Source organism: Anoplopoma fimbria, chromosome 17 (genome assembly GCF_027596085.1).
Source record: "Anoplopoma fimbria isolate UVic2021 breed Golden Eagle Sablefish chromosome 17, Afim_UVic_2022, whole genome shotgun sequence".
Classification (NCBI taxonomy): Eukaryota; Metazoa; Chordata; class Actinopteri; order Perciformes; family Anoplopomatidae; genus Anoplopoma; species Anoplopoma fimbria.
This window is the reverse complement of record NC_072465.1, coordinates 14010882-14113226: the sequence shown is the minus strand read 5'-3', so window position 1 is coordinate 14113226 and position 102345 is coordinate 14010882. Positions and strand designations below refer to the sequence as shown.

At 40.6% G+C, this 102345-nt stretch overlaps 8 protein-coding genes across 9 annotated transcripts; 4 read left to right on the top strand and 4 right to left on the bottom strand.

Annotated features, from left to right (window-relative positions):
• Positions 1-736: 736 nt before the first annotated feature.
• On the top strand, positions 737-12285 carry os9 (OS9 endoplasmic reticulum lectin). Of its 2 annotated transcripts, none has more exons than XM_054616830.1 (15): positions 737-907; positions 1327-1509; positions 2586-2649; positions 2730-2806; positions 5370-5468; positions 6596-6797; positions 7104-7250; positions 7399-7514; positions 7874-7934; positions 8296-8378; positions 8499-8702; positions 8830-9022; positions 9454-9621; positions 10140-10249; positions 11040-12285. In XM_054616830.1, exons 1-15 carry the CDS (start codon positions 740-742, stop codon positions 11175-11177), a joined length of 2013 nt encoding a protein of 670 aa, XP_054472805.1. In that variant the 5' UTR covers positions 737-739; the 3' UTR covers positions 11178-12285. The 2 variants fall into 2 exon arrangements, with proteins under 2 accessions (XP_054472805.1, XP_054472804.1); XM_054616829.1 differs by having other exon boundaries at positions 8821-9022.
• A 423-nt stretch (positions 12286-12708) lies between these two features.
• Positions 12709-24422, top strand: c1galt1lb (core 1 synthase, glycoprotein-N-acetylgalactosamine 3-beta-galactosyltransferase 1, like b). The gene is made up of 3 exons (XM_054616703.1): positions 12709-13659; positions 20087-20751; positions 21794-24422. The coding sequence occupies exons 1-3, from the start codon at positions 13434-13436 to the stop codon at positions 22103-22105; spliced, it is 1203 nt and encodes a 400-aa protein (XP_054472678.1). The 5' UTR covers positions 12709-13433; the 3' UTR covers positions 22106-24422.
• Positions 24423-24572: 150 nt separating this feature from the next.
• On the bottom strand, positions 24573-25967 carry tac3b (tachykinin precursor 3b). Its single transcript, XM_054616098.1, has 5 exons — positions 25851-25967; positions 25513-25624; positions 25266-25310; positions 24742-24814; positions 24573-24660 (listed from the first exon to the last, which is right to left on the bottom strand). Exons 1-5 carry the CDS (start codon positions 25965-25967, stop codon positions 24603-24605), a joined length of 405 nt encoding a protein of 134 aa, XP_054472073.1. The 3' UTR covers positions 24573-24602.
• A 3871-nt stretch (positions 25968-29838) lies between these two features.
• Positions 29839-32420, top strand: apof (apolipoprotein F). Its single transcript, XM_054617015.1, has 2 exons — positions 29839-30018; positions 30561-32420. The coding sequence occupies exon 2, from the start codon at positions 30594-30596 to the stop codon at positions 31884-31886; it is 1293 nt and encodes a 430-aa protein (XP_054472990.1). The 5' UTR covers positions 29839-30018; positions 30561-30593; the 3' UTR covers positions 31887-32420.
• A 3540-nt stretch (positions 32421-35960) lies between these two features.
• stat2 (signal transducer and activator of transcription 2) lies at positions 35961-46396 on the top strand. Its single transcript, XM_054617720.1, has 24 exons — positions 35961-36147; positions 36464-36595; positions 36725-36869; positions 36965-37060; positions 37624-37716; positions 37815-37893; positions 38050-38129; positions 38241-38392; positions 38703-38861; positions 38957-39046; positions 39988-40047; positions 40243-40263; positions 40361-40454; positions 40700-40747; positions 40862-40945; positions 41121-41219; positions 41334-41469; positions 42454-42506; positions 43085-43170; positions 43265-43401; positions 43511-43699; positions 43857-43911; positions 44128-44219; positions 45536-46396. Exons 2-24 carry the CDS (start codon positions 36465-36467, stop codon positions 45763-45765), a joined length of 2409 nt encoding a protein of 802 aa, XP_054473695.1. The 5' UTR covers positions 35961-36147; position 36464; the 3' UTR covers positions 45766-46396.
• A 1969-nt stretch (positions 46397-48365) lies between these two features.
• gpr84 (G protein-coupled receptor 84) lies at positions 48366-52123 on the bottom strand. The gene is made up of 2 exons (XM_054617269.1): positions 52049-52123; positions 48366-51469 (listed from the first exon to the last, which is right to left on the bottom strand). The coding sequence occupies exon 2, from the start codon at positions 51459-51461 to the stop codon at positions 50217-50219; it is 1245 nt and encodes a 414-aa protein (XP_054473244.1). The 5' UTR covers positions 51462-51469; positions 52049-52123; the 3' UTR covers positions 48366-50216.
• Positions 52124-57088: 4965 nt separating this feature from the next.
• Positions 57089-73605, bottom strand: LOC129106242 (zinc finger protein 385A-like). The gene is given in 9 exon segments (XM_054617610.1): positions 57089-57322; positions 57464-57550; positions 57649-57836; positions 58502-58686; positions 58688-58817; positions 59105-59279; positions 68339-68449; positions 73008-73153; positions 73548-73605. Coding segments are annotated over 9 exon segments (1314 nt in total).
• A 21914-nt stretch (positions 73606-95519) lies between these two features.
• Positions 95520-96517, bottom strand: LOC129106341 (neurogenic differentiation factor 4-like). The gene is given in 2 exon segments (XM_054617728.1): positions 95520-95737; positions 95740-96517. Coding segments are annotated over 2 exon segments (996 nt in total).
• Between the last annotated feature and the right edge of the window lie 5828 nt (positions 96518-102345).

Here is a 102345-nt window from a genome sequence, read left to right as displayed (position 1 = left end):
AAGGCTGATATATATGCCATTGCATTACCGTAAGTATTGGAGCAATCGCACACTCCGAATACAGCGGCGGCTAGACCGCAGTCAACAACTGCACCTGCTCATAAACATTACTCACCAATCATGTGTGCGCGCGCGCGCGCGTGTGTGTGTGTGTGTGCGTGTGTGTGTGTGTAGATGGGTGGGTGCGGGGTCTGTGCATATGTTTGTGTCGTCGTCCTGTGTCTGCTATACCTCCATACTGGCTTTATCATGCAAATTAAATGATCAATATTGACATAGGTAGCTGCAGCACACAGTTGCAGTTCACCTTTCTGGGTGCGGAATGTGTGGGGGGAAACGTTTATAGTTATATTTGTAAAATCTTTATAAATCTTAGAAAACACTAGAGTGGTGTTACCAAATAAGAAAATATATTCCGCATGATTGTATTTTGTCCAAATTGGCTTGAGCCACAGTCTGTAGCTTGAGCCCAAATGATGTCCATGCCTGTACCAATGTGAGTATATTATATGGAAGGACAAACGTTGACATGTGCGTTGCTTAAAAATGTGTTGTATTTTATTTATGTCACAAAGCTAGAGGCTCCGCCCATTCACATTGTGCCGTTGTTGTAAACTAATTCACCCCAGAACTGTAAGACCGTTTACAGGCACAACAAATTAGCCAATGAGAGAGCAGCGCTCCTCGCATCGACCAATCAGCAGCCACCATGTCAGGCGTTCTGTGTTGTGTTGCTGTCATGAGGAGAGAGTCAATCATGGCTGCTTCCGTGGTGCGGTGGCTAAAAAGATTGTACGTTTTCATGTTGACATGTCCCCTCTGTGTCCCAGCCTTCTTGAATTTTGAAGAGCTGAATGAGATGAAATATGGCATTCAAATTCTCTCCGACCCCGTCATGTTGGGCCAGGTGAGTGAGGGTGATTGGGGAAGCTAGCGGTTAGCTTGCTAGCTAGAAGGTAATGTTAGGCTAACGATACCTTCTAGCTAGGGTGAAATATCTTCCTTTAATGCTGCTAACGCGAGAAACGAATAACCTCTTTGTTAAGTAGTTGAGAATCCCAAGTCAAAATGTACAATTTGCTTGCAAGTTGCACGAGGAAGAGTAAATGCTGAAGTTATTTGCATGCGACCTACGCAGCAACCATAGCTGACAGCTGTCACAACACAATCTCAGCTTCCTCATAACACTTAGTTAAGTTAGTTGCAACTTCATTCGATTGTAATTGACTAAACCCGGAAATGTATCTAATAAGCTCAAGTAACGGTACTTTGCTAATATATGGTATTCAAGATACTGCAGCTGGCATAACAGTGTTTCTCTTTCAGACCAAGGCAGAGGAGGTGATGATCGTGTCCAGCAAGTACAAGCAGATGTACGAGTGTCGACTTCCAGCCCAGGCCATCCGGTTTCATCAGGACCCTGCCTCTGAGCCCGATTCACAAGGGTACACTGGGCCTGACATCCCTGAACTACTTAGTCCGATGCACGATGCCCAGTGTCTAGTAAAGGTTAGTTCTCAACTGTATCAATGGGATCCAAATAGTTAAATGCATATGCTGTTTCAAACTAATTATTATATTTTGAGTTATTTAGGTAAATGGTTTCAAATGCATTTGTGACTACACATACAAAACACCTGAAAGCGCTTTTATCTGATCATTTGAGCCATATTTGATAATTATGAATGTTCTTTGTGACTGTTACTGCAGATTGATTTGCTAGTATGTCTGTATTGGTTAAGTTTGCAGCGTAAATAATGGGCACATGCATCCCCTACTACGGGGTTCAGGTGCAGGAAAAAAAGAAGCATACAAAAATATAAGGTCAAATTTGATTTAATTAAGTCTGCACCCTGAAAATTGCATATTCACAAAAATGTACTGGGGCATTATTTTTACCTTCAGAACAGGCTATGTCAATCAATCAATCAATCAATCAATCAATCAATCAATCAATCATTTATTAAGGACCACATGGCCGAGGTTGGTGGAATTTGGTTTTGGTACAGCATTGTGGATTAGCCCATTACAGCAGTGTCAGAACATCTAAACACACACATCAACATTACATTAGACAGATGACACACAACAGACATTATCCACATATAACCACAAGACAAAAATTCACAGTACAAGATAATACAAAGTTATTAAACCCAGTTTATCTATCAGGGTTAGTTAGAAGTGTTCAGAGTTCTTATTGCAGCTGGTTTTAAAACGCAATAATTTGGCAGGCAGGGACCTACAGCGTCAGCTGGAAGAGGCGATGGGCAGAGTGAGAACGGTCATAGATTGTTTTTTCTTTTATACAGACAGAAATGACAGCCCCTCTTGCAAATAGGAGGTCAAATTTTGTGCAAATTGAAGTGGACTTAGCTAACAATACAATGAGTTGAAAAGTCTGTTGAAAGGTGTCCTACTGGGTTTAACCAGTTCAAAATCCATAATACATAATATACAAGTGGTTCGAGTGTGTGGAGTTCTAATGTGATGATTGATGATATTGTTGATGAGGAAGTGGCCTAGATGACAGGAAATGTGTCAAATACAGTTTATTCAAATGTTGCTTTCTGTGTTTCCGGCAGACGAAGGACTGGTGGACATATGAGTTCTGCCATGGTCTGCATATCAGACAGTACCACCTTGAAGGTAAGGATTTACATCCCTGTTTTTTATCTTTGTTTTTCATGACAATCGCTTGATGACGTATGTTGTTCGTCTCTCCTCAGACACAGAAATCAAAGGGGACATTCTCTTCCTCGGTCATTATGAATCTGAATTTGATTGGAGCAATGAAACAGCCAAGGTAAAGTGGCCTCCATGTTGTGGTTGAAGTTGTCTTTTTTATCATTGCTGATTAAGCATTCCAACAATTGTTCTTCTAAGCTTTAATCTTCTTCTTATATTTCTTCCATACGTTTTTTGTTCTGCATACTTCTGCATACTTTCAGCTACAGAAACCGTTCAACTATCAAATTATTCAGCTCTTTCAGGACATGGGTGTTATGACGTTTCTCATTTTTATCTCTTATGCTTTTTTAAATATTAAGCAATATTCATATTTTTCATATAATGGTTCCCTATGGGGAAAATCCTCAAATCTTCTCAAACTTCTTCAACTTTGAAAGCTTTCTGTTTCCCCCATGCCTTCAGCTAGAGACACCATTTGAGCTCTCAAAAACCTTGAACTACTATGATTCAGCTTCACACACAAATTACATTTCTTCGTCTTCAGAAGATTCTTGGGATTCTCAAAATGAAGATATTAAATCAATACGACTTACAGATTTTAAGTTCAGGTAGAACCTTCCCTGTGTTATCACCAGTTATGGCTGACAGAGACTCAGCACTACTACTACTACTACTACTACTACTACTACTACTACTACTACTACTATTATTACTATTACTACTACTACTACTAATACTACAACTACTACTACTACTACTACTACTATTACTACTACTACTACAACTACTACTATTATTACTATTACTACTACTACAACTACTACTATTATTACTACTACTAGTATTACTACTATTACTATTACTACTACTACTACTACTTCCACTATTACTACTAATACTACTACTACTACTTCTTCTACTACTATTGCTGATTAAACAGTTGTTTCTACTAAACCACTGATACTACTGCTGCTACTGATACTACTACTACTGCTACTACTAATATAACTTCAGCTTCTAAAACTACTACTCTTGTTATGACTACTTCTCCTACTATTACTACCACCTCTACAGTTTAAGAGTTCAGCTTCCAGATTTTTATGCATTGTATTTCAGCTCTTTGCTTCTTTTGATGATGCAGTTCAGCTTCCATCTCTGCCAGTTTTACAATTCAACTACCAGGTTTTTCATCAGTGCAGTTCTTGGCTTTTGGGCTTTTTCAGGAAAGTCATTTGAAACGTCCATATTTTCAGCAATGCTCTGTGACTAATTTCAGCATTCCAACGCATTTTCAGCAGGAAATGCATTTTCTAGTTCTTGATGTTCTTTGATTACTGGTATAAATTAAAGAAAGACAAAAATGGTGTAGAAAAGATTGAACGATATAAACCGAACCCTTGTATTTGTGTGTGGCAATGGGGCCTTTACAGTTGAATGCCTCAGGTGTTCATTTTACATATTCACATTATTTGGTGGTTAACACCCTGTCTAAGTTTGGCTGTAAAGCAGAAATTATGTGAATTGTATCTCTTGGTTTTCCAACAAAATACATTGTGATTATAAATAGCATTAATACACTGCTGAGCTCTACTTATTTCATATATCAAAGCAAACAAGAATCAACTTTCTTTAAGCTACAGATGAAAAAAGATAATTATAGTGTTGGCATATGCTTTGCTTGTAATCCCTCAGTATCTGCTTTATTCCAAGGCACCTAGGGTGTTCTTTTATTTCAAACAGAGTATCAGTTAGGTGTACATGACTTACTCATAGTTGTCATATGGGCGGCTGTGGCGTAGTGGAGAGCAAGGTAGTTCTCCATTCAGAGGATCGGTGGTTCAATACCCGGCAGTTGATGTGTCCTTGGGCAAGACACCTAACCCCAAGTTGCTCCCGAAGGCTTGCCATCGGTGTGGACTGGATGTTGTATGAATGTTAGTTAGAGTCTGATGGTGGCACCTTGCATGGTAGCCCTGTCATCAGTGTGTGAATGGGTGAATGATATGTAATATACTACTGATTGTAAGTCGCTTTGGATAAAAGCGTCTGCTAAATCAGCTTATGTAATCATATGACATTCGAAAAATACACAACTCTGGACCGGTTGCACCAGATGTTCGCAAGGAAGCGTCAGTGTTTACCGAATAGAGATTTAAACATCATTGACTTTGTGTTGCAACACAAAAACCAGATAGACTAGATATTTCCACCAACTTCCTGCCAGGTGTAACTGCATAGCCAGCTGAACCAACTGACAAAAATAACTTGCTAATGTACAACTCATTAAGTGTGAAGACTGTAGGGGTACAATTAAATATGTTTGTCATATCTGACACTTAACTAATGTACACATTAAATAATACACAATGTACTTCAAATTACAAGATTTCTTGTAATGTGATGCCGCAGTTTACATAGTTGATAGGACATTACTAAAAATCTTTACCAGCTGATAAATGGTGCTACCTGATTTGGTCGATAACTAGTTTGAGCTTGTAGTTACTAAGAACTTGGATTTACAAACTGCTGCTGCAGCCCAGTTATGATGAGTATCTTTGAATCATTAGAAGTGCACAAACATCAGAAGCATCAAATGTAATGTTTTGGATGATGCACAGTGTCTCAAAGAATATTGCAAATCAGTTTGGTAAATAAACACTTTTCTGTTTACTTTCCAGGCCTCCAAACAGCACAGGCTGAAGCGCTACCACAGTCAGACCTATGTAAATGGATCAAAGTGTGACCTAAATGGAAATCCAAGAGAAACTGAAGTTCGGGTGAGACATTTGAATACAGAATTTACAGATCTTACTATCAGCTGTTATGAAGTCAGTAAAAATGTGCATGTCATACATAGGAATCCTCCCAAGCACACCTAGCTAATTTGTGTGAATGCTGGAAGCATGTAGGGGAGCTTTAAAATCTTCTCAGAAAAATATATATAACCTGCTCTCTTGCCCACAAGTTTTACTCTTCATGCATCATTTCAGGTGTTGCATAGGTTCTCATGTTAACTGACTCCAAAATCAGCAAGCTGTACCAGTTTTCTTACCTGCTCCCAAGCTCACATTTTTAAAACTACAGACACAAATTTCACACAATGTGTTCATCAGGGGGTCCTTAATCCTCCTGTAAATTATTTAAGCTTTAGGAGTTACGTTTTTCGCCTGGGAAGCAGGGCAACGAGATGTGCGCCTCAGTTTAAACTATATGCAACATTATAACCGAGGAGTCACTTAGAAAATACCATCACCATGGCAACCTTTGATTGCTGACATAACAGCAGCAAAAAAGTCTGCTTAAAAATGATCTTCAACATGTTCCCATTCCCACAATTTTCACTCTTCATACTTAAATTCACATAAAAATGTAGTTTAATTTTTGTTCTTTCAAATAATATAGCTGTGGAAGAGAACAGACTTTCACATTTTGCTTTAGGAGCCTGAAAGTGAGAGGATCTGGAACCAACTGCCGCACAGGCACTTATGTCAACTGTCATCAAACTTTTCTGGAGGACAGCAAACTTTATAAGCGATCTAACCTGCTCCCATTCTCAGACAAACACAGCTGATTGTGACAGTCAGACAGACTGAATCTGTCTCTCTGTTTCCACAATTCTTACTACTTCACTTTCTTCTTACACATTTAAACTAGCTATGAAGTGTAGTGTCAGATAAAAAAACAACTTAAAATATTCCACATCTTTTAAACACTATTGATATTATTCAACATTTCAATGACATTCATACTAATTAAACCCATTCCCACTTTTGCCACTACTTCACCTTCTTCTTACACATTTAGCCAGCAATACAGTGGAGCATCAGCTTTTTTTTTAGTATTCAGCATTCACACAAAAAATTCTTCAGAATCTGCTTTTCTAATTTGACTCTATTATTTCCAGTTTGTGTGTGAAGAAGGCTCAAGTGACTACATTGCCCGAGTGGATGAGCCTCAGTCGTGCCGCTACGTGCTGACCGTTCACACCAGTCGTACCTGCCAGCATCCGTTTCTGCGGCCACCATCCACTGCCAAGCCACAGAGTATTGTGTGCCAGCCAGCACTAAATGCCCAGCAGTACATGGATTACGTCAAGGCTCAAGTCTGTAAGTTAACAAAAATGAAGGTCCCTGTGTCACAACATTTTGACAGAGTCCTGTTTCATACTTTTATGTTAGGTCGTTGTAGCAGGAGACTGCAGGACGACATAGTGTGGGAAAGGAGTATTTGAAAGTGTGATGGTGATATGGGATAGGAAGATAAGCCGTTACATGTACAACTTATTTGACATTTGTTGTTGAATTGGTGTTTGATATCTGAAATCTTCGATAGCTAGTTTTAAAGCAATAAGAAATGTGTCACATGATCGTTTTTTCTTTCCCTCCCTCCTCTCCTCCTTGGTCTGTTCCCAGCGGACACAAAGCGTAAAGTAGAGCAGATCTCAGAGGAGCTGAGGACTCTTGATGAGATGCTGGCTGGTAATAAAGGGGCAGATGGTGCAGTGGAAGTAACGGCAGAAGAGACATCACCTGCACCCAGTGATGAACTGAACCACTTAGGTGCGTTTTTTTAAACTTAAGAGGCAAATTACCTTTAAGATATTGTGGTCATTTGTCAATCCACTAAGTATAACTATCCACTGGGTTTTAATGTCCATCACACTAAATTTAAAGATTTAAACTTGTTTTCGCCTTTATTTTGAAACAGATATTGCTGATGTATCTGAGGATGCCGGGTCAGAGGAGGCAGAAGATTCTGACTTCTGGGAGGGAGTTACAAAGCCAGGAAGTTCAGAAACAACTGCTTCTCAACAGGAGAATCAGGTATAGAAATATGTCCTTTTTTCTTTTAATGAATGATGTTTTACTTATAAATGAAAGACTGTGCCTCTGCTTTAATGTCAAAATACTGATTATCTTTTGTGGAGAAGCTTTTGTAGTATTTTTGTAGAGTACATTTTCAGAGATTCTCTTTAGATTTGCCAGACTAAATTTACACCTTGTTGATATATTTCTTTCAAACTTTATTGTTGTGTATATTCACAAAACACATGGTTACCTGGTAATATATGTTTTAAATGTTGAGGTGGTTCTTCTCCAGCCAGATAAAAAACGGCAAGAGGATGTAGGTTGATTCCTTCAGCACTTCACAACTCTAACGTGATTTTGTTTTCTCCGCACAGGCAGCAGAGGATGGCTATAACTCACTTACAGACAATGAAGTCATAGATGACGGTGATGAAGGTATCGCAATTTGTTGCCCCTTAGCTTCTCTATCACACAAACACACACACACACACACACACACACACACACACACACACACACACACACACACACACACACACACACACACACACACACACACACACACACACACACAGATACACTCACAAGGAAGGCCAATGCCATTTAGGATCATTCTGTCAGAGCTGATTTAATGTCCTGCTGCTTTACGGAGCCTCAAACACAATTGATAGAACCACAGAGTCTCTTATTTATTTTCTATGCTGTTAAGTTCTCAGATTTACAAACTGAACAATTCCAAATGGAGTTATTTGTTGTTGGTGTTCAGTGTTTCTCTCTTTACATTAATGTCTTTCAGTTGAAAAATTTAACTTTAAAATCATCACTGACCCAGCTGACCTGATGAAATTTGTCCAACATCTCAAAGAGAGCAACAGAAAGGTCAGTACTTGTCAAGATTACGATACTTTTTTGTACACCTGTTGGAATATGATTCTCATTATATTTTCATTGCAGTGTGTGGGTATTCCAATTCAATGCTGCATTTTTATTTTTTTTTAGAAAGCACAAAATCAGGTCAAAAGTCGAGGAGAGAAACCGACGAGCGACAGAGTAACAGAGAAGCTTGGCGAGGAAGAGAAAGATGAAGATGAACGGCTACAACAGGAGTTTGAGGATGAGATGTCCGACCTCTCAGTGACCTCTGATAAGATTGAAGAGATAAAGGAGGAAATGCAGAAGGAGTTTGACAACATCATAAATGAGGTTTCAGACTAGAGACGATGTGTAATTTCAACATGAAGATTGATGTATTCAAATCTTAATGGACACAATGGAATCATCTAAGGATGTTTTGATGTGATTGCCTTCTCTTTTGTTGAAGGCTCAGCAGGAATTAGAGACAGAAGGTCTGAAAGGGGAGTTTGATCGCACTCAAGCAACACAGACGCTGGAGACGACGCTTGACAAGCTACTTGATCATTTGGAGGACAAAGATGTCCAGGACCCAGAGCAGCAAACAGCAGGAGTTCAAAGAGCCAGTGACCCCACCAGGGGCAGCCCCAGCCTGGCTCCAAAACAGCCAGGTAACTGGGCACCCTGCCCCTCTGTGGCCATGTTCATATCTGTTCACTCTGTGTCCACCTCCATCATTGTCATATTTCATTCATATGTGGAGTAGATCTTTTTTGTGACATCTTTCATCCCAGAGTAGACACACACATGGAGTTATCCACGGAGAATTTATGTTTTCAGATTGATATTTTGAACTCTATTGGTTAGTTAGTGGTCTTTCCTCTGCTGCCATTGATGTATCTGTGGGTGATTTTTGTTTATTAAATCCAAATAGAAATCAATCATAGTATTATTAATTGATGACAGTGCAGAAATGTAATTCTTATAAGACAGTGTTTTGGATTACACCATCTTGGTTCTTACTTCCTCCATCCTGTGGCCCTGCTGATAGGTTTTTGAGGTGAACTTTGTTGTTTGTCCCCCTTTTGTCTCGTCACCCCAGACCAAGCAGCTGACGACCATGTTAAGATCAAAATTACTAAGTATAAGACGGGCAGCAGCCCTGATGGGGAGGTCAAAGTTCAGGAGATGGGCGAAGGAGACCCCCAGTGGCAGCACATAAAGGACGTGGTTAAAGAACAGCTAGAGAGAGCAGGACTGAAGGCAGAAGGTATGATGGGGGAGGGCCCGAAACTCTCATGGCCTTTTCTCTCTTCTATCTGTTATTTTGAGCATATAGTAGTTCTGTACTTCTCTTCTCATCTTTCTCAAAAAGCATACAACTGTCAGATTTATGGTTTTCTCAGGTTAAGCTGTTCAAAGGACGCTTAACATGCTAATCATGTGAAGGCTGTCCTTCATTTTTCATGCTGCCAGCAATTAAACACATTTGCTTTAACCTCAGATGGAGAAACTGTCTAAGCATAAGATCAGGGACCCATTAAATGAGTTACTTTTTAAAACAGAAAAGGTCGTAAAAGTTAAAGATCACAGAAGCAAAAACATTTCCTGGACAGCAGCTAGCTGAAGTTATCTTAAAGGCAAAGGGAAATGAAAGGTGTGTCCATGTGCGTCATTTCTTTTTCATCCACAATTATGTTTATCATGCTTCATTATTAATATTTGTTCTAAGGCACTTTGACGTACTGTCTAATCGGCAAGCCTCCCTTTTCCTGTTTTTCTTTGTAGGTAAAATTGAGGTGAAGATCTTGACGCGAAAAAATGCAGAGGAGGCAGGTGATCAGTGGCTGACTGAAGAAGATACAAAGTCCTTCAGGGAGCTCCTCATTAATCTCCTGGTAATTTAACTTTTTATTGGGTTCATTTGGATCATTATGGGTGTGATTTATGCACACAATACTGTGTTGACCCGCTGCTTTGTGCTGTACAGTGCGCTTTGTGCTTTGTTCATTCCTGTCCTTATTTACTATACTTTATTTACTCCCAAGTTAATTATTACTCTAATAACTATTCTTCACGGGATACACATAACATACCAGCTATTCAAACATTACATTATAATCTTTCTTTCTAATAGCTGTTTTTCATTTTCTTAAATTGATCCTTCTTGTAATCTGATTTAAATGTAGTGGTAGTTAATTCAATTTTAAAGTATTGGTTTTGGGTAAAGCGTCCAATGAAGGCTGTCTTTGTTGTGTGTTAGCTGTGAATATAGGTAAGTAGGTTTTATTGTAGAGCTGAACTACCTGCAGCCTCATGTAACATCATAAAATGTAAATACATCTTTTTACGAGATAAAACATTAACCTGCAAGGAAAGGAAGCAGAGGGCCAATGAAGCCCTTTCAAATAGTGATTATTGTTTTGTTTTGTTTTTTCTTCTTCACTGAAACCCACTTACAACCCAAAAGTGCACTTCTCTCCAACCTTTGCCACACTGTCTAGAAAACGTGTGTTTTGTCATTGACATTCAGAATATCAGAATAAGGACTTTGACAAGTATAATAAGCATTTTTGCTTTTGTGGGAAACAAGTTTGATGTTTCTTTTTCATTTTCCACAAGTCATATAAACATGCAATCACAAATGTTTTGTTTGTAAACACATCCTTTTTTCCCACCATCTTACAGACTGGAGGCACAGAAGAGGTGTACAAAGAGCAAAAGAGGCAGCAGGAGTTGGAAAACAACTATAAGTTTGTGTGGGGAGAGTCCCAGGAGGAGTCCCAGTCATCCAGCACCTCTGACTCAGACGACGTGGACATATGAGCTCGTTCAGTGCACCTGTTGTGATGGTGAACTCCTGTGGAGAGAGCCCCAATTATTCAATTACTGCTATTAAACCTGGTGGATAATATCTACTCACCTGTTTGCACATTCAGAAAATGTGTCTGTGTGTCTTGAATAGGCAATACGTGTCTGGAGTAGGCACAAGTTACATGTTGCACGATGAGAATGCAACATCTCAGCTGTACTGTTCAGTTGAATAAAGTTATGCATTTTCCACTTTTTGATGGGATTCAGTTTTGAAAGATGGTACCATTTTTTTTTTTAGTGACTTCAACTGAATATTTGCATCTAGTCCTGAAGTTGTCAGCAGCACTGTGTCCAACGTTGAATTATTACTTGCTTTTGTGTTATATGTTGCTATTGACAAAGAATCCCTTACATTTAAAAGACAGCTGGAGGATATTGTGCATGCCTCAACGAACTGGAGGAGTGTTTGAACAGGTTGTTTAATTGACTGTTTACTCAAAAGTATGATTTTGTCTGTACATGAATAACAAAGGACAAATACTGGATTTAAAATAGTTTGAGGGTTCACATTTCAGTTCCCACTTGTCGTTGGAACTTCCTGTTGCTGCATTTGGTGATTAGATTAAACACAATTGTAGGTTACGGAAGTGTTTGTACACAAGCTGTGGCACTTTATATATTTAGAAAAAGTTTGTGTAAACTCGGAATTCTAACATTGTTTCACAAAAATGTCAGTTTCTTTTGGGTTGTTGTGCTTTTAAATGAATCCAAAAGAATATTACTTAAGTTTAGGAAGTTACATCTTTTAAGTTTGTTCTTTTTTAACTTGTACTAATTTCTGACAAGAATGATATTTACCATAATTTTGCAAAGGAAAAGAAAGAACGCTACAATATCAATCAGATTCAGTGAACACAGATAATGAATCCACACACAACTTTTCTAAAGATCCTTCAGAGGTGTATTTAAGGGCTGAATTTGTATAACTTGTGAATAACTGACAACTTGGAACTCAACTTGTACATAATTCTTTGTGAATATGTTTTTCAATTGATTTGATGTATAATAGCACAAATTAAGTTAGACTCGAGTTACCTGAGTAAATGTGTTCAAACTTGTGACTGTGCAATCTTGTATTTGAAACTTCATTTTCACTGGGGAACTAAGTCACATACAAACTTTTTCAGACACACGTATTAGGCATTTGTTCCGAAAGAAGCCAGTATCCAGCGGCTAAAGATCAGATAAGAAAGCAGGAAAGAAATGCTTCAGGATGTGAGGGCATGTGGGGTTTTTGGTCAACAGGATTTATCTTCTCAAAGAATGTAAATTGCCCCTGTTATGCAGCCTCAATGGTCTTATCTGATATTGAGCCTGTTTAACAATGCGATGAAAAACCCAGAGTTAACCGGACCTGTTTATAACCGCATACCTTTCATCTAGGATTAAAACTAACAAAAACGTTTGGTAAGTGATCGCACCTGTATGGTTATTTACAGAAAGACGCGCCTGTGCTTTTCTTTTGAAACAACCCGACTTGACCGGAAAACGCTGTTTGTTCTGGACGGAGAACTGCACCCAGATAAGTTAGAAGTAGTTCATGCAGCGCGTTGAAACATTATGTTTTTATCTGCAACAAAACGTTATTCTGATTAAACTACGGAGCTTAGTCCAGTCAACAGTTATTCAACTGCTGGGACGATCCGCTGAAAAACTAACGTTTCCGTTAGTCGACTCGACAGGAAGGAATGCTAACTTAGCACTGACGTGAACGTTAGCAGCGATCCGCCAACGGTCAGCGAACACACCAACGGCCAGCAGAGGACGGTTATGACTGCCGTTACATGGGTTTTGTTCAGCTGGCGTTCCGGTAAACGTTAGCTCGCTCGCAGCTTCGCCTAGGTAACGGTTAGTACCGTCTTCGTGACGCTAGCTGAGCTGAGTTATCGTTGGGGGGGTTGGGAGACATATTGGTCCAAACTGGCTCAGCTGTCTCCTCCACACAGTTGACGTGTCCCTTTTGAAATGAAGTGGGATAACCCAGCTGCGATGGTGCACGCGCCACTGCTGGTGACCTTTAACTGGGAGTGACGGTGTTCACTCCGTTGTTTGTCATCCTGACCTCTCGCTTACTGAAGCGAGGAGACACGAAGTTCACAGCTCGAGACTGCCTGTAGCGAGACCGTGTGTCCATGTCGTGTCCTCCACTGTCTTATTCAGCAGCAGCAGCCACGTTGAACCGCTGACGGTGAGACAGCGGGGTCCAGCATGAAGGCCCTCGGATCCAGAGTCTCCTTCTGCGTGGGGTTCGTGGTGGGAACCTTCACCCTGTACGTGTTTCTGCGGGAGGTGTGTTTTGAGAGGACGCAGTCAGCACCGCAGGCCAGCAGCCTCGAGAAACCCCACGAGCACCAGCACGAGCTCGAGGAAGAGAGCCAAGTGTGGAAGAAGGAGAGGTCTGCTCTGTTCAACCTGAGGCACCCTCATCATACAGGTACCGCGTATAAGTTGTGTTTATTCATAGCACATAGAACACTGATAAACTCAATCTCGCACAATTCTAGTAATGAATCCTCCTCAAAACAATCACACCTCCTAAGTACATCAACTACTTATAGGACATAGTATTAAACTAGTTACTTGCAAATTTCCCCGCTGCGGGACTAATAAAGGATTATCTTATCTTATCTTATCATTTCTGTATGTATCAAAGCAAACATGTCGACAAACCTGTTCCCAAATCCAAAGTGTTTGAAAGTGTCAAAAATAAAACTTATCTTCAACTGAGTCAAATACTTGTGGGAAATCCAATAATAGCATAAAACCATAATCCTCAATACTGACTGGCAGTGTTTAACAAAGGAAGATCCATCCATAATTATATCTGCGTAGTTCTGGACCTTGTTGTGCCAGTTCTAAACTCAACTAACTTCTGAAATTCATAGTTTTGATCTTGTTGCCAAGACTGTTTTGAAAATCTAATTACACTATAATAATTTAAAAGTGTAATACTGCTTAAATTGCTTGAAAGTCTTTTGTCTTTTAAAGGTTTAGGTATTCATATTGATTAGGCCTTGTTTCATTGGTTTTTTTTCTCCGTTCCTTTTGGTTAATTCATAAAGTTTTTGGTAATATTTCGATTTCATCCCAGAAAAGTTTGCGAAAATTTGCTCTTATTCCATCTGGACCTGGTGAGCAAACAGATGCTTACTCCCTAATAGTGCAAATTTCCCTCCCAGATATCTTGAAAAGTTACTATTACATTGATCATATTGTTTATTTAGTCATAAAATTTTGTTCAGATTATGATGTTTAAATGTTCCTTTTAAAACCCAAACATCTTTTATGTGTTTTGAGTTTCTGCCAACCTTTTCATTTATTTTAGACTGCAAATCAAAAAAAATGTCCTGCTTTGTTTCCTACGTTTTTCTAAATGATTGAAATATGAAATGCTTTTTTCTCATCCTCCAATTACGTCGCCCATGACCTTTTTATAAGTGCTTTGTTCAGATAAAGATCTAACTGAAGCTGCAGGATTATGATTCTTTGTGTTCCCGCTTCACTCTATTTCAACTTACAACAAGATAGTAATCGTTAAATAAACTTTGCTCATTCAGTTGTTTGCTTAAGGTTGTTGAATGTTGTTTTATAGTGGTCGGCCACGTCCAAAGGCCACGTCCACACTAACCCGTTTTCAAATGAATCCGCATATCTTTTTCTCCGTTTGCACCGAGCGTCCACACTACACAGCGTTTTAGGGCACCAAAAACGAATAAGTTTGAAAACGCCGCGTTTTCATGATAGTGTGGATGACTGAAAACGAAGAAGTCCGAAAATGATGACGTAGGCCCCGGCGTTCGCTAATTGTTGGTTCTTAGCAGTTATGACGTGTCATTCCCTGATTCGTCACCTCCTTACCACGTGACCCTTTTCCAGAAGAGAACAACAACAACAGCCTTGATACCGATCAACTACCAGGTTAATTCAACATGGATAATGTGGTATTTGTTACAAATGTTTGTACATAGATGTTCAAGCATGTAGGAACTTAGGACCCAGGGGAACACAGGTGATGCATGGCAACCCGCTTCAGCTGGAATCAGCTGTTATTGGAGCGATTAGTGAGCAGCGTGTCCCGCAGTGTTATCAGCCCTACGGAACGGACTTCTGACCGACTTGTGTTGACCAAATGTATGGACCCATAATATAGTAAACTTCGTTTAATAACTGTTCATTTAAAGTAAATGTGCTGTCTGTGTGCGAGAGATAGAGTTAGACCTGCAGTGTTGTAACTAAGCTTGAAAAATCCATCCATTTCCTCCGCTTATCCGGGGCCGGGTCACGGGGGCAGCAAGCTAAGGAGGGTCCTCCAGACGTCCTTCTCCCCAGCAACACTTTCCAGCTCCTCCTGGGGGACCCCAAGGCGTTCCCAGGCCAGACGAGATATATAATCCCCCCAGCGTGTTCTGGGTCTACCCCGGGGCCTCTTACCAGTTGGACGTGCCTGGAAAACCTCTAAAGGGAGGCGTCCAGGGGGCATCCTGATCAGATGCCCGAACCACATCAACCGGCCCCTTTCGACGCAAAGGAGCAGCGGCTCTACTCCGAGCTCCCTCCGGATGTCTGAGCTCCTCACCCTATCTCTAAGGCTGAGCCCAGCCACCCTACGAAGGAATCTCATTTCGGCCGCTTGTATTCGCGATCTCATTCTTTCGGTCACTACCCAAAGCTCATGACCATAGGTGAGGGTTGGAACGTAGATGGACTGGGAAATCAAGAGCTTTGCCTTACGGCTCAGCTCCTTCTTCACCAAAACGGTCCGGTACAACACCCGCATCACTGCTGACGCTGCACCGAACCGCCTGTCCATCTCCCGTTCCATTTTACCCTAACTCGTGAATAAGTGTGCTGAAGGTCACGTCGTTCTGAAGAAGCCAACAGAACCACATCATCTGCAAAAAGCAGGGATGTGATTCTGAGCTCCCCAAACCAAAAAAACTCTCCTCCCCCCAGCTGCGCCTTGAAATCCTGTCCATGAAAATCACAAACAGGATTGGTGACAATGGGCAGCCCTGGCAGGGGCCAACACGCACTGGGAACAAGCTTGACTTTGTGCCGAGTATCCGGACACAGCTCTCACTTTGGTCATACAAGGACCGAATGGCTCGTAGTAACGAACCAGGTACCCCATATTCCCGCAGTACCCCCCACAGGACTCCCCGAGGGACACGGTCGAAGGCCTTCTCCAAGTCCACAAAACACATGTAGACTGGATGAGCAAACTCCCATGCCTCCTCCAACAGACCTGCAAGGGTAAAGACGGAATCCGCATTGCTCCTCCTGAATCCGAGGTTCGACAATCGGACGGAGCCTCCTTTCCAGCACCCTGGAGTAAACTTTCCCGGGGAGGCTGAGCAGTGTGATGCCCCTATAATTGGAGCACACTCTCCGGTCCCCCTTTTTGAAAATGGGAACCACCACCCCGGTTTGCCACTCCACAGGCACTGTACCCGACTTCCACGCGACAGTGAAGAGACGTGTCAACCAAGACAGCCCAACACTGTCCAGTAGGGCTGTAATCAACCAAAGAAATTCTTGGTCGACTGAAACCCTGAAATTTCGACTAAAAATCGACTAATGGCGGGGGGGGTCAGCACAAAAAGGCAATTAAACACAAAAGGCAATTCAGGGAAAATTATCTTTATTAAACATCCCAGATCATGTACCAAAAATAAAGCAAAGGCTCAAAACAATAGCCTACAAACAGTGGGCACGGCGCAATTGCGCATTAGGCAAAAAAAAACAAAAAACCAAATCCAATAAATAGAAATAAATGTGCACAATAATAAAAGGGAACCATAAAAGTTCGTTATTATATCCTGAGCAATAAAATTGACAATTCCAGTCGACTAGGACTTTACAGCCCTACTGTCCAGAGCCTTTAGCATCTCCGGCCGAATCTCATCCACTCCTGGCGCTTTGCCGCTGAAGAGCTTTTTAACTACCTCAACGACCTCCGCCAGGCATATGGACGAGTCTTACCCTGAGTCTTCAGACTCTGCCTCTTCCACAGAGGACGTGTTGGTCGGGTTCAGGAGTTCCTCAAAGTGTTCTTTCCACCGCTCGACAATATTCCCAGTCCGGGTCTGCAGTTCTCTCCCCCCCGGCTGAGCTCAGCCTGAGAGAAGCCCTGCTTCCCCTTTCTGAGTCGTCTCACGGTTTGCCAGAACTTCCTTGAGGCCAATTCCAAAACAGCGGTGCTCAGCCGGGGGCTTGTGAGTATCCCCACACCCGCCCGGCGCCTCTCACCCTGGGCAACTCCGGAAAAGGAAAAAGTCCAGAACCAGTGCCATGCTTGAAAAATAAAACTTTTAAAAACTTACACGAAATGTGTCTGTTTGAGTTCATGGAGGAAGATTTTAGAGGAAGTTCTTAAGTATCAAGCACGACGAGTATCAAGAGTAGTGTAATGTATTATCTGTAACCAAGCAACCAATGTACTTCCTGTTAACACCGGCACGTGCATGCGCACTGTACGTGAAAAGTCACGTGATATTCGTTTTCAGGGGAGCAAGTCTGGACGCACATAATTTCGAAAACGATGCTGTGGACGGAGATCTTAAAACCCCGTTTTCATTTGAAAACGAGTGAAAACGGGTTAATGTGGACGTGGCCTTTATGTATTCCCATTTCTGTATCAATTTACAAATGTTGGCTATTAAAAAGTATTATTTATATGGATAAATATTTAATATTATAACAATATTTCAGATATCCAAAAGTTTGATTATTATGTTCTTGTGAGAGTTTAGATTTCCATCTATCCATCCACTCATCCTGTCCTATCAGTTATGATATTACCAGAAATGAAACCGTGGAGGTAGTCATCGTAACGACACCCATCTGTTTGTTGACTGCTATTTTGAAGCATCAAGTTCGGCGCTTTTGGCCGTAACGATTTTGGCTTTTTTGCAACCAGTGAAAGAAAGTGACCATATTTGGACCACGGAGGGGTGACATAGAGACCCCCTATACGGCTATGATAGGGTGCCAACCTGTCAATCACAAGTGCGCCCCCCCCTCAATCATTTTAAACTCATGTTTAAAATGATTGAGGAAATAAATTAAGTGAGAAGTAGAGTCATTTTCTCATAGAATTCAATAGAAGCAGACTTCTTTTTGGCAAGTAGAGAGAATGTCATTTTAAGACACTTCCTCATTGGCTTCACTTTTCAGAACCGGACTGGTTGAAACATAATGCAACTCTGGCAGAGTGATTTTTACCATGACTAAACACAGCAGGTCTTAAGTCAGTATTTGCAGAAAACATGTAATTCAAATGAATGGAAAATAAACTATTAGATTTTTTGCTTTGGATAAAAAAATCTTGCCATTTTTAATTTGAATTCTGTATTAGAAGTTGTGAAGTGTTAATAAGTTAAACAGGTATGGTATATTTCCCTCTCTAATATTTAATTTATCTTGCTGTGAAAACATTTCCTTCAAACAACTGTATTTATTCAAGTTTCTTGCTAAAATTTACATCTTACAAGATTACATTTGAACGTTATAACTTACCTTTGCAAAAGTGTCTTCACACTCTACTCCTTCCTCATCCTCTCCAGTATGCCCTGTTTTACCATCATAAATCCAATATATCTTTATCAAGTTTAGTCTTGGCCCCTTCGCAGCATTTCTTTGGCTGAACTAAAGTTCGGCTAGACATTATTTTAGTGTGTGTATTTAACTACATTGCTGAAATGTCTCAACAACTATTAGATTTGCCATGACCTTCATTCATTCATAGTCCCCAGAGGAGAAATCCCAATGACTTTCATGATCCCTTGACTTTTCCTCCAGCTAACCATGGGGTTGACCCCTTCTGTGAATTATCATGATGAATATTAAATGGATTGCCATGAAAGTTACAATAAATCAGACTATCACAGGGCTGACTCATATAGAGACAAACAACCACACCTACGGGCAATTTAGAGTCATCAATCAACCTAAGCTGCTTGTCTTTGGACTGTGGGAGGAAGCCGGAGAACCTGGAGAGAACCCACGCTGACACGGGGAGAACATGCAAACTCCACACAGAAGGCCGTCTAGCCCCGGGAATTGAACCCAGAATTGCTGTCAGGCGACAGTGCTAACCACTACACCGCCGTGCAGCCCCCGATTTGCTTTTGATAGTTTAAATTTCAGTTTCGCACATATTTCACTTAAGACAAGGTTTTTAATTGAACAGCAATTATAGTTTAAATAAAGTGAACTATGAAGTATGAATTTTGTCTGACAATGTAATACAATGTTAAAGTCAGACACATTCATGCTGTGAGGAAAAACTGTGGTCTACCTGTGGTTGTCTCCCTGTCTTCACTGCATCGTCATTCCAACATACACACACACGTTATAATAAATAGACAGTGCTTACACAGCGTCTTTTATCACTAAAATCCGTAAACTCTAGTTCCAAAGTAAGCAAGGCAGTATACGTCTTAAGTAACCAGGTTACTACAGTGGCTGTAAACGTATTCCCCAATTACCCTGTAACCAGTTTTCTCTGGTTAACCTGTTTATTGATCAAGTGCCTGTAAGCACGCTGTATGTGCACTCTGGTTGGAACTGAAAGTGGACTGGATCCAGTTTGACCAAACTTTTATTTTTGATGATTGATGACTGAATTTGGTTCGCATCTATATTTGTAACACTGACTGTTTATTAATTATCTGATACATATTCATTTTTAACCATCCACTTGAGTTACTAGATCTGTATTTCCTATGCTACACCCTACACTCTCTTTGACTAACAGTTCATTATATTATGTATTATATGATTGGACATTTTCAAAGTTTATTATGGAGAGATTAGTGTTGTATATTAATGTTATTTTAATATTTGTATCTTTTTCCTAGGTGAGGATAGCGCCATGGCTGATGAACTATACAAAAAGGTGCGTATTCTTTGCTGGGTGATGACTGGACCCAACAACCTGGAGAAGAAGGCTCGGCATGTGAAGTCTACTTGGAGTCGCCACTGCAATATTGTGGTCTTCATGAGCTCTGTGGATGACCCTGACTTCCCCACGGTGGGCTTAGGCACAAAGGAGGGTCGAGACCAGCTGTACTGGAAAACAATCCGGGCCTTCCATTATGTTTACGAGCACCACGGCAACGAGGCGGACTGGTTCCTAAAGGCAGACGACGACACCTTTGTAATTGTAGACAACCTGCGTTGGATTCTTTCAAACCACACGCCGGAGGAGCCGATTTACTTTGGCCGAAGGTTCAAGCCCTACACCAAGCAGGGCTACATGAGTGGCGGTGCGGGCTATGTGTTGAGCAGAGAGGCTCTGCGGCGATATGTAGAAGGATTTAAAAGCAAAATTTGCACTCACACTACCTCTGTAGAGGACCTCGCAATGGGGCAGTGCATGGAGAAAGTTGGAGTCCTGGCAGGAGACTCCAGAGACACTATGCACAGGGAGACATTTCACCCATTTGTCCCCGAGCAGCATCTCACTTCCAAGTTTCCCAAGAGCTTCTGGTATTGGAGCTACTGCTACTACCCAATCTCAGAGGCAAGTGCAGCAAACTTTCTCTTTATTGTTGACGTGGTATTAAACTGGTGTGATGCAACTTCAGCACTGCTTATGTTTGAAAAGACAACGTGTCATTTTTGGTAGCTTAAGTAAGACAACTATATGCTTGTTAAAAGGGATCAAGTTTGATCAAGTCTTTATGCTCCAAATCCTGATCCAAAATATTTAATATTGAGTATCTGCCGATACCGAGTTCAGATCAGATACTTCTACTTCCTAAATAATACAGCTGCATATTGCACACTTCAAGTAGGCTACATCAAAGTTATTAAATTATCAATCCAATGTATATCCTTAACAATTGAATCGCTCTGCGTTGCATTAAGAAAAACAATCCCTGCATCCAATTTGTTCCTTCATGTTTTTTATAATAATTTTAGACAGAATAACAAAGTATGAAATAACAAACACTTCAAGCATTTTCTTGTTTTTGTCATTGTCACTGAGGGAATTTTCTCTCTCTCTTTTAGAAGTGTCCTCCAGTGTTTGTTGCTTCAGGGCAGCTTTTGCTGTCTGTACGTGTTTTGCATGGATTCCATTAACAAATTACTTGTTTTGAATTATGCTTGCAGAGCATTTGTTGCACTTGCTATGGGCTTTGGTGTGGTGTCTGCGGTGATTGATTACAGCAAAATGCAAGACACTCACTGACTTTAAATGAAACAGGTGCACACCAATTAGATAAATACCATAAATACAGTCTTATACTGCGTTTTGCTGTCATTTGTGGTGTGTGGTGCATCTGTACGACCTGCAGGGCTCAGCCCCGGCTCTAACACACAAAGCTCATGGAAGTGGAGGAATGACGCACTCATTGCGTTGATGTGCATTTAAGCTTTCTGGTAAAAACACCTGTGTGACATCTGACGTAAAACAGAGCATCTCATCAAGCTCAAAATAGCTTAATAAAACCACTCTGGTCAAACTGGCAAAGCCACATTAACAATGAAAGCTCGACTGTTCTTAATGTGGCTTTTTGTCTCTGTGACGTTGCATAACCACATGCTCTCTTTTTCCTCAGGGACCAAACTGCTGCTCGGACGTGTCTGTGTCATTCCACTACGTCGATGCTTTACACATGTATTTATTGGAGTACTACACGTATCACCTGCGTGCCTTTGGCTACAGATATCGTTACCAGCCACCTGTCCCGCTAGGGTACAATATTGACCAGTCAAGTTCCCTGGATGCTGCAGAAGGAAAAAAAGAGATTAGTTCTCAAGAGAAAGGGCAGGAAAAGGGGGATGATCCATCCAGGATTGACAAGGGGCAGGAAATAGATCCCCCTCCTGCTGCTGGTAAGGATGCTCCTGCTGTTCCAGCAGGCAAATAACAGTTGGACTGTGTGAGTGCGTGAAGGAAGCTGCTGGTGTGAATCGCAACTGCAAGACAGGTCTTAAGGCTAAGAGGTGATTTATGACTTACACTTACCTTTTTTTAGGTTGTTTTACAGCTGAACATCTTTAGAAGTTAGCAAAGCTTGCTGTTACCTGCACTCATTTGTTAATTAACTAAAGCACCTTTTTAATCCATATGAACCTAGTATGTTCCACAGCCAGTTTAGTTACATTTCCCCAAAATTTTTATCTGTTTCTTGACTGTTGCAAATCCATCGAAACAACCTGACCTATCACTCTCTACAGCGAGGTAGCTCGTGGTTTGCTTGCCTTGTTTGACCTACTTTCACACAAATGACTAGATGCCTTGGTAGCCAATGTGACCCAAATAGATGTCAAGAGCTGATCAGACGGAGCAGCAGTTGGACAACATTTTTCAAATTGAATTTAAATCAAAGTGCCTCACCTTGCCCATTAATCCAACACCCCTTTGTCTATAGTGATTCAGGTATTTCATTCGAACATACTGCGGATAACCAGACTGCATTCAGAAGCATGTTCATGATACAGGCATGTGTAAAGTTATGTACACCATCTGTGGAGGACTTACTCCCTTTTCATTTGATTGTATGCAGCAGTGTCTCGGAGAAGATTGATTTCATATGAAATTAAGTCTTATATTTGTCTCAAATTGTTTTATTAACACGACTAGGGCTACAACTTTCCATTATTATTATTATTAATTAATAATTAATTTCTCAACTTACTAATTGTTTGGCCCAGAAAATGGTGAAAAATGCCTGTCAAGATTTTCTAAAGTCTTCAAATAATGTTTTATGACCAACAATGGAAAAACACATAAATGATCAATTTATTACTTATAAGACAAAGAGAAGCTGCACATCCTCTTAAGAAAAATGTTATGTTTGAATGGTTGAGTAAAGGCTTTATCAATTATTGTATTAGCAAAGTACTCATAGCTTTCAGCTGCATAAATGTCATTGTGAGAGTGAAGGCTGTTTCAGCTGTGATCTTGCAGCCTTAGTGAAATATTATGTGACTAGAAAAAGACAAATACTTCATACTCATTCCTTTCCCAAAACTAGGTCTTAACCCCCCCCCCCCCCTACACAAAATACAGATATGAAGTTAATTTTGACAGGTAACCATTGTTTGGATGAATTCATATCTCTCCTGGAATTAGACATACATTGATGTGAGCATGATGCTTTTACATTAAAAGTGTTATAAGTAAAAAATTATACCTACCTGTGCTTCCTGAAACCGGCACTGGATACGCACACACTTCAGATTTCCCCTCATCTCTCCCATCAGCTTGTGCCTTGTCAATTTGAGATTGTATGATTCATCAGCTGCACACATGACTTTGCACTGTGACATTACCATGATGAGAGTGAAGCTTTCAGATGGAGTACAATTTTATTGAATCCTTCCAATGTAATGAGAATGGCCATTGAGAAAGCCAGCGGATGACTTGTTAATGTCAGCGTTTTTGAAAGAGCAAGACTTTTTCTCTTGTATAATTTTAATTTCTACAACGTGGTTTGATTCTTAAATTCTGGGTGGGCCAGACCTTTCGTTTTGTAGTTAGTTCATTGTGCATATTCAAAAGTATTCATAACAGTTCCTTTATTACTTTGCAACCAAACAAAGAATACATTTTGTGGGTGATTAAGTAATTACCAAATAAAGAAACTGGCTTCAGGAATCAGGCAGGATTCAGTCAGACAACAACAGATTTGTTGTTTAAGTGAAAATTCAATGCACTTTTGAGGGTTTGTAATTGCTGTTTATATTTTTAACCACTTAAACCTCTTGTTCTCTTTCAAGGTAAAACATGTATGAGGTAATGGCTTTTGTACGTGTTTACACTCAGTTTCATTCTGTACATGAACACAGAGCATGTTCAGTTTGTTTACTTTTTATTAAAATGGAAAAATCCAGTTTCAACCAAATCAGCATGTTTTACACAATTGCTTCCTTTGAAATTCATTTTAATTTGTACAACATTTCAGTAGCAAAGGACTTTGGTGCAGATTCTTACTATCAGTTTTGGTTTCTGATGCCAGTGATGCCACACATCCAGTCCTCGACAATCTACTCCAACATTCAAATTTGATCTAAGGGAAACATGTACAGTGCTGTATTTATATTTGAAATGTATTTATGTTGATGTTGACGTCTAAATTGGGTCAATACACTTTATTGTGTAAATTAATTTTGTGTGACCACCACATGTGATCAGTGTGCAGGATCGTTTTCAGTGAATGGATCTTTATTCACTATAAATAAAAGCATATTTTATTGTACATTTGTTTTGTTTTACATTTGTTTACATGATAACAAGTCAGAACAATTTCCACTGACAGTAGAAAAGCATTCATGCATGCTTAATGTAGTTTAATAACTTTGATACAACGTCCTCTGTTGTTACGATAGCTAAGAGGATTCATCAGCGCTGTGAGAGACTGTTTACAGTCTGTGTTGAGGCGGAGGAGGCGTGACATCCCACCACAGAAAGCGTTGAAACCTAAGAAAAACAGGTTTGTAAAAGATTAAGCAACAGTTCTTGTGTTTTCTGTATTTATTTTAGGGAGGATGTAGACCCTACCTCTGCCTCCCGTGACTGATGAATTGGCTTCTCTTAGTTTCTACATAATCCTCAGCACACGGACAAGCAGATCCTGTTCATACAAGGAAAAGAAAAAGCCTAATGACTATACATTCAAGTGGCTATCGTAATCACTACATAAGTAGTATTTTTTTTTCAATCTGCACTAGGTTTCATTGAAAGTTTAGCTTTATATATATTTATAGATAGATTTAGAAAATGTTTATAAAAAAGAAATATCAGCCTATATTGTTAACTCTCAAATATCATACTCAATATCTGCTTCAAATGTCCAATTGTTGGTGCTATTGTCGGGTTACGATGTCATGAATCAAAAAAACGTTTTCTGGTGGATAATTACTGTTGTGCTATCAGATTTTTATACTTGGTATGGATAAAAAATCATCATGCACAAATATCTGTATATTTGTCCTACCAATAGCCACACAGTACACTGTAAAAAGTGTATAGTAAATCAATAGATATTGAATGACTTACTGAATGAACTTGCAAATGACACTCACCTGTTCGCAGCCCCAACATATCAGCGAAGATGTGATCCATGTGTCCTACACAAGATGAACAGAAAATTTAACACAATACCATAATATATTAGGTCATTACATATAAATACTGGAAACTGGTTTCAAATTCATAGTTTTTCTTGGAGTTTCTGTGACATGCAAAAAGAGTTAGAGGTTAGACGACAGAAGTTCCAGTGTCAGTGAGAATGAGAACTGTAAGACGTGGTGTTAACAAAAAAACACTCACTGTTTGGTTGAGCAACACTTCTCCTTCCCATCAGACCCACAAAACTGTCATAGTCGAGGTCTTTAAGTCTCTTCATCACTGCATCTTCTCTAACACAGCACTCTGGCTTAGCCTGAAAGACAAAACATCATTAGCCTGTTGGAAATTGTTCAGGCTTTTCAACTTCCCACAATAAACATGTTTTTAAAAATCCTAGAAATAAATTAAAAAGTTATTGGGACGTCCTTCAAGGTGGAGTGCTCAGATTGATTTCCAGGTCACAAGCTGAAGTAGCAAGAAGACGAGGAGGCACAAAATCGAGAAACGAGAAAAAAGGCCCCAAATTTATGTAGTCTTACCTCTGTCAGTGACTTGTAGGTGTATTCCTTACATCCTGACCTCACAGGAAATAAGACGAGGATGACTAAAGCGACCAGTGAAGCACGAGTGCAGCAGCAGTTTGGAGTTCTTTCCATTACTCTGAAACGTAGCATACAAACAAACTCAGCCAAAAATAGTGGCTAGGAGTGTTTCTTCATAGCTCCATAGCTGACACTCTGTGTCACAAGGGTTCAAATATTTTGGGTATGACTCCTTTATTTAATTATTTATTTATCTTTTTGTTATTTTTATTTCAAGCAATTTCAAGTGACAATGACAAAATAAATGGAATAGAAAAGGGGTTCAATAAGTCAACCTGAATATGTCAGCAAAGCAAAGAGAAACTCTGATGAATACACACAGAAGAAGAGCTGCTTTATTCTCTGCTCAGATAATAATTACCAAACCTGCAATCAATCAATTTACTCATTCATCCAATAAATTGAGCAAGTTATATGACAAAAATAAAATGAAAGCATTTAATCAGAAAAAAAGGATAATACGGAATCTTTATGTCTTCTCTTGGCGAGCGGTGACCTCTCATAACATCATAAGGCTCCTTCATGACAGTTATCTATTACAAATGAATGAAAGCAACATGAACGGCTCACCTCTTAGCAGTGTTGAAAGATCTTGATCCGTCCAACAGTTTACTTGGTATCTCTGCCGATTGAAATTGCATCTCTGCTTAGAAGCCTCTTATATCAATTATTATAGTCCTTGAGCTCATTTATAATCCAATTAGAGCTCCACCCACCACCCAAACTCCCCTCCCCTCACACCCCTACACACACACACAAACACACACATTATTTCTCATTAGTCCATATCAAATAATTCAAGGGTCAACATGAGATTCTTGGATGCAATTATAATAGAAAAAAAAAGAAGTTGTGCATCTTTTCAAACATTGTTATTTAACGAAATAAAAATAAAAATGTTCAATAAGAATTCATTTAATATAGCACTATTCATCATAAACATTATACTTTACATTACATTACATTACATTACAGTCATTTAGCAGACGCTTTTATCCAAAGCGACTTACAGGAATACTTGTTTTGCTTATTATAACTACACACAATAAAAAAGTTGAACTACAGTGTTAGCGTGTGTGTGTGTGTGTGTGTGTGTGTCTCCCAGGAGAAATTGAGCGCATTATGTGACCGTGTAAGTGGACTCGACTGGGAAACAACGTACGCCCTGTAAGCGGATATTGCTGTTCTGTGTACACCGTCAATAACTGGTGTGTAAGAGCAGAGAGCCAAATAACTCCCACACTCTCTGAACCAATGAAAGGGCAAGCGGAAAACCTCTCGGCTGAGCCTTTCTTTCCACAGACAAATGCTCAAAAAGTCTCATTACACCCACCTGAAATTAGTGAGGTCATATATGAGGAACAAAAATCATTCTGTCCAACAAAACGACAACTTATCCAAACCCATACTGTGTTCATGACAGCAATAACACTGGCAAAGGGTTTTTAAGATGTGTCATTTTTTAGCCAAACTATGTGTATTTAACGGATAATTAAACACTTGATTTCTAATTGCAAGGCTGCACGGTGGTGTAGTGGTTAGCACTGTCGCCTCACAGCAAGAGGGGCCCGGGTTCAATTCCCGGGCTGGACAACCTTCTGTGTGGAGTTTGCATGTTCTCCCTGTGTCAGCGTGGGTTCTCTCCGGGTTCTCCGTCTTCCTCCCACAGTCCAAAGACATGCAGCTTAGGTGCATTGAAGACTCTAAATTGCCCGTAGGTGTGGATGTGAGTGTGAATGGTTGTTTGTCTCTATATGTCAGCCCTGCGACAGACTGGCGACCTGTCCAGGGTGAACCCTGCCTTCGCCCATTGACAGCTGAGATCGGCTCCAGCACCCCTGCGACCCTTAACTGGATAAGCAGGTTATGGAAAATGGATGGATTTCTAATTGCACGGTGGTGAATGTGGAGAACCTTCTCCACCTTCTCTTTTGTTACTGAGGAAAAACTTGACAAACCTGACACCACTTAAGCACCACCATCACTATGTTGTTCATCCACTAAAAACATGTTTTTTTTCTTACATATAACTATGTTGTCCTGCTACATTCCTCTCTTTTGTATACATCCTTATTGTTCTATTGAAAAGAAATTTAGTTTTCAGTAAATATCTTATTTAAGTGCAAGATAAAACACAGTAGGCCTGAATATGCCTGTCTAAATACTAAATCTTGACATCCTGTCAAGAAGAAAGAAAAGGCAATATAAGTGTTTGTATTTTGCTTCTTCTCCCTGACTGACACTACATAATGTAGGCTTGATTGTTAAGGAAAAAACTGTTTAACATTACTTATTCCTATATTTCTTTTAATTTTAAACATTGTTAGACACTCACTGGTTCTTCCAAGTTCAAGAGTCAATTTTAGCAAAAGACTAAAACATGATAATTGCACTGGGATTATCGGTGTGAGATCACAACAATTGAGTTGATTCATGTGGTTAATTTAACCACAGCTGTGCGTAAAGCATCATCTTAAATTAGCACATTTTTGATTGATCCTATTTATTCCAAGTGATAATTCTACTTAAATCCCGACGGAAAAGACTGCGTAACCCATCATACTTTATGAATCACACCTGCAAGTTGTCAGATTGGTAACTTGGTGAAACCCAGAGGGCTGCTTCCTTATCTCCAGGCTCCCTTAATGAAACAGGTGAGAACACAATATCAACTGACGCTTTCGCTTTAGTCTATTGATGTTAACGATTTTAACTTTGTTTCTTCAGAGTGGCTGAGAATAAGGCCTCTATTCTCCGTTAGATCACAACCTTTTTGTCTCCAGTAGGGGACAGTGGAGGAGCACCATCTCCCCCTCAACAAAGCTAATAGAGATAGACTTTCTTCCAATAGGTTTCTGAAATGATCTCATATGAAATCATTATCATATATATATTTTCTGTCTGTGATTATGAAATTACAGACTGGACGACCTAAAGAAGCAACAAATATGAAGTACTTATGATGTAAGCATATAATGTTGAATTGGTATAGTTCTTCTGGGATCTTCAAAAACTCTTCACAAATGAGAATTTATTATATAAAAACAATTATGACAAACTTGTTAGCAAGCAGTTGTCTTTTTACACATCCGGTAGTTAGGGTTTAACTGTCTAAAAATAGACAGATATTTTTCTCCACTGACTCCTTAGTAAATATCTGGCTCTTTAGCTGGTAAATGCTCCACTATGTTCACCAGCTAGTCACCACTCATGTCTCTGTAATGTTTGATGCTGATGCATTCTGCAGCCTGAAACAAGCAGGGTGCCACAAAGAGGATCTGACGTTTGTTCAAAATTGACCTCTTTTTTAGCTTATTTAAAAACCCATTGGATTATCTGAAAAATGCATGGCCACAAAACTGAAAGCAGGGCTGTTTTTTTCTTGTCTCATGTGACTTTTTCATACGAGATACAAGCTTTTCTAAGGACAGCATGAGCCTGCTCCAGGGCAAAGTCACGCTATTCTGGTTACGCTGATTGCCAAAGAGATGGATTTTTACCAACAGCTTCTTTGCTGTGAGTGAATGGGGCTTCAGAGAATAAAAGAAACCCTTCTCTAAAGGAAATTAGTACAGCAAAGTGAGATGTAGCAGCAATGAGCAGGTGCGCAGTAACAACAATACATCAAGTGGAGATGTGAATGTGTTTAGTCTTTACCCCAGATAGCCCCAAGTGTATCTCACTTATCACTTTTCCTCACATGCTCACGGCATGAGGGGAGATGTCTTTCAAGTATTTGGGTCAAAAACAAAACCTACCGCCTGAGAGAGAGCAGCGGGACGGGGGAGGGATGAGAGGATAGTGGGGCAGACAAACAAAACTGCTTGAGAACACATGGACTTTCCCCACTTGAATCAATATTCAAGCCCTGATCTCCCTGTTGAGCAACGAGGCCAAAGAGAAGCGGCAGCTGAAAAACAGATGAGACAGAGGGAGGGCTGTGGGATGTCATGTGTAAAGGAGGACACTCTCATTGGAGGCAAAGAGAAAGAAGACCGCTATACATGTTTTGAGGGTAAAAAGGGGAAACAAAAAGCATCCTACACGCTGAAGCCATCTTGGTCGCACTGCTACATTCTGGACTCCACGTCTGATTGTTATAAAGGTAGGTGCTGGACACATAGCTGCCACAGGATCCAAATATGATCCAAATATGCAATGTAATTATGAAGTTGTGTTTGGAACAACATTTCTATTTTTAGTTGTAGCTAGTACACGGAAAAGAGGACATGCTCAGTGTAGAGGCCCTGTAATGGCATGTGTTGTTTTTTCTTGCACATTTTAAAATACATGTATTTTTTCTTTTGTTTGTAATGTAGACAACTGTATTTCACTGCTGCTCTCCTTTACTGAGAGGGCTTTTTTACAGGCAGACTAGATTAAAATCTAAAATCATATAGAACTAAAAAGATAATTTAGTGCAACTAGAAACATTACAGGATAAGATTCATGGGTCATTTAATATTGTCTTAGAATCTGCAGTGAAACAGGTGCAGCCATAAAAAAAGGGTTAGCCAATGAATCATTGCGTGAGATTAAAAGACTGACATACTCGATTGCAGGATCAACAGTATGTGCAACAAGGACTTATTTGTTATGTTGTTGGGTTGTTGTTCTTATTCTTTTCTCCTGTGTTTAATGTTGTAGCTTTGGGGGAAAAAAAGCTCTAACAAGACTGGAATGATGTCCTCCCAGTTGAAGTGGCTGATTGTGATCCAGCTCCTGCTGAATGAACAGGCTTTGTGCAGGGTCCCACCTCCTCTGGCGCTGAGAAACACTCCACTTCCAGGAGCCGACTTCTATGAAGTGGGAGAGGAAACAGCCAAACAGGATCATGGATCGTCTCTCCTGGGACCCAAACTCCAGCTCCGTATCCCATCCGCAGAAAACCCTGATCCTGCACAAAAAGAGGAGAGAGTACGATCTGCCGAAAATATAATATCAATCCTGAGGATGAAGCTTCCGGAGCAGATTCAAGATCACCTCCACATTCAGGGGAACGTCAGCTGTGAGGATCTGCTAGCTGCCAGCACCGTGGACGACCCATCATCCTCCATGTTTCCCCAGGAGCTCCTGGGTCTCTCTTTAGTGCCGGTGTTGGTGGTGGCAGGCTGCCAACAGGAAGCACAGGCCCTGGTGCTCAAGCTGTACAACCTGCTGGGAGTGGAGGACACGGAGGAGCTCCTGATGGAGGTGGAGGGTCTGATAGAGAGAAGGGTGAGCAAGTCTCTATCCACGCCTGCACCTGCATCATCGCCTTCAGGGAGGAATCAAGCAAGGCGCCACATAGAGGCTGTGATGTTTAACATCCAGCAGCTGGCCGTGGTGGGAGAAGGTTCCTCCGAGCATGAAGGGCACTGTAAGGGTTGGACCAGGGTGAGTGGAACCACGCTGGTAGGAACAGCTGTGGAAGGAACCACAGGTGATCTACAGGAGGCTGTGAGCACCTGTGAGAGACTAGGAGTCCTGTGTGCCGGTGTGACCAGCAGCGGACCGCTCAGACCTGGGAAGTACCAGGGAGTGCTGAAGAAAGGCAGTCGCGTCTTACCTTCCACAGAGTCTGAGTGTTGGCTCCGTCGGTGCAGCACAGAGGAGGTTCTGATGGGTGGACGGGTGAGACGAAGCCCCCAGAGTAGCTGCATCAGCAAAAGCGAGCAGCGTGTGTACAACGTGGTGGAGTGGATCCCTGCAGTCAGCACCCTCTATAACCTGGGTACGGCTGTGTATTATGCCTCAGTCAACTGCTCTGAGACAGCCAAGGAGAGAGCCATCCTCAGCGCCGTTGACCTCGGCACAGATGCTCTCATGGTGGCCACAGGGGGGACAGCCGGGGTGGCGGGCTACGCCCTGGGTGCAGGGGTGAAGACCGGTGTGAAAGCGGGCGTCAGGTATCTGCTCAACTCCATGAAGCAGGAGGACGACGTGATGGTGAACCAGCAAAGCTGGGAGGATGGCGTCATCACTGTCCAGTAGAATGAAGGATCAATAAATCAGCCTGTGAAGCTTTAGCAATAAAATCTTTGGATTTAGTTTATACATTGAATAAAAAAAGACAGTTACACAGGATGAATGTTTGTTAACTGACATGGTTGATGAGTAACCTATTGGTTTACCAGGTTTAATATAAACTAGACTATTTGAAAAACAAGATTACACATTTTCGGATTACTCAATGGATTATCAGAATCACGTTTTGAAATGGGGAAAAAAAAGCTTTTCATTTGTGTGACTGCACGAACTTCATTTTACACAGTTTGACAAAATAATTATTCTTTATTGGAGATGTCAGTGATTTTTTTGTAATTAAATTAATTTAGAGTAAAAAGTTAATTACGTTACACTTTAATTGTAAACAAGCTTTAACAAGCTCATTAAGTTAACCTTTTTTGCTTGTAGAAAAGTAGCTCCTTTTTATAATTGATTAAATAGTTGAATAATGTATCATATGAAGCAACTTTTGAAATACAGGTCTCAGGAAATTAAACCTTCGATCCCTCAAGACTTTCATTTTGCTCTACATTCGTTGTGTTTTCTTCTGGTCATTGTCCTTCATCACTCTTGTTGTTTACTTCCCTCACATGGAAATGTTTTGTCAGGTCAGAGACACATTCCCACCTCTGGTGTTAATTGCAGGGACAAAAGACAAAAGATCTATATGTGTGCATACAAGGACTGTCAGTGTGGTCATTTTGCCCACTCTTATATTGCTTGTATTGTTATTGTCTTGTTATTGTCTTGGTAAAAGAAACAGTGAGCACTTTATTAGTAAGGCAATAGCATTTAATATGCAGGTTCACATTACACTATATTCTCTATCTAGGCTATATAGACTTTTAAAGTGCTTTATTATAAGTCAGAGCCCTCATGCACTAGACTCAAAAAAACATGTTTTTTAATTGAGAGTATAATCTTCTTCACTAAGTTTGGGTTACACGCTATGCCTTTTAGACTACAATTAAAGCTTATTCATTTTACGGCATTGAATTAGCTCCTTTTCATTGAAGACGTGTCGCAGTATGAAAAGCACAGTTCCATTTGGCTGCTTTGGTTTCAGGGTCCTTGTATTGGTCATGCTGACTCACTGTCACGCTGACATGAAATACTGAGAGACCTCAACAAAACAGAGAGATTGTTAATATTATTACTATTTGGACAACAAGGGCACAATTCTGCTGGGAAAATTGTCTCTGAGTGTCTATTTGAGGCCTATTTGAAGGGACAAGTTAAGTGAGCTCAATGTGTTCATTTGTGTGTTTATGTATGTGTGTGTTTGTGTGTGTGTGTGTGTGTGTGTGTGTGTGTGTGTGTGTGTGTAGCCTTCTTTTCAATTCATACTGGGACCAGCACCCTGAACAAGATAATTCCATATGGATTGTTATGTTGTCTCGTAATTGAGGAAAATTACATGTTTCTAAATGGTGATTATCATAAAGAGATGACAGTAGATAATGATAAGAAGGAAATAATATATATTTATTATTTTTCTAATAATACTTTTCTATGAAATTTGCTCTCCGTACACATATTTACCAAACAGATAATTCTACATTTCTCAATCTAAGCTTGATGAATCCAAAGTCAGTAGCTTCCTGTTAAATATAAAGTAGGCGATGAACATATCGCATCAGCTCTCTAAATGTAGTGGAAAGAGATTAGGAACAAACTGGGTGCTGTTTAATCAGATAAGCCCAGTACAGAACAAGTAACAGCCTGCTTCCTGGTAATTGATAGGGATTTGATTTGATTAAAGGAGCTACACCAGTTTAAGATCTATTTAATAATGTTATATAACATGTTCTTTTGTCTAGAGGGAGTTAACCTCAGTTTTATACTTTTTAAACTTTTCCCCATCACTGGCTGAGCAGGTGTGCTGTACAACAAAACAAAAGGGGATTCGAGGTTCTTGACATCACAACCTCTGCATTAATTTTGAGAATGTGGATATTTTAACAACCTGACAAGGAGTTTACATACTACAAATTACACATTGTGGAATTACAGTATGATATTTCGTACCCTAAATATCCTTAAACTGCCTCTCAATCAAAAGGGTGATCAAGCTTATGGAGAATATTATTGTATTGTTATATTAGTAAATGTGATGTGAATTAAAAATAATGAGACAGCAATGAATACTGTATCTAGTGTCAGGTTATGTCGGGCCACTTTCAAAACATGCCATTTTCTACAGCCCTATAATAATAATAATTTATTTGCACATATATTGTACAGTTGGAAGATACAAACATAATCACATAGCAACATCCATACAATCAGCAACGGTATCATTACATATTTGGCGACGCAAAACACGTCTGTTATACGTCAACATATTTACATTAGTTTTGTACATGAGAAACCGTTATGATATGATGAAGTGAGTTTCTGCATGGCAAATTTGTTATTTCTTTACTATTAATAACCAATTTACTAATTCAAGCTAATGTCTGAAATGGTGGGGCAAGTATGCCATCTACTGGTGAGAGTGGGAACTGAAGAGATGAATAAATACTGCTTCTGTTCCCGCAGAGGGCCTGTTGTACCTGTTGTTGATTTGAGAAAAAAAGATTAAAAGTTACCTGACATCCATTGTAAAGACACAAATGAATACAAAATGTCAATATTTATATAAATTGCTACTTAGCCAGCTGAAAAGACCAGTTCATCAAGCGGTAAACCTGGAAGGGAGGGTGAGGCCTCCCTCTGCATGTGTGTTTACGATGAACCTTCCATAACAAAGAATTTGTGTGTGTAAGAGCTTAATAGGTACAGCTGGCATGCAAAGGATAAGAGAAGATATGAAATGACCTTGGGTGAAAGCATGGGAGCCCTGCTGTAAGCTACAATTAGTGTGTGTTATTTCAAAGTTTCCTTGTGTAACAGCGCCTCTAAGTGAGTAAAATTTTAATGTAAGCCTGTTTTTAGTTTATAATTTATCAGAGACTCTACACCGAGAACTACCACAGTAGGGGTCTTGAGTAGGCTACACTGCCATGTCTTTAAATTTCCATCTCTATGTCTGTGGGCAGATTTTGTCACTGTGACAATGTCTCAACCGTGTAAGCCCCCAAATGTTACCACCTCTGGCCTGTTAAGGTGTCACATAACTTTACAGGTGTAGTTGAGATCCAAATGAAAGCTGAGTTTGATTGTATGGTACGAGCAATAGTGACTGATGTAGGGGGGTACGTAGTGGGGTAGGGGTCCCCAGCTTATGCTCCTGGTCCAATTGAACATTTCTGCTGGTTTGATGCCATTGAATGAGTCTCTAGTTGTTAAGTACAAGAAGACTGAACAGAGAGAACAAAACCACAAGTACAATTGGTGTGTGAGGAATGTGAATACAGAAGATATTGACAATGTTTCCGCGATGGAACTGTCAGATACAGATTTATTACAGACTGTACAACTCTTTGCTTCTAGGTGGGCTCTTGCACCAAAGATGAGGCTGAATAAGAGGCAGGATTCAGTGCAGAGGATGACGGGGTGAAGAGACCTTTAAAGGTAGTGTAGTTGAAGAGATCCAGGATATTTGTTTTACAACCCAATGGATGCATTTCACTATGTAAGAGCTTAAGTGGCTGAAATGATTACATAATAGACTACACAATAAATAATACAATTATATTCCACTCTTGTTCAATTGTCTTTTTCCTTTGTGAAAAAAATGGTTCAACGGGAGGGGCCCTCAGAGACTGCCTCGGGCCCATATTTCCGTGCTACGCCCCTGAGAGGGTCACTCTCGCTTCGTCACTTTCACAACATCATTTCTCGGGAAATTTTCAGTCGAGGCCGTAAGTTTCGATTTCTGCTCATCACTTAGACTGACGTGACCAAGTACCAACAGCACGCGCTGTTGTGAGACCGGGTCGACCAATGAGCTGTCAGCTCTGGGCTCACGAGGAAACCGTTTAACCTTATCCGGACATTTCGGCTCTTAAGCGCTTTGACGGCATTTGCGTCAGAGCCAAAATGGCGCCCGTGGTTAGTTCGAGAAGAACAACTTGGGAGGGATAAGTAGATATCCAATCAACAAGAGAACATATTGAGGAAATAACATTCACATGCTTTCCTGCTTTGCAGTTGTTTTGTAGAATCGACGTCAACAGCAGCTACCTCTAACTAGTAACACAACAAACAGGAGATAGCTATGCGCCTGTCTTAAATGACCAGCCAGCTGACGTTAGTTACTAAGACATTTCTAAGTGGACTCTGACTGACAGCATAAAGTAAGGTAAGGAAATGTGTTGTTACTAAAGGGCCATATCCAAAACAAAGCTAACGTAACGTGCAAATAAAAATACGTTGTATTTTGGCTCGTTAAAATAATAATAATAATAACACAAGATGCAGACATTAGGTCAAATGTGCACAGTCGTACATGACGTTAGTTATCAGTCACACGTCGTAATCTTGTCGAAGAGTCCGCACTTTGCTCCTTCAACTGTTTCTTACAGGCTTGTTTGAACATCGTTAAATTGTTAAATGTAAGTGCATTACATGTGGTTTGCGGGTTGAGTGAATGTCAGTGTTTCCCCGATCAACCTTAGGATGGCTCAGTGGGACAGACTGAGGCAGTTGACGGCTGGTTACACACAGCAGCTCCATGAGCTCTATGACAGGGATGACCTGCCCATGGACGTGAGGCACTACCTGTCAGCCTGGATAGAGAAGCAGGAGTGGTAAGGCAGCACTGGCATCTCTCTTGCCCCTGATACAATTAAACCCATATTATACTATTCAAAGATTACAGCAAGTTGCCCTGTTTGTAAAACTCTGCTATTTGTATCTTGTTTTTTTTTGTTATTTAGGCAACGAGCAGCACGGGACCATGACTTGGCAATGGTGCTGTTCCAGGTGCTGTTGGAGAATCTGGATATCCAACACAGCCGCTTTGTCCAGGAGGAGTCATTCCTAATGCAGCACAACATTAGACGCTATAAACAGAACTTTCAGGTTTGTCTGGGTGGTACCATTGGGTGACGTCTTTATTTTAGGAACATAATGATTGCTTTGACTCTGATATCCATCTGACCTCTCTCTCCTTACAGAGATACCTGGAAGACCCATGTGACTTGGCAAACACAATCCTATGGTTTTTGGGAAAGGAGAAGGAAATCCTGGAGAGTGCTGAGCTGGCTGAGCAGGTATTTTAGATATTATTGTGACCTAGATGTGACACACCCTGCTGCTCATAAAACATTTAAATGCATGCACATGGAAACAATTACATGCACATGGAAACAATTACACACCTATTGCTCTAGACATTTTTTTTGCAGTTGTCACCTGATATTTTTGTACAAACAAATATTTTATCATATGGCCACTTAAAAAGTTGCCATGTTTTGGCTGTTGACTCAAAGTCCAGCCACCAAGAGCGGATGTGCTGTGTTTAATGTTACTAAATTGTCACTTTAAATTGACAGACAAAGTGTATAATTTCCGTTATACACTTTGTCTGTTTTCAGTTGTTCTGAATTTTTTTTTATATTTGCAGTTGTGTAAAAAAGTGCCACATGTATTGAAAACAAACTTCAGGATTCAGTGTGTGGTTTTCCACCAAGATTTTCCACCAAGCAGTGATTTTGTTTTAACTGCCACTTTCACTCACACTTATTCTTTACACTGAAAACAATCGTGCCCAGTTTCACATCAGAAAGACTCTTTATCTCTATACCTGCCCCTCCTACTCCTTTGCTTTTCTCAGGTCCAGTTTTTGCATGTAGCGCAAGAAGCCATGGAGACAAGCAGTCAGCAGGACCTTGAACGTAAAATGGCTGGCCTTCGCAACGAAGTGCAGGTGCAGATTATGTTGCTTTATGCCATTGTGTTTTGCCTGTAATTGAAAGATGTTACATTTAATTCATTATTTGTATTATCTGGCCTTTTGTGATGTAGTGCATGGATCATACAATGTTTTGTCTGGAGGAGCAGCAAGACGAGTTTGATTTTAAATTCCAAACCTATAAAATGGAAGGTAAGAAGATTAAAACATTCTGGTTAAATTTCCATGCTGTGACAATGTTCTCTTAGGATGACTAATAAAGACGCCTGAATCACAGCTACATGTTCTCTCTTGTTTTGGTTTATTTTACATGGAAACTGTGATCCCACTGTGGAAACCTTTATGCAGCTGTGGTAGATGAGGCGGTGAAGAAGGAACAAATGAAGAATTTTCAGTTACTTATCAACAGACTGAATGAATGTAGAAAGGTACAAAGTTATCAATAATCTTAATAAACACCTTAATCTCTCATAAATCAAATTATTTTCCTAATTCAAAATAATAATGCTAATTTTTGTTTCATATGATCATCTCCTTAGAGCACACTGTCAGACCTAAATAAGCTCCTGGACAGGATTGATGGCCTGATTGACATACTGGTGAAGAATGAGCTGGTGGAGTGGCAGAGGAGGCAGCAGAAGGCCAGCATTGGTGCTCCAGACAATGTTTGTCTGGATCAGCTAGAGAAGTGGTATGTTCATCTCCACCTGCTTCTCATGAATTTTAATCTTTAACGTTTAACGTAACAGTTATATCAATTAATCTTTTTTGTAAATTAAGTGCTGGAGAAAAAAATACTGTTTTATAGGTGGAATTTGATACTTTCCCAATCTCATCACCGCTATTATCACATTCGACCAATCAAAACGACTAATTAATTGACTTATAGACTAAGCGGGGGCAGCTCTAGTTCATGGTCGTCATTTGTTGGTGTCTGTTTTTATACTTATCCTTTTTTCCCCTTTTTTCCCCCACTTTTGCTCTTTCTCTCTTGTTTTTAGGTTCACCTGTGTGGCAGTGTGTCTGTTCCAGGTGCGGGAGTTTCTTGGTAAGCTGGACGAGCTGGTAGGAAAAGTGTCCTATGACAATGACCCAGTGAAGGCCCAAAAACCCACAATGCAGAAGAGAGCAGATACTCTCCTGAAAGACTTACTCAAAAGGTTTCTCTTTTAGGACAAACTTTCATACACTCTATGGTTCTCTTATGATTTATTTCTTAAATTTCATGCCATTATTGTCTAACTCTTTCTTAAAGTTCCTTTGTGGTGGAGACTCAGCCCTCCATGCCTCAGGGGAAAGGACCCCTGGTGCTTCGCACAAACGTCCAGTTCTCTGTCAAGACCAGGTCAGTGTGCCACTCCAGGCAATCACTACGATGCTATGAATTTGTTTGAATCTACTTTGAGTATATGTTTTACTTAATCTATATGTACAGGCTCTTCCTAGGTGCAATGCCTTCATTGTAATGTAATAATCAGTATCCGTTTTCAGAATTACATATGCTGTTATTAGTATGCTAGTTGTGTCGGATCACTGACCTGAAGCGACTCTTTGAAAAACGTAATCTACCTCTAACAAAACAAAGGGTCGCAGTGGAGCTCAACCCACAAAACTCAGTTTACTGGCTGTAATTGATTTTAATTCACCACATAAACATGACAGCAGTTCTGATCTTATATGGACATTATGACAAGGAGAACAATGATAATGTGATACTTTTCTCCAAAGCCTTTTCTCCAAACTTTTCTTAAATGTTACTTTGATCTCTCAAACTTATTTAGTTCAATTATTTGTAATCTTGAGAGGTTTCTTATTTTTCTTTTTTCACTTTTTAGGATTAGGAGGAGGGTTTTCCTAAAAAAACATATATTACATATATATATATATATATATATATATATATATATACATATACACATAGACTCATACAAAGATTATTCCTCTCAGTCATCACTTATGACCGACTAGTGTGAGGGTGTCTGTATTTGCAGATAATACTGCCTGTATTATCTTATTTAACAATGAAGCGACCAGGTGCAAGATAGTAAGCACGTGAGAAGAGGAAGCTAAGAAGAAGCTTGTGCCAAAACAAGAATGAATCTCGGGTTAGCTTCAACCCACTAGCAAGAAACCTAACCGCAGTCAGGGGGCGTGTGCTTCTGGTGTCCTTGAGGCAAGAAAGAGGGGCAAACTTTGAGTGTTGTGTTAAAAGACTGCAGTTTTGAAATCCTACTTGTTCTGCCTTTTAATATTTCTAAAATCTTACACCTGATTTCATATTTTCAGACTTCTTGTTAAGTTCCCTGAGCTGAACCACTCTATGAAAGTGAATGTGTCCATGGACAGGTGAGGTTCCTCTTTTTAGTTTGAATTACTTTCACACACACACACACACACACACACACACACACACACACACACACACACACACACACACACACAGAGTAAACCTGCAGCTTTAGTTCTTGATTTCAGACTATTGATGAGGATGTTCTGTTGCCCCCTGTGATAACTACTCTTTTTTCTTCCCATTGAAATTAGGGAGGCTCCTCAGATCAAAGGGTGAGTATTTGTTTTTTATAACTTTAGCTTTGATATCAAGTGGTATTTCAAGAAGAACTGTATTCAACTTTTGCATTTGATGTGAATTTGTTTGCAGATATCGGCGTTTTAATGTCCTTGGGACCAAAATCAAGGCCTTGAACATGGCAGAGAGCCAAAGTGGAGGCATGGTAGCAGACTTCAGACATCTTGTGAGTGAAAAAATATTAAATGAGGACAAGGAAAACAGTTATCAACAATAACATACAAAGCCTTTAATAATTGCGACATCTGAAGGATGAATACTTAACTCTCAACATTTTTAAGTGCACACATAAAGCAGGCTCCAGAAGCTAAACTTTAGTGATTAAGATGAAAAATGTATATGACAATGTCTTTATTCTCAGGTGATAATATTGTTGTTTGAATTATTTTGTGTACTCTTATTTGTCTGTAGACTCTGAAGGAGCAGAAGTCTGGAGGTGGGGGCAAAGGAGTCAGTGATGTGAGTAAACGTTAGCAATCCTGAAGATATCGTCTGTGCTTACAGTTTAACTCAAGTCAGAATTAAAGGAGATGTGAACAACCAAATAATGATCTGTGTTTCTGGTGTTGACAGATTTCTCTAAGTGTTACAGAGGAACTGCACATCATCTGCTTTGACACTGTCTTTGAGATGAAAGGCTTGTCAGTCGAGTTGCAGGTGGAGTTTCCTCTGACTTCCTTTCTTGTTATATGGCTGGCTTCATAAAAAATAAAAAAAACATTAACCTACATGTGCTCTGTATACAAATGAATGATTATGCCACTGTTTTTATTGTCTTGATTATGGAAATGTGATCTAAATAAAAGTTATCGTTCCTTGGAACCCAACCTAGGCCTCCTCAATCCCGGTGGTCATCATCTCCAACTCCAGCCAGCAGCAGAGCGCCTGGGCGTCTGTCCTCTGGTTCAACCTGCTCAGTGTTGACACCAAGGTGAGAGATGCCTGGAAGACTAAAACACACCATGTAGAATGTTGCAGTGCTATAAGAGGGCATTAGAAATTAATTGTTTATATATATATTTTTAATGTGTGGCTTTTTCTCCAGGATGTCATGTTCTTTGCCAACTGTCCTGCAGCCACTTGGCCGCAGTTTGGAGAGATGTTGAGCTGGCAGTTTCTCTCTGCCACTAAACGTGGTCTGAATGAGGCTCAGCTGGAAATGATTGCACACAGACTCTTTGGTAAATGCTGCTTCGATGTCCTGCTTCAAGTGCTTGCATTTGCTTATTGTTATGGTTGTTCTGTCTAAAAATAGGGGTGAATTTGTTCAGATAAGAAAATAACTGAAGCCTCAGCAACTTTTCTTAAGTTCTAGAGGCATTGGTGTAAAAATCTTGGATTGCAGTTTGGCTTTTGGATGCCATTTGGAAGGATAGACATAATTTAACCAAATTAATCCCTGCATCAGTTGGTTGGTGTTTTTCTATTTTTCAAATCCAGTTTCTCATTAGAATAGAGTGAACCATACATTTTGTGTCCAACTCTAACCATTGGGGAAGGTGGTAAAATGGTTCTCTCTTACTATTTTCTCCCCTGATCAAACAAAGGATGCCCAAGACTTTACAATGTGTCTTATTTAGTTTTTATTGTGGCGGCGGCTGTGGCATAGTGGAGAGCAAGGTAGTTCTCCAATCAGAGGGTCGTTGGTTCGATACCCGGCTTCGGCAGTCGATGTGTCCTTGGGCAAGACACTTAACCCCAAGTTGCTCCCGAAGGCTTGCCATCGGTGTGGACTGGATGATGAATGTTAGTAAGAGTCTGATGGTGGCACCTTGCATGGTAGCCTGTCATCAGTGTGTGAAATGGGTGAATGATATGTAATATACTACTGATTGTAAGTCGCTTTGGATAAACGCGTCTGCTAAATGACTGTAATGTAATGTATTGCATCATTTAGAGCATCATTCTAATTACTTAATCATATTTATGACAGCTCTTTGATTTAAAAACATTACTGTTACTTGTCTTTGTGGAAATGTTTGTTAACAGTATCATCGGAATATTTACGACACCCAGTAGGACTTTTTTTTATTTGTATCAGATTATGATCAAAAGGATTGCCCGCTATAATTCAGCATCTTTCATGGCTTGTGTGCATGTTTTATTATAGATGATGTCAGTTAGTGACAGTTGCATAATTCATCATTTATTTTGCATCCCACCAGGAAAGCAGCAGAAATATGACACCTGCAAAGTATCTTGGTCCAAATTTAGCAAGGTAAGAATACTGAATCCTAGAAAATATTTGTCAGCATGGTTTAAGGTATTAACATCAATCCTAACCACTTATTTCGAAATAGCTCAGCTTTGGTGATCCCTTGACTTTTCCCTCTGGCATCACTTTAGTTAAATGGTGACAATTATTGCCATTACGTATTGTCGGTGCTTTAGTGTTCCCCTGATTTTTCCTCTGGCGCCACTATCAGGGCAAAATGTCAGTTTGTAAGTTTATGACTAAATACCGGAAAAACGAATTTGATTCCCATCAAGTATTTTGTGTTTGTGCTAATATGTATGCAAGCTACCAAACGTGGTAATTTAAGCTGTCGTTCATGATCAACATTACCTGCTAAACCTCAGCATGTTAACAATGTGACCATGATAGCTGACAGTCAAAACCTCTACCATTTTTGCACCTCAAATTTTATCCATCGTACAATTTGTGTTCCTTTACAGTGAGCATTATAGCCTCACAGAGCTGCCAGCGTGGCCGTGTATTCTTAGTCTTGTGTGTTTAATGTTAATGAATATACTTTAGGTGTGAATTGATGACCTTTTCCACACCCTTTGTTACAGGAAAATACTCCTGACACTTTCTGGGTGTGGTTTGATGGCATCTTGGTGATGGTGAAAACATACCTCGAAGACCTGTGGAGGGATGGGTATGTTTTAGCAGTTGAGCTCATGCCTTTAACTAGTGGAAAATGTGAGAAGTTTCTTGTTTTATTTAAGCCTTTTTTTCCCCCTGTAATGTAGCCTCATCATGGGTTTTGTGAGCAAAGGCAAAGAGAAGTCCCTCCTGAAGAAGAAGAAGAGAGGCACCTTCTTGTTGCGCTTCAGTGAAAGTGTCATTGGGGGAATCACCTTCTCCTGGGTGGAAATCACCATAACTGGTGAGATATTTTTTAATTTCCTAATGATTCTAGAATATTATTTCAAATTGTTACCTGGTAGACCAATCCAGTATAAACATCAGATACTATCATCCTCTGTCTATTGTAGGGGAGCCTGACGTGAAGACGGTCCAGCCCTTCACCAAGGTTGACCTTTGCCAGATTCCCTTCCATGAAATCATCAGGAATTTCCAGATCTTAGAAGCTGAAAACATCCCAGAAAATCCTCTTCTCTATCTATATCCCGACACCCCTAAAGACGAGGCTTTCGGAAAATACTACTCTGAGAAGAGTGGAAGTAAGGACATCAAATGTTTTTTCTTTAATCATCTTTGAAAGCAATTTTGCTATGTGAATGGCTTATACTCATGCAGTATTCATGAGTTTAATTACAATATACTGATAGTGTTGTGGATGAATATGACACATTGATTTCTAAACTCACTCTTTTTCAGGTGACAGTCCTTACATAAAGTACATCAAAACCAAGCTGATGTTTGTTTCAAAGGAGTAAGTGTATTATTCGGTTTTTTTCCCAGGCTGGTTTACAGTGTCTTGCTTTTCAGAATAATATGTAATTGTCCTATATATTCTAAATGTGCTTTTTATACAGAAACAACTACAAACTAAAAATGCACTTGCTTCATCTGAGAAGTAGTGTTCCCATCCCCTCTTTTTATGTCATGAGCAACTGGTTGTAATGACTGTTTGTCATTGGTCATGTAGGAACACACTGGAGGCTAAGTCACCCATGTCCTCTGACATGGCACAGGGTGAAGGCTTGGAGCCAATGAATGGCCTGTGTGGAGAGGCAGCCGGTGAGTCATGGCTCTCCTCGCTGTCCCATCCAGCTGAAAACCTCACCAAAACAAATCACTCTCCCTTCATCACAGAGCTCTGTGTTGCGCTACCTATGTTGGCACTGCACTGTGGGAAATCAGTGGGGAAGATGATGATCTATGACTATGATCTAGTGGGATGTTAAGCTACAGCTATGAAACTGTTAACGTATTCCCCCCTGGGGCTGTGGGCTGCTTCTTCTCTACTGCATGCATATGTACAGTAGTCTGCTCTACTGAACATATAATTTAACGATGATTGGTTTGAGCAAAACTGTCACTAACACATTTATTTAATTGTTTATAGCTTCTTGATTCTACCTTCTGATGCTTGAATACTTTATATCTTTGCTTGGTGCATGTCTTAAAATCGATGGAAAGACATAAAAATAAAAACAGCACATAGCCATAGGTTAAACAATAACAACATTAATGATTAATCTTGAAATCCAAGATAATATGGCTGTATTATTATTGTTTAATTTTCTTAATTATTTTCACTAGGAGTATTTTGGCATTAATAGCATTTAATCTTACGGTCTTCAAGCTGAAGACCTATGTACCATTTTGGTGAAAGCAAAAATCAACCCACCAGCCCCTTTTTTAAACTCACTGATTAACAAGGTGTATTTCTTTAATTAAATCCATACAAAATACAACACGTTTACAACAACAATTAGCTTTTATGTGCTGGGCTTTTTCTTGATGACTACCAGTAACTTCCCCGAGTCTTCTCTGGTTGCCTATCAACTGCTTAGAATCAAGAAGGTTAACATATTAGACAGTAAATTTTAGAAGTGCTTGTTGGCAGATTTTTTTATAGCTTTTGACAAGAGCCAGGCTAGCTGATTCCGTGTTTCCAGTCTTTGAGCTAAGCTAACCAGCTGTTTGCCATTGGGTTATATTTAATTGACCGATATGAGTTGTATCGATCTTCTTATTTAACCCTCTGACAGAAATGGAGTAAGTATACTTGCTGACCTAGTCATTTATGGCTTACAAAAGGCAGTATATTCTTTTAACTGAGTTATTAAAACAGTAAAATAAACTGAGTGTAGTGAATATTGTTTGAGAACTTGAATAATTTGATGTGCTGAAGGAAAAGTACAAAGCTTGCATGCAATTCACCAGGAATCTTGTGCAAAATCAAACCCTACAGCATCAGTCTGTACTTTCTTTTTTTTCTGTTCGGATGCATAGCATATCACATTTTTGTGAAAGCAGTATCAGAAATAAAAAACACAGCCATGGCAGTAGAAACATTATCTTTCTCTCTTCCATTTTTCTGCTCTCAGAACAAAACGGGAGTCCTCATTCACTGGAGTCACCTCTGGAAACGTATCACCTTGATCCCATGCTGTCTGACTCTGTTGGAGCCACAGAGGACGAGTTACTGCAGTATCTCAACAACCCCAACATCTTTGTTGATTCTGACAACTTGCAAGAGGAGCAGGGGCTGCCGGATTTCAGTTTTACAGGATTTAATTGCCTGCCCCCACAATCCTGTGGAAGCATTTTCCAATAAGCCTCTTTTTTGTATATTTAACCAAAACCACTGTACCATTTATCGTCACATTTACTTTTAGCTACTTACATAACAACACCCATGTCGTTGCATACTTAGCAAATTTACTGTGAACATAATAGTTTGCCATTTTAATCTGAAAAATTTGAAAGCCCCTCTGTTAATTCAGATTTTTGCTTTCACAATAAGCATTATATTGCAGCTGTGCACTTTGAAATCACTAGAACATAACATTTATAATTCCCTTTAAATCATGTATTGTTGTTAATGTTTCAATGAGAATATTGGAAGACACAAAAGAGAGATTATTGAATTAGCTGGACTAATATCCAATCCATTAGTGTCCCAGGCACCTGTATTAGACATCTCAACTACCATGCAGCTGTTACTTTGAGATAAGATATCTAAGGAATGATATAAAACTGACCATGTAAGAATAGTACACTGCCCAGACTGCACATAATTTATTGTTTCAATGTTTGTTTCCAGTTCCTTTGTGGTTACCTTACTGTTGCCACCTGCAGCTTGTGATACTTTGTTCTGACACATGGCACTTACTCCCTTTAAGTTATATGCTTTTATATTTACCTGCTCATTTAAATCAAAAATAAACATCACCAATTAAAGGGCATGTTTGGTTCATCAATAACTGAAATGTTGTAAACTAACAATTATGAGAAATAGTTTTTATATCATGTTCACAGTATCTTATTAATGAAGATTTAATTCTTAGACTTTCAGACTGCAACACCAAATCTTATTCAACTTCTATATTAAAAAATGCATTAATTATTTAAATGAAACCAAAAGATGTGGCTCTATTGAGATTTTAGGTTCACTTATTACTCTTAAAAAACTTGTATCTGTATGAACTTCACATTATGGTTGAGTTTGATTAACCCTTTTCAACCAGACCATGATGACCTTGAGCCCAGGCAGCACGGAGCTGACGATGAAATGCAATTAAACTAGCCAGCTAGAGAACCAGATGTATTTCTCAGGAGTTTGTGAGGACAGAACAAGGTCTAAAAGCTCAATTAGTACTTCAGTTCCTTAGCCAGGTGGTTAAAAACATAAATTGAAACGTTGACTGATGCAATTTGTCTGTGTGATGCCAAGTTGTCAATTCTTGCTAGCTAACGTGTTAGCTGGCCGTTGTAGCCGTTATCAGCCGTTGATGTGGTTGGTCGTTGTCAGTAATGTTATTAAGTTACCTCTAGTTGCAAGCGAGTACTACCCCAAGTCACTTATTCTCACGAATAACGTTAAAGATATGTACCGGTAGTTACATTTCACGTGACTTCGAAAGACTAAATCGATGGAAAGACGTAAAAAAAAAAAATAGGTTAAACAATAACACCATTAATGATTAATCTTGAAATCCAAGATAATATGGCTGTATTATTATTGTTTAATTTTCTTACTTATTTTCACTAGGAGTATTTTGGCATTAATAGCATGTTATGTGTTACGTGTGTAACGTTAGCTACATTTTATTGTTTTAACTTTATGCTAGCTGTGCCAACAAGTTAATGTTTAACTAGTCTGCTTGTCTGTCTGTCAAAAACTTCCATATTGAATTATCAAAATATATTTAGGATTTTTATCTTTTTTAATGTACACTTACCGACCAGTTAAGCTCATGGCAGAATAATATAATAACAATGATTGACTTAATAGTTTTGCTAAACTAGCATGCTAACATGCTAAAAGATTGTCTTATGAAAACTTGGATTAACGTTAAAGGGCCAGTCAAAGCTCTCTCAGACCAAGGGTACATCCCAAGTCTCTTATAAGTCGTTCTGCGCCGCCATATTGACGGCCGTCCCAAAGCTCTTATTTCAGCACCGAGGAGCGAGGAGGGAGGAGCGATCTCCGAGGAGCCATGAGCGAGGATGCACGAGAGCTTCCTTCCAGGAAGTGTTGTGAGGGCCGACACGCCCCCTCATCGTTCATCTGTTATCTGATTAGACGCTGCAGCCGATCGTACTGATCTGATATAGATCATCATCAATAGAGTTTAATACCAGAGTGATGACAGATCACAGATTAAACAGATTGAAAAGTTAGAGAGAGAGATAGAGAGAGTTAAAGAGTTGAAGAGTATGTCTGTTTGTCAGTAGAAACACTTTTTACATAATTTATCTTCATTTCCATTCATTCATATGAGGCTGATCATTCCTGAGTGTCAGGTTGGATGAGTTATGTAATTCCAATTTACCCCGAAACATTGAGCCTAATAAATTAATTCAAGTGTTTAGGAGAAAACATAATCATATTCTGGATTATTTAATAATGACATCACAATCCGAATTTCAAAACATACAGACGTTAATAATTAATAAATAAGACAAACGCATTTCGCCGGTACAAATCGGTCCTGAGCTTATTAATATTAGTACAGTGATGATTACTTTGTTTCATTATTAATATTAGTACAGTGATGATTACTTTGTGTCATTATTAATATTAGTACAGTGATGATTACTTTGTGTCATTATTAATATTAGTACAGTGATGATTACTTTGTTTCATTATTAATATTGGTACAGTGATGATTACTTTGTTTCATTATTAATATTAGTACAGTGATGATTACTTTGTGTCATTATTAATATTAGTACAGTGATGATTACTTTGTTTCATTATTAATATTGGTACAGTGATCATGTGTGCGGACATAAAATCAAAAGTCTCTCCAGCTGTTAAAGCCGACTGACAGCTGATCCAGTTGTGATCAGCGGCCGCCGTCTTCAGAAACAGACGTCGCTTCACGTGACGCTACAGAGGAAAGGACGTCTCATGTCTCTTAAAACACATTTCCTCGTTTCCTCTCTCCTCGCCTGGTTTCCTTGCGTCTCTCCATGCATCCCTGGTGGGCGGGACTAAGATGCAAGGAAAGGACGCAAGTGAGGGAATCCAGGAGGCAATTTAAGAGACTTGGGATGTACCCAATGACTGACGCTATAGTGTCAGTAAAGCAACTTCGGCCCTTGTCGACCATAACCAGGACGTTGTGGCTCTTAGTTGGCACCTTAAAGCCCCTCGGCCTCCCGGTCAGTCAGAGGTAAAAGTAGCCATGGTACCCGGTTTGCTGCTGTGTTGTGGCCAAAAATAGAAGTGCTGTGTTTCTATTTTTCACGCAAGCAACAACTTTGTTTTTTCTATGTGTGTAACAAGCGTGACAGCCTTGAGTATATCTTGTGTTAGTCCTCTTTAAAGATAAATCACAGCTTGTGAGGGTGGAGTGTGGACATTAGTATGAGTGTTATTTGCATTTGTCGGTATCCTAAATGAGTGCATTCCTTGACACAACTCAAACATGCATACACAAGCACACTTCACCCACATGTCAAACTAATGAACACTTTCTATTGTTAGTATTGTACTGTCAGCATGAAAGGGGCAATACAGAGTTGAGACACAGTCACAAGTTCCTGATTTTTTTATATAATAATAATGATTAAGCCTTTATTAGTCCCACAATGGGGAAATTACAATTCTCTGCATTTAACCCATCCCAGAGGAGCAGTGGGCTGCTAAGAAGCGCCCGGGGAGCAACTGGGGGTTAGGTATCTTGCTCAAGGACACCTCGGCATGTTGACAGAGGGGTTCAAACCACCAACCTTGTGGTTACAGGACAAGCGCTCTACCTGGTGTGCCACAGCCTCTAAGGCATGTTGTGTAACAGAGGAATATCCTGTGCTGATTTTTGTAACATTTGTGGTTTCTCATATGATGTAATAGACACTTTTTGTGATGACGCATTGGCAAATTGAACATTCTGAATGCAACTGTGGGGATTATGTATTACAAAACATAATTTATTCCATACATTTCATAAACATATAATGTAATTGTGTACATTAATGTAAAAGGAAACAAGAAACAGATTAAAACATGGAGGTTGTGAAGTAATGGGGACTGGAATTTTGGTAAAATCATTTAACTAAGGATACATTCATCTGACTTTTCCATTCCCGACACTGATACCGATACCTGAGCTTTGGGTATCAGCATCCCAAGTATCCATACTGGTACCAGTGTTTAATTATTAAGCTGTATGCCTCACCCTGTGGAACTGACTGGAATCATTCTTCTACAGCGTGTGTCAGGCTTGACTTAAACATTGCTTTCCTATCTTTGTAAAATAAAATATAACATATAAATACATGGATATAAATGTACAGAATCATTTTTTTTTCAAAATAATGGTATCCGATACCAGATTGCCCTATTATCACAAATACCTGATCTAGCTATTGAGTCAGTATCTGACTGATATCCCATGCCAGTATTGGTGCATCTCCAATGCAGCATAAATGTAACAAAGAAAAGCAGCCTAAAAGTTGATAGTGGTGGAGTGTAAACGGCACTATGTCTGTGTTGGGTTTTTTCAATTGAATAATACTATACTGGCTTTACAACAGCCAAGTTTAAGCTCCAGGAGCTTAGGATCTCAGAGGTGACCACCAGGTCCAGAGGCAGGTGAAAGGTGCGAAAGCCCTGTTGAGCAACACATGGTAGGCCTGTCGAAACTGTCGGTTCATGACAGCATAGAGCACAGGGTTGATGCAGCTGTTCAGCCAGGTGAGGTTTGCACAAAACATGTGCAGTACTTGCGGGGCGCGGTTATGTTTGTCGGCTATGTTTAGCAACAGGAAGGGGACAAAGCAGAACACAAAACACAGAAAAACAGTGAAGCACATGCGTGTCACACGCTTAAATTCGTCATCGTCTCCCGACGTTCCTGAGGTGGAGGAGGGTGCTGCAGTGGTGGGAGCAGGTGTAGATAAAGGTGATGCTGGGACGATTTTAGGGGGAGACTTGATTGGTGATGAATTTAGGGCCGTGGCAGGCCTCTGGACCGAATCGGACGATTCTTCACAAGTTATCTCATCTGTACTTTTGTCCAGATATGCCTGACTGCTGATCTCACAGCTACATGTATTTGCCATGCCACTCTCTACACCACTATCATCAGTCCCTTGTGCTGAAGAAGTTGGTTTCTTTCTGGAGGACCGGCGGCTTGGCCGGTAGCGGAGCAGAGCTTTTGAGGCAATCTGGACACGTTTGTAAATGAGGAGGTAGAAAACACCAACACAGCCCAAACCAACAAAAAAGTAGAAAAAGAGCAGGATGGTGCTGTAAGGACGACCCCTTGTGCGATGGAAGCTGCATGTGCACACCTGTGGCACGAACACATAAACAGGCCAGAGTGGGCCAAAGCTGGCCAGGCCCAGTGCCCACGCTGAGATCAGGAGTGAGATGAGACCACGGTCAGAGAAGACACGGTCAAACACGGTTGTTTTTGTGACCAGGAGGTATCGGCCTACTGCCACCAGACAGAGGGTGATAATGGAGACAGAGTTGGAGAGGAAGAGGAGCAGGCCGAAGATACTGCACCAGAGCTGACCACTGCGCCATCTGAGGTGTAGATAGGAGTCGACTGATATGGGCTGCAATATGGTGCAGTACAGGAGATCAGCTACAGCCAGGTTGACGATGAGCACATTGAAGCGGGTCCTCAGACGTGGGTCTAAGGCGAAGGCCAGGATGGTCATCATGTTCCCCAGCGTACCAGTGATGGTCACGGCACATCCCCACAGCACAGCAAAGTACCGGTAACCAACGACTGAGGGACTGTAGCAGGAGAAGAGGTCCTCCTCTGTTTGGTTTGTGTGGTTCATCAGCATTCTGTCAACTAACAGGAATTAGAAGGAAGGTTAGCTTCTTTGTAATTTGCTGACGGAAAGTGAAACTCATACAGAAACCCAGTCCTCCATACACCTCTTTGCAGTGCCATTAATAACACTGGTGAAAAAGGAAGTTAAAGGTGGTCTGGATAGTTCACCACTTCCCTTTTAACAAAGTACTCTGACTGACAGTTTCATTATATTGCTGTAAAAGTTTTAAGTACAAGATCATTTTCAAGATTTTTTTTCTGTAGGTTTAGGATAATTGATTGTAATGTAATTTACAACTGCTGTGGCTGTGGTAAGATTAAATACATTGTCTGCAAACAACAAATAAGTCCTCATTAGCTATTATTAGCCATTATATGCATAGGCTGAATTCTGCATATAGATTATGACTCAAACAGTAAAACATTGCATACATAAAGCATACTAGTAATGTTATAAAGCAAATAATTTAACATTTAAAACACAGACAATACAAATCCTCCAAGGGATTTAAGATAAATTCATATTTTCGTATTAGAAATTTAATTTGTAAGGCAAATAAAAGCCCCTATTTAAAACCAAAAAATTTAATTTCTCACCTTTAAAATCTGAGGATTTCTGCCAGTCTTTCTAATTGTTGATGTGCAGCTGTGTCATTCTCTGCAGTGATCTGGTGCGCTGAATGTCTGGCTTCCTGCTGGTGTTACATTTTATGTGAATCCTCTTCGTTGCTCAAGTACACTCTACATAATGAAATGCTATGACCGGGGGGTTTTCCAGTTCATCTCTAAATTAGGTAAAATCACTTTTTTTCAAATGAAATAACCAAATGTGGAAAAGATGTTTTATATCAGAGATTTCTTTTTTTAACCTATGTTTGTAAGTCATTTATCACTAGGGACTGTATGTCCAATCAGAAACTACTTTGATTATTAGTATGTTTAACATCTGTTGTGTACCCACATCAACAAATATTGGAGAACCTGTACAACTAAAATACTTTGTGATATATGATTTATAAAAAAAAAAAACTCTACTCAATCTACTCAACAATGCTTTTGACACATTTAAGAAAGTGAAACAACTTTGTGTTTGTGCTCAAGTGTATTTGTATAGGTAGATATCACACAGGTCTAGTGTTGTAGGCCATTCTGAAACTTTACGTTGATGTTTTAAATTCTTAATATTTTCCCACTCCCTGTATGGGACTGCGAGCATGATGTAAATACTTGCTGCTATTATAAAGTTACTGTAATCATGCAGTACTTTGTCCCTCTGTGCTGTTGGAACTGCTCCATTAAGACACTGAGACCTTTCTGTTAAACTATGCAATGTGGTTGGTGGTCGTGGTGCAGTTGAGAAAAAATGTCTCACCATTCTAATTAAATCATTTTTCATATCTACAAATCACTACAGAGACACATACTGTTGTTTTATTATTGTGATTGGCACATGGTCATTGTGGGTCATTTGGGAAATAATCTGGAGAGTCATCAGGGAAACCATTTGAGTGGTGACAGTTACACATTAACAAAAGGTACACTGAAGATACTAGAGCACCTTGTTTTTTGTTTTTTTGCTCATGGTTTTCCTTAGAGTATTCTTTCCACATTCACTGTATTTTCCAGAGAAAGTGAGGGCAAACATTGATAGTGCTCCAGTGGGATTTACTTCTTCACTGCAAATGTGATGATGAATAAATGATGAACATATGAGACTAAATGCTTTAAAACACAATGTTAACAATTCTCCTGCTGCATTTACACTTCCTGTCACGTCACTAAAGAAATACAATTCTGCACCGGTCAAATTGGGAAATTCTAGACACACTATAAATGCAGAACAAGTACTGAAATTGTCAGTGACTAATTTCATTTCCACAAAATCTAAAGTTGAATTCTGGATGTTGCTATTTTTATTAAGCTTAGATGAAAGAGTATCTCTGTTATGGCTTAAGCTGATCAACACAATGTTTGCTGTGGTTAATATTGTACCATTAGACATCTACACCCACTCATACCATGTGGTCAACCTGCCAGTAAAGCACCAGCTGTAGTTTCTTAAACTGAAAATGCAGAACAAGTGTAGAAATCATAAGAGCCACAGTGTAGTTCAGGGTAGTGGTGTTGCGATATACCAGCAATGATGATAAACGTGATATTTCAAAATGTTATAGCAATATAATTTTAATAAAACACATATTATAATATTATGTAAATGATCCAGCACCTCTTGAATAATTTTCTACAGTTGGTAATAGGAAACTGAGCAGGAATCCAGCTGCACCTCCACTATAGGAATTACATTTGCTATCCTGAAGCCGTTTTCTCATATGAATTCTGCACACCTGTCACCCGGACATTGTTTGTTCCTGGTGCCGTGGACTTGTGCTCGCTGTGTGCCCTCTCACCCTGCGGTGAAGGACGGGGCCCCCTGCTCATGGCGTTACTTCCATCCGGGACGTCAGGGGTCTGTTACTATACCGACAATTCACCCAAACCGTCATGAAATGAGGACCCTGTCCTGTTTACCATGCTCTGTGTGTGGGACTTTTTTGCAGTGTAATCACTGTTAATATTTATTTAAATTATTTATTGAAGCATACAATTGTAAACAAGAACACAACATTGTTTTAAAACAGAGCAAAATTCTTCATAGCTTAGCAAAAGTTTTGATTGGGTCCACCCTCCACAGTCTCACAAAATCCTATAGGAAACATTGAAACATATGATGATATATAAACTATTTTTTATAGTGAATGAGCAGCGTAATTGGATACTTTATTGCAGGAAATGCCACATTCAGATGTTTATTAAATGAAAAATGTCCTGCCATACCTGCCTTAGTATGTCACTAATCTTGCACCCAAACTTTCAACTATAACTAGGCACCCATGATAGTGTTATCATGAATTATTTTGACCACGATAATCACTCTGTGTCATATCATTCTGATATTGTGACAGCCCCAGATCAGGCTGTCTGAAATAGTTTATGATATTTTCTTTAATTGTTGTGAATACTTCACAAAACTACAACCATTTATGTGTCACTATGACCATGAACTTGATCCAGTACCGTATACTATGGTATTTTATATGTTCTACTTCCACAAGATATTAATCTCTCACCTTGTTTTGACCCTCATACTCTTAAACTAAGTTAATATTTACATTCATTGTGTTCAAATTATATTAATTCCTCAAATTAAGTCGTTTGTAACTTGTAACATAACAATGATTATTTTAAAGGCAAACCCTTTCAAGTTCCTTGCCCCTTGATTAAGGACCCAGACGAACAACTGAAGAGTTGATAGTGACTGAATGCAAGTCGCATTACATTATTTCATTAGAATATATATGTGTGTGTATACATATATAGATATATTCCGGTCGTGATCGAAAACACTGTTTTAGTCATTGTGGTTGAAAGTGGTACATTTCCTTCTTCACTGGCTCAGTGGGTCGCTACCTGCCTGCACTTTCATTATCAGTGCAGACAGTCGAATCAATATCGGACCAATATCTTTTGCTTATCTGAGTAACGTTGGTCTATATCAACTTTTCAGGGGCAAAGAAAATAATTAAACACATAGCCTCTTTCTGGTTGCCTCTATTGACTCTGTATTTTTAATTTCTAAATCTTATTGTTTGTTTGCAGACTGCGATAAACTGTAAAACTGAAATCTACTTTTGATCACAAATAGTTTGATGTTTGTGAGTCACTTATTACTTTAGACGTGTACAGTATGTCAAAAGATAAAGCAACTTGAAATAAACATTACTCACATTATCTTTTTTCTAAACTACTGCATTTGTGTTTTATTCTTATAACATTACATTTGGAAAAAAATAAAAAATAAATCACCAGTCAACATTGCTTACAACCATAAACTCAGTTTAATGATGTTTTATATAACTTTGTTTTAAGTTAACAATTAGGAAGCCTCAACATGTACCTTTTCTCATTTTTTAAATAAACTACATTTACAGCAATGTTTCAATACACTTCTCCTAGATAACAATTCATACGTTGTAGACTATTTGTTTTTATTGCAGTTAACAAGAAAGGTTAGCAGGAGTGCTTTAAGTATTGCTGCAGTTTCCATTTCCTAAAGCGTCCCCCTAATGTTTCACAAGCCATCATGACAGTTTTACAGGGAAAGTTCGGGGTCATGTAGGGTTGAGATACACAAGTCAGAGCAGACAAACTAAACATTTTAATCCCACTACAAGCCTATTACTACCATTTTGTGTTTTTTTTTTGCGTACAACTACTCTTCTGTGTCTTTGTGGTCCTTTTCCTTCAGTAACATATTGCTTTTCCTCCTGTGACATATTGCTGGTGTCTCACCATCCTCGTATGGGATTGTGATGTTGATAAAAATTAAATGTGCACATAATGCAAAGACCTGCTACGAAATCAATCTTTGTTCCGCTATGCTCACAGTGTTGAAACTATTTCATGAAGACACTGAAACATTTCTGTGTTGCACAGTGAGGTGCAGATGAAAATGATAGATCATCATTTTAAATGTATTTGACCCATTTACATGTAGACTTTTCACCACAGACTTTTACGTATGTGCTTTGTGGGACTTAACACACAGGATTGTCAGTGGCCATTCAGGGAGATGCTGGCAAATCATCAGGGGAACTTATTTAATCTAAAGAAAGAAGAACGGCATGGTTGCTCCTTCTCGCTCTATTCCTATTTTCTCCAACTTTACTGTATTTTACACAAACTGTTAGAATAAACACTGATAGCTGCATAGTGCACCATTGGAAATTACCTAGTCTACCTTTACCAAACTGTAAATGTGGTTGACGTACACATCAGTGCACGTTTAAGACATAGGACGTCATTTCTTCCCTTTTGCTCTTCCTCTTTGACTTCCTGTTTTTCTCCGACAGAGGTAAATATTGGCCAATTAGGCCGTCTGTGAAAATGTTGACATACAGTACAGAAAAATGTTTACCAGTAACTGCAGAAATGGATGGGAAATGTTGGTACCTTTTCTCTTTATAGGCCACAAAAACAAAACATTACAGTGGTATAATCCACTATACTGTGACAGCTATATTATGGTACCAGCTAACTTCAGAGGCAACTACTATATCTAACCCAGCCGGGTGTGTTTATGATTACATTGATGCTTTAGATATGTAATGAATCCTTGCAGGGGTGAACACTTAAAACATGAGAGAGGTAGGGTTTCGAGTCAGATACAGTGGATCGTTATGTTAGATGAAGATAATTAGGGAGTTGCAGATTGGAAGGATGCTCAAAGAAGTCCATGCTTGATAGAAACTGTTTTTTAAGTTCCTCTTCAAACTACCTGCACAGTCTACTCGATGATTGGCAGATAGTTGAGTAATAAAGGGAAACTGGGGAGGATGGAAACATACAGTCTCTTTGAAACGTCTGAGATTCGTTATCTCTGCTTCTCCCTGTTAACGTAACAGTAGTGGTCTGCAACCACAGTATGCACCATGAAGAGTCATCTGTTCACTGTTTTTATTGGGCTATAATGAAACAGCAGCTGGAGCCACACCAGCTGGTTTGGCTCTTGATGACACATGGTTGCAGGCCTCCACTTCACAGTGTGCTTCTTCCTGATTCGTCCTCATTCTCTCACCGTCAGTAAGGAGTGAAGAGGATTGGCCCATGCGTGGTGCGGATGGGACCTGGGGCGGGCCTCAGCAGGCTGAGGGGTGTTCCCTGTAGGAGGTGGTGATGGTGATGGTGATGGGGGTGGGAGGTTGGGCAAGGAGAACGTAGTGCCAGTTGATTGTTGGAAGCCGCGGCTGCCATCACTGCGGCAACAGCCAGAGGATTTGGTAAAAGCCCGGCCCCCAAATTTTTTGGAAGTTCCTTTGGGAAAGATCAAGTGAAAATAGAAGTAGATTTATTAATGCATGCAAGAGTTTTCCTAAAACCTAAATGACAATTCTTTAAGGGGGTAATATTGAGAAATATGGAATATTGAATACTGGAGACAAACTGAGTTTCTACCATAAAGTCTGTGCGCTTCTTGTGCCGACTGAGAAGAGGATTTGGTTTGCCCGCAACTCCATCCCGATGCCTCCGGCTAGATATGTGCTGAAACATTAAAATGAAAAGCAATGTTATTGGATATAGAGATTTCTGTAAAACTGGGGTCCCTCAGGGTCTTTGGATCTTTGTGTGGGTTTTCTCACCTGTTTAAGCTGCAGCTCTGAGTTGACTCTGACGTTGCAGATCTCACAGTGGAAGGTGCGTTCCTGAGTGTTGGGGTCAGAAGACAGCTCCCCTCCCTGCTCTGGGCTGGGTTTAGGACCAAGACGTGGGTATGCTTTAATGGGTCCCAGTCCGCTCCGAGCCTCCAGAATGGTTTTGTGTTTGGTACCTGGAAACAATAACAAGAAGGGTATAATCTATGTTGGGAATTAAGGCTCTTGATGTACAGTGTAGAGCGTATTCAAAATACCAAATTGACCTTGTGGTGAGATCATGTTTTTAACAGCGGTTTCTAAGATCGAGAATAAACTTTAAACCTGTTAATCAAACATGTAAGGGTCCTTAAAGTGCTAAAAAAAAATTGAAATCTGAATTCCATGACAGCTAGGAGAACTATGACCTCCAAAAAAGCTACTAAATGCAACTTGTGGTTAGACTGTTGGTGCATGTTTGCTAAAAAATGAACCCATTCTAAAGCTGTTAATGTCATGATATCGATTGGAGATAGAAGGATATTTCTGTAGTTGCATTAACTGCGTGCCACAATATTTAGTGTAGGTGGTAGGAGTGAGATCACTTATCTACACCATGTAGTGTTTTAACCAGACAATCCTACCTCTAGGTGGCACCAATGCACCAGCTTTAAAATGCAGAATAAATGCATCATTTTTAAATGATCATGCTTCAGGGTTTCTAAAGTTGCTTTTAAGGGTGCATAATACGCAATGTGATTGTTTGTAAAGGTTTATTTCTCTCCAAGATTGTGCACACTCTGTGGTATGATGGACCTACGAATATGTTCACTTCCACAAAGCCGTGTTGGAGTTAACCTACCTTTGTTATGTGCCTCCAGTTGTGAGAGGGAATTAACAGCTACTTTGCACAGGGAACAGTAGAGAAGCTTCTTGGCTTTCTCTTCCTCTGACTCTCCTGAAGAAGGGCTGGGTGCTGGGGACGGGGTTTCAGGAAGACCAGCCGCTGCTGGATCTGCGAGGAGGGTGCTGAGGGCCACGGTGGGGGGGGGAGGATGGCAACTCTGTGCTGACAGAGGTCAAGAGGGGACACTCTGCATCTGAGCTCAGTGTGGGTGTTGGAAAGCAGCTAGGGGTCAAAGGTGACTTGTTAGAGTTGGGACAGGATTGGTTGTCATCTGTAAACAGCACAAAGTTTTCAGGTTAGTGAAGAATTTGTGGAAAGACAACCATATAATTAACTCTCCAACCCTGAGGATCATGAAGTGTGAAAATAAAGACTGTGCTTAAAACGTTGTCTCTCTGAGGACAAATACAAACCATTGTAATTTTACATGTTTTTTTTATTGCCATAGTTCAACTCTATATAGAACCGTGTGATGAAATCCTCAATCTTTGGATCTGTATTATGTTTACGCAGGTTGTTGTTGTGTATGTAAAATCAAATGTCACAGGTGATGCTCACCCTGCTTATGAGGATCAGGCTCAGGGCTAGATGGCGAGGGGCCTGGTGGGGAGGGCGAAGCAGTAGGGGGAGGGTGCTGCTTGTCGCCCTCTTGGAGACGAGCCGTCTTGGATGTCTCAATCCCCTTCACCCTCCGAGCATGGCGGTTCCCCTTGTAGTGGGCCTCAGCCTGGCTCTGTAAAAATTTAAAAACATATCCTAGGTTTACATGAACTCATGGTCTTGATTTGGCACAACTGGATTCATATTTCCATTTTTAACAGAACATTTCGTTTTGATCACCATGTCGGCAGTGAACACACTTTGCCATGTTGACCGATTATTATGGGCCTGTTTCTGTTGCCAGTCAGCTTTATGTTTACATGTTTGTCTTATATGTACTTTTTTGTCTGGTTAGCTTTGCAGTCATAAGCAGTGGAATTTAATAGCTAAAGATGGGCTTGTCAGATGCTCATTACCAAGTAAAAGCAAAAAAGCTTTTACTGAACACATTCAAATCTAACACAAGTTGTCTATAATATGTATGTTCAATATGTTTAAAAAAAGGAAATGAACCAAACACCTACATCAACTCCAAATATCTCCATTTGAGCTATCATCAAGTTACCATTATTTGAAGACTGTGGTTGCATGAAAGTGCGTCATAACCCATTAGAGTGGTAACTGAGTTGATAAATATTTGACTAAGCAAACCCCAGTTTTTTTCTGTTCCCCAGGAAAATCCAATATTTACTGACAAATTCTGAAACATATTCTGGCACCCTGGATTTTTGGTGCATTACATTTAATTGCTGTTGAGCGGATGGTTAGTGTGTCTGATGTGCTGAGGAGGCTGTCAGGGAAGATTAGCCCTCAGAATATTCCCGTCTTCCTTCACTACTTGTCATGATATGTATAAATGCAGATCATGTGTAAGCCACTGGAGGCGCTAGAGAGGAATAAACTACCACAAGATGGCTGCAACATCGGGCTGAGTTGTTTGTCTGTTTACTTTATATCAACAACATAACATGGTGTCAGAAGTAAAAGGAAAAACACTAACATCGGTATTGCAAACATGGAAGGACTTAAGCCGCCCGCTGGACTTGATCTACTGCACGGTAACCTGTCAGAAAACTGGAGGAGATTTCGGCAGAGTTTTGAGCTGTATTTAACAGCTGCTGGGGGCGCTAGCAAGTCAGCTAAGGTACAGTCCTCACTATTTCTTCATATAGCCGGCGAAGAGGCAGTGGAAGTGTACAATACCTTCACGTTTGACGGGGAGGATGATAGGCTTAAACTGGCGATAATTCTGGAAAAATTTGAAGAATACTGCAACCCCAGAAAGAATATAACCTATGAAAGGTACAAATTTTTCACGTGTGTGCAAGGGGACATGTCATTTAACCAATACCTTACGGAGTTAAAACTAAAGGCAAAGTCATGTGAATTCGCACAGTTAAGAGAGTCCCTTATCAGAGATCGAGTTGTCTGTGGAATCACGTCTGATACGTTGAGAGAGCGATTGTTACGTGAAGTTGACATTTCTCTTGAAAAGGCAGCACAGCTGTGCCTCGCGGCAGAAACAACAAAAGTACAAATAAAACAAATGCATGAAGAGGATCACAATGCGCAATCCTTTGCAAGTGAAAGCAAGGACATAGATGCAGTGAGGCACAAGCAGACACGCGATAAAGAATACCGAAATAAAACCCAAGTAAGCATGCAAGACAAGGGTCGCACGTTTTATTGCACAAGATGTGGAACTGAGCATGTATCACGAAAATGCCGCTTTTGGCAAACAATGTAAGAACTGTGAGAAAATGAACCACTTTGCCAAGGTGTGTAGGTCGATGAAGACAGTGTACTCAGTAGATGATGACGACACAGATCAACAAGCAAGTCTGTTCCTTGGTGTTGTGAATGCAAAGACACAGAGACAGACAGATGAATGGACTGTTGAATTAAAATTGGATCACAAACAAGTCAAATTCAAACTTGATACTGGTGCACAGGCCAATGTAATTCCTTTCAGTCTCTTGCAAAGAATAGGGAAAAAATGAACATACTACGACCAACAAATGTGAAACTTTCAACGTACACTGGAGACAAAATACCAGTGAAGGGAAAGTGCAAATGGAGCGTGAAATACAAAAAGAAAGCATTTAATCTGGAATTCATTGTTGTAAAATCAGATGCCAAACCAATACTTGGGATTCAGGCATGTGAAGAAATGGGGCTCATCAAGAGAGTTATGGCACTAAATAAAAGTGACAAAATGGATATCTGGAGTATGCTGAGTTGATGCTGATGAAGGCGTGACACCAAAAGTGCACCCACCTAGGAAAATTTGTCACTTTGAGAGACTAAAAACAGAATGAACAGAATGGAAAAAATAGTGATTGTAAAAATCGAAGAGCCAACTCAGTGGGTCAACCCTATTGTTATCGTTGAAAAGCCTAATGGAAAACTAAGAATTTGCACACAGCTAATTACAATACCTGGGTCATATCTTCACAACAATGATTTTTTGTCAGACCAAGATTGAGGTGTTGAAACATGAATGACCTGCAAAAGAGCTGCAACTCAGATTGAGACAGAGATAGCAAGAAAGATGTGAATAAAGAAAAATGCAAGGTGGGCCTAGAGGAAATCAAATCCTGGGTCATATCTTCACAAAAGACGGTTTGAAACCTGTCACCAAGATTGATCCAACTCCAGAATGCAAGAAAGATGTTCATTCCAAATCATGTCCAAGCATACTGAGCCATTGCGGGGATTGACCAGAGACGATGTTGAATGGCAGTGGAAAGCTGAACAGCAGCAGGCATTCAGCACAATAAAACGATGCTTACTGAAGCTCCTGTGCTCAGATACTATGATGTCAAGCTCCCCGTAACGCTGTCAGTGGATGCATCAAAAAGTGGACTTGGAGCCGTTCTACTTCAAGAGCTCAAGCCAGTAGCTTATGCATTGACAGAGACTGAGCAGCGCTACGCGCAAATAGAAAAGGAGATGTTAAATTGTGTGTTCGGAGCAGAGCGTTTTCATCAGTACATTTACGGAAGAGAAGTGGATGTGCAGTCGGATCACAAACCACTTGAAGTGATAATGAAAAAACCACTGAGCAGTGCTCCAGCTAGAATACAGAGACTTTTAATGAGACTGCAGAAATACCAGGTGAATGTACAGTACAAGCCAGGAAAGGAGATGTACATTGCAGATGCATTATCCAGAGCTTACTTACCAGTGACCAGCTCTCCAGATAAAGACATTGAAGCGCAGGTGCACATGGTGATCTCCAATTTACCCGTGTCAAAAGAGAAATTGGAGGAATTCAGAAAGGAAACAACAAATGATGTGACACTGACTAAACTCATTGAAACTGTTCTTAATGGATGGCCAGAAACCAAGAGCCAAGCTGCCCAAGAAATACGAGCGTATTGGAACTTCAGAGAAGAGATCTCAGTTGTGAATGGAGTTCTGTACAAGGGAGAACGACTCATCGTTCCGGCAGCAATGAGGAGAAATGTTAAAGCGCATCCATGAAAGTCACTTGGGCATTGAAAGCTGCAGGCGGAGAGCAAGAGAAGTCCTTTTTTGGCCTGGAATGTCGGAAAAAATCGCAGAGATGGTGAACAGGTGTGACGTGTGCAGGACATATCAGAAACGTCAAACTAAAGAGCCACTACAACCACACAGTGTTCCAGAAAGACCCTGGCAGAAGATAGGTGTTGACCTATTCACCTTTAGCCAGCAGGAGTATTTACTACTGGTGGATTACTATTCTAAGTTCATAGAGGTGGAGTGGTTGAAGTCAGACACAAGAAGTGCAACAATCATCACACATCTGAAGTCACAGTTCGCCAGACATGGCATTCCTGAAATAGTGATCTCAGATAACGGACCACAGTTCAGCTCTCGTGAGTTCCAAGCCTTTGCAAAAGAGTGGGAGTTCAGTCACCAAACTTCAAGCCCCTACCATGCGCAGTCTAATGGAATGGCAGAAAGAGGAATAGACTATCAAACTCATGCTTAAAAAATCGAAAGCTGATGGAAAAGATCCATATCTGTCGTTGCTGAGTCTGAGGAGTACACCTCTGGAGGATGTCGGAGTGTCACCAGCCCAGCTGTTGATGGGTCGACGTTTGAGAACAAGACTTCCGACGACATCCCAGATGCTGAAACCTCAAATGGTCACAAGTACAGTACAACAGGTGTTTGAAACAAGACAACAGAAACAGAAAGAATATTTCGATCAAGGAGCCAGAGCACTCCAGAAACTTGAGGTTGGCGACAATGTCAGAATCTGGCAGGAAGGATTATGGAATCCAGCCCAGGTAACGGGACTTTCTGACCAGCCAAGATCATATGTAGTCCAGACACCTGGGGGACAAGTATACAGAAGAAACAGAAAGTATCTGATGCAGTCCAAGGAACTGAGTAACACACTAAAGGACACCAACAAACAAGATGTGACTCAACAGGATGTGCATGACAGTACAGAGAAAAAGCATGAAATGGACATTCAAAAGAAAACATCAGGAAGTAATTCTAGTCCTACAAAGCTTTCAAGTCTACCTGTTACAACAGCAAGTGGACGAATTGTCTCAAAGCCAAGAAGATTCATCGAGGAGTACTAGGACTTTTTTTTTTTTTTCATGTTTGAGCAGTTGTTTAGCTCAATGGACAAATAAAAAAAAGAAAAAAAAGAAAAAAAAGAAAAAAAGGAAAATAAAGAGGATGTCATGATATGTATAAATGCAGATCATGTGTAAGCCACTGGAGGCGCTAGAGAGGAATAAACTACCACAAGATGGCTGCAACATGGGGCTGAGTTGTTTGTCTGTTTACTTTATATTAACAACATAACACTACTGGTGTAATCACTGAACTGGCCCGCTGAGCTGATGGTGATTATTGAGTGTGGGATTATTTAAAATGGACTGGAGGGCAGTGGGTAACCAGTGTCAGTTGACAGTCAGCTGCCGAGAGAAAAAAATGGAGCAAATCAAGAAGACCATAAGTGTTTGTTTGTCTGCTTGTCCTTGTATAATTGCACATAAAGTCAAAAAATGGGAAATAAGACCTTTCAGTAAATCTTCTGTACAGTTGCGGACTTTGGGTTTCAGTTTATCAGAGTTAAGGTAACAATTGATTAGTTACGTGTTTTAAAGTTGTGATCTATATAATATATATAAAAATATATAATATTTTCATGAAATAAAACCCCTTTTTTTATGATTTTTTTTAGCAATTCAATATATTTACAATCTGTCATTACATCATTGTAAATAAACATGGGACTTGTACATATATCATAAGATGTAGAAAAGTCCATTACAGAAATAACTCCTAGAGATACTTGGCTGTGAAATCAGAGTTACCCTCCAAGTCCAGATATGTGCATGTCAGCATCAGATGGCATCAAGGGAAAGAGGGAGGTGTTAGGGCACAACTGTAGTTCTTGTAAGCTCCTCACTAATGCAGTAATACAAGAGTGTGTGTGTGACTGTATGTGCATAGCCCTGCCTGAATTAGATAGGGTTCATTATGTCAATAACAAGGCTGGGGGACCTGCATTAGGCGCGTGACCGGTAGTAGGGCTACATGTTTGGGACCCTGCAGGTTTGGGATGCTTCACCGTGGCAAAGGGACCACTGGGACGTGTCCACGCTGCCTCTGTAAGCCTGAGGTATTAACTGCCAATGTTAGTTACCCATATAGCCCTCATCCTGATTGGTGATGACAGAAAGGCAGGTATAGCTCTGCCTGTGTAACCCAACTCCTCTGACTGCTGTGACCCAAAGCCCTGCAATTAGACAAGGAGATGAAGCCCTACATCTCCACACACAAATGACAGCAGAGAGCTCCAAAGACATATCTAATGCTCCGTCTTCTCTTTGCAGTTCACACTTTGTGCTGCCATTCTTTTTTCCTCTCCCTTTCTGCAACTCCCAGTTGTTTTCTCTCTGCTTGATCTTTGATACTCTCACTCTCCCTGTGACCTTCAGTGTCAGATCTTAAGAAATCAATGAAGGTGTGCCGTCAATTCAAGCAAAAAAGCTTGACAGCCTCGGAGGTGGGGGTGGGATGCAGCAGAAACAATCGGATGTAGAAGAGATTAACGTGTCCGATCTTGATGTGAGTGAAGAATGATAAAATATAAATTATGTTGGGCATAGTAGGTGTAATGGACTGAGGGAAGCTGCGAAAGAGCCCATAAAAATAGGAATTAAGATGAATGAAGAAGCAGAGATGGGATTTAAGAGGAACAAAATGAGAGCAAGTGAATGTCCCTGAAATCCTTTTTCTCTCTGAGCAGGATGTGCTTTGATGTTTAATCTATAACACAACAAAGGCGCAGAAAGCAGACAGACTGGGTCTAGAAAAATCTACTGCACGGGGTACTGGCAGCAGCGGCAGGAAGAGGGGATGGGAAGAAGCTGGAGAGGTGGAGAGAAGGAGAGGGGACAGATGATGCTGCATACCCCACAGAGGGGGAAGCAGAAATATGAAAACAGGAAAATGGTGAGCAAAAATCACTTGCTGAAGAGACGCTATATGAATGAATGAATGAAACAAGACTTGGTTTGGGCCTTAGAAGAACAAGAAGAGAAAGAAAGAGAGAGAGAGGTGTCCAGTATGGTACTGCAGTGGTGACGATGGCTAATGCAGCACGGTGTGACGTCAGCCTTGCAGCAGTGCTGAGCTAAACACTGGCAGGCTAATCTGTCCTCTGTGGCCAGAAATGAATTGCATTGTTATGATTGCAATATGTGTGGCTACAGCGTAGCGGCGGTGAGAAGCATCTTGGTCTGAATGGCCACTATCAATCAATCTGCCTGTTTCACTTTGTGTAAGTACTCGAGATCTCCCATTTACCCCCGGCCCCCCCTACACATGAACACAAAAGATAAATGTTGGTATTGTTAATGTACTTTGGTGGCATATGACCTGAAGAATACTTGATGGAAAATAATGAGTGTTTGTCTGCCTTTGAACTGCTGCAGCGCAGCCCAGACAGCGCGAGTAAGCCAAGTACTGTACTGTAAGCAGAGTATTCCTTCATTATTAAAGAATGTCCACGGTGCTTTAAGCTCCCAGTCTCTCAGGTTACTGTGTGAAGTGCTGTAGAGCTGCAGCAGAGCAGATGCACACCGAGGCTCACAAGTAAAGCAGCAGGCAGAACAAACAGGTGGCTCAGTATTAGACATCCCACTGCATCATCTCACAGACGTGACACCAGCACTCATACACATGCATTTTCACACGCGCACATTCATATTTACCCAAACACTATGTAAATATGAACATGCTGTTAGCGGCCCCCACTTATGTTCTGTATTCCATGCTCATGTAGACCATGTGGGAACATGCAAGCCTGAGCAGGGGAGATATAATTAAGCAGCCCCTCACAGAGTTACTCAGGTTTCAGATGACTCCCTCCCTGCCTGTGTCCTTTACACACCATTGCATTTAGAGTGGAAGTATTTAGCGCTTCAACACTGGAATGCATGTATATTTTTGGGCCAGGCTTGTATGTCAGGCTTTTGTTTGATTTCTTCTCGTGTTTAGGTTAGAGGTTACAGCGTAGGTCATACATATCATGATTTTTCCATCGTAAAAACCTTTTCAGTGTTGATGTAGTAGATTTAAAAGTCAAACGCAGATAATCAGTTTGACTGCATTATAAATTCAGCTCAGGAATTTTTTCACTTCTAATAGAGCTGACTGTAGAAATTATTGTGGGCTGTTTTCCGGTGGCATGATTTGAGAGATCACCTAGTTTTTCCTGTAGATAGATTTTCAGAGGCAGCGTGATCAGAAATGTAGAGGCCCACCAGGAAATGTGTGATGAATTTAATTTCTTATTTCTTGGTGCAATTAAAGAGTCTCTGACCATCAACATATCTCACTGCACCGTGTACTTACAAACACATACACACTGTAAAAAGGCCCAGTACTTGACGTTTGGCAGATCAGTCATGACATCCAGTAGCTGGGTTTTGGATGTCCACATTATGAGCTATTTGCTTTTCAACTTCACTTAACACTTCTGCCTCTTTAATGGGGACACTCAAGTCATTCCTCTAGAGTTTCATAACTTCTGGCCTCTTTTATTTCCGTCCCTCTGCCTCACGTTAGCATAGTGCCATCTGTCAAGAGTGAAATGCAGAAAATGTGCTCAATCAGCTTTAAGGTAGCTTTGAGGACAAGCTTGTGTTAACTGTGTTTCACCCTTACTCGTCTCAAACCTCTTCATTAATCCTTATCAGAGTGGATTTAAAACCACTCATACTCACCTGAAATATGCTTTTCCAGCCTGACACACAGTTCAGACCAACAAAATCTCTGTACACTTTAAAGAAAGGTTTTGCAAACTTTCTGAAACTTGCCCGCTATCTTTCTAGTTGCTTTTCTGACACAACATCCCCTTAAGCTTTCTATACTGGACATCAAAAATGATACTGGACAGTCTAAAAACAAATTAAGCAGGCAGGGATTTTCTCGATCTTCCACCCCCCCACTCGTCTTCCTGGACAGGCTAAAATTGGAGCTGAGAAACTTCTCACCTGCTCCAGCTGTACAGTCAATCACCAACTAACTTTGACTCCAGCCAGCTTACTTTTTAGGTCATGATTTAATTTGTCAAGGTTGCAGGTGCAGGGCTCTCTTGACGGTTTGACTGTTTGCTAAGGTCTGCCCCCCCCCATACGCTTGTCGAGCTTTCTGCAGTTTATAATTAAAACGGCAACAGATTTAACACTCAAAATGAACGAACCCCAAAAGCAATTTGTCCCATACACAATCATTGGAAAAGGAGCATCTGTGAACCGGGAAAACCTTTTTCCGAGTGTCACAAACCCAGAGGTGAGGGAAGTCTTTCCTTTTTCAGAATTCTAATCATGCGTTCCAATTACATTTGGAAAGTCTAGCTGTACGATTAGATCATTTTATCCCATTCAGTCAATTATTGACCATGCACGTCATTAATGATGGGTTGGTTTTAACTGTCAGTAGTAAAGTAGTTAGCTGGACATGCTTGAACATTGCAGCCAACATTTGAGCAGATAGACACACTTTAAATAATTTCTTTCACTTTTGCATATGTGCTTTTGACAAGGCCCCCCCAAACTCTTTTACAACCATGCACACTGCTTTGGCTTTTTTTAGGAATCCAAATCTTGACAGGCCTGCTGGCCACTTGCTATAAAAGCCGATCCTTCATTTGAAGTGTTTAAGGTTTCATACCTCTGAGTTGAAGCGTATTTGACAGACGTTACAGGAGATGATTGGCCGCTTTGTCTTCACCATAGGTGGCCCGAAGGTGTGCGTCATCACAGCTTTCTGGACGGGGTCCATCTGTGGACAGACAACCCAGAGGTCACATCAAACATTCAACACAGGAGAAGCTGAAGGCCGTGTTTCTGTTGTTCCCCTAACGGCAGTCCACTGATTGTGGATGAGAGAGAAAGGTGTTAAAAGAAAGGTGCAGGTGAATGACAGGGGGATCCGCTGAAGGGGGAGAAAGCTGGGAGAGAAAAAGAGTGGAGAAGAGTGAATTGTAGAGGGAGCAGTGATTGATGTGGACAGGAGGATGTGTGTTTTCACAGCAGCAGCTGATGCTTCTACGCCTGAGATCTTGGGTTCCGTTCAATCGCTTTAATTCATGCCGGGGTTAGAAGGGCCTAATTACAGACCCCTATCTCCAAAAATGTGTTTTATGTGTGCTACAAAACCTCTGCTTTTCCAACCATCATACCAGACAATTATACTTAACAATTGAGATATTTTCTGCGAAGCACTTTGAGTAGAGATACAATTTATTTTAGATTAGAAGGGACATTAGGATCTTTTTACGAGAAAACCAATCAAATTTGGCTGCCGGGAAATTGAATTTCTCATTTAATTAGATTTGAATCATCAGTACACTGAGTTATAAAACTACAGAAATATATTGACATTGTTAAACAAATAAAAATATGCTGTTGATCATTTAGAAAACAACAATTTAGGACTGGATTTCTAACATTTAGATTTAGATTTAGATTGATTTGCAAGATTGCATATGCAAAAAACAAATAATGGGTTAACATTTATTTAACACAATAAATTAAAACGTATATCTCACAAATCAAAATGTTTTAGATAAAAAAGTAAACTTCAAATAATATATTTATATATACATACATACAAACACACACACACACACACACACACACACACACACACACACACACACACACACACACACACACACACACACACACACACACACACACACACACACACAGACACACATACAATGTGATTAAAGACTTAAAATAGGAGAAAGTCATGGACATAGAAATAGCTCAAATGAAATGCCATATTTAAATATCAGCCTGTAACTTTTAATCAAAAATAACAACCAAGCTTGTGATTGTCAGATCAAACACAGATATACGCCACGTCCCTCTCTCATCAAATGTTAACCGCTTCATTTTTGGACCGCTTGAATGGACTCGTGTGAGCTCTCTGGCCCATTGGCAGGGTTCAACAACCACAGCGCTGGGTGTTGCCCTCATTAAGTAGCCAAAAGTACACTGCGGTTTTACTCTGCCTCTCATCTCCTGCTCAGACTGTGAACGTCTGCTGCCAAATGAGAGACTGTTTACACTCTCAAGCTCAAGGCACCGGGGGAAATGGTATAATTGGTCTGAAAACTTAACCCTGTTTGAATGCATTGTTAAGAATATTTATAGACTTTAGCCTGCTTTATTTTTTGCTCCTGTCTGTACCTAGTTTCTCCAGTTCACCTTTTCTCTTGTTTTCTGTTTTTCATGTGGAGACCTGATGGGTTTACCATGAAGCAGCTTCGACAGAGCCAGGTTTTCTTTGCCTTAGCTTGCTCGACAAAGCTTAAAGCCTTATTCAAAGATAATGGGTACCACAACGTTGGTTATCAGCTTGCCTGAGAGGGGGGGGGCATTGACTCTACTAATGCAAAAAAAATGGACCCGCAATGCAAAATAATTGCATGTTTTGGTGGCATTAATAATGTAACGATACGGCTCAACAAGGTTGCATTTATGATTTATTCCCTCAGCTATGAATCTGTATTGCTGCATTTTAGCCGATTTCAATCCAAAACTCGGAACATAAACTGGTCCGGACCAGGTTAGGTCTGCAGCATAAATTGCCATGGTAATCTAGCTAGTTGAAAAGTGAGCCACTTTCATGAAAAGGTAAACTCTGGCTTTAGGTTCAACATACTGTGCTAACCCACTAATCTGGCTTTGTGGTACACCCCTCTGTAACACCTCCAGGTTTGTTTGTTTACATCTGTACATTTGTGCTAACATTGTGTGCTGGTGAGTGCATGACAGTTTGTGTGTGTGTCAAAGTGAATGATTGTCTGTGTTCCAATGTGTGTGTGTGCCAATAAGCCTGGTAAAAACAAAAACCCCTCTATCATTGTCACGTCTTTTGCTGCCATTGTTTTACCACATGTTCTCATCATGATCTCTTTTTATACTTCAGTCCCTAATGTTATGACCTCATTAACCTATTAGTCCACTTTCTTTCTGCTCTTTCACTCTCTTCTCCCTCAAACAGTGGAGCTTTTGTTGCACCAGAAATGTACACTGTGTGTCATATGAATATCTGGGCTTATTAACAGCTTCATTCTTAAACATCCGAGCTCTAATACACTGTAAAGTCTCCGTAGTTCAAGATCATCCCAAATTTGTTAAGTTAAAATCCTTAAGATTTCCGTCTTGGTGGATTTGGTGGAAACAACAAATGTGTTTTAGTACTACAGGTCCCACAGTTCGTTTGAAATGGCACATTATGGACCTCTGGGCAGCCAACACATCTTGATAGGTTTCCTAAGAGAAAAAGCATCTCATTTATCTGTTAACAGGGCACTTTAACTGTGTGCTGAAAGGATTCATCGATTAAACTTTTTAATAAAGAAGACCAAAGACGACAGTTATCTTGGTAACAGACCTCTAAATCTGCTGTTGAGCTCTTTGACAGCTATTTGTCAGCCCCGCTTAGAGAAACAACTGAGTCAATCAGAGCTTTGTAGGCAGAATTAAGACATCTCTGCCAGAGCCATGACAATATTGACAAGAATAGATGAGATCCATGCAGCTTTGTAGGTCTGTAAGTCTACTTAAAGAATTATCAGCTCTTACATTTCAAACTTCACCTGATGTGAAAATTATCTCCCAGCAAGCAGTCCTGCAGCGTCTGTGTCAGCTGAAAATGCTGTGGGACTGATATGTCGCTTGCTACTGAACGGTTCGGGGGAACTAACATTCCCTCAGAACACACAGAAAACTGCGTAGTTATTTATATTACGCAAACTAAACCATTAAGTTATACAAAATTGCAGTTCAGTCTGATTATCAGCGTAGAAGACAATTCAGTTTTATCTGACATGGTAACAATGACCCATGATTGAATTGTGTGCTCTAGATAACGCCCAGGATGTGCATGCATTATTTCCTATGAATCCCTTGTGTATGGGAATGTGGTTTAGGGTTTACAGTAACAATGAAAACTACTACAAACACATTGAATAAATATTGCTTGAAAAATGGCATCAAGACAGGCTTTGGTGTATTCAAAATATGAATAATTATAACTTTAAGGTAAAATGTCTTTCCCAAACTTAGTAACCGACACAGAGACTAATACCATGTACATTAAACTTTAGCCGTACAGTTAATGTGTTTTCCTCGGAAGCTATTGAAATCAGCAGTGTTTCACTCTACCCTCTGCCTCCCTGTGCAGCTTCTGTCTCAATGCTAGAAGTTGAGACCTACAGTATACTCCTGAGAATCTTAAGTGTCTAGAAAGTACCTGTAATCCTGAGTGAGTCAGATCTGATATAAGCTCTCTTGGTAACTCACTGAACTCCACACTCCAAAGACTTTTAAGCCAAACTGGAGCATAACTGTGTTTGGAACAATAAATGCAGTAATATGTGTTTTTTGGCAGTTTCCCTTCTCTGTGTCCTTTCAGTCTCTACAGTACCAGTCAAAAGTTTGGACACACCTTCTCATTCAACTACTTTGAAGAATCTAAAATATAAAACATATTCTGGTTTGTTGAGCATTTGTTTGTTTACCACATAATTCCATGTGTGTTCCTTCATAGTTTGGATGTCTTCAATATTAATCTACAATGTAGAAAAAAATAAAAATAAAAATAAAGAAAAACCATTGAATGAGAAAGTGTGTCCAAACTTTTGACTGGTACTGCAAGGAGACTGGTCGTCCTGCTTTAAATAATGACTCGCTGAGCTGCAGCCTTCTATCACTGGATGACAGCGGTGTCTTAGACTTGTTGGAATTCTTAGTGCGCTGACAGAGAGTGATTTGGATCGAGGTGCTCTGGCATTAGTGGACACACTCAATGTCCTCGCTGAAGCAGGATGAATGATTAACCTGCGCAAGGGTCATTCTGCCTGAGTGCATAAAGATAAGCTTAATGATACTGTATTTGTATGTGTGGTGCGCGTGCGTCTCTGTTTGTCACCACGCTGACCTTCACATGAAACCCAATCTAGAAATGAGAAGGAGCCACAGAAAAACGCTGACTGTGGAGAATCGTGCCCTGTGCCTCTCATACAATTGATTAGCTGTAACTCATTTTATTGCAGTAAAACACCCGCCTGCGCATTTTCTCAATTATGCTAAAACTCACTCAGCTATTTAGAAAATAAACAGCTGTCACTTTATCATTTTGGATTATACAATATAAATCCTCAACACTTTATCACTTGTCCTCACTCTGGAGACAGCACTCCGAAACCACAAAGCCAGCTCTGTCTTCTGTTAAGTGGAACAAGACGATAACAAATCCCAGATGCCATTTGTGCACATGTGTGTGTTCACGCTCATGCGCAGGTATGCCTGTGAACACTCACTGTATTAAAGTTGTGGAAGAGGCCGATGCTGGCCGGGTGATGCGACTCCAGGGGGAACTGGAGGAAGGGCTTCATGTCCAGCGGGGTTGGGATGACAGATGGGCTCCTGAGGAAGGCAGGGACCGGCCCCGGTCGGTTTACACTTCCTGTGGGAGAAGCACAAATTGGGAAATACGAGATTAAAAAATGAAAAAAAACATAAAGTCCTATAATTTATACATCTGATCAAGCATTCCCCGAATAGACAATATTGATGAGAATCACAAACTAAAATCATTGAGCAAGGTTTGTTAGTGACAAGATGACTACAGCTACCACATTTGATGGAATATTTTCTTAAAGGAACAGCTCAACATTTAGGGAAATATACAGACGCTTCCTTGCCTTAGCTACAACTGTCCTGTCAACGGGGAGACAGATAGCTCTGTTTGGCTCTGTCCGATGGTAACACAATCTGCCTCACAGCACCTATAAAGGTCACTAGTTAACATATTATATCTTGTTTATTTATACTGTTCAATATATATATATATAGTTTACTCTGAGCAGCAAGTTGCTCAGAGTCTGAGAAGTGCTGGACTTTTCTTAAAACGTCCATGGCTGTAGCCTCAGAGACCCAGTCCCTTCCTCCTGAAGGTCTTTTAATGGCCTGTCATTTCTCCGCTACTCCCTTATATTTGGTCTCAACCATTTTTAGGCAGATGTGCTGTTTACTGTAATGAAAGCACTTAGCCCAAAGGGGGAGGACTTTATAGATATGATTGGGCATTCCCAGTATCAATTAAGGAAAAAAAGACAATGGTCCGATTTGCTTGTTTTTTGGGCCGGTCAGCAAAAAAAAGACAGTTGTGTCGGTCCACCGGGAAAAGGCCTGATATGCCCGAGGGGCCAGTCCGCCTCTGGCAAGAACCCTGACTTTGTCAAACTTTTTCTTTAAATGTATAATATATTTGAACAAGTGCCTGCTGTAAAACCCATGTTGAGCACCACTACCCACCCACACCTCTCCTCTCTCTGTCTCTCTTGCTCACTTTTCTCTCAGCAGTAGCTCAGCAGTGGTGAATGCCTGCACTTGAGGAGTCTTATGTGATGGGCAGGAGGGCTAAGCTCCTTAAGCCTCGCAGCTGGGGTGCTGCAGATATCCGCCTTTTCTCCATTTCTCCCTCTGTCTCTCTCTCGCCAAGCACAGTTTTCTGTCCCCATTTCATGGTCCCCTATTCTGTCTGCCTGCCTCTGTACCCCTCATCTGTGCTTCTCCTCACTCCGGCACTAGTGCTTCTTGCTGTTTTGTACCTTCTCCTCATCCTCATCCTTATTCTGTTTTGCTCTCTTCTCTCCACTCCGCTTCCTGTAGTTCTTCTATTTAGCGTAAAAAAACAGCAGGGTGCTTCAGAGAATTTGTTTAATCTTTTCTTTTGAGATTATATGCAATCGTCATCCTTTACTGCCAACGCTTTGTGATGACTACTACTTAACAGTTTTGTTACATTTGAAAAGAAAAACTGGTCACTTGTCAAAAGGAGGGGAAGAAAAGGCTATTTTGGTAACAGCAGAGGAGGCTCCTTTCACTGACAGCAGGGGAGACGTAAAGAATGTGCTGTCAGGATCAGAAATAGATGGAGGGGAAAGTCTCTCCTTCTGGCATTCCTCTTCAGACTGCCTTAGTCCTCGGGAGGCTGTGGCAGCTGAAGCTCAGCTGTAGCTATTGTCAATTGTGTCCGGCTGCTTTTGCATATGCTGCATGGGAAGTAGGGAGTTCAGAGGGTTAGACGGGAAATAACATATGAAAGTGGAGGTCATGGTTTAAATGTCCTTCAGACATGCCATGAAGCCCACAGCTCACATGGCGGCCATTATCACCTCAGTAAACCAACCACAGCAAGGTTTGTGCTGAGTGAAAAACCAGCGGTAATAACACACCTTAGTTCACACCAACATGTAAACATGCAGGCATGAGTGGAGCCTCAACAACAGATATCACAAAGGAATGAGGGTAAGCACTAGCCAGATAAAAAATATGTCTGGGGTACTCAGACAAAATATCAGAGAAAGTTTGACGAATTTATTATTACTGTGTTTAAAGTTGTAAATATTGAAGCATAAGGATGGTGATATTCTATTTTTGAAAACAACAAATCCCACAAAAAGACCCAAACTAACAATGTGTTAGTCCATCTTTAAGTACTTCCCCCATCCTGTCATCATATAAATACTTGCTGGGGACTGTAGTCTGTAGAAAAAGTCAGTCAAACAGGAACAAATCATGTTTTTGTTGGGTTTTCTATTGAGTATCTACAGGAAAGCGTATGTGGGATTGACTCAAAATAAACAATGCAGTGCCCACTTTCATGGCATGCAATGTGCAAACTATGAACGTAGTCTCCTTGACGTCACCCTCATGTTTCTGAAAGCCGCTGTGGAGCTCAAAGAGGGTGGCTCGGGCCGTAGCCTACTTGGCAAGGACAACACAGCTCAACTCTAAAAACGGGCAAAGAGGTGGATCATCAGTGGAGATGAGCTGAGCATGGGTGATGCAGCAGTGCAGACAGCTAGCAGCTAGTGACCTGTGACAGTACTCACCTAACTGTGAGCCTTGATATCATTTAAAAGGATGGGTTATATGTAAATTCAATTGCCTTACAGTTGTCATGAATGTGAAATTAGCTCTAGAGACCAAAACTGTTTGTTTTGCACCAGGCTCTAAACATCTTTATTTCTGCAGTAAAGTTTAGCATTTTTACATTGGGCTCTGTGGGGATGACCCACTTTTGGAGCCAGCATCGAGTGGCCATTCAGAGAACTGCAGTTTTTGACCTTTCTGTGTTGGCCCCTGAGGTTGTCACTTGGTTCTAAAGGAACATGTCACTCAGTGCAAAAGCGTGGGTCATAAATGTGTTTTTGGACAACATTGGAGCTCTAAGGCACAGAGGAATACAAAATATCAGGCTTTAGTTACACTGATACAATGTAGGATAATTTCATTGATAGTCTTCCTGTGGGATTTGTTGAAGAAAAATACAGAATATCACCAGATCTACCCTTTAAAAAGCCTTACATTCAAGGGTATCTGTGACATTCTTTCTTGCATCTAGTTATTGTGTCAAAAGCTATTAAAAACAGAGTAGAAAATGTCTTAGAGGCAATTAAACATGTGGTTAACAAAGCATGTAGTGGGACAATCGTGTTTCAGCTTTATGGATTAGCTCTGAGGTATCATCATTGTGCTTCCTCTTTGTCTAGCGTATTCCTGGTAAATCCGCAGCTCATTTTACACCACATGACAATTTAAAGGTCAAAGCATGTCTGGTACTTAGAAATCTGCATTTGCAGACGCTCACAATAGAGTGATGTATTTAATGTTGGCACACAGTGTTTTCAGGGTCATTTTCTGCATCACCCAACAGCAGCTAGATGCTGTGAGAGTGTAGCAGCAGCCCGTGACCTACCCTCCTCCTGAGTGATTTACAATGACATCAGATAAGTGTACGCCACGACTCTTCAACAGCGACCACGCGGGGTGGGTGCTCATTGATTGGACACATTCTGAGGAGTGTTTAAGTGTTAAAGCTATGCCAAACTCTATAAATCCAGACCCCTCCATCTATTGCTTTTTCTCTCCACTAAAATGAACAGACAGCGCTGTCTCACCCAGCTCCTCATCTTACTGACTTTTTTTTTCTAATGCAAATGTTTGGGTGAGAAAAAGATCAATGCCTGTGTAATAGCTTATTGAATTTTTGTATAGATTGTGAGAGAGAGGCAGTTGGACAGAAATGAAGAGACGCAGAGAGGGAAAAAGAAAACAAGACAACCAGAGATAGAATCTTATCGTCACAGTAGATTTCACAAACCCCCACGTATGCACACACAGGCATGCCGACACCAATATGCTGTGACTAAGGCCTCTCAAATTGGCAATTCATTTAGCCAATTTAGGTTTAATGATCACAGAGGTAATGTCAATGTCAGTGATGCCGCTGAAGCCTCTGTATTCCCTGCCTGCCTCCATCTTTGTGCTCCATGATGGGACAGGAGACTGGGTGACATGCTGTCTAACAGAATGATGTCTGACGAGAGGCAGAAGCACTGCAGGGTCCCACCGAAAAAAGAGGAAAAAATAAATAAAAATTGCAGCCACCTTTAGTTCCAGCTCCACACTCCAGAAAGACCGGCGGCTTGGCACACGATGCCAGCCGCCTCACATCTGCATCTAAATGGGCTGCTGTGCACAGAGGACTCTGAAATGAGCTTCATGTGGAAGATTAGCCAGCATCCCCTGACAAAATCCCGTCACTGTCACTGCAGCAGAGACAACTCTGTGGCGGCAGCAGTCTGTTAACCCAAAAAACACTGGATCCACTGTGTTCTTGTTTGTCTTTGCCCCAGGTTTTGTGCACAAGGCACTGTCTAAAAAAGGTTGATCAACATTTGGTGGCAGATGACACCATTAGTAGGTTTACGATCGTCGTCTGTACAAATGATTTATGACTCCTATTTGTTGTTTTGTGGCAGCAGTGCTGCGCTGCCATATTTTGGTATCAGCCCTCTCCATGGTGGAGTAAATGTAATGCAACTGTGTTGGAGGGTCTAACCATTAAAGAAACAGAGTGCTAACTTTGTCGTGATTGCAGGAGGGAAGATGGCTCTGTCTTAGTGTCGCATACTGCTGCTGTGAAGGACTGGGCATGAAATCCAATTTACTGCAGCTCAGCTTACCCTCAAGTCAAAGGCAGCTATTTCAACCTAAGCTGGGGACAGGCGACAATACACACACACACACACACACACACACACACACACACACACACACACACACACACACACACACACACACACACACACACACACACACACACACACACACACACACACACACACACACACACAAACGTTTGTAGTTTGAATAAACGATGCTCTAAAAGAAGTAACTTATAGGCTCAACGCTGATTAATGTGTTTGTCTGTGTGAGATCTGGTCAGTGAGGAGAGGACTCAGTGAAGAGGGGAGCTGAGAGCTGGTGAAGGAGAACACAGTTGATTTCAGTATGCACTTTGTTTCAATGATAGATGCTCTGCGCCCCAGCGGCCAGGCTTAAATGCCACCTCCCAGAGAACTCTCAGAAGTCCTCTTTTACTGGAAATGTGTGCGTTTGTTTTTATGCTTTGCTCTTGAGATCAGCCAGCCCCACGCTCTGATTTCATGCAGTATTTGCAATTAATGAAGACTTTTCCCCTACAGATTTTGCACTGCTCTCATTAAAATTTAAATCATTATGTAATGATGGTAGTACATTGCTGTGTTTGGACTTTTCCCTGTTAACAACTTCTTTTTTCTTGTCGTAGTCTCCGCGTAGTGTCGGATTATGAAACGTCACAAAGAGGTAAAAAACGCCCTGATTGGCAAGGAAATGGAGATGACGGGCAACGGGGGGCTCAGAAGGAAATGATGGCAGCCGAGCTGAGTGGATGAAGTCGATTGAGCGAGGAAAAGAGGTCTGGATGAGGGGGAGATGAGGTGGAAAGAGAAGGAAAGCATGGAGGAGGGGGAGGGAGCCGCATGTTTTGAGGTGAGTCCAAGGTGACCAGAGGAGGTAAAGAGCCATGTTAACCTTTAGGTTAATGTACAAAAAAAATGCCATCTGTTGACTGAAGAAAGCAGTTATACTCAGAATGACTTTGAACTACATACTCTACTGTTTATGTGTTATAAACCTCATGGTAACGTCGTCAAAGCGGAGAAAGCAGTCCATTCCGTGCAGCTGCTTGTAAGGATTAACCTTTGGCTGTCACATGCAAAATGTCGCATACACATGAACAATTTTGGGTTATTTTGGTGCCCTCCCCGTATGTTGTCTACATGTCATGTCTTATACACAAATCCTGAGACATTAAGTTAGAGAGACAGGTCAGGAATGGTTATTTTTTATGCAATTACATTAAGAGTAGAATCCCAATTTCCCTTCCCCCGTCCCTCCCTTCCTCCACCTCAAACATATACAACATTACCACATGAAATTGATAGTAATAATAATAAACCAAGCTAAATACAAGTAACTTTCAGCACATACATACGATCAAATAGCCATTGGTAGTATGGACTAGTATTAATGTAACCCATACAAACTGATAATTTTTTTTCTCAAGTTAAAACCGCTTGATACTATTCTCCAAATAAGAATGATAGCCTCAATTGTTTCAGCAAGGGCACCCAAACGACATCAGTTTACACTCAAGTGCCAAAGCCTTCTAGAGACCGTAGTAACTATGACAGGAGCAGGAGGAAGTCAGGTAACGTTGTTATAGAGCCACAATGTCCACATACAGAGGAGGTTAGGATGGATGGGTCAACAAAACATTGGACTTTAACACAGGAGGTCACTGTTAAGTTTCCCAACCGGCAGACTTTTTTAAAAAACATGATCATAATCTTTCCATAACCAAGTGTTTCCTATTGTAACCATAGCGATGAGGGTCCCCTAACCTTAACAAAGTAGTAAGGGGGATCAGATCAGAAAAGGCTGCTATGTGTCGTTTTGGAGGGCATGGACAAATAACATGTTATGTAGTTTAATTTTGGATACTGGTTAAACATTTTTCAATTAGCTTTATATGTTTTCATGCCACGTCTAAATTTAGCCTAGCATCCTGACTTAACACACCCTCAAAGACTACTGTTTCTGTTATTCTAGCTTTTGAAAGCTGTCGAAGGTTAGCTCACCTTGCCTCTATCCACATCCTCTAAAATATTAGCATAACCAATAGTCAGAATAGACAAAAATATGAAGGTCAACACTAGTTTGACAAATACCGGAATTTCCCTTTAAGCAAGAAAGGATGGTGGACAGTATATTTATGAAACATAGTGATATTGATATAATCCATCTGTGCCTTTGAGTTCTGGGTAGTTGATTGAATGTTAAAATGCTGGAGAGCTCCTAGAGAGCTTTGTTTCATAAAGAGGCTTGTGAATATCTGTCTGTAGCTCCTCTCAGGCTCCAGCTCTTTGGGGAGGCATCGGAACAACCTGAACCTGGCTGCCAACTTTCTCTTTCATTACACTGCGGTCATGATTTAGCACAGTTTGAGGCAAACAGAGAGGGCTACCACATGAAACCACAAAGCGCAAAATAAGAACCATTAAGAGATCCACCATGTCAACATGACCTGCAGTCCTGCCCCGCATCATTATTCTGTGTGTCAAACCATTTACACACCTGCTGGGAGCTGGCAGAACACACCGCTGCAGATACAAACCTACAGAAACCTGAGAATGTAAAGTACACAAGCAAACACACAAAGGCACATGTGCAAAAGGATGAACGCACATAGAGAACAATGGCATCAGACAAACAGAAGCCAGGTGCATGTCCTTATGATTTTAAACAATAGAGAGAACATGAATGCAATTCGCTCTTGATCTTCAATGGACAGAAAAATTAAAAAAGAACAAAAAGAGAATCTATGCAGATGATCTACATATAGCATATTGTTTTTCAGAAACTGAAATTACAGGCTACATTTTGGGAACTGATTGGAGTCTGAAGGCCAGAGCGTGGTTTTATGCTATAGCTTGGTCTTGGGTTATGCAGGGTAACAGTCAGGGTGGTGGCCAATGCAGCTGTGGTCTGCATACCTACTGGACAATAAACAACAAAGAGACTTTATGCTCAGCCGATGAGCCCTCTTGCCATTTTTGGCATCCTTGAAACCAGTAAATTACAGAAGTGTTTTGTGCAGCAGGTTTCAAGGCCTTCTAATTTTGTAATTATGGTCAGCAAGTCCTCTAAATTAAATGACCAATATGTTTTTGTCATTGCCTTCCAAAACAACATATATGGACAGTTTGTGATCTGACAGAGCAGGACAACATAAACTATTACATACAGTCCTTTAGGACTGTTATGATTGTTGTGATTCTTAACCTAGTTGGTTAATGCTGGGATCAGAAAACACATAATTTTTAATCATGCTAGTGACATAACTCAGGGGTCCACCACTAAAATATCTCAGCTATTGGTTGGATTTTCATGGTCCTCAGAGAGTGACTTTAGTGATCACCTAGCTGTTTATTCAGCATGATAAGCAGGTTGAGATTTTTGGTTTTAAGTGAAATATTTCAACAACTATTGGACTGCTATTAAACACGAAACAGATATCCAGATCGCACAGAGGATTTACCCAGATGACAGAAATATCTCAACATTTAAATTTTTAGGGATAATGTCTCAACGTTTGGCTGAATCGCTAAAAAATGTTGTACAGACATTCATGTGCCCCACAGGATGGATTGTAATAACGTTGACGATGCCCTGACTTTGCCCAAAGTATCAGTCAACTACATGTTGTAGCCTGCACATGCCCTCACCAATCACAGCTCGCTGCGTATCAGAAATTGCAGTACACTGTATGTAATTGAAAAGGAGCAGCGATAGCTTTCCCAGATCCTCCTGATAGTATCAATATCATCCATCTTTCTCTTCACCTAATTTACAGTTGTGTGCAGAAGAGCACATTGTGCTGTTATGGGTCTTAGGACACTCCAGAGAAATTGCAAAAGTGAGGTACCCCAGATGCTCTATTGGTTGGACCAATATCAGGCTGATATCATGTAGTCTCATCCCAGCTGACCTCTTTACAAGGTCAGATAAAGACTGTGGTCACGGTTGATGATGACTGTCAATAGTGAATGGAAAACATCTCCTGTGTCCGACATGCTTGGCTGCCCGTCCATCCAAACAATAAGAGGTTTTGTGTTGCTATTAATAGTCAATCATCTTTTTCTTTATGTTTAACAGATAATAGTCGCATGGTCTCTTTAGGCTGTTGTTCGGATTATAGATAAACAGGTTGTTTTATAAATGAATTAATGACAGATGCTTTATATAGTAAAGGACGGACTGTATATGGTAAACATACTATAGAGCTTTAGAGTTATTTCACCTTCCTTTCTTGCTGGTTTGTTCCATTTCCGGCTTCACAGACATATGAAATATGTGTCAGTTTGTCAAACATATAGAGTGACAGGTGCATTTCTCCATTTTAAATAAGATAAGATAAGATAAGATAAGATAATCCTTTATTAGTCCCGCAGCGGGGAAATTTGCAGACTTACAACAGCGTAGCGTAAAGTGCACACAAGAGACATAGTAGAAGAAGACAAGCTAAAAAAAAATAAAAAAATAAAATAAAAATAAAATAAAACAAGTATTATAAATAAGCAATAAAAAATACTTTTCATCCCTCGCTGCATTGCCTCGTTCAAAGGTCATGTTGTTTATCAGAGACAACATGCACCTGTGATTCTTTTGGAGGACATTGATGAGTGGGGAGATTTTCAGTTTATGGATTGCTTCATACTGGGTGAGTGAACACTGATGCAAGCCACCGATGTTTTCTCATAGTGCTGAGTGAGGTTTTTGCATCAGACGAGAAGAAGCTTTGGCCCATTTTTAAATAAATAAAGACCTCAAACCTCTAGGTCTGAAATATTCATCATTAAAATCACTAAGTTACTGGACTGGGTTCCACACTGTTCTGCACCGAGGGAGATGAGCCTGCTTTAGCACATTTCTTTCATACTCCACTGCTGATTGTGTCGACGTGTTTGAATTTGGCTTTTCATTAAAGAAATACAGTATTTAGATGACTTTGGATGGAGAGAATTCTGTCAGTGAAGGACAGACGGAGCGGAGACTTTTTCTCTGTATTTGTTCCTCCATCTTTTCCTATCAACGCTATCCCTGTCATCGCCTTTCGATGACACTATTTCGGTCTCTGGACTTACAGCTCGATCTCAGTAAAAGGAAACTAATACAGTGTATAAAACCCTATCGCCCCATGTTCTTGTGATCTTGTGTCAGTGTGTTTAGTATCTAATGCATACAGAGTTAAAGCTTCAGCTCTGGGGAGGGATTACCACAAGCTCAAACTCACACTCAGATCACAGGAAGACTCAAGCAGGGCAAGCAAACAAAATTAAAGTAGTCAAATATTTAGTTAACACAGATGTACATTGAACAAGGTCATTGTAGTTAATCAAATTTAAGACTAGAAGCAAGCAATAATATTCATTAACTGAACATGTGAAAAGTCAGCTGTTTATGACTGCGTCATGTTGATAAAAAATAAATGTATCTAAAGAATCCACATTTTAGTCTTTTAATAAAAATCCAATAAAGAATGTGCATGTTATTAGGCTAATTCTGCAATAATACCTCCTTGGTGTATTTCATTCAATAACACTGAACACATTTAGCAGTTACAAAAAAACATCAACGTGCTTAAACTAAAATAACTAATCGCTTTAAAACCTAATTTGCATATCACTGTATCTATATAAATTATAGTCTCTGAGTACTTTGAGGTCAAAGTCAAAATTGCCCCATCATTTATTTTGTTACATTTTAACTAAAAGGTTTGTTTCAGTGTTTTTTAACCTATAAAAGCAGGAAGGTCCACTGTATAAACATATGACCTTTTAAACTCTTCTGTTATATTTCTCTCAATGTTATTTTGTGTATGTGCAAATAGGGCATGAACTCAGGAGACAGTTATGTGCGTATGCGTACATGAATAATGGTGACGACACAAAAGAACAAGAATGATGTTTTAGAAGGGCAACAGGAGGGAAACCCCTTCATCATTCACTGGTCTTTTCTTAATCACCACATGATAAAGTAAACGCATCATCTAAGACGCATCTAAGTTGGTGACAGCAGCCCATGAAGCCAAAAGTTTGTGCCAGAGATGAGTGATCACCTTGGCAGAAGAGGAATGTAACTGGGGGGAAAAAATCAATAGGAGCAAAGAGATAAAAATATTTCTTATTCAGTCTTACCCAAGATCATCCTGTAGATGTCCACCGTCAACTTCTCTGTCCCACGTTATTTTCCTGCTTGACTCCTCTCTCCCTCGATCAGCTTCGGATGTGACTCAAGCCTGATTCATCCACTTCTCTGTCTCTCAAAACTCAGAGTGAGACAAAAAAAGACATCCCCAACATCACAACCTTCACTTTGCGTCCCTACGCTGTGTCTCTTCCGTTCCCCTCGTCCACATGAGATGCTTCTCCTTCAGATCTCGACACGCGTCTCTTGCTCAGCCAGCTGTTGCCAGAGGAGGAGCACAGCAGCAGCCCCGACTGTAACACAACACGCACTCAATTTACTGCAAGGAAGCCTGTAATTTATTCACTGTTATATATTCACTCCAGCAGGAAGAACACCAGAGGATACAGCTGAGATGGAGCCTCACTGGAGGAACCTCTGCACCACAGCCTGCCTCTCTCTCGCTCTCTCTCATATTTTGGGGTTGGGTATAACCTAAAGGCACCTTGCATTCCTGTGCTGCGATTGGCCGGAGACTTGGCCAATGAGAGCAGTCGGTGCTGAGCATTTTCTTGGGGTGTTTGAATGAGGAGGCAGAGTGATAATGCTGCTGTCGATTCTGCTCTCCTTCTCCCTCTGTCACCCTATTTCTGCTGTTTGCTATTGACGTTTTTTTCCTCTCATGTCTCGTCTCACTCTGCCTCGTGCCTCACACCGACGGCATCTGAAACACGCTTACCCTCAATGTACCCCCCCCCCAATATAAGGCAGGATATCTGCTCTGGTCTCCCTTTCTACCTGTTTGTTTGAGGTTGGGTGATACATTTTAAGTTCACACTGTAGTTGCCTTTCCACTGTTTGAACAGAGCAACAAAAAAAAGCACAGAAGTGTGATGGAGACTGACAGCTCCAGAGACTTGATGAAGCGTTGGAGGGAGGGGAGGAGAGACTGAGGTTAACACAGACTGACTGAGGATGAAAGTGTAAAGAGAGGGAAATGTGGAAGATGCGATGGAGCAGGAGGATGAAGGAGCATGCAGACAGCTGTTTGACAGGCAGAGAGTGCTGAATGAGCTCAAAAAACTAAGCTTACTTAGTTAGTACTTAGCTCACTGTATTCAAAGCTGTTGTCTATTCAAGACTTCTTCAAACTATTTCCCACATGATCAACATGACCTACAGCTTTAGGCAACATGAAGTGATCTACTTCTACATAATTTATAGTAAATAAATACATACGGTGAATCAGATAATCCTGTGTGCCAGCCTGTGTGTGTGTTTAAGCTTGCGGGATAAGGTTCCCTCATTAGTTGAGTTGGGCTGAATAATGCAGGTAGGTGCATTGTTGTGGCCAATGGGCCAGGTGCTAATGTGGCTGTCTGAGGGTGAAGGGGCAGATACAGCATGACTTTAATGGATGTCACCATGGGAAACTGTAATCGGACCACTGGACTTGGGTGACACACCGTTCTGCATGTGTGTCTCTTTAGTGACGTATGGTAAGGCTCTTAGATGTTCACTAATTAAAACAACCTCAGAGAAAAAAAACTACGCTGGGGTTAAAATATGTTATTGCCGGCTTGATAGATTATAGAGCACTTAAGAGAAAAGTGTGTAGCATTAACACAACTGTAGTTTCCAACACATTTGTGATAAAACCGTTGTGCCACCAGCCCCCATCCGATTTCTGTTGCTCCTAAAGTAGTTTTATCAAGGAAAGGATGGCCTCTGACTGAGGCGAACGGAGTTACCACAGTTTGGAACTCAGCGGCTCATGTTATCGCAGTCTTGGAAAGAAACGAGTAGAGGTGTTGAACTATAAAAGAGGAAAGTTTGGCTTTTGTTTATCCAAGTGGTTGTCTGCTTATTGCTAAACACTGCCTTATTGGCTACATGGTGGCTTGTTCATAATCAAAAAATTAAAGAAAAGCCAAACTGATTTCAACATGTATAGCTTTTAGTCTGTGGTTTTGTACTGAGCTCCTATTATACCATTGTTTAACACACATTGTGTTATTTCAAAAGGAACCGTAATCTGGTTTAATTATAAAGTTCTAAATCAACTTAAAACTATGTATGCTAATGCTGCAGCGTGCTCTCTAGGGAACAGTTTAACCATTTTAGCAGTACAGTACAGAGTATATACAGTAGAGGTGCATAACTTTCCTCTTGTCACTCAAAAATAAACTAGCTTTTCTATAAAAAAGTATAGATATAATGATTGAAGTTTCTATCAGGGTTGTAAGTAGTGTGCAGAACTGTACAGTCAGTATCCCTGTGTGTGTATGTGCGTGCGTGCATGTGATTATGTGCATGTGACTTCAACCATCCTATCATTCTCTCATTCTGCCCCGGGAGGCCATAAATGTGGCTTGTTGAACTCTAATTTTAGCCTTGATCGTTAGCGGTGAGTCCTGAGGAGTCCTGCCAACATTTAATGAAGTCTTCTTATCATGTGTAACACCGTAAAACAACCTAAAGCATTGTGTTAAATCAGCCACTTACAGGTTAAAGAGGCCAAACAGGAGAGGAGATGAAAGCAACTTTTTCACGAATACCTTACTGCCATATTATATCCTGCATGACAAGTATGATTTAATATTGCACTGCTCAATCAAATTATGTAAAGAACTTCTTGACAAAGGGATAACATTATAATAACTAAATATTGTGTCTTTTTTTTACTGGTTTTACTAGTTCTGCTGTTTGTGCTTTGTGCTCACAGCGTCTGGACTGAGGCTCAGGTCTAAACACACACTTACTTTAAAGGCAGCTAACTCTGTTTGGTTGTGAATCTGTTTGATGTAAAGTTATAGACAGTGTGTTTCTCCTGTCCTGGTAGGAGGGCAGTGACAGGCAGCAAGCAGAGCAGCTGTTTAATGCACTGTAGAAGTTAAAATAGAGTTCGCTAGAATGGACACGCATCCACACACACACACACACACACACACACAATCTTGCCAAAAAGAAAATTAAATCTTCAAATTTACCGCAAAGCGCTGGCCAGCAGGCAGTCAATGGCAGTGGCAGATAAACAGGTAATAAAAGGTGTTTTGAGAAAGCATGAGTCATTGCAACCAGGAGAGGTCCTTGATCATTTAGCCATAACTGGCCACCCAAAATGTTATGCAGTCTGCTGTAGCAGAATGCGAGATTGGCTGTGGACGGTGGAGGGGCACACCCACACCCAGACACACAGGTGACCAGTCACGTGGTTCTCCTGGTGAAGATAACAAACATTTGTAAATATCTATTGTTGTAAATTTGTCATGGAAAAATACATTTTGACTGAATATAAACTGTCTGAGCTGAGCTGCAAGTCAACTAACAACATGCACTTTTCTTGTTGGTAATCCTCCCTCTATATACAGATATTTTAGTTTCCTATACAGATTATACACAAGGCAGAACATCCTCAAAAGTACATGTTAGAAAACAACTGAACTTGATTAAAAACTGCAGTTTTACTTTTGAAATGTGAGTGTGAAAGTGTATTCTTGACCTTGGAAAAAACCACTCGACTTAAGGATCCTCTTACTAGTTTTTTCTGGGGCTTTCAACCACATCAGATACAGGAGTTACAATCCCCCCCCATTAGGACCAACTCTAATTACAAGACTGGGGATCAATGTCACATGATCACATGAGTCTACTTCATATACGGAAGAAGACAATGAAACTAGTTTAAAGCCCCAGGAGAAGCTGGTAAGTGGATCTTTAATTAAAGAAAACATTTTTTTAACATAGGAAAATTGTTTCCATGGATGTCATGTTTACAGGGAGGGACTTAAAAATGTTAATACTTTATGAAAGGCACTCATGACTTATTCCTGATCTCTGATGAATTCCTTTAACTCTACTGAATTTGCTTCTTTTTTAAGTCTAGACATACATGTGTATATGACCCAGTCAAATATTTTGAATCTTGTTAATCTTTGTTATTAGCCATGTTACAACCAATTACATGTCTTCCTTGGCCGACATTAGTTATTTGTATTTTATTGAATATCTGTTTCCAGCACATTTGAATCCCAAACTTATAACATAGAAAACTTCTTGCACTTCATCACACATTGCTCATTATTTCTCCTGCGTCTGCCAAACTCTCATCGTGATGCTGATGAAAGAACAATTTAGCCAGGAATGTTGCAAAGTGCACAGACAGTGCCCTCCTTATTTAAGCCTAAACACTTTCTCTCTTTTCCCTCCTTCACACTCCCTTTATCCATCATTCCTTCCCTGCATCATACCGATGATGTATGTGAAAGGTCAGATCAGGTCCAAGTGCAAACTCTTGCCTGAGAGCTGAGGTTTGTTAGAGACTTCCCTAACTTTCATCAAAGAGAGAAACCTTCAAAGCTTCGTGGAAGACTGTCGCTCACTCTTTGTTTCTGCTCAGAATATTGCAATAATGAGGGGATCCCGGCTTATCCACCTCTCGGTTCATTTTAAGGTGATCAAAGGGGGAATGCTCAGGGTTGTGGGTGGTTTTGGATCGCTCAGTAGTCGGTGATGATCTTACCTGAGCCCCACATTAGTCGCCCTCTGTTCTTCACCAGCTCCAAAGTCCGTCAGAGAGTCCAAACCTCAGTGTGTCAGCCAGCATTAAGTAATATAGACAGAACTCCTCTTTGAGTGGAATTAGTACAAGTACGCTCGCGTTACTGTGAAGAGATAAATAAAGTAGCACTCAGCGACATGAGCGTAGACCTCGCACCAGTCAGCTGGAGAGTGGAGAGGGAAATGCTCGACACAGGCAGCCACATGTCCTCAGTGTATCTGCATCAAACAGCAGGCGGCTTGATGTTCAGCTTCTTCATCTTCCTCACAGTCTCTTTCTTTTTTCAGATTGCTTTTAATCTATTCTATTGTTTCTCTGTGTTTTCTCTTTTGTTTTTTGTTTTTTCTCCTTCCTGCCGTCACCTCTTTCCAGGGAGCGAAGGAAACAAGTGCACGAGATTCCAGAGGCTAATTCTGCCTCTTAGGACGGTGGAACCTAATATGTGAGGACAACTGTGGAAGGAGGGAGATACAGGCAGAGAGAGAGAGAGAGAGAGAGAGAGAGTTATGAAAAGGAGGGGCAGGACAGAGAGGAGGGGGACCCAGCGACGGATGGCAGATCAGACGAAACAAGGATTGGAGTGTGTGTGTTGTTGAGGAGCAGGAAGGTGGCAAGCAGTAGAAACTTGAGAGACATGATGGAGAGGAAGCAGATGTTGACATGGTGAAGCAAAGGGAAATGTGATCGGCGGATTAAACAAATGGCTTTGAGGCAGATATGTTGTTTCTTAGGAAATGGGTTCTCACAAATGACTCTGCCCAACAGGTTTCTTTCTCAGATATGTTAAATGGATCAAATAAACAATATACAAAAAGTGACTGTTGCAAGTGCGTTAGCAAACACTTTTTAGAAATCTGAGCAACCTTAACGTCCAATATTCACTCTCTATTAGCTCTGTTTTTGTTTCAACCGTCTCGTGGGGGAAATATATGGCTCTTGAGCTGCTCAATGCTCCACTTAGTTTACCAGTCAGTCGCTAACTTTGAATTTCTGCTGTGTGGTTCCTGGGCAGGCAGTAAACGGTTGGACTATTATAGCGTTTTTTCACTAAAGACACCAGCAGCCTACTGAGGATGAAAACGACGGCAATGAGAGTGGACGCATTTTACATTTTTATTGCTGCAAAAAACACATTTCTTCACTACTACAAGACGTTAACCAGGTGATCAAACAATTTTTTTTATCAGAGGTTAATTTGAGTGTGAAGTGTGAATGAAAATGCACTCACTTATTTCCCCAACTCTTTTTAACAGCCTACAGATTCCGTTCCTTTTCTAAAGTCACATTGCACAGAGAAAAACATCAAACATCAGGAGGTAACTTTTTTAACCATATGTGTCCTTCGTTAAAACGCTGATCCAAAACACTCTCAGTCACTCATTATGCATTTCAATTTGTCATCCAGTGAAACACCCAAAGTGAAGTGTTGGAATAGCTGGATGACGAATTCAAATATGGATGGCTGTGAGATGAACATAGTCACACAAAATTCACAAACATGATACCGCTGGGCTCCTGTATGCTAGCATGTCGATTCCACGCTTGCCAGTAAGTGTAAATTCAGATTGGATATCATAAATCTGCTTGCATGGGTTGTTTCAGGGAGGCAGGAGAGTATTAGGTGGAGGAGCAGGAGCCGAAGATTGAGGTGAGACTGACGCATGGCGCAATGTCGAGTAAATGTCAGCCTAATTCTGAAATGCTAAAAGTCCTGTGAAGAAGAATCAGTTCTGCTCTGCCTCCTGCAATTTACAACTCACCTTACAGAATATGGATAAATGTCGGGTTAAGTACAGGCCATCAAAGATATATTAACATCTTAATGGCATTCAGTAGGCTATGTGAAGTGCTCTTGTGTAAATGAGATAGGCTGTTAAGAAAAAAAAACGTTTTTTAAAAAAGTGTTTAATGCGAGCAGTAAAAGCAGTTATGGCACAGTCCCGTCTGGCTTGGCAGGATCCCGCTGTGACACTTCTGAGAGAGAGAGAGATGCCCATGTAAACTCACAACCTCGTCTAATTTGAGGCAGACACCTTCACTTTTATTTAATTTGCATATTCTGGACACACACACACACAGACACACACACAAACACACTCTGGCAACATGCCAGCGGGGGTTAGGTTAAGGGACAGTGGGGAAGGACGGGAATCTGGAGCAGTAAGCACATTTCGCCAGGGGGCTACTGTTTCACACACACACACACACACACACACACACACACACACACACACACACACACACACACACACACGCACACACACACACACACACGCACACAGACACACACAAACACACACACGCACACACACACACATACACACACTGATTCCTCCCCCCCAGGGTCGCTCTTCTCTAAACCATTCTCTCTCTCTCTTTCTGCAATAACATTTTTACAAGAACACTCACCATTAAATCCGGAAGAGAAATGCAGGACGTTGCCTTCCTCTTCTTCTGATCTATAAATGGCTCATCGATGTTTATGTGGTCTCACTTCCCCTCGACATGTGGCACTGTTTGGATGACGTAACAGCTCATTCAACCAGCTAATTAAACCACTGTAGGCCACAACGATGCAGTTTTTACAACTCTCTGTTCACATCATTTTTTTGCCCAGGTTTGCATTTGTCTCAGATAATTAATAGTCCATAAGTAATAGGACACTTTATACATTGAGACAGACATCTATTCTCAGAAGGAGGTAAAAAAAGGCCAACTGTTGGAAACTTGCTTTAGAAGATCATTAACTGGTTCAAAAGTACACTTCTTCCCCCAAATGACTAAGAATATGAACCTTTGATAGATACAGATCAATCCAGAAAAATCTGTATTTTCCTGACATTAATATAGAAATGTATTTTTGATTATTGAACACAGTTTTGGAAAAATAGGGGAGGGATCTTAGATTTCTGACTTTCTTTATCTAACTTGTTGTATGATCTCCCTCCTGAACTTGCACTTATTTTCTTGTTGATAAAAAACACTCATTTGTATCTGTATAATAAGTATTCAGATCCTTTAAGTAAAAATAGTAATACGTGAATGTAAAGTCAAGTAAAAGTCTTATATTTAAGATTTTTTGTATCATTATTGGTAAATGTTTTTAAACATTATTAGAGCGTCAGTTTATGATGCAACTAATACAATTTTGTGTTTGATTGTAGATTTTGCAGAAGAACCCAATTACATCAAAATAATTTGTCTCATTATCTTTAAACGCATTATCGAACAAAATCAAAGTGAAAATTATCAAACAATAGAATTCAACCCAAATAAAAGTTTTACTTCAAGTAGAGCCAGTTGTGTTGTATTCCAACATTGTTTTGGCTCCTTTTCAGCCCACGGTGCCAGCAGTCCTGGAGAGCACTGTCTGCTTTTGTTCTTGGTTGTTTTCCACCTCAAGGATAAAAGCACCAACCACATCCCTCTTCCCTATTAGGCCTTGCTCTTCAGTGCAGCCTTTGAAGATTTAATCAGTCAGATTTCCTTGATTAATCCTTTTTCATGTCCTTTCACGGTAAATAATTACAGAGTTTTATACGATCGCTAGCTGGAGAGGACAGCATGCAGATTTCTGATAGAGCGGAGTCCCCGGGTACCTTCATTAGCCTGATTATTCTGATCCAAACACACTCCATCAACCAGTTTACATGTAAATAGGTTAATTTTATTCCCACTCCTCACTCTGCCGGCACGCTGTATTTGGCAGATGAAATTTCACCTAATGTTTTGTCTATTATTCGTCTCTACCTTGTGTAAATTAAATGTCAAATGTTTAGTTTGAACACTAAAAAGGCTGTTAGCTTTTCCAGGAGATTGTGTTTAACAGTAATAACTGAATTTCAATCACCCACAAGTGCTGAAAAGCCAAGTAGTGAAGGGATCGTGTATCTCTCTTTCTACTACAGTATTTCCAGAAGGCCTCAGCCTCACTTCACAGTTACAGCAGGTTGTCTTCTAGGGACACCTAGTGGCCAAGTGCTCATCTCTCATCCAACTGATGATTTTATTTCAGAAAAGCTTTCACCACTTGGTGGCAGTGTAATTCTACTCTCCTCATTTATAGAGTAGATTCTAACAAATGCATAGCTTAAGCTTTCTTCAGGGCCATAAACAGGACAGGATACTTCTTCCTGAACTTAATTAAAAATAAGATACTTTGATTGGTCCCTGAGTGAGTCTTTATCTCGATTGGATGCTTTGTTTTGGACTCAGTTCACAATAGCTGCATGTTGTCGTGCAGCAGAGGAGATGATGAGCTGCTGCCCCGACTGCCCCTCTCCCTTCAGGATTAGTGAGTTAATGCAACCATTCAGACACTGAGCTCCGATCAGCTGCTTAATACTGTTTTATCCCAAATAACGTAGCCATGCACGCACAATGTTTTCTGTGTGTTTCACAGACCTACTAAATCCAACACATTCCCTATATATTATATTATATAGTTGACTTACACATAATAATCAGGTAGTAACAAGCTGCAATATGAAAAATCAAAACCTTGTAATGTTTGTTTTATTGGTTCATGATTTCCAATTTGTAAAGTGAGGCTTATAGGAAAAATATAAATTTCCTTTGAAAGAAGTGCTCATTCAAACCATAGTAACTATTAATTTATTATAATGAACTTTATTCTCCATACATTTTGAATTGTATGTATAGCTGTAAACAAATGTAACATTTGTGTATGCTCAGATGACCTGTGCACTGAGTAAAATACTTAGTTACACTTGCAATTAACACTATCTTTATTTTTTTACTGTATGATTAGCTCCAAATTACCAGGAAACCAATTACAATTTGGACCTGTAAAATAAGTCATTACCGAAATGTTCCTTTAACCAGGAATGTGTCTATCTGAGATTAAATATGGCTTTTACAGAAATGAGATAGTAGTAGCACGTGAAACATCTCTGCTGCCATCATGGGCTCATTTAGATCATCTTGAGTCACAGTCAGAGGGGTCATGGGTCAAAAAGGGCCAATTCAGCCCTTTGTTTGTCTTGGGTGAAAAAGTGGCCTTTTGAGATGACAAATCTTTTATTCCCTCTAAAACATTGGTCTATCAACGGTATATCATCTATCATGTGGATAAGTAAGGAATGTCCCACATATCCAAGGTCAGACGTCCTGTCTGAAGATAGTCTGTGCCTTCAAAAAGCAGAGAGATGCCGTGTTTTTGTTATTCATCCGTCCCCTACAAAGTTAGTCCCTGGTTCCCCTGGTTAGTAGTGCAAATGCTCTACAAACACACACAGGCTTATACTAATCCTTGTGAAAACAAAGTGATATATTTCTCCCAGCGCAGGTCAAGCGTGGGATGTTCGTCAGCATGTTTATCAGGATTATGAACATTTCATCCATACTATAACCTCTAACATCATACTTACCAAACACTCACTGTTCTAAATGGAAAGCTGTGGTGAACAGTTTGCAGAAATAAACAGGAAGACGATTTGACCAGCAAAAAAATTATTCAACTGGTGACCATGACTTTTTCAGACCATTCCCACCAGTGAGCCATGACCCAGTGTGACCTTGTGACCCCCTCTAACTGACCTCTCAGTGGGTGGTCCTCACACTGACCAGCCTGGACCATGAATCAACAGAAGTGGCTGCTCTTAGATCAGATCTTTGTTCTTTTTTTTCATTGTTATCCCCACTTTGACAGTACATTTCTAGGCCAATATTTTTCTACTCAGCCAGTTGCTCTATAATTTTCTCTTTTCCGCCTGTTATCACTTAATGTTTTTCTATTACTTTTCAATCATCAGATTCATTCCCCATAAAAAAGGAAAGTCAGGTATTTAAAACCAAATAAACCTTTATCTAGATACAGCATTACACATTTGTATGTTCCTGAATGTATGTGTACAGTATATATGAAAGGTCAACGGTATAAATGTACAGACATGTGTTTATTACATATGTGAATGTTAAGTTGTGGTCTGAGTGGATGTCAGGACAGGATTATGCCGTCCCAGTGTCAGGGAAGAGGAGCGCCTGCATGGCCCGGCAGCCATGTTAATCATAAATCTTTATCTTACAATCCTGCCTCGCACATCCGCCCTTTCATTAAAAGACGGCCAAAGGATTAGTGAAGCTAAACCACAAAGATCTGGGGAGAAAAATGAGGAACAAAGTCGCTCGCTGATGATGCCGAATTGATTTTGTTATATGAGACAAAAAGAGAACGAATATCCGTCCGTCTGTCTGTCTGTCTATCTGTCTGTCTCTCTGTCCATCTGTCTATCTGTCTGTCTCTCTGTCCATCTGTCTGTCTGTCCGTCTATCCGTCTCTCTGTCTCTCTGTCTGTCTGTCTGTCAAAAAGTAAACCCAACAATCCAACTGATTGACTTTTTAAAATATTTTAATAACATCAAATTTTCAAAAAAACAACAGAAATGAAAAAGACAGAAAAATAACATTGTATCCAATGTAAATTTGTTGAAAATTAGACATCAATTTTCTTAATATGAACCTGAGATTTAAATTTTTGCCTCTCCACCTTGATCTTTGTTTAATCAAAGCATCTTCCTTCTGGAGACACAGCTTCCAAAAATCAACCAGATAAGGTAAAAAAATCGACCTCTGAATATTTTTTGGAGTGCAAAACATGAAATACTGTAATAAACAAAGAAAAGGACACAAAAGTAATATCAACTATCAGTCTAAGTAGCAAACAAAGGGAGGGCTTGGCCATAAATATGTACAAAAGGAAAACCAGACACACACCTGCAAATCAGAACAAAGTCCATATATACTGTATTAAATTAGAGAATAAATAAAAATACCTTTAATTAATGTAGAATATCTGATGTTACCAAAGCTAAATTAGAAGTGCTTGTATCCTGTTAGGACACTTATATTATTTGGTAATCAGTGTCTTGAGAAAAAGTGTTGGTTTCAGTCAAGTATTTTTAATTGTGTTATTTATGTATGTTCAGCAGTGCTAGTCTACGTGCACACATGTTAACAAACCATTTTTACTCTACAGTTCCTCTACTAGCAGACTGTCTACTGGGAGAGACCGATCCTTCAGTCAGTGTTCATAGGTTTGAAGAGTGAAGACGAGCAGTCAGGTTGAACTGATGGCTGAAACAGAGTGGACTCTCCTGATCCGTCTTAGTCTCTGTAGACAGAGGTAATCTGTCGGGGGGGCATGTGCTGTGGATGGTAGGAGTCATAGGGCCCCTCCAAGTGTCCGTTATAGCCGGTCTGAGTCTGATACAGGCCCTGGTCCACAGGGGAGGGGGAGTAGTGGTGAGGGGGTGGGTAGTGGGGTGAAGGCTCCTGTTTGGGCATCAGGTTACTGCTGATGCTCAGAGGTGGTGTAGGGGGCCGTCGTACGGAGGGGTCCCCACACCGCCGGTGTTATACTCATTTGGCGAGTGATTCTCGTACACTCCTCCTTTCATGGCCCTCAGGTGAAGCAAGTGAGCAGAGTCAAAGGTGCCATACGGCGGACTTGGCAGTCCTGGAGAGGAGTAGCCCACAACGCCACCGAGAGGAGCCGGTGCTGCCCGGACTCTGTGTCTGTCCTCAGGCCTCATCCCGGCACCAGAGGCCGGTCCCAGCTGCAGGCAGCCGGCCACCAGGTTGCTGGTGGGCTGAGAGAGGCCCTTACACAGAGTCTCCATGAAGGCCCTGCTCTCTGTGGAGAGGCCCCCCTCCAGGGCCTCGGACAGAGCGCAGATGTAGTTGCGGGCCAGCCGTAACGTCTCGATCTTGGACAGTTTCTGTGTTTTGGAGTGACATGGCATGATGGTGCGCAGGTTCTCCAGTGCGTCATTTAGACCGTGCATACGCGAACGCTCCCTGGCGTTGGCCTTTACACGTCTCGCACGGAATCGCTCCTGTCGGCCCTTTGTTATCCGCTTTTTCTTGGGCCCGCGTCGCTTGGACTCGTTTTCGTCCTCCTGTCCCTCCTCCTCATCCTCCTCGTCCTCCTGTGCATCCTCACTCCCCATCTCCCTGTCCTGTTGGTTCACTCCACCTGCTCTGTAGCAGTGTGACGAGACAGATGCATCTCCATCCGGTGAGCTCATGTCTCCATCCATCCACTGCAGAGGGCTCACGGCCTCCTCCCCCTCGCCTTGTCTCACGTATGGTTTAATCATCATGGTACTATAAAAAACAAGATAACATATTTGTCAAACACGAGTGCTGTGCAGCCAAAAACGTTTTTTCCATCAACACTAACAACTTCAGCAGAATAATGGCAGGGGTCAAAAGTAACTATTTACTGCTAGTAACGCAAAGTAAAACTAAGTACTGCATCAAGTACAACTTTGAAGGTATATTGGCACTTAACTTAAGTATTTCTATTTTTTTTTAATATTGTTATTTTATTCACCTGCTAGCTAATTTGTATCTTTAGATTATACTTACATAATGACACGTTTGTAAATATATGTCTTGTCATACAATAAGTTAAACTACCAACTCAGCTAGTTACAACCAAACGATGATTGCATCCATACTTTTACTTAAAGCATATGATACTTTGTCCACCTCTAAATAATAAACCATCATTGTTTATACTCAAAAACCTGCAAACTCTTAATGCTGTCTTTGACTGCTCTTACCAGTATGTAATGATACTAAAATGACGTGGAAAACTACCACAATGTCAGGAAAACACCGGGCTGAATGATTAGTAGTATTCAGGATGCTCTTCATAAATCAGTTGACTGAATGGTTTCTCTTCCCTGGCTTGTTTTTGATAAAGAATTATGACAAGGCAAAGGATCAGGACTGGAGCTAAGTCCTCATTATTATTTTTTCTGGGAATCTCTTTTTTCTTTTGTATTAAACAGGATATTCACATACAATACAAACATACACATTGTGGGTATTTTGTAGAGGTTTCTGAATTTTAAGACTAGAGCTTGAATATGATTACTTTGAGGGCAATACAAAATAATGGATTTTGTATTTCTCCACCTCACACTGTCCTTCGTGTTAATGAAAATGTATAAAAATCTAAATATATGGAACGTTTTGAATTCTTCTTTTTGGTGTCTGATCACATCTTTATGCAGCAGCACCGAGGGGGACTTTAGTATTTCTAAGGTCATGTCTACGACCCTGTAAATGATTTAACCTGGAGCCTGTGAGTATAATATTTCATCCACCGATTCTGACTTTAATAACAATAAAAAGTCATTTTTAAACCGTGACTCTCAGCAATCCTCAAACTGTTTCAGCACTGGACAGTTCCCTCTTACGCGCGCTCCTCCGACACAGTGCTAAGTGATCGACCGCCACAAGAATGCGCAATTTAAAATAATTAGTGTACCTTTGAGTAATGCCTCTTTGCATTTTTATGCATACATTATGTGTTTGTATTCGTTTTCTCCCCCCTCTCTCAGGGTAATCCCGGACAACTTGTGAACTGATAATGCCCCCAGCGAGATAAAGTAACTGACAGGACTCCAATCTGGGGCATCGCAGGATTTTCTCTGTGGATGAAGCGACGACCATGGGATTAAAGGAAACATCGACGTTCCCAGATCAGTGACAGACGACTCAGATTGAATCGAAATCAGACATTTTCAAACGCCCAAATATAAATGCCTCGCCACACATTTCTTGTCGACTAAAGCATATAAGAATAAGCCTTTTCTACGTATGTTTTCATTGGATTTATTCATTGCCTGTTGATTTGCGGTGTTTTAGTTGAAAATCCTGTGACATACTGTTAGTCAAAAACTATATAGAAAAATAAATTGAAAATACACACAAAAACGAGTCCTATAACTTCTTCCAGGCAACATAAATTAATTAAATTATTTTTGAAAACCTCTTTGAAACATACCCGTGCTGGTGTGTCCCGGGACCTCCTCAGGAAGTTGGCAGATGATATTTTTATTTCACAGTTTTGATCTCTCCGTCTGCTGTCAAACAGCGCTGAAGTGTCTGTCTATGGTGTCTCCCGGTGTAGAGCCGTCCCACAGAGTCTCAGTGTGGGTCACTCTGCGGGGGCTCTGGGTTTTAACCTCCACGTCAAAGCTCCTCCTCTCTCCCCCATCCAATTTCTGTTGACGCGCTTGAGCTCGCGCGTGGCCGGCCCGTGGCTCAAGCCCCATGAAGCTCCACTCGTCTCCATGCGCGTGCGTGTGTGTGTGTGTGTGTGTGTGTGTGTGTGTGTGTGTGTGTGTGTGGAGATGTGCATAAGCTCACTGAAACTCTCCAGACAAACAGGAGAGGCCCAGGCCTTTGTTGCTTCGCGAGGGCGGCCGCCAAATCCGCAGCCCGTTTGCATTGAACGGAGGAGAGACGCGCTCAGTCGGCTGAGCCTAACTGTATGTGACAGCTTGAAGTTGCATGTGAGCAGGTGTTTGCTCCATCCCCTATTCCAGCCATCCACCCCTCTGCACTGCGGAGACAGGCTGTTGAACAAGTTCATCTCACCCAAGAGGCAGCTCTGACCAGACGGGGTAAGTTTGGTCACATGAGGTGTGCAGTCACAGCATCAGTAGTCTCTCTCTCTCTCTCTCTGGGACTTATTAATGGCCTCTTCTCTCTGTACAGTATATAGGTCCATGCCTTAAATCACCATAACCGATGTTGAATGTTCTGGCAGGACTTCTAGCACTCACATACTTGACATGAGTTATAAAATATACTCCATTAGTAGCTTTGAGGTTCTTCCTTCAAATTCTTCTTTAAGTAGACGCACCATCAGCAAAATGTACAATAAGGAGTCATATCAGAAGGAAAGTAACTGATATGCTAATTCCCACTTTAATACTGTTATGTTATAGTGGAATCCTACAATACAGTCAGAATATGATGGGCAGTTTTTTCTAAAAAAGTATCTAAATTGATGCGGCAGAAGAAGTGATATCGCCTGTTTTATTCCACTCATTTTTCTTCCTCTTTATGTTTCAAACATTAAGTCATCTGCCGCAACTGACACTTACTCAAGTGACATCACCTGAGTCCATTTGTCAGACATGACACAGCTCCCTCTGCAGCCAAAAAAAGGGCTTTATTCAACTTTTTTTCACATGTACAGTAATACTTCCTAATAACTGTTAAAACACTTTGATGTGTAAAAAGTTTACCCTCTAAGTGCTTCAAAATAGTACTTAGTGTAGTACTTTGGTAAATGTACTTGGTTACATTCCACCAATGGTAGTTTTCAACAGGCCAATAGCTGATTCATCATAACAGCAAAGTCATCATTGCTCGATGTAATAATGATTGTATACGTTTTTTGTTTTTCCTTCAGTATCCTATTAGTTAAAATCATATTAGTATTTTGAATATTCCAAAAGTTGATTCGTCAAAGGATTTAAAGGCTTATCAGATAATTTGATCATCAAATCAAATCATCAACTGAAACACAAACAAACAAATTAATCACTCACACAAACACATCAATTATATCTGAGGCTTTGCACTGACCAAGCAAGGAAAAGTTTGTGGAGAGTTGGCTCTTGTAACATTCAGGAGGAGCCTGAACAACCAGTAAAGGATTTAATTATATGCAAAAGATTCTCATGTTTCTGAGCAGTTTAACGGCAACAGGATGGTCCATCGCTATGACATTGCTCTCATTTGAGAAACATACACTTATGAAGTAACTCAGAAGGTGCATGCTGTTTATGGAACCAAAGATGACTCTATCCTAACAGGCCTAATTTATACTTCTTAATAGAATCATCCCATGTCCTTCTTAATTCAACTTAAATCCATAACGTTGTTAAAATGATCAAATTCATCTAGGTTGTACATTTGGCATATACAGACACTAAATCAAGTATAAGGATAAATTAAATAGTGACTTATGATTTTGGTCTTAATCTGTCCCTGAACCAACCTAAAGTTCTGTGACAAAGACGTGAGCAACAACCGGATATCTTGTTGACCCTCATCGTCGCTGACGGAACAGAGAGGCAGATCATTTGTATGATTTAGAAACAGAGCACCTTATGCTCAAACAGAGAGGCTTGAGTTAGGTGACGAGGTAATCTGCACGCCCAGTGTGCTTCTCGTTCTCGATTCATTCCCAGGCCGACCACCTTCCCTACTGCTCCTCCCCGTGGGTCTCTGCCTTTCCTATTCCACACCTGCAGCCTGAAATGGGAATAGCAGAGCCGGGCCTCTGGCATCCCAAGAGTGGGACTAGCAGGGGAATATGATAGCTGAGGCCTTGTGTCCCCGCTGCACACACTCATAACACTTTAATACTACTATTCATACTAATTTGTATTTTTCTTTTGTTTTAGGAGTATGAATTGCATCTCAACTTGCTAAATACAACATCTCTCATGACAAAAGTGTTCTATCATTATCATAATTTTTCTTTTCAGTTTGACCCACTTACTCTACGTCACCCAGTCTTCATCTTCCACAAGTGGTGCTCAAGTGTAATACTGTATGTATGCCATAATGTCCCCAGGTCCCTCAGTGCTGACCTCACATGATGAAGCCCTGCTGCAGATGGCCTTCTCTTAAACATATCTCTTATTTAACAGTCTGTGGATCAGATGCTCATCTATCCTCCACTGGCTACTCAGCTCACTCAGCATGTTCGCATTGCTCAGAGGACACTTCCTCACCTTAACTAGGTATGTTCGTGAGATGGGAATAGAGTTTATTATAATCATAATGCGAAGGACGGATAAAACTTCACTCCAGTACACACACAAACATGACCTTCGCATGAATCCCCAGTGTATCTGTTTGTGACAGTGGGGGAAAGTGGGTTTTGTCCATCTGTCATACTGGAAGTCCTCTGAGAGATGCCAACGCCACAGCATGAGGAGTGAGTGTATGTCAGTGTGTGTTTTTATGTAGTTCATAATTAGGGAAGTGGATGGATTGCATTCACAAAGTAACCAAAATCCTTTCTTGTCCTACTATATCAGCAGCCTTGGATATTTTTTAATCACAGCGATACTATAACGAGTTTGATGGATCAAGATTGTATCTCTCACTTGGCATGGGTGTGTCCACTTAAAATAATATGGTCATCAAATTGTTTGGAAAGCACACAAAAAAACTCTAGAGAATGAACGTTGCTCTGTATTTCATGGTCTCCCATCAACTTTAGAAATGGCCGGCATCTAAGCCAAAACTTGAACCTCCCTCCAGCCCAGCACCGACCCTGGGGAGACAGGGGTGATGTTGACCGTGTGTCCTCCTACTAACCATCTCATTGATGGACCCCACTTCTGGGTAAAATAGACCCCCCCTCTGCGTGAACCCCTAAACCCCCTTAACCCTTCCCTAAACCCTCTGTTGGCCCCCTGTTGTGTGTGCTCATTGGCTGACCGCCTTCAGGCGTCCCTTTTTCCACGGGTCCATTGTCTGGGCCCATAAGCAGCTTTGTTTCTGCATGTGCAGCTGGGCTAGCCCGCGCAGCCATTAGCCACAACACGCTAAAGGGAGAGCGGGATAATATAATTACAAAACAAAAGTCAGGTGGCTCACGAGATCTGCCAGGAGCAGCCCATTTGGGGGAGATGCGAGGACACGCTGGCGGGTGGCCAGCTATAATTCGATTATGAAGTTGTGTGAGTGACAAAAGAAACAATTGAATCTTTTTTTCTTTTATTTGCCCCACTGTGGTTTAATTTGATTCCACCGTGGCTTTAAAAATAGGGAGGGTGAAAAGAGAGAAGATTTACTCTTCTAATTTCTAGAGTCACCAGCTCAGAAAATGTAATATGCTCTGACAAAATAGCGAGAGGAATTCTTCACTGGGCTAACTTTATTGTTGCTGCAACACTTTGACTGCATGTGAGGCCCAAATCAGATAAATCTCTGAAGGCCAAATTTTTCCTGCGAACTGACTGGTCTTGTGCTCTTGTTTTGCATGAATGCACACAGACTGGTGGACAATGGGATCAGTGGCAGATCCATCTCCTGTAATACTTTCTTCAAACAGGGCTGCAAGTGTGTCCCCCTGTTCTGTCGGCAGACCAGAATTTATCCT

Coding starts and splice junctions, on each gene's coding strand:
- os9 (XM_054616829.1), top strand. CDS start 740: ATGAGGAGAGAGTCAATCATGGCTGCTTCCGTGGTGCGGTGGCTAAAA. Junction 6,798..7,103: donor TTACGTCAAGGCTCAAGTCT/GTAAGTTAACAA, acceptor GTCTGTTCCCAG/CGGACACAAAGCGTAAAGTA. Junction 7,515..7,873: donor CTTCTCAACAGGAGAATCAG/GTATAGAAATAT, acceptor TTCTCCGCACAG/GCAGCAGAGGATGGCTATAA.
- c1galt1lb (XM_054616703.1), top strand. CDS start 13,434: ATGAAGGCCCTCGGATCCAGAGTCTCCTTCTGCGTGGGGTTCGTGGTG. Junction 13,660..20,086: donor GAGGCACCCTCATCATACAG/GTACCGCGTATA, acceptor TCTTTTTCCTAG/GTGAGGATAGCGCCATGGCT. Junction 20,752..21,793: donor GCTACTACCCAATCTCAGAG/GCAAGTGCAGCA, acceptor CTTTTTCCTCAG/GGACCAAACTGCTGCTCGGA.
- tac3b (XM_054616098.1), bottom strand. CDS start 25,967: ATGGAAAGAACTCCAAACTGCTGCTGCACTCGTGCTTCACTGGTCGCT. Junction 25,625..25,850: donor CCTACAAGTCACTGACAGAG/GTAAGACTACAT, acceptor TTTGTCTTTCAG/GCTAAGCCAGAGTGCTGTGT. Junction 25,311..25,512: donor AAGTGTTGCTCAACCAAACA/GTGAGTGTTTTT, acceptor CATCTTGTGTAG/GACACATGGATCACATCTTC.
- apof (XM_054617015.1), top strand. CDS start 30,594: ATGATGTCCTCCCAGTTGAAGTGGCTGATTGTGATCCAGCTCCTGCTG.
- stat2 (XM_054617720.1), top strand. CDS start 36,465: ATGGCTCAGTGGGACAGACTGAGGCAGTTGACGGCTGGTTACACACAG. Junction 40,748..40,861: donor GGGGCAAAGGAGTCAGTGAT/GTGAGTAAACGT, acceptor TGGTGTTGACAG/ATTTCTCTAAGTGTTACAGA. Junction 40,946..41,120: donor GCTTGTCAGTCGAGTTGCAG/GTGGAGTTTCCT, acceptor AACCCAACCTAG/GCCTCCTCAATCCCGGTGGT.
- gpr84 (XM_054617269.1), bottom strand. CDS start 51,461: ATGCTGATGAACCACACAAACCAAACAGAGGAGGACCTCTTCTCCTGC.